A 144,179-nucleotide genomic window follows, 5' to 3' on the forward strand; every position below is an offset into this window, starting at 1 on the left:
ATCCTGGCCACAGCAAAAAGAACAAAACAAATAAAAGGCATCCAAACTAGTATGGAAGAAGTAAAACTTTAATCAATTTCAGATGACATGATACTTTATATAAAAAAACCCTAAGGACTCCAAAAAAAAGCACTAGAATTGATGAATACAGTAAGGTCATAGGATACAAAATCTATGTACAGAAACCTATTACATTTCTATACTTCAATAACGAAGCAGCAGCAGAAAGAGAAATTAAGAAAACAATCCCATTTACAATTGCCCCCAAATGATAAAATACCTAACATAACTAAATAATAAATACCTAACATAACTAAAGAGGTGAAAGATCTGTACTCAAAAATCATAAAACATTGATGAAAAAAACTGAGGAGGACACAAACAAATGAAAAGACTTTCCATGCTCAACGAGGGCTAGAAGAACAAATATTGTTAAAATGTCTGTACTACTGGGAACCTTGGATGGCTCAGTGGTTGAGTATCTACCTTTGGCTCAGGTTGTGATCCCAGAGTCCTGGGATCGAGTCCCATATCAGGGTCTTCACAGGGAGGCTGCTTCTCCCTCTGCCTGCCTATGTCTCTGCCTCTCTGTCTCTCATGAATAAATAAATAAGATCTTTAAAAAAAATGTCTATAGTACCCAAAGCAATCCACACATTTAAGGCAATCCCTATTAAAAAAACACCAACAGCATTTTTCACAGAACTAGAACAAACAATCCTAAAATTTGTATGGAACCACAAAAGACGCCATATAGTCAAATAAATCTTGAAAAAGAAAAACGAAACAGAAGAATCACAATTCCAGACTTCATGTTAGGATTCAAAACAGCATGATACAAAAATAGACACATAGGTCAATGGAACAGAATAGAAAGCTCAGAAATAAACCCATAATTATATGGCCAATTAATCTTTGACAAAACAGTAAAGTATATGCAATGGGGAAAAGATAGTCTCTTCAACAAATGGTACTGGGATAACTGGACAGCAACATGCAAAAAAAAAAAAAAAAAAGAGAGAGAGAGAGAGAAGAAAAAAGGAAAGAAACTAGAAAACTTTCTTCCACCATACAAAAAAAATACACTTAAAATGTACTAAAGACCTAAATGTGAGAACCTGAAATCATAAAAACCCTAGAAGAGAACATAGGCAGTAACTTCTTTGACATTGGCTATAGCAACTTCATTCTAGACATGTCTCCTGAGGCAAGGGAAACAAAAGCAAAAATAGACTATTGGGACTATATTAAAATAAAAGGCTTCTGCAGAGCAAAGAAGACAATCAATAAAACAAAAAGACAACCTACAGAATGGGAGAAGATATTTGCAAATGACCTATCTGATAAAGCTTAGGTTCAAATATATAAAGAACTTCTACAACTGACACCAAAACCACAAATAATACAATTAAAAAATGAGCAGAAGATATGAACATACATTTCTCCAAAGACATCTCCCAGATGGCCAACAGGCATGTGAAAACATGCTCTACGTCGCTTGTCAGCAGACAAATGCAAATCAAAACTACAATATCACCTCACACTTGTCAAAATTGCTAAACTCAAAAACATAAGCAAGTGTTGATAAGGATGTGGAGAAAAAAGAGCCCTGTTGCACCATTGGTGGAAGTGCAAACTGATGAAACCACTGTGGAAAAAACTGTATGGAGGTTCCTCAAAAAGTTAAAAACAGAATTGCCCTACAATCGGTAATCATGCTAGGGTATTTACTCAAAGAATATGAAAACAGAATTCAAAGGAATATATGCACTCCTATGTTTATTACAGCATTATTTACAATAGCCAAATTATGGAAGCAACCCAGGTGTCCATCAACAGGTGAATGGATAAAGAAGAAGTGATAAATATCATACATATATGCATATATATACATACATATATATGATGGAATATTATTCAGCCATAAAAAAGAATGGGATCTTGTCATTTGTAACATTGATGGAGCTAGAGAGGATAATGCTAAGCAAAATAAACTAGTCAGAGAAAGACAATTACCATATGATTTCACTCATGTGGAATTTAATAAATAAATGAACAAAGAAAAGAGAGAGAGAAAGAGCAAGACAAACAAACAAACAAACAAACAAACAAAAAACCCAGACTCTTAACTATAGAGAACTGATGGTTACCAGAGTGGAATTGGGTGGAGGGATGAGTGAAATAAGTGAAGGGGATTAAGAATACACTTTTCTTTTTTTTTTTTTAAAGAAAAATATTTTATTTATTCATTCGACAGAGAGAGAGAGAGCACGAGCTGGGTGAGGGGAAGAAGGAGAAGCAGGCTCCCTGCTGAGCAGGGAGCCCTATGTGGGTTTCAATCCCAGAACTCTGGGATCATGACCTGAGCCAAAATGCTTAGCCGACTGAGCCACCCAGATGCCCCAAGAGTACACTTATCTTGATGAGCACTGAGTAATATATGGAACAGATGAAACAGTTATATTGTATACCTGCATAATATAACACTGTATGTTAATTACACTGGAATTGAAATTTTAAAAATAAATTAATTTATATTTAAAATAAAACAAAAATAAAATTGTGTATCATAAGCATGTAAATGTAGAAATTAAAATCCTAACTTAATTACTACATTTTTCCACATTGTGGGAATGCAGTACAATAAACATCTTCACTAAAATCTTGCCATACTTAGGAATTCATATACACAAAATTAGAGAGCTAATTATTGGTAAGTAATTATTCTAAAGCAGAATAGTATATTCTTTAAATCATTATATGTAATATGTATATATATATATGTCAATATCTTTATTTCTTTTCGAAAGAAAGGGAGAGCACGCATCACAGGAGAGGGACGATGAGAAAGAGAGACAGAGAAAATCTTAAATATGCTTCACCCCCAGCATGGAGCCCAATGTAGGGCTTGATCTCATGATCAAGCTGAAATCAAGAGTCAGATGATTAACTGACCGAGCCACCCAAGCACCCCTGTCAAAATCTTTAAAAAGTAAAAATGAAGATTTCCCTTAAAAATACTGAAATGGCAGAGTGCCTGGGTGGCTCAGTTCATTGAGCATCTGCCTTCAGTTTAGATCATGATTCTGGGATCCTAGAATCAAGTCCCACATGGGCTTTCTGTTCAGCAGGAAGCCTGCTTCTTCCTCTGCCTCCTCCAGCTGTCCTCCCTACTTGTGATCTCTCTCTCTGTCAAATAAATAAATAAAATATTTTTTAAAGATACTGAAATGGCTAATTGGATTGCTAAATAAATGTAAAATATATTATCAATAAATGTGTGGTTATATTTTAATATAGTATTTTTTTGCACCGTGACAAAGCCAATAGATTATTTTGTAGATGCATTCACAAAATCCTTAATAAAGTGTTCAAAAATAAAATAGAAAACAAAATGTGATCAAAATAAGAGTTAAAACCATAAACCTGTTGTCTTACTTAAGAAATGACCAAAAGTAACAATTTAAATTGTAACAGTATCTTACTAACAGATATCTGTCTCCCTGAGTAATATTCTAAAACAAGCATTATAGGGCTAAGTCAGCTCTGCTCCCTCAGTCTCCTTCCAGTTCAAGCTTCCCCAACCATAGGTGTGGCCCTAGTTTCTGTGACCCAAGATGGTAGTTTCTGAATTCTTCCAAGCAAGATAGAATAAGGGAACAAAAAATTGTCATGGTTATATCTAGCTTCCTTTTATTTTTTATTTTTTAAAAGATTTTATTTATTTATTCATGAGATACACAGAGAGAGAGGCAGAGACACAGGCAGAGGGAGAAGCAGGCTCCATGCAGGGAGCCTGATGTGGGACTCAATCCTGGGTCTTCAGCATCATGCTCTGGGCTGAAGGCAACGCTAAACCGCTGAGCCACCCAGGCTGCCTTCTAGCTTCTTTTTAAAAAAAGGTTTCTTAAAGCTACCACATGAAAGTTTTCTTTGATCCCATTTGCTAGAAATTAGTTACTTGACTTGATGTAGAGGCAAAGGTAGTTAGAAATGTTATTTAAACTGAATGTCCACGAGCTTGGCTATAAGCCTGAGTGTCTAGTATGAGCGAAAAATAAAAGGACACTGCACACAACTTTTAAATTCATACTTATAGAATCTACCATCATACAATATTTAATATTTCATGTTTCAGAAGTTATGAAGCTAATAATACATTTTATCAAAATAATTAAGCAATTTTTTACTATGAATTTTTTGAATACATAATTATTTCTGGCGGGGCAAATACCATGTTGTTCATTATTTGGTGAATTTATTGCCTTATATGTATTATGAAGTAAACTAATGGATAATCAACTTGAATGTTAATTAATGTTGCTATCATCATTACAACATCTTGGGAGAGACGCCTTTGGGGAAACATGAGAATTACATCAGATTGTGCCCTACTTTTATGATGTTAAGTAAAGTTGCTAAAGGAGAATAAATTCTTTATGTTCCATAGGGCTTTGTGGAGTGGGATCAGTAAGAGATTGTCTCATAATCATTGGAGGATACCGCAGCTTTATTTACTGTGAGTTCCGTGCAATGTGAATTTTACTGTGTTCATTTTTATGCTTCCTGAGACAGTTTTGCTCAAGAGAAAAATGAGGATTTTCATCGATTTCACAATAATACTGCCCCTCATTTTTTCATGATTAAATTTGTTGTGCCCTAACAGCCCCTATTCAGGAACTATATTCATTTTACAGAGAGGAATCTGAGACTCAGATCTGTTAAATCATCTAAGTAATAAATTGTGAAACCTAACTTGATGTTTTTACCAGATTGTTGCTTTCAGAAGACATGAGGTTCTTCCACACTTTCTAAAATCTCATTCACATTAAAGCCAGTATAAATTTTAACTCCAAGTAATATTTTAACAGTCTTACCTAACTCAGTGCTTGTGTAATGAGGATGTTGAAATATCCTTACATTACATACACATTTCAAAGATTTTCTCATTCACATTTCTGACAATTTATTGAGGTATAATTGGCAGGCAAATAATTACACAAATTAATGTGTACAATTTGATGAGCTTGGATATATGCAAACCCCTGCAATACATCACCACATTTAAGGTATAGATGTGTTCAACACCTCCCAAGGTTTCCTTCTGTACCTCTGAGTTTTGCTTTGTTTTGTTTTTTTGTGGCCAAGATATTTAACCTAAGATCTATTCTCTTAAATTTTGAAGTTCATGATATCATTTTGTTAGCAGTAAGCACTACATTGTATTGATCTCTAGAACTTACCTAGCATAACTGAAACTTTATATTCACAGAACAACAAATCATCATTCTCACTCCCACAGCTGGTCTCTGGCAACCACTATTGTATTCTCTGCCTCTATAAATTTGACTATTTTAGATATCTCATATAAATGGATCATGCAGTGTTCTTCTGTGACTGGCTTATTTCACTTAGCATAACGTTCTCCAGGTTCATTCATGTTTTTACATATGGCAGGATTCCATCTTTTTAAAGGCTGGATAATATTCCATTATTTGTAAGTGACACATTTTCTTTATCCATTCATTTACCAATGGACATTTGGTTTGTTTCCATATCTTTATGCACCAACAAATTGGACAAACTAGAAGAAATGGATAAATTCCTAGATAAATACAACCTACTAAGATTGAATCATGAGGAAACAGAAAATCTGACAAATTACTAGTAAGGATATTGAATCAGTAATAAAAAAAAAAAATCCCCAAAAATAAAAGTCCAGGACCAGATCACTTCACTATAGAATTCTACCAAAATTTAAAGGATTAATGTCAATCCTTCTCAAATTCTTCCAAAAAATTGAAAAGGAGGGAACATTCCCAACTTATTTCATGAGGCCAGCATTATACTGAAATCAAAGCCAAAGAAAATAATATTATAGGCCAATATTCTTGCTGAGAATAGATATAAACACTCCCAAGAAAATACTAGCAAACTGAATTCAACAGCAAATTTAGAAGATTATACACCATGTCCATGTGAGATTTATCCCTCAATGCAAGGATGGTTCAACATATACAAGTCAAGAAAGATGACACATCACAATAACAAAATGAAGGATAAAAGTTACATGATCATCTCAATATTTGCAGATAAAGCATTTGACAAAATCCAAAACCCTTTCATGATAAAAGCACTCAACAAATTAGGTATAGAAGTAATGTTTGTGGCTTTCAGTGATGAGTGCTAATCTAGAAAGATGGCCCTGACTGAATATCCCTCCCACATGTGCTCCTATAGGGTTCCAGAAATTCTTTAATGCCCTGGTGCAGTATTATATAGAACAAACAAATGAGCTGATGGGCAAAAGTCCTAGGGAAGATTGCCAAGGGCAGAGGTTTCAAGATCGAAAACAATGGCTGTGTCCATTAGCCAGGTCAGAGCAGCAAATGTAGCCTCACAGTTCAAAGGCCACAATGAGACTTACATCACCACTAAATTCAGCAAGTACAGAGGCTGATTGCAGAGATAAACAGGCAGAGCCCACTGGAGGCCAGCATGGATCCTGTATGTCTAGATGTAAGCTCTTTATCCATGAGATACATCAGCTAACTCATTAACTAAAGGTAATGATACTATTCTGGTTTGGTCAAGATCCTCAAAGCAACTATTTTTAAATTCATGTACATATATAGAATTCAAACGTTAATGTCTCTTCCAAGAGAAATAACCTCCATTTTATTTTAATTTATAACTTTTAATGTGTACTTTTTACTTGAATTATATCAATTTCTTTGATACCTAGATTTTTAAGAAAAATCAGAATAGCAATTTCAGAGTTTTAGTATAATTTCTCTTTTAAGTGACACTTTATTGTACTGACATCTAGTCATAAATTTCCAAGATTAGACCTTGTATTGTCCACTGACTTATAAATTGTGATAAACTCCATGATCACTAAATTTATGTTAAAATTCTTGTTTAAAATTTTATTCTCTAGTATACTGGAAATACTATTTAATTATATGAGAATGATTATATTAATGAAATAGTATAATACTTGCAGTCAAATTTCAAGTATTGATTTGTATTTTGATGATTCCCACAAACAAGTTAATCATTTTATTACTAGAAAGATCTTTAAGATAGTGATATTTTCCATACCACACAAATTTCTAATTTGTATCTGTACATTTTTTAAAGATCATATGATAAAGTGATTTGGGGCAATTAACAGGCATTACATAAGATAAAATAGAGTTGTAGTCTGATATCTACTAAAGAATATAATCTCTAAGTGTTGTTTTTGAACAATGATATCATTGTTTTACAAATATATTGAAAAAGTCTAAAAAATAAAAATTAAATATATTTTAATTACTACCAATTTTGTCTTTATGTAAATTTTATTTATTTATTTATTGGTGCAAAAAGGTGGTTTTATTAAAGCACAGGGACAGGACCCCTGGGCACAAGGAGCTCTGCCCTAGAATTGTGCAGAGCAACTAATTATATACTACAGAGTTGTGGGAGGTAAAGACATGGGAAGTTTACAAAAGAACTTTCATATGCCAAAAAAGACCCACAGGATACTAGGGGTTGTTTTTCCTTCTAGGGAAGCATCAACACTAAGACAGCTGGGAGTTTCCTGGAGAAGTTCATACTCTGACTGCCTCAAATATTTGTCAACGGGCTGCAGGTTATAAGGAAATTTTATTTTATCTACATTTCCTTGTCTTTGTTCCCTACATCACAATGAATTCAGTTTATCATCCAAGCAAACTTTAGTTTCAGGTTACCAAAGACTTTGAAAACTATCTTAATCTCTCATGACAGGGATGCGGGTGGCTCAGGGGTTGTGCGTCTGCCTTTTGCTCAGGGTGTGATCCTGGGGTTTGGGATCGAGTCCCACATTGGGGTTCTTGCAAGCAGCCTACTTCTCCCTCTGCCTATGTCTCTGCCTCTCTCTCTGTGTCTCTTATGAATAAATAAGTACAATCTTTAAAAGAAAAATTGCTCATGAGAAATTTGTGAGACAGACAAAATCAGCCATCATTTTAAGCCATTTTTTTTTTCCTTTGGTGACAAATTGCAACAGAGATCATAATGATGTAGTTTTGGAATATAGGTGAGGTTTGATGGGATGAGGTCTGGCGCCGATGATCAAGAAAGAATTCTTGACGGCAGCCTGGGTGGCTCAGCGGTTTAGCACCTGCTTTCAGCCCAGGGCGTGATCCTGGAGACCTGGGATCGAGTCCTACATGGGGCTCCTTGCATGGAGCCTACTTCTCCCTCTGCCTGTGCCTGTGCCTGTGCCTCTCTCTGTGTCTCATGAATAAATAAATAAAATTAAAAAAAAAAGAAAGAATTCTTGAGATGTCTTTGATGCAAAATGGTGGTTTTATTAAAGCATGGAGACAGGACCCATGTGTAGAAACAGCTGCACTGGAGTTGTGAGCAGGAATTGATTATATACTTTTAAGTTAGGAGGGCAGAGAGAAAGGAAGTTTCCAAAAGGATTTTCATATGTGAAAGACATACAGGATCCTAGAGGTCTGGCTATTGTCAGGCTAAGGTTGCTTTTTGCCTCTAGGAAGGCATTAACCTTAACGCAGTTTTGAGTTCCTGGAAGAGCGTCATACTCTGCCTTTTGCAAGTATTTGTTAATTGGCTGCAAATTGTAAGGAAATTTAATTTTACTTGCATTTCTTTTTACCTTTGTTCTCATCATGTCTACTCGTGGAATGTATTCTTCACCATTGTGGTGAAGAGTCCAGTCTCTGCAGGTAGACACACTTGGCTTTAGGAATAAGGCACCTTACCTCACTGTACCACTCTTCCTCAACTGTAAAATGGACACACCAACTACATAGAGTAGTTGCCAAAATAAATATTGCTAAATTATTTTTTAAAACAGACAATTGTGATCCAGCCACTTTTGAAGGTAGTTCGGCAGTTTTGTTTCAAAACTGAATGTGGTCTTTTTTTGTTTCTTTTTGTTTGTTTGTTTTGTTTTTCAAAACTGAATGTGGTCTTAAGATTCAATCCAATAATGACACTTTGGGTAACTTATGTGAATACTAAATATATACACAAAACCTGCTGTGAATATTTAGAGCAACTTTATTCATAATTGCTAAAATTTAAAAGGAACCAAGATAATCTTCAATAGGTGAATGGATAAACACACTATCCATAAAGAAATGAGTTATCAAGCCATGAAAAGAGTGGATAAATCTTAAATGCACATTGCTAAGTGAAAGAAGCTAGTCAGCAAAACCTACATATTTTAAAATTTCAATTTTAATGCATTCTGGAAAAGGAAAACTACAGACAATTAAAAGACCAGTTAGACAGTTAAAAAAAAATTGATGGTTGATAGAAGTTCAGTGGTGGGGGGAGAGAGGGTTGACTAGATGAAGCACATGGAGTTTTTTAGGGTGGTGAAACTATGCTGTGTGATACTGTACTGGAGGGGTATGTCACCATGCATTTGTCAAAACCCACAGTATGGTAGAACACAAAGAGTGAATCTTAATGTGTGCAAATTAACACAAAAAGAATTACTTAGGAGGTCAGTGGAATCCCAGGATGGAATGCAGATTGTGATAAAACAATCTTAACAGTTCAATAAATGTATGAAACAGCCTTGCTGAAGAGGATGGGAGGTAAAGATGATGAGAGAAGTAACATGTCAAAAAATCAATTGACCATATGTGCGAGGGTTTACTTTTGGTCTCTTGGTTCTAGTTCATTGGTCTGTATGTATATCCTAGTGCCAAACTGATGAGGAAGCAGAGAGAGTTGAGGACAAAGCCCAAACTGACCCCCCAACCCCCTACTAGGATATAGGATTCAGGATTGGTGTGACTCCCTCAGGCACTCCTGGCTGCCCTAAAACTAAAAGAAGGGAAAACAATTAGTTAATAGAGATCACAGTCCTGCAAGACAAGATTCTCCATCAGTTTGCAAATGACTTAGTGATTTACAAGGGAAAAGCATTCTTATTAATAAATAACCTAACTTCCAGAAGGAAACTCCCAGCTATCCTAAGTTAATGCTTTACTAGAGGGAAAAACAACAGCAACTTGACTAAGGCAAAACCTCCAGTATCCTGTAGATCCTTCTTAGCACATAAAAATTCTTTTGAGGGACACTAGGGAGGCTCAGTCTGTTAAGAGTCTGCTTTCGGTTCAGGTCATGATTCTGGGATCCTAGGATTAAGCCCCATATTGGGCTCCCTGCTCAATGGGGTGCCTGCTTCTCCCTCTCTCTCTGTCTCTCTGCCCACTTGAGCTTTTTCTCTCTCAAGTTAATAAATAAAATCTTAAAAAGAAAAAGAAAAAGAAAACAGAGAAGTTAGTGGAATAAATTACAACCCCCATTGCTTCAGCTGTTTTCTGGCTGCAACTGGTACTCCTCCTGTCCCTCTTCTATGTAAATTTTAAATGAGTCTAAAGATATAAACTAAAATAATTCAGAAAGCTCTGGGTAAAAGTTCATACAATTGATAAAACAAGTGCCAAAGATATGAATAATATGAATTATTATTCAGGAGATAGTGATTTTGTTTTGCTTAAAGTTTCAGGGGGAAAATGAGAGTCTGAACTGAATCAAAGTCATTTCCTGGTAGATTATTTTGGCATGTGTTCATGCAAATGTATTCTGCATTGTTTTGGCATGGAATAAAATTTCTTAATGCCTTAGGCAAGGGATTATATTACTTGTTATTCCCTATATCTCTTCCATTGAACTCCTAGTAGAACATTTAAGATAAATTTTGTATGATCATGGGAGTAGCACTTGTTTAAACCTTGAAAACTGCATAAAGACTCTGAAATCAATAATGAAGCTTCCCAGAACTGAAGTTCTATAAAAATAAAAATTTTATGATAGCAAAAATAACTTCTGTTGTAGTTGATTAAAATATTGTTTTTAGTGAATAAGTGGGATTGTCAAAGTACTGTCACAGGAATTGTTCTAAGCGCTAAAAAGAGTGAGTGTTGTCATATTTTCAGTCCTCAAATCCTAAACTTTGAGAGCAAAAGCAAGGACTTAACTTTTCAGCTTTAGAAGCTATGACTACATGAATATCATTTAAATTAATTTTAAAGTACTCTATTCTGGGATCCCTGGGTGGCACAGCGGTTTGGCGCCTGCCTTTGGCCCAGGGCGCGATTCTGGAGACCCGGGATCGAATCCCACGTCGGGCTCCCGGTGCATGGAGCCTGCTTCTCCCTCTGCCTATGTCTCTGCCTCTCTCTCTCTCTGTGACTATCATAAATAAAAAAAATAAAAATAAAGTACTCTATTCTTACTATCCACCAACAAAGGAACATTTGAAATAGTTTCAGGAAAGTTTTTCTATCCCAATATATGTTGATATAAAGTAAATAAACTTTGGAAAAACAGCACATTAAATTATTCCAAACAAAAAATTGTACAGTAGACAGAATCCAGCATATGGCTTCAAAAAACAAAGTTTTGAGTTTTTTAAATTGAGAGATAATTGACATGTAACATTGTATAAGTGTAAGGCATACAACATTATGCTTTCATACATTTGTATATCACAATATAATTATCACTGTAGCTTAGTTAACCCCTCTATTGTTTCACATAACTATTACCTCTTTTTTTGTGTGGTGGGAACAATTAAGATCTAGTCTTTTAGCAACTCTAAAGTATATAATATAGTAGTGTTGTCCATAATCATTATTCCGTGCATTAGATCTCCAGAACTTATTTATCTACTAGTTGCAAGTTTGTACCTTGAGAGCTTTTTGAAATGTGTGATGATCTTGGGCATTTGCTGAACTTCTCTAAACCTAGATTCCTTCTGTGTGAAATTAAAGCAACAGTTCCTACCCAACCTGCTTCAATTTGTTGTGAAATACAAATAAGGAAGTAAATGGACAATTTTGCAAATTGCATATTGAACTAATGTTTGGTCATCATTGAATGATGAACTTATACTGCTCTCACAAGTTGTCACTCTAACCGGGATCTCTCAAAGAATCTCTGGAGGACTAAAAACAGACATTGCATTGGCCTAGACCATGGTATATATCAGTATATTTTTCCTTTTTCTCTTTCCTGCACTTCTCTTGCCTCTCACTTTTCAGAGAGGACACAGATCATGAGCAAAATCAACAGCAGAAGGGGTTTTCCTATATTGAAGCCATAACCTGAAGAAATAAAGATTATAAAAAGAAATTAAATAGAAGGTTGAATATTTAGGAAAGGTACAGATGAAGAAATAAATATGAGATTCAGTTCAAGAGGAGGAAATAAATTTCATATAGAAAAAGGACTGGGGCAGCCCAAGAGGCTCAATGGTTTGGCGCCGCCTTCTGTCCAGGGCCTGATCCTGGAGACACTCTGCTCAACATACCCATCACAATGCCATGGGTTGGTTTTTCTTTAACATATTTGAATAGAGCTTGTACTGCCTTATGCTTGGATTATACTGTACCTTGATGCTAACTACATTCCACATCCTCATTTTTCATTTCTCCAAATTCCTGACCACCATTACCAAATTATTATACACAAATCAGTTTTTTACCCCACTCTCTCACTTGAGGAACTTCACAATCTTATTTCCCATAAGATGGAACTTCAGCTCCATAACTCCATCCTTTACAATTATGATAATGATAGAACTTTCTCCTTTCCATCAAGATTCCAGTACACATTTTTCCATTTCCATCCATTGTGGGTTTTTTTAATAATAAATTTATTTTTTATTCGTGTTCAATTTGCCAACATACAGAATAACACCCAGCGCTCATCCCGTCAAGTGTTTTCTTTACAATAGTACTACAAACTCATCTGGCACTTTTCTATTTCCATCTTTTTAATTTTGCCTAGTCCTCTGCCTTTTCTTACCCCTTTCCTTTTCTTCATTTACTTAAACAATACCTGTTAGTCAATGTGTGCCATTAAGAGCACTGGCCCCAGAGTCAATGCTCTTTGTTTATATTAATCTATGAATTGGATTCTCCTATATGAACTTTTCCTTGAATACTGCAGAATCGATGCTATCCTTACCAAATTAAAATTTGAAAATCACATTTAAATTCTCATCATACTGCTCTAGGTCCCTGTTCTATCTACTTATTTAATGCTTATCCTTTATTTCCTTGAATAACTATGCCTTAAGTTTGCTGAGAACTGGCATAATGACTACTAATGGCATATTTAAACCACATACAACCTAGAACTATACTCTGTGTGGAACTGACATACAAAAACATATTTTTCTTTTCTAGTATAAGTATTGGAGAAAAGGGGGCCACTGATACTTTTCAAAATTATTTCTATAGTATTTAGGACAGCCAAGAGGTCAAGAGGTCAGTGACAGTGTTGAAAATCATTTTATAGGGTTTAAAGAAGCATTGGAAAAGCTAGGCTGGCCTGCACTACAACTTCACTTTCTTGATCTATGTCTTAGCATCCTATTAATACAGAAAAGCCAAGATTGGTACACGGGAATTTGTATGGGAAATAGTGATGCCTTTTTCTAAACTCAGAGAGGCCACGTGGAAAACTTTGGTATATATGTTGCATTGTATTAACCTCTGTGAATTTTAGGGCTCGCCTTGCAAGGTTGCCATCAAGAGTAGCAACATAAAATAAATGATATTGGGCAGCCTGGGTGGCTCAGCGGTTTAGTGCCGCCTTCAGCCCAGGGCATGATCCTGGAGACCCGGGATCATGTCCCGCGTCGGGCTCCCTGCATGGAGCCTGCTTCTCCTTCTGCCTGTGTCTCTCTCTCTCTCTCTCTGTGTCTCTAATGAATAAAAGCATTTTGAAAAGAAAGAATAAATGATATTACCCAAGCAGCAGGTGATCAATGATTTGTAAATATAAAGTTAAAAATTAGCTGGGAAGAGGTTCATGGTTAATGAACATTTTAAATTTCTGTTTTACTTTTCAACTTATAATGTTGGTATATTTAATATGTTAACATTCATTCTGTATTACTCTACTATGAGTGAAAAATATCTCAAATGTACAAAAAAAGTAACTTAATTATTTGTCATCAACAATTAAGATTTCACAATTTAATTTTGTTAGATAACTTGCTCACTTTATCGGAGCTCATTTTCTAGAAAGTAAAGTATTGGAGAGGCTATAATACACATATGAGAAACCATTTTTAACATTAATAAATGTTGATACAGTTTCATTTTTACAAGCCATAGTGTCTAAAAAGAATTAATAACAATAGCTACTCTGCAGGGTGCCTGGGTGTCTCACTTGGTTAAGTGTCCAACTTTTTTTGTTTGTTTTTTTTTTTAAAGATTTTGTTTATTTATTCGTGAGAGACACAGAGTGAGAGAGGCAGAGACACAGGCAGAGGGAGAAGCAGGCTCCATGCAAGGAGCTCTATGTGGGAATCGATCCCTGGTCTCCAGGATCACGCCCTGGGCTGAAGGCAGTGATAAACCCAGGCTGCCCCCATGAGAGACACACAGAGAGACAGAGACAGAGACAGGCAGAAGGAGAAGCAGGCTCCACACAGGGAGCCCGACGTGGGATCGATTCTGGGTCTCTAGGATCAGGCCCTGGGCCAAAGGCGGCGCTAAACCGTGGAGCCCCTCGGGCTGCCCAGTGTCCAACTTTTGATTTCAGCTCAGGTCTTGATCTCAGCATTTGAGTTCAAGCCTTGCATTGGGCTCCATGCTGGGTGTGGAGCTTTAAAAAAGAAAAAGAAAAAAATAATAACAGCCTTTCTGCATCCTATGTTTTTTAATTTTAGGAATATTCATATCCATTGAGGTCAATTTCAAACTGAGGCAGAAGAAAATCCAAATGCATGATTGCTAGATGGAACTTATTTCAATGATTACATTTTGAAACTTTTAGTTGCAGTTCTTTAAAACAAATATTTAATTTAGTATTTCCTGATTCTTTTCCTTTGTGATTTGAAAAAAGATCATATGATTCATAAAGAAAAGTGATTTAGTAATATTTTCATTTTTTCTTTTCAGTAGTGTAAGCACAAAATGCAAAGTATACATTATACTTTGGGGAATTTTTGTTATTATGAAACTCTATCTAAAAGTCTAACCCATCAAAAGTGATAGGAGAATAGGCTTTCTTCTATATATTTTTGAAATAATATGTTTCTCCTCTTTCCAAATTAGCCTGGTTTTAAAAGTAAAATATCTATTAAACAAAGTAGGAGAAACAAAATATATAAGATCATCAGGACCTACAAATATGAAGTCAATACCAGTGATTCCAGTAATGACTATCGGATTGAAGGCTGAGAGGAAGATTGAGTCACTTAATGAGATAGTTCAAGGCCAAAAGAGAGAGTGGTTCAAAACTATCTACTAGTGTGGAAATTGCAAGGATATAAAGGAGTGATTGTTCCCTGTTATTACAGCCTTATTTCATACAACATTTTGCCCTTACAACAGCCAATGCAGTACTAAGAATAAAGCATATTCTCAACAAATACCTACTGAGTTGGATTTAACAAGAAACAAGCATTAAAAACATCAAGTAAAATTTTTCAGAGGAATGAAATCCTCAGGGAAAAAAAATAAGTTGGTAGTTTTCAAATGATTTAAAATTATGGGTAATTATTGCTTAGTTTTCTCTCAACACAAACTCAACTTATCCTGCACTGAAAGGATCTGAGGTTGAAGAAACATTCAACAATGGAACTTGAACAAGATGACTATTCAAATACCTAAAAATGCTTTATGAACATACCTGAGAAAAATCATTGATTTACATCCTTTTATTTTGTGAGTCTCTTGATTGATTTTCACAGATACACTTTTTTTTTTTAACTGATTTTGTGTTTCTTGCTTTTCTCACTCTTACTTACAATCTTTGCTTTCCATCAAAGAGTGCCCTTTCAGCTGATTGAATGGTCCTGAACTTTAGCTTTTGCTCCTCTAGGAAACTCTTTCTTTTCTGAATGGTAGCCCTACTGGATAGAGTGTTCTTGGCTTCATATATTTTTTCTTTTCAGCACTTTGATTATATTCTTCCACTCCCTTCTGGCCTGCAAAGTTTTTGCTGAAAAGTTCCACTGATAGCCTTATAGGGTTTCCCGTGTATGTAATTGTCTTCTTTTCTTTTGCTGTTTTTAGAATTCTTTATCACTACTTTTTGCCATTTTAATTACCATGTGTCTTGGTGTGGATATATTTGGGTTGATTTCGTTGGGGGATCTCTGTGTTGCCTGGCTCTGGATCTCTGTTTCCTTTCCCAGATTTGGGAAGTTTTCTGATATTATTTCTTCAAATAAATTTCCTGTCCCCCTCTCTCTGTCTCTCTCTCTTCTTCTGGAATCTATATAAATGTAAATGTTACTATGCTTGATGGAGTTGCTGAGTTGCCTAGGGTATTCTCATTTTGTGGATTTTTTTTTTTCTTTCACCTGCTCAGCTTCTTACTTTCCATGACTCTGTCCTCCGGGTCACTATATTGTTCTTCTGTTTCCTCTAACCTGGTATTTATTCCATCTAGTGCAATTTTAATTTCATTTCCTGTGTTCTTCGTCTCTGATTATTTTTTTTTTTACCTCTTTGTTAAGAGTCGCACTGATGTCTTCCACTCTTTTCTGAAGTCCAGTGGTTATCTTTGTGATCATTACTTTAAATTCTTGATCAGGCATATTACTTATATTCATTTTGCTTAGGTCTCTTGATGTGGTTTGCTCTATTTTATTTGGGACATATTACTCTGTCTTTTCATTTTGACTAACTCTATGTTTTTGTGTTAGGAAAGTCCGCTTCATCTCCTGCTTTTAAAAATAATGGCCTTATGAAAAATAAATCCAATAGTGCTCTGCAGTGTAGTGTCTCCTGTTCCCTAGAACCTGGCACTTCACGGGTTTCCTATGTGTGTCGTGTGCACCCTCCTATTGTGTCTTGGCCGCTTTTCCCTTCAGCCTTGTCATCTGCTCTCTTTGCCTGTTGTGGGCAGTATTTGATCCCCTTGGTGTTAGTGGATCAGTCTGGGCCCTCCTTGGGTTTCAGCTTAATCAGACCAGGCATTTTGCCAGAGATACACTAGCACCAAGCCACTGGGTGCTTTCTCTGTGTTGGCCCCTGAGAGATTTTTGTTGGCAGGCAGAGCCTGCAACCGGACCAACTGTCTGCATCCAGACCACTGCTGGGGCCATCCTTGGACTGATGTATGTGATTATCTTCTCCTCTCCCCGGGGCAGGGATTACTTTGGAGTGGTGCTGGCCCCTGTTGGGGCTGCTGGCACATTGCCAGGCTTGTACTCCTGGTTTGAATTGGTTCTAGCCAAGACCTTATTGGAGGTGGCAGAGGATGCAGTGCTGGCAAGGTCTGCACACTGACAAAGGGGATATACCACAACTGCCAGTCCAGCTGGCCAGGGTGGAGCTGCAGTTTTAACAAGATTCTTGCCAGTTTTCTTGTGAAATGAGACCTGCCGCCACTGCCACTGGCCAGGGCAGAACCCACAAAGTGTGAATGGGTGGGGTGTGCAATTTTAACAAGGTACATGCTGGTCTTCCAAGGGAGGGGGCCTCCTGCTGCCAGGACCAGGGCCCTGCAAAGCAGACAGGTGGGGAGATGCAGTGCTGGCAAGGTTGGCCCTGCACTGGCTGTCGGGGGGAGAGGCCTTGCTGCAATGGGACTGAGGGTGGCCTGCCTGGAAGGGGTGGGTCTGTAGAAGCCCTGTGGGATGTGGGGCCAGGTAGGGCTTGGTGTAAGTAAGGTAGTCATGAGTTTATGCTGGGGGATGGGAAAGGGACATGGTGCCTGCCAGCTCCTTTGTTCCTGGATAGGTCCCACAGCACACCCTGCACCTTTGGACAAGCTCTGTATGCCATAGGCATTTTTCAGACTGTTCCTTCTATGTTGTGTCTTTGCAGGCTGTCCTGTTGTCTCTTTAAGGGCATGAGCTTGGCTTCCTTTCATCCTCTGGGCTCTCCCAGAACTGAGCCCACTGATTTTTAACTTCCAAGCTTGAAGTCTCACTGATTTTAACAACAAAATTCGGCCTCTCTGGTTTTCAAAGACAAATATTCTGGGGATTTGTCTTCCCCTTTTCCTCTCCCCTCTCCATGCCCATGGCTCCCTCCCTCCTAGTAGTCTTGGAGGTCTATTTAACTACCTATTACATTTCTGTCTTTTTTACCCTTCTTGATGTGGCCTTCTCTACCTTTAGTTGTGGAGTTTTTTTCTGCCAGTCTTGCAGTCATTTTCTGTGTCATTTACACGGATGTGTTATCTTGTACCTGTGGGAGGGCGTGAGCTTAGTATACTCCTACTTTGCCCTCTTCCCACCTCTCCAGACAAATACTTTTAATTAATTAAAAAAATTGAAACAATTAAAGAATAACCACTTACATCAAGTCAAAAGAAAAACAGGCTCTTCTTATTTAGATCATTAATTAATCATTGTTGGAGTGAAAACAGGAGAAAGTCTGCAAGGAAGATATTTAGGAAATGTTTAATCTCAGGCCTGCGCAGGTAACATTTTTAAATGGGGATAATGAAAGTCAAAGAAGAGAGAGAGCAACACAATGATTCCAGTGGTTTGGTAAATGGGGCTTGAAGAACTTAACATTTTTGAGTTGCTTTTTTTTTTCACTTTGACATTTTATAACTACCACTGAGTGGGAGTATAGAAAGGCATCTTTCCAGACTACATTTTCTGGCTACCTTGTAAAATTATGAAATACTCTGTTAGGACAGAGTGGCAGCTCCATCTGTTAGCTCCCCTCATAAAATAAAACCTGAACACACAGTACTGTGTTGTCTGAGTAGTGCTAATATTATTTGAGTATGCTATCTAGAAGAAACTTGTATAGAACATTTCTTAATATTATTCTTAGATTTTCATGAGAAAGATGTCATCTTATAAATATTTCATCTTATAAATATTACTCTCAAAATACTCTTTTTTCTAAGAAAATATTTCTCTTCTTTGTCAAAGAAATATGCTGTCCCGTGCTTTGGATAGGTTTTGAATGTGTAGAAGGTATAAATTCTCATAACTACAGAGAAGATAGCAATTGCCTGAATGTATTTATCAATATGCTGTAAATAAAATCATTGTCTGAAGAATTTATTATCCAATCTTACACTCTTTGCTAAACAAATATTTAGATGTGTAGTTCACTGCAGCTGGCTTACAAAAGAAGTAATAATATTAACCTAGTATTGGGATGGAGGGCTCAGATGAGTTATGGATATAATTGCCATTGAAATATAAATTACTAAATAAGAGACCTACAAAGAAAATAGGACTCTTTAATCACTGTTTTAAAAGAAAGGAAGAGCTACTAATAGTTACCAGAGTGAAAATAGATAGACAAAGCATAGACACAGGGCCAAGAGGAATGAAAGTACCTGAAACAAACAACAACAACAAAAAATGTGTCCTTTTCTTCTTGCACTCTATCTCATATTTTTTGAGGTCCTTGTACAGAAAAATGAAAACTGGCAATTGTTAATAGTCATGAAAAGACCTATAAAATGTTCCTGAACTTCTCCAGAAACAAAGGCACTGGTTGGCATGGGGGCAGAATTTTCAAAATGTTTTTTAATCTTTGGAAGAGAGTAAAATTTGGTAGCTAGAAAAAGAAATCTACCATCAAAGTAAATGCATGTGTGGTGAAATACTTTATAAAATTAAAGACTATAGACTTGGACCCCTCTGCCATTAATGAGAACAGATTTCATTCTAATTTCTTCATTACCTCTATACCTACTGTTCCCTTCACCTGCTGCCTCATTGTTACCTATAGGCTAACTGAAGTTAATGGAATGGGAGGCATGGCTACCACCAGATAAATTTCTGGCTTCAGTGGAGTTCTAGTGCATTTTTTCCCCTTAAAACACACATGAAAAATTGTTAATAAAGTTCCTCAGAGGAAGGAATTAGAATTCCTAAAGATGTATGTGTAAGGAGGCAGTGAGGTGAAGCAGAAATAGGTGAGCTGTCAATGACAAGATGGTTCAGTTCAGTTAGTGCTTTCTGAATTCCTGGACTGGGAATGACCTTGTTCTAAGCACTACTTACTCTAAGGATTTCTTCCTTCAGGGAGCTAGCAGTCTATCAGAAAGGAGAGACAGATAGATAAAATGCTAAATGTGAGAAGGTTAAGTATAATGAGAGTGGAACGAATAAATAGAAATTATGTGCACAGGATTTCCTAAGAACACACAAAGGTGATTCAGGAAGTTTTCCCTGAGAATGACATCTGAGCTGAATCTTAATGGAAGAGTAGTAATGAATGAAAAGAATTGGGAAAGAATGAATAAAAGGATATTTGAGGGAGAGGCAATTGAATAATCAAAGAATATATAGGGGAGAAGAAATTCTGGGATTGGGAAGTATGGTGAGGAGGTTTTGGAGTAATTTTAAGCAAGATAAAGACTGAGAATCAGAACTAAAGTCTTCTCACTATGGATAGAGAAGACATATTAGTTTTAAAAAATGTTTTGGAAGTAAAATTACAAGGCCTTGATTGAAGGAATTGGTTGATGTAAATAAAAAATAGGTATCCAGGATGACTTGTTTATTTTGCATCATCCACAGTGTGGATGATGTGCCAATATGCGAAATGAGATTCAGATGGTTAAGATGAGGTGAACTTGTTGATCAGGAGTTATCTAGAGAAAATACAAAGATCTATGTCCATCAGGCACTTTTATAGGAAAATATGAAATCCAGAAAGCAGCTAGAAAATTTATACAAGGAGACCAGAGATTTTTAGGGATTTGGTAAGTAAGGTTTAAAGAAATGAGCATTTTTTTAAACCACTTTTCTATGTTGTTGTCATTACACGGCATTTATTACCTGTAGAAAGCATCTTTCCAGGCTGTATTTTTCAGTCATCATTTAAAAATTTAATCCCATTGGCCTTAAAACAAATCTGTGGTTTTCCCTGAGTCTCTTAAGTTATAGAAAACCAGTAATCTTCCATTTAGTTTGAACAAACTTCTTGAACAAAGTTCTTTACAGTTACATTTTTTTAAATAAATAATCTCACTGCCCTAAAAATACAGCTATAATATCCTAAGCAGTGTTTTAGAGATTTTATTTATTTATTCATGAGAGACAGAGAGAGGCAGAGACATAGGCAGAGGGAGAAGCAGGCTCCCCGGGGGGTGGGGGGCGGTGCAATGCAGGACTCCATCCCAGGACCCTGGGGATCACGCCCTGAGCCGAAGGCAGGTGCTCAACCATTGAAACATCCAGGCACCCCTGTCATAAGCATTTTTTAAAAAAGATTTTATTTATTTATTCATGAGAAACACACACACACACAGAGGCGCAGAGACACAGGCAGAGGGAGAAGCAAGCTCCATGAAGGGAGCCTGACATGGGACTCTATCCCGGGTCTCCAGGATCAGGCCCTGAGCTGAAGGCGGTGCTAAACAGCTGAGCCACCCGGGCTGCCCTGTCCTAAGCATTTTAAAGGTTCTCCAGAGTCCAGTTTTCCTCCCTTTCTATGCACAAAAAGGTAGCACTTCTCAGCTCCCCCAGTAGATGGATGAGGCCTTATGGCTAACTCAGAGCCACAAAATGAGTGCAAATCTAATGTTTGTCACTTCTTTGAGGTTTTGGAGACCTCATGAGCAATTTTCCTGTCTCTTCCCCTGCGGTGGCAGTTGTTGAGGAGATAAATTATTAAGATAGTGGGTCTGAAAAGTGGAAGCAACCTGAATCACTGAACTGTTGCCTGGGGACTGCTGTCATGAGGTTGTCCAGAACTGTAGCCAACTTTGTGTAAATAAGAGATAAACATAACATGTAGGAGTCACTAAGTTTTAGAAAGTATTTGTTATTACTGCATCGATATATCTTTACCCAAGATATCCTTATTGTATCTGAAGCAAAACCTGCCACTTGATTACCTTCTTTCTTGGGTATCTATAGAGTTGAAAAAAAAAAGGAGGGAGAAAATTGGGTAGAGTCAAATGAGATATTAGTAAAATCCCCAAGACCATTTAACAGACTACAAATATCCATCATGAATTTTTTTATAGTTAGAGTAAATTTAAATATATTTCTCCTTCTTGCCCTCTCCAAGTCAGTGGAGAAATGACTCGCAATAGTTGTTAGAGAAAATGTCTTACTCAGGTCTAATTGCTTACTCAGATCTGCTCAGTTATCTGACATTTTAGCTCTCTCGTTGTTTGTATTCTTTTGTTCACTTGTGCATGTTCAAAAAAAAAATAAATTACTGCATTCCCTTTTACTTGCAAATTCTGCTATGTGATATTTGCTGTACGTGAAGATGTTTCTCACTATTACATTATCCTCTTCCTATATCTTGCCCTGAATGTTTCATCTTGGTATTTCACCAAGTATTCCAACTCTCATTATATCCCTTCAGTTGCTTATAATTACAGAATGGATCACAAAGACTGTCTTTGGATATAAGATGACTCTACCCTCTATGAACTACAACCTTTCCCTGAAGGTTCACAATAATCTTAGACTTTCTTTCCAGACTGTTCTAGGATATATTGCATGTGTGTGTGCATTTGCTTCTACATATGGTTAGCCCTGGGTATGTCAGTGAGTGGAAATATAGATTTTCTGTAAGGATTTAGGAGATCCAATGATCCACATTCCTAGACATTAAAGAGTGAAATTTCATTTTATATAAATACTAACAGGTAACAAAAATGAGATGAGAAACATATATATAAAGAAGAAAGCAGTCTGATGATTCTGTCATAATATGGTCTTTGTCTATTTGGAGGGTGTTGAGTAGTGAGACGAATAGTAGTATTCACTAATTAGGTAGGCAATACAATCTAGAGAAGAACATATCTCCTCAAAGATAAGATTAAGCTAAAGTGATTCCTTAGAATGACTAATTTTACCTGATGGTTTTATTATTACTAATAGAAATGTCATTCCAGTTTTTAAAAGTATACTTGGGCATATTGACATCATCTCTGTGTTAACTCAGGTGCACATTTCTGACTGTTCCAAGAATTTTTGGCACTATGCTTTTGGCTCTCCCTATAGTGGTTCAGCCCAGCAATCTGTTCACCCTTCTAGTACTGCTGCCTTTCTTTGTGTCTATTATACTAGACTCCATCAGTAGGTCCTTGGGATGCTGGCTGCATACTATTATCATATGCATGCTTAGTCTTTGATTGCTATTTATATTTAAGTGGTATTACCTAATGGATGGGGTTCCACTTGCTGTTCATTGTTTGTGTTTTGCTCTTCATCCATTAGTAGGTGTTATGGCAAACATTCCTTCACTCAGAGTTGTAGATGTGCCAAGCTCCATCATACTCTCCTTGTTTTATAAAGCATGTTGGGACCAGATGGTATTCTAAATAGAGCTTTTAAAGAGAGCTTTTCAGCACATCATGTTTTAGGAGGTATTTTCTCCTTTTCTGATGAATAGGTGATTTCTAATGAGCCACTTGCTCTTTATTTTTCTTTTTCTAGACTCTTGAGGCATCTTTATGAGTGAAAGAAAATGGAAAGTATATCTACTGCAAACCTCAAAGCATAATGAGTAAATAATAGTTATGTTCAAAGGGCTTTTATGTAAAATTATCTCTTTTTAGTTTTATGACAACCCTTAAGATATGGTTAAAAAAATACTCCATTTTAAGATGGAAAATGTAAGAATTAGAAAGGTTAAATTCTTTGACTGCTTTCAGAAAGGAAGTCTATCACAGAACTAATGTGACAGTCTTAATATTCATTATCTTATTTCTTACTCTTTCCAAAGTACTTATTAAATAGCTTCTATGTCGAGATCCAAACCATCAGTACTTGTCAGAAATGAAAGAGCAGTGAGGGAGTATATGTTAATCCAGTTTTTTTACTTCAATTTTATTTTTCCAAACCAGAACACACATCTAAGAATTTGTAATTTATTGATGATGAGAAAATAATGAATGATATGGACATCAGTTCCCAATACTTGATGAAGATTAGGAAATAAAAAGAATACATAGAAAAACATTTCTGCCATAACTACGTTTAGTTTGCACTATACATCTAGCTGAAAATACTTTTACCCAACCATGTTGAGTTGATGCATTCTCTTTTCAAAACAAGTATAAAACTATTTAACCATTGAATGACTTGATCAAGATTCAATTGATGGTGTTTGGTAGATTTAGTTATTTGCCTCTCCTAGACTACTTCATGCTACCATTTTTATTTTTGATCTCTTATAAAGAATCTATACTTATTCAAATGGCCACAGACAATAAAAAGGCTTAGACCAGGGACGCCTGAGTGGCTCAGTGGTTGAGTGTCTGCCTTCAGCTCAGATCATGATCCTGGGGTTCTGGGATCAAGTCCCACATGGAGCTCCCCACAGGAAGCCTGCTTCTCTCTCTGCCTATGTCTCTGCCTCTGTCTCTCTGTCTCTCTCATGAATAAATAAATAAAGTCTTTTAAAAAAAGGGTTTACAACAATGCCTCTAAACCCCAAAAATTCTCTTCCTGCTTTCACTGGATTGATTTAACTTAAATGATTAAAATGGTTTCTTTTCCTGGGGTGCCTGTGTGGCTCAGTTGGTTAAGCATCTGTCTTTGACTCAGGTCGTGATCTCAGGTCCTGGGATCCATCCCCATGTTGTGCTCTCTGGTCAGCAAGGAGTCTGCTTCTCTCTCTGTTTCCCTCTCTGCTCCTGTGCTTCCTCTCTCTCTCTCTCTTTCTCTCTCTCTCTGTATACATGCTTCCTCTCTCAAATAAATAAATGAAATCTTTAAAAATAAAATAAAATGGGTTATTTTCCAATTTGCCACATGAAGAACAAATAAAATCTGTTATTAAAACCCTAGGTGCAATACAAAAATGCAATATTATATTTTTAAAATTTTAATCTCAACTAACTGAAATGTAATAAAATATCACAAAAGATAATTATTTACTAATAGAAGCTTAAAATTCAATTGAAATCTCCTAAAATTACAGAGATTAAGAGTGAATGAAAATTTCTAGTCAATATTTTACATTTTTTCAGTGAGTTTATACTGTCATTATATTCCATTTAACAAAAGGCTGCCTTCCAACTATATATCTGAGCATGTCTTGAAAAGTTCCAATTTGAAGGAATATGTAAAAGATTCCTTTAAGTTAAATGGTTGGAAATGCACCTGAAGAGTTTGGTATTTTTTAAATTTAAAATAGAATTTTTATTTTGAAGGATCTAAGTTGGGCCATATTGACAAATTATTATGTAGAATTCAGGTTGCTTTCATCATTCAAAGTTTACTTTTTTTCTCCCACATTTTAAAGACCATCCTAATGATAAATATCAGAACTCTCAATCCCTCAAATCCCCTTTAGGTACACACTACCAGGGATAAAATAGACCATCTAGGCAGCGACTCTATGCTTCACTTCTATACTTCCTTTCCACCAAAAATTAATATAAATTTTTGTTATTTTTTTAATTAAATAAGAAAGCTACATTTCAAATCTATGGCTACAAGACACAGCTAGGTGTTTAAACCCACAATAGATACTTTAATGGGGCAAAATCTTAACTAAAACTCAATTCTAAAACACAGTTGCATCAAAGTTGTGACATGGGCACTTTCTCCTTGAATCATATTTTTCTAGAATTGCTTTATCCTCACATATCTCCCAGTAACAATATTTTTTTCTTTAAATTTTATTTATTTATTCACTAGAGACACACAGAGAGAGGCAGAGACACAGGCAGAGGGAGAAGCAGGCTTCCTGTGGGGAGCCTGATGCGGGACTTGATCGCAGGACCCCAGGATCACGCCTTGAGCTGCTCAACTGCTGAGCCACCCAGGTGTCCCTTCCAGTAACAATCTTAAATAAGGGTCATTCTACAATAACTTGGAGGCAGAGACAAATGTAATTCCTTCTATTATGGATTGATATATATTTACTTTCCTAAGACAACTACATAAATATTTGGCTTTAGTTCAATGGATTTGTACAATTAATCAGCAAAAGTTTATTGTGGACTGGCAGCATTCTAGTCTCAGTGTGGCCTACAAGTTAATTCCCACATTTCACTTATATTTCATATGATGTAAGTATATTTCTCAGGTATTGGCCAAATACACATATTCCTTGTCTAGGAGGGAGTCTTCCATATGGCATGTATAATTTGTGGCTCTGTCAGCCTCTATTTCTAGGGAGTCCTCTGCATGTAGGCAGGTAGATAGAAAAAAATAGAACATGGAAAATCCCCACTAGCTCCATATAAGTCCTACCGTGGAAGTGATACACTCTATTTTGTTCATATTTACTGAAAACAACAGCATGCCAAGTACTCTGGGAAATGAGAAATCAACTTCCAATGACAGCTTAGCACAGAAAAATGGAAAGTTATCAACAGACATCAATGTTGTGGTCAATATTAGTAGATGATTTGAGAATGAAAACAGTCATGAAATGAGATGATTTGAGAATGGAAACAGTACAGCATATTAGAAATTATGGTGTGTACAAATGGGATAATCTTGAGACGTGAAATTTATGTATTTTACAAAATTTTCAATGTCTTCTTCATCTTTAATTTCTAATTAGGGTATGAGTCTGTGAAAATTTTAGGGTTACCAGCAAGAGAAATCATCTAAAACTTGCTTCAAAACAAAAAAGACTTATTTTGAGAACTAATTTAGGAATGTGTTAAAACCCAAGAGCAGAAAGACCCTGGGGAAGACCCTGGAACAAGGAACAGATAAACTCTGAGGGCTTTAATGGTCACTTGTCTCTAATGCTTTTGGTACATTCCTATCATCTCATCTCTCTGAAGACCAACTTTCAATTTCTCAGTCCACAGTAGTTAGTTGCAAGTTCTTATTCTGTAGTTCTGATATTTGTGCCTCCTATAATCTGGAGTACTGACTGAGTTAGGCACTTTTATTCCCAATTCAGAATTCTAGAAGGAAGCATCTGATTGGTCCCATTTGGATCACTTTTCTACCTCTAGACTAATCCATTGTAGAAAGACATATAGTATAAATCAAAGCTCAGTTATTTATATCTGAAATGTGCCTTGATGATCTGTGTCTTATGGGATACAGCTCAAGTAAGCATCTAAAAAACTTGCAGCTATCAGATATAAGAACCAGGTCAACGTGTTTGAATTAGAAGATGTATAGATGCTAGCGGGAATAGAAGGAAATGACATAGATGGGTTTGAGGTGATTATAAAGAAACTTGGATGCCACACTAAGCAAAGGCACAATAGTATGAACAGTATGATGATTTGCAAAGATCATTCTGAAGGCACTGCAGGAACTGAATTGGAATGAAAAAGTATTCTCAAGTTCCTGTCAGTGATTGGCCTGATTGGAATTGTTTAGGGAGAAGTACGACTATTTCAAATGTAATAACCATAATATGACAACTCAATGCAATTTCACTTTTATTTACGCTTTGTAGTCATAAGCTAAAGAACAGTCAATTGGGGGTGGTAGTTAAGACATTTACATTAATTACAATATTTAAAAGATACACCCACAATCAATAGTATTGCAACATACTTGCTAGTTATTTTAGTGGATATTTTCTGTAGCACATTTTCACAACACAAGAGGTACCTTGTTAAGTGGATACTTCTCTATGTAAACTTTCATTATTTTACTTTTTGACATTTCTAGGACATTCAGGACTCATTTCATACTTTTATATTTAAACATTTAGGAGCCATAGGAATATGTAAATAAGTGATGTGTTCTTAAGTCAAAATTTATAAAATGCATATACATTTCTGGTGTATTTCTGGTTGAGGTAGAGTGCCCCTTTCCCCTTTTTTTCTCAAGAGAAATGCTGAAACTACAACAGAAATAACATTTTAAAAATATTTAACCTATATGCTTTTAACTTTTCTATAAACTATGTTTCTCTTCAGCTCTTCCACCATTAAGGCTAAACCACAATATTTCTCAGTTCAGGGAAGTAAAAGGCAGATGCCATTTAAGAAAAAGGAGTTATAGGATCCCTGGGTGGCACAGCGGTTTAGCGCCTGCCTTTGGCCCAGGGCGCGATCCTGGAGACCCAGGATCGAGTCCCACATTGGGCTCCTGGTGCATGGAGCCTGCTTCTCCCTCTGCCTGTGTCTCTGCCTCTCTCTCTCTCTGTGTGACTATCATAAATAAATAAAAAAAAATTAAAAAAAAAGGAGTTATAGATCAGTTCTGTTTCAAAACTCACTTTCATGAATTTACCACGTGCATTTTTTTCCTAAAGTTTAAAATATCCCTTTATGTGTTAAGATTAGAGCTTGTCAACTCTTCATATTAGATCATACATAGGTCAAACAGGAGAGATGAAGAAAGTCAAGACATGATTTAGAGTAATCAAAATCAGAGGAAGTTGAAGGGCACCATGGCCTCTGTCCTGGAAGGGAGAGTCTAGAGAGTTAACTGTAGAGTAAAGGAAAAGACACAGGGGGAGGGGGAGAGATTAATTTTACTCTGCCATCACCTGGATTAAATGCAGTAGTGAAAAGCAGAAAATAAAATAGAAACTCTAGATACATAAAGCTAAAAGCAAGAGTTCTTTTGTTTTCTGTTTCGAACTTTGAGGGGGACAGACTCATGACAGTGGTGACAGATATGCCATTTGGGGAGAACTTCAGCTGAATAGGAATGGGTATGGGGTGGGTGGGTTCAGGCAAAAAGATGATATGGGACAGTATCATTGAGTTTTCCTTAGGTGTGCATGTAAGCCAGAAGTTCCCTTGTGCTCTCTGTAGGAGAAGTGAAAGGAAACAAACAAAAGCCAGTGTGCCTGCCTTGGGGTGACTGTGGTAAATAAAGTAAAGGCATGATGGTGGTTAGCATAAACTTGGGGAGAGCTGAAGGGCATAGTTGAGACTTAGAAGTCCTAAGGTAGTGGTGTACTTGAAAATGATTACCCAAACTGGCTCTCCAGAAAATGACAATCACAATTTAAGGAGGGACATTGAGAGCTGCAAATTTTCTATGGGTTTTGTGATTGGGATGAGGCCCAAGTCACAGAATCAAAGTTTATTCAAGAGAATGGGGAATAGTCATCACAGGTGGGATCTGCAGTTCTTCAGTTATGGAACTTCCTAACTAATGACTCCTTAGTTGATTACAGGTACAGCAAGACATTGATTACCTGAATCTTTGGGAGCAACAAGTAGGGCTGGAGTGGCCAGAAGCCCAGTTTATTATCTATACTTCTGAATGCTCTAGGGCCTTGAGATATTATCTCTTTGTCACCATGTGAGGAAGGGTTTGCACTGTAATTGTTTCCTTCATATCCCCAAATTCATGGAGTTCCTGATTTCCAGGCACTGGTGTGGTTCAGGGAGTAATGGCTAAAGGTTCTCTGCAGGCTATAGTTGCTAGCAGGGTCCTAACAACCCAGTGGAACTCAACTGAGTTCTTTGGGGCCTTGGGCGGCTTGCTGGTGGCTGCAGTGTTTTGGGTCTCTTTGGGCTTGGAGACAATGAGTCAAAGAGTAGCAGTGCTGACAGTGGATCTTAGTCCAGGCCTAGATCCTCATGTATTGTTATAAGAGATGATATTTTTAGTTCTAGCAAAATGTAAAAATTTTAATCATTAGCATTTTACTTGATGCAGCTAAAGACAACTGGCCACTGGAGTTTCTGTCCTTTGACAGAAAACCACCTTTATCTTTAAGATGCTTTTACTCATACCAAATTATTCTGATGCCTAGAATCAATGTTAATGGAAGCCAAACTTAAGAAGATATCAGAAATACAAAAACCAGAAGCAATAAAGACCTGGAAAGCTCTTTACCTAGATTTGAAATAGAGACTTTTAGGAAAAAGATTAAAAGAGGAGAAATCAAAATTATTAAAACAAATTTTGCTGATAGTAAATCTAACAAAAAATATTCATTCTTTAAAAGATGCATCAAACACTTCCAGTTTCAAACAGCTGTAATAAAACAGTCTTTAAAATACATCAGAATAATGAAAAGCTTCAGACTTCATCCAAAAAAAAGACGAGATGAAAATTCTGATCTTCAGGAAAGGATAAGACTGCTTTCAAAAGAAGAAGGTGGAAAACAAGAGTGAATGAACTTAAAGTGGTAGGGGAAAAGTTCTAAAAGGGCCAGATCAAGTCAGCTGTTCTTGGAGAAAACATCCTGGGTGGTAGGAACATGGAATCCAAAGTAACAAATAAATCCAAACATGGACACTTTTTAGAAGGTATTTTGAAGTAACCAGTGGATGAGGCTGAATAAAATACTGTGGTAGGCAGAACAATGACCTCTCAAAGAAGTCTGTCCTCATCCCTGGAATCCATGAATATGTTATCTTATATGACAAAAGCAACTTTGGAAATATGATTAAATCAAGGAACTTGAGACAGAGAGATTATCTTGGATTAGCCAGACAGAGCCAATATAATCACAAGAGAGGAGGCAAGAGAGTAAGAATCAGAGAAGAAAATGTGACAGCAGAAGAAGTTAGTGATGTGCCTACAAGTCAAGGAATGTGGGCAAAGCCTAAAAGTAAGAAAAAATCAGAGGTGAATTCTTTCTTAAGGCCTGCTGATTTCTGTTGATATTAATCTAAACTGATTTGGGACATCTGATGTTCAGAACCACAAGATAAGAAGAATAGATACAAGCGAAGTACAGAGAAATGGAGTTGAGCTATTAGGTTAAGTTGGTCCTAAATCCCACTCTTTATTTATAGTTCAGGTGATGCAAGCAAATACATATCCTTACTTTTGAGCCCATTTGATTTGGGTATTTTTTTGCTTGCAGTCAATTTCATACTAACTGCTATTCTCTCCTAGAGTATGAATAGTCTAGGTCCTATTATTAAGGTATAATATCTAATCAAACACATCCTCACTAAAAAGTTATAGTCTTGATTTATTCTCTACCCATCATAAATCCAGTCTTTGAAGGGGCACAGCTTAGAAAAGAAATGACCTAAGAACTTAAGCACTAGTAGTAAAATCATCAATATCAATAGAGTATTTATATTCGTCTGGAGAGGTGTTAAAATCCCCATCAACTCTAAATTGGCGTTATTTTGCTTGGTAATGTAATGCTCTTAGAGATTCCCCAAGTAAAGATGGTCTTGTGCCTTCCAGATTTGTCTATGATTCAGAGATAAATTCAGAAATTTTAGCCAGTACTGAACAATAAACAAGAGATGAATCAGTTAATCTAACATCACTGAGATGGAGTGTGAAAAGTTGTCAATCTGTATAAGCTAATGTTGGCTTTGAGTGCATATAAATTTCAGTGAAAGATGACTAAAAGTATAATTTCTCTAGATGAAACTCCTATCTTATGGCTCCCAGAGCAGATGTAATAACATTGGAAATGAAAGTTCATGAAAACTTAATAAAACATACATTAAAATATTAGTGAGAAGAGTGACATATTAGCGTAATGCACAAAAATGTGCAGGGTCTTTACCAGAGAATGTACTGAAGGGATACAAATTTCCTGAGGATATTTATATCTATTAGAAACTGAAACAAAGAAGTGAGAACACTGCATAATAGCAGACAGGTGAGTGATGAACTAATGCTTACAGTTAGCCCTTCTTGTTGCTGCAACTGGGGCTTTATAATCACGTCATAATATTCAAGGCCCAGGAGTGGTACCATCAGATGGTTACCATGATTATGGGACTGGTATTAACAAGGCACTATTAATAATCTCCGTGCTGATAAAGGAACCTTCCCATGAATACTTGATGGGGGAACAATTTGCTATCAAAGAAATTATACAATGTCTTTCAGGACAGATTAATAAATTTATCTCAACATGAATTAAACTAATGAAGCACAATGGAAGATCATTATGGAAAAAAATAACTTCTTCCAAAATTTAATTGGATGTATGGCTTTGAAACTCATCATGAACAATCAATATACATAGAGCATTTTCATAGCTCTAGTTAGATTAATGACAAAACAATGGTGAAAAGTGTCTTTCACTGTTGAAGGAAAAGGGGGATTTCAAGGTGCCTTATGTGGACTTAATTTTATAAATGATGAATATAAGACAGTTATACATATTTACTGAAGGAAATTTGATATAAAAAGCTAGGTTTATGTTAAGAGCATTTTAATCATTAGCTTTATCTACTCTAAAGGCTTGTCATGGAAATAATGTCACTTTTGTGCTAAAAATGATCCCAATACTCTATAGAAAGAAGGAAAGAGGGAAAGTAGGTAAAAAATGCTCTTTGTTTACATATTCTATGGAAAGTACTTTCAGAATTACTAATCCACTGAAAGTAATGCATCAGTTTAATTCATTATGATTATATAGTGTTAAGTGCATCAGGTTAACTTTATTTCTCCAGCTTTGAGATATCATTGACATATGACATTGTGTGAGTGTAAGGCTTATAACATGTTGACTTGATACACTTACATATTGCAATGTGATCACCACCATAGCAGTGTTATCTAACACCTCCATGACCTCACATAATTGCTACTTCTTTCCTGTGGTGAGAACATTTAAGATCTACTCTCCTAGCAACGTTCAAGTATACAATACAGTATTAATTATAATCACAATGCTGTGCATTGGATCCCCAGTTTACTCATCTTCTAACTGGATATTTGTATTCTTTGACAAACATCTGCCCATTTCCCCCCTTCTCCACCCCCTGGTAACCATTATTCTACTCTCTATGCACTATCGGTGGGAATGTAAATTAGTACAACCACTACGACACCAGTATAGAGTTTCCTCAACTAGAAATTCCACGTGTGTGTGTGTGTGTGTATTTGTGTGTAGGAAATAAAAACAGTATGTCAAAGAGATATCTGTACTCCCATATATATTGCAGCATTATTTATAGTAGTCAAGAAATAGAAACAACCTAACTGTCCATCAATGGACAAACAGAAAAAGACGTGGCATATACATACAATGGAATGTTGCCATGAGAAAGAAGGAAATTCTACCATTTGCAAAAACATTGATGGGCTTTGAGGGTATCTTACATGCTAAGCAAAATAAGTCAGAGAAAGACAAATTCTGTAGGAATATACATGAAAATTGAGAAAGCTTAACTTTTGTCCTCAGGTTAAGTTCACTAAAAATAAAGAAATGCATAAACCTAAACCAGCTTAGGAAAGTTGACTTACTGATTTATTAGTATCATTTGACTTACTAGTATCATTTTTAAATTAACATCTGATTTTTTTAGTTTTATGGACAAAACCATTTTGGACAAATCTTTAAAATGTATATGATTCATAAATTTGCAGAGTTCTTTCCTTCCCCCCTCCAAGGGATTAAAGAATATCTGTAATCTAGAGGAAGGTAATAGATAGGCTTGGTATTACTTCTATGCTCTTTCTTTTTCTCTCTCAAGAAGGAGAGCTCACTCCTAGATTCATGGGTCTTTCTTAAGGACTTCTGGTTTTCTTGATCATCACAAGGAGTTTCAAGACAGACTACACACTAAATGGAACCCCTGAAGCCTGGCTATCCTCTCCCTTGCCAGAATTAACACTGCCTCTACTAGGCATACACATTTTTTTACTGAAGACATAGGATAGTTTCAGAATGTAAAGAAAATGTTAAACATTCAGCTACCAGAACATTCCCTTTGATCTCAGAAGATTATCTCCAAGGAGAGTGGACTTTTTTAAAAGTCATTTTTAAGTTGAAGTTTAGTTGACACACAGCATGATACTGGTTTTAGACGTACAACATAGCAATTTGACAATTCTATACATTATGCTGTGCTCACCATAATTGTGGCTACATCTGTTATCATACAACACAATTACAATACCATTCACTGTATTTCCTACACTATACTTTTTCTCCTCGTGATTTCTTCATTCCACAACCGGAGATCTGTACCTCCCACTTCCTTTCACCCATTTTGCCCATCCTCCTACTGTCTCCCCCTGGCAATCATCAGTTTCTTCTTTGTGCTTCTGGTTCTGTTTCTGCTTTTTGTTTGTTGTTCCTTTGTTTTTATATTCCACACATAAGTGGAATCTAAGTGCCTTCATTGTGTATACACAATGTGTACATTGTGTATTGTGTACAACTTTTTTATCCATTCACCTATATCAGTGGATACTTAGGTTGCTTCCATACCTTGGCTATTGCAAATAATGCCACACTGAACAAACAGGTACATATATCTTTTTGAATTAGTGTTTTGATTTTCTTTGGGTAAATACCCAACAGTGGAATTACTAGACCGTAAGTTTTTTCTCTTGGGGTGCTATAACAAAATACTATAGACTAGATGGCTTAAAAAACCTAAATTAATTTTCTCATAGTTCTGAAGATTGGAAGTTCAATTTCAAGTTTTCTAGCATGGTCAGTTTCTTGTGAAGTATCTCTTCCTGGCTTATAGTTGGCTACTTTCTTACTATGCCATCCCATGGTGTTTTTCTCTGTGTGTGCAGAGAGATTAAGAGAATTCTCTGGCATCTCCTACTTCTCTTACAAGGATGCCAATCTCATCAGAGGAGGCTTCCACCCTTATTTAACCTTAATTTAACCTTAATTTAACCGTAATTATTTTCCTAAGGGCCTAATCTTCAAATATCATCACATTGGGGGCTAGGGCTTCAACATGGATTTGGGAGAGGAATAGAATTCAGATGATTACAACTACAGACCAAGAGGATGAATGTGGAAAGAGAAGAGCTCCAATACTGAGCATTGGGGTAATTTGTATAGAAGTTGAGAAAGTAAATAGGAACTTTCAAAAGGTGTCAAAGGCTGACCTTTTCATGTTCTGATTGCCAACTAAATTATTGGTCCTTAAATATTACAAAAGATTGATTTAGGTCTCTAAAAATTTGCAAATGGTTTATGTTGGTCAGTGTTGAATTCCTTTGTCCTGAGATCCATATACATTCAGTAACATTCTATTTGAATGCTTCAAATGAAGATAACATATGTAGAAAAAAATGTAATTTACTTAGGAATAATTATGAGGGAGAGGGACAGTCAACTTAGGAAATCAAAGTGGATTGGCAAATTAGTTAACAGATTGGTAAATTCTATCTGGAGTTTTCTTTACTGGGGTTATGTGGATTTAGCTATTTAGTTAATTTGGAGTTATAGCAGGCAAAATTAAATTTTACTCCAGCTCTGTTTGTCTTCAGAGTACTAATGAGGGAAAGAAAAATGTTCATTCAAGGGAAAAAAGAAATGTAACTCTGCTAAATCTGTTACTTATGGAAGAAAATGGATATTTTATTTCAGAATATTTCTTGAATTTTTCATGTGCTTTATAATGCTTTAACATGTACCAGGGAAGACAATCCACTGTAAAATTAAACCCTTTGAAAGATATTCATTTACTTTTGGTGATCCCTTTGCATATGTTGCTCCATGGCTATCATTAAGTATTACCAAATGTAAAATGTCTTCTTCCTTGTCTCTCTCTCATGTTTTCTTTTGTTTAACTAGGCACTTGGATTTAACTTGGTGCAAATGCAAAAAGGAGCTGTCACAGAAACAGCCAGTATACCAGTCAGCTAATTCTTTACTTTTAGTATCAAAATCACAGTCCACATGTAAGGAAGAAAATTTGGGACAAATGGAAACTTTTCTCTGAGTGAGAAAGAGAGCAAGTAAGAGAGAGAACATGCACCTTCAGGGTAAAATTGAAAAAAGAACTCAGAGTATTAGGTGCTTGTAAATGTTTCTAAGAAAGAACTGGAGAGAGCTATCATCCAATTAACTATCCTTAGCTTCAAGGGAAGAAGATATCAAGTTGGGTTTCTGAGCATAGATCTTTGGAGCTCTAACCCTAACCCTAACTTCAATTACCTCCATGAACAAAAATAGCTACATTGTGAGTTTAGGCAGAAAGTCCTGAAGAAAATCCCAAAAATTTCTATGTCCTCAGTGTGTTGAGGAAGAGCATCATATTATTTCTGAGATAATGAGGAGTCAGTAAAGGGTCTCATAGTTGTGGTAAGGCAATGCGATGGCAGACAGCATTGAACATTCTATTGGGAGAACAGGTAACATTCAGATGCCTCTGTAGACACCAGTGTGGAGAGGTGATGAGAACCAAGAATCAGTCCGGGAAATACTAGTAAGAAGAGGTATTAACCAAACAACAAACATCTCCCCCTAATGCCTTGACTATGTATAAGAAGCCCCACTTCATTAGGGATTTAGATGATCCATGGGGGGAGGAAGTAGAGAAGACACTTAAGAGTTGAGAATTGGGCACGCCTGGATGGCTCAGCAGTTGAGTGTTTGCCTTCGGCTCAGAACATGATCCTAAAGTCCCAGGATCGAGTCCCACATTGGGCTCCCTGCAGGGAGCCTATGTCTCTGCCTCTCTTTCTCTTTGTGTCTCTCATGAATAAATAAATAAAATCTTCAAAAAAATCTAGGTCTTAGTCATGTTTATATTTAACATGATGTTGGATGAAACCTTCCTTTGGCTGTTAATTTTAGTCAAAATGCTCACATATCTTGAAGGAAGGTATAGACTTAGCAAAATCATTCCAGCAATGACAACCTTGTATGCTATATAAGAAAATATCAGGAATGGAAAAGTACCCTTTGAAGAGACTTTTAGTAGAGAGGACATTGTTTTTTCTTCTCCCTCCCTGTGAATGTTAGAGACTGGTATCCTGCAGTGTAAATTGCTGGTTTGCATCCTTTAGAAATCAGCTTATTCAATAATAAATGGATCACATATATTGATAATGCATTCATGACCTACAAGGAAATATTAGAGTTTTAAACTAAAACTATTCACTCTAGAGAAATTCAGAAAATTGTGCAAGATTTCCTTAATTCTCTTAGGATCTGAAGAGGACATTTGGAGATTAATTGAAGTTACTGAAAATCCTCAGACTGTATGTAACCTATTTGTCAAACGATTTGACTAAGAAAGGTAAACCATTTTTCCAGCTGTTTTATTTGTTTAACTCATTTCTACCTCCTGAAAATTCACAAGTTATCCAGATTTCAAGGATAATGCTATTTCTCTGATACAATTAAACATACTTGAGTGCCTATACAAAGCACTACTGGAGACTCACCCTTTTATTTTTTTTAAGATTTTATTTATTTATTCATAAGAGACAGAGAGAGAGAGAGAGAGAGAGAGAGAGGCAGAGACATAGGCAGAGGGAGAAGCAGGTTCCATGCAGGGAGCCTGATGTGGGACTCGAGCCTGAGACTCCAGGATCACACCCTGGGCAGAAGGCATGCTCCAAACCTCTGAGCCACCCAGGCGTCCCAGACTCACCCTTTCTTAGTATATCCAAGGAGGCTTGGTGGAGGTGGGCTCTGACTACGTTTTTCCTGGTCCTCTCTAGCCACAATTTCCTGCCTCATTTGACACCATACCTTTCCTCTGCTCCTACAAATTTTTTTAGTGTGCCGAATTTTTATTGAAGTCATATACCAGTAACTTAAAATAGAATATGAGGCATTCCTTAAAGACCTCATCTATGTACTCCTCATGGGGATCTCATTCCTCAGAGCTCTATCTGCTTTCTTGTTGCCTACTCTTACTATCTTTCACCATAGTCTCCCATTCTGAACCCTATCTCTATCTGAAACTCACTATTCAGACAATAGGTAAGCCTAAATTAATTTTTAACTTTTAATTTGTCTATGTGATATGATGTAAACATACTAATAACATTTATTTATCTAAAAGAATTGGAACTCAACTAATATTGCAAATTTAGTTTGTACAATTCACGTATTTTAAATTAAAAAAATTTGACCTACTTGTTTAAGTAACTTTACCAAAATTTGAATCTAACCAGTCCTGGGGAAACATAATTAGTAGTCATTAATTTTAAATAACTATTTTTTTTCTCATGGGCTTAAATATATATATATTTTAACATATATATATATAACATATATATATAAAACATAGCATAGAGAGATTAGTTTATTTATCTGCTCTAAAATATTTCTATTTTCATTATTTATTTCTGAGGGTTAAATTCTGAAGTATAAAATCCTGGTACCATCTTTTTGCATCTGCTTTTATAGCAACTTACAAACTCCTATATTCTTCACTCCCTGTTCATCTACAAGAAAGCTCTTCTTCAAAGCTCATGCCTCCATATAACTGCTGAAACATAAAACCAAGACTATAATAGACACTCAGTAAATTTTTTTCTAGGTTTCATTGAATATTACTTATACTGCTGGCACTTCACCAGTATTTAAAAACTAAAACTTCAACCTATAAAAAGATGTACAATTTATGCAGTGTAAGTTTGATGAGTTTTGATGCATATCATTTGGTCATTATATGAGCAAAGGCATATGCTCATATATCCCATGCCCCTGTCCCTATAAAGATGCATGTATTCACTCCAGTTTGATTCCCTTATGTGCCATCTTCCCCCAGGCAACTACTATTCTTCTTATCACCATAGATTAGTTTTGACTGTTCTAAAACTTCAAATGCACAAAATTATATAGCATGTGCTGTTTTGTCTCTGCCTTCTCTCAGCATAATGTGTTTGAGATTCATCCTGCTGTTGTGCGTAACAGTAATTTGCTTTATTTTATTGATGAGAAATACTGTTTCATGTAAATGTATACTAAAATTTGCTTATTTATTTTCTTACTGATGTTCATTTGGGTTTTCCAGTTTGGGGCTATTAAGAACGAAGCTGCTACAGATATTTTTGTACAAGTCATTTGGGGACCCACGGTTTTATTTGTCTAAGACATCCTAGATATACCTACAGAGCAATCACTGGGTCATAGCATGGGTATGAATATAACATTATAAGAAGCTGTCAAATAATTTGTAAAGTGGTTACCACTTGGCATTTTTAAAGCGATGTTAGGGATCAGAACTGTTGGGCATCCTTGCTAACATTCATTATTGTTAGTCCTTCTAATTTAGCCATTCTTGTGAGTGTATACCAGTATCTCATTGTGGTTTGAATTCGCCTTTTCATAATGACTAATACTAGGTATTTTCATGTGTTTACTGGCCATTTTCACATTTTCAAGTGCTCATTTCATATGCGTATGATATTATAGATGTATTATTTTATAAAATGTGTTCAAGTCTTTTGCTATCAACCCATTGAGTTTCTCTTATTTACTGTCATATATGGATGTTTGCAATTTCTAGAGACAAATCTTTCCTTGGATAGATGTTTTGCAAATGTTTTGTCACACTCTGTGAGTTGTGTTTTCACTCTGTTAATGTGTTTTTTGAACAGAACTTCTTAATTTTAATATTAAATTTATTCTGGTTTTTGATGATTTGTGCTTTTTGTCTCCTGTTCAAGAAATCTTTGATGGTTATGACGAACTTCTACTGCTTATTCTAAAAAAGTTTTTGTTTGTGCTTAGACTCTACTTAGATCTGTAATCCACCTGGAATTTATTATTATTTTTTTATAAATGGTAATACTGGAGTCAAGATGAATTGTTTTAAATATGGCTATCCAATTGTCCCAGCACAATTTGTTGAAAGCTTATCATTTTCCCTCTAATCTTCATTGACACCTTGTCATAAATTATATGACGGTCCATATGTAGATCTATTTCTGGGCTTGCCTTTCTATCCTTTTGGTCATTTGTTTATTCTTTTACTTTACTTTTTAAAAATATATTATTTATTTATTTGACGGAATGAGCATGAGCAGAGGGAAGTGGTAAGGGGAGAGGGAGCAAGGAACCCTTCAAGGGGTTCGATTCCAGGACTCTGACATCATGACCATGAGATCATGGTCTGAGCTGAAGGCAGATGTTTAATCAACTGAATTGTACAGTGTCCCTATTCTTTTGCTGTTTTAATCATCAAAGCTTTCTCATAGGTCTTGTTTTCTGGTAGTAGAATTTCATCCTGGCTATGTTCTTTTTCTTTTTCAAAACACCTTGAGTATTCTTACCTTTTACATTTCTTTGTGAATTTTTTAGAATCAGTTAAGAAGACAAAAACCAAAATATTTGTTAAAACCTTCATTGGCATTGCATTGAACCTAGAGATGAATCTAGAGACAATAGACATCTTTACAATATTGAGTCTTTCAATCCATGAACAAAATCAGCTAACTATAGTTACAAATAATATTGTGTTACAATACTCTCAAAATTCTGTGATTTAAAAAACAAAACAGTAATTTATTCTCATAGATGTACTGGTTTGTTGAGGAGGCTATGATCACAGGAGTGGCTCATCACATTAGTCTGCTCCCTATGCGTCTTCATCCTCCTGAGACTGCTCCACATGCCTCTCATTCTCTGGGGACCAGTAGGTAGACAGGGGTATGGCCTTCTCATATCATAGCAGAATTGCAAAAGCACAAGACCAGTTGCACAAGTATATCTCATGCTAGTACTTGAACTCCATCTCCTAATATCATATTGACCCAAATAAATAATTTGGCTGAGCCCAGACTTTGGGGTCAAGAAGTGTGCTCCAACATGCAAAGGAATTTGGCATCAGGGTGGGTGAGTAATCGGGTATCATCTAGGATATGCATCACTCCAGGCAAGCTGAGAATCCTGTCTTTCTGACAAGTATTTGATGTTGTCAAAGCTGCAAAATTCTTGGCATACCAAATGTTTCAACCTTTCTGAATCTTGGTTTCACAAATAGAGAGGAAGAGTTCATGTTTCCTCAGCTCTGTTCTACTGTATCACAAGAATCCTAAAAATTGTAGAGTGAATGTACCAAATTTTCCACATTTCCAACCCACTTTGTTTCTGCCTGCTGGCCTTATTCTCCTAGTTAAAGTCAAACTTGAGTTTTTAAATTATTAAATGGGACAAGGGAACTGGCATCCTTAGGTCTTTGTCATTTCCTGTCTACTTCCTCTCCAATTTCAATGCTCATTCACAAAACTTTGTCCTTAAAATACTCTTGTCCCTATTCAAGTCACTCATGTAAAGATATTAAAGATCTCCGTGCAGTATTCTCTGTGATAGTCAAATCATGGAATGTATGCGAATGTATGTATCTTTTATTTTCTCATGCTACAAAATGTTCTTTACTAACTGAAATGAAATATCTACATAGATTAACATGTATAAATGTCAAAAACAATGTTGAATAAAATAAAAATTAACTGTAAAATATACATTTTAGCATGATGCCATTTAACAGACTGAATGATGGAAGCACGAAGCATTGGCTGTTTCTTTTTTTTTTTTTTTTTTTTTGCATTGGCTGTTTCCTAATGGTTTAGTTTTTGAATGACATGAATAAGAAACAAGACAAAATAAATATCTCTTAGATGTTGGGGATAAGTACATACATTGGTATTTTTCATAAATTGACATTTTTTCTCTATATTTGGAACAGTTAAATATTTAAAGTAATGAAACTAAGCACTTAAGGTGTGATTCTACAACTGTGCTTCACTTCCTTTCAAATTCTTATCCTCAGTTTGGTTAACATAATTACCTAGAGAGTCATTGGGGCTTAGATTATATATGTTTAACTTGGATCTCCCCTAATAACCAGAAGGTAGTGGTAAGCAAGTATTCTGCATGGAGAGCCCAGTAGTATCACATTAAAAACTCAAATACTCTGTTGATGTACATCTCTCATAAATAGACATCTAAGAACAATATAGCCATTGATAGTCCTCTTTGAATAAGACATAAAATGTTTTTTTCTGGCTGACACTTGATTTGACAGTGAATTTTTTTATGATTATTTAAATTCCAGTTAGGTAACATACAGTGTTATATTAGTTTCAGGTGTATAATACAGTATTTCAACACTTATGCAATACCCAGTGCTCATCACAAATACCCTCCTTAATCCTCATCACCTATTTAACCCATCTCTCCACCCACCTCACTGCTGGTAACCATTATTTTGTTTTCTATAATTAAGAGTCTGTTTCTTTTTCTCTCTCTTATTCTTTCCCTTTGTTTTCTTCTTAAATTCCACATATAAGTGAAATCATATAGTACTTTTCTTTGACTTATTTCACTTACTATTATACTCTCTAGTTCTATCCATGTCATTGCAAATGGCAAGATTTCATTCTTTTTTACTGCAGAATATTATTCCATTATATATATATATTTATTTTTATATTATATAAGTGTATATATATATCAGATATATAGAAAGATAATATATATCATATATACACATATATATTCTCTCTATATATAGAAGTTGTGGTAAATATATGTAAATATAATGGGATATTATTACATATTTTACATGTATATAATAACTTCTTTATCCATTCATCAATTGACGGACACTTGGATTGCTTCTGTATCTTGCATATAGTAAATGCTGCTATTAATATTGGGGAGCATATATCTTTTTGAAGTGATGTTTTAGTGTTCTTTGGGTAAATTCCCAGTAGTATGATTACTAAACACTACTGGCCAATTTTAATTGCATGGTTATGCCAAAATAAAGCTCATAAGTCATCTCTGCTTATCTACATTAGACTTTTTAAAAAAGATTTTATTTATTTATTCATGAGAGACACAGAGAGAGAGAAAGAGAGAGGCAGAGACACAGGCAGAGGGAGAAGCATGCTCCATGCAGGGAGCCCAATGTGGGACAGTAAGGTATACCTATTTTTAATTTTTTGAGGAACCTTCATACTCTTTTCCAGAGTGGTTGCACCAATATGCATTCCTACCGACAATACAAGAGGGTTTCTTTATTTTTACATCCTCACCAACACCTGTTATGTTTTGTATTGTTGATTTTAGCAATTCTTACATGTGTGATGTGATCTCTCATTGTAGATCCCTGATGATTTGCATTTGCATTTCCCTGATGATGAGTGATGATGAGCATCTTTTCATGTGACTATTGGGCATCTGGATATCTTCTTTGGAGAAATGTCTGTTCATGTCTTCTGCCTATTTTTAATCAGATTTTTTTGGGGGGGAGGTGTTGAGTTGTAGAAGTTCCTTATATATTTTGGATACTAACCCTTTATTGGATATGTCATTGGCAAATATCTTCTCCCACTGCATAGGTTGCCTTTTAGTTTCGTTGATTGTTCCCTTTGCTCTTCAGGAGCTTTTAATTTTGATGAAATCACAATAGTTTATTTTTGTTTTCTTTTATTTTCCTCAGGAGACACTTTGTAAGAAGTTGCTATATCTGATATCAAAGAAGTTACTGCCTATGTTCTCTTCTTTTATGGCTTCAGATTTCACATTGGGTCTTTAATCCATTTTGTGTTTATTTTTGCCTATTGTGAAACAAAGTGGTCTAGTTTCATTCTTCTACATGTAGCTGTCCAGTTTTCCCAGTACCATTTGTTGAAGAGACTATCTTCTACCCATTTAATATTGTTTCCTGCTTTGTCAAAAATTAATTGACCACATAATTGTGGATTTATTTCTGAGCTTGCTATTCTGTTCTATTGATCTATGTCTCTATTTTTGTGCCAGTACCAATCTGTTTTGATTATGATGGTTTTGTAATATCACATGAAGTCTGGAATTGTGATTCCTCCAATTTGTTTTTCTTTTTCAAGATGCTTTGGCTATTTGGGGTCTTTTGTGGTTCCATATAAATTTTAGGATTGTTTGTTCTAGCTCTGTGAAAAATGCTGTTGATATATTTTTAAATATTTTATTTATTTATTCATGAGAGACAAAGAGAGGCAGAGATACAGGCAAAGGGAGAAGCAGGCTCCATGTAGGGAGCCCAGTGTGGTGGGACTTGATCCTGGAATCCCAGGATCAGGCCCTGAGCCGAAGGCAGACACTCAACCACTGAGCCGATAGACACTCACACCCTGGTGTCCCAAAATGCTGTTGATATTTTGATAGGGATTGCATTAAATATGTAGATTGCTTTGGGTACTATAGACATTTTAACAATATTTATTCTTCCAATTCATGAGCATGGATGTCTTTTATTTGTGTCCTCTTCAATTTTTTTCATCAATTTTTTGTTGTTGTTGTCTTTAGGGTATAGACCTTTTCACCTCTTTAGTTATGTTTATATCTAGGTATTTGTTATTTTGGTGCAAATGTAAATAGGACTGTTTTCTTAATTTCTCCTTCTGCTGTTTCATTATCGATGTATAGAAATACAATGGATTTCTGTAAATTGATTTTGTATTCTTTGATCTTACTGAATTTATTTATCAATTCTAGTTTTTTGGCAGAGTCCTTGGGGTTTTTTAAATATATAGAATCATGTCATCTGCAAACAGTGTAAGTTTTCCTTTTTCCTTATTGATTTGGATGCCTTTATTTCTTTTTGTTGTCTGATTGCTGTGGCTGGGACTTTTAGTACTATGCTGAGTAAAGTGAGAGTAGACATCCTTGTTTTGTTCCTAAACTTAAGGGGGAAAAGCTCTCAGTTTTTCCTCATTAAAGATATGTTAGCTGTGGATTTTTTGTATACAGCTTTTATGATGTTGAGGTATGTTCTCTCTAACCCTACTTTGTTGAGGGTTTTTAACATGAATAGATGTCCTAACTTGTCAAATGTGTTTTCTATATATGTTTTTTTGTTTTTTTTATTACTGATGTGATATATTGCATTGATTTGCAAATATTGAACACTTGCAACCCAGGAATAATCTCATTTGATCATGAAGAATGATTTTTTAAAGTATTGTTAAATTCAGCTTCCTAGTATTTTTTGAGAATTTTTGCATTTATGTTCATCAGGGATATTGGCCTGTACTTCTCTTTTGGTTTTGACATCAGGGTAATGCTGATGTCATAGAATGGATTTGGAAGTTTTCTTTCCTACTGTAAGTTTTCTTTCCTACTGTATTTTTTGGAATAGTTTAAGAAAAATAGGTATTAACTCTTCTTTAAATGTTTGGTGGAATTCGCCTGCAAAACCATTTATCTGGTCTTGGACTTTTGCTGGTGATTTTTTGATTATTGATTCAATTTCTTTGCTGGTTTTGGTTTGTTCAAATTTTCTATTTTTTCCTATTTCAGTTTTGGTGTAGTTTATATTTTTCTAGAAATTTATCCTTTTCTTCTAGGTTGTTCAATTTGTTGGCATATAGTTTTTCATAATATTCTCATGATTGTTTGTATTCCTGTGGGGTCAGGAATTGTTATTTCTCCTCATTTGTGATTTTGTTGAGTCTTTTGTCTTTTTTTTTTTTTCTTGATAAGTCTGGCTATAGGTTTATAAATTTTATTGATTTTTTTCCCCAAATTCCAGCTCCTGGTTTTATTGATGTTTTCTATTCTTCTTTTCTATTTCCTTGACTGATTTTTTACAGAAATATTAATTTTTACCACTTTTATGTTTCCTAACTCTACATTGTCACTTTTGGTCCCTCCTTTCCACTCAAAGTCCCTTTTTACATCTCTTGCAGAACTAGTTTAGTGGTCATGAACTCCTTTAGTTTTTGTTCATCTGGGAAACTATCTCACCTCTAGTATGAATAATAGCCTTGCTGGATGGAATATTCTTGGCTGCAGATTTTTCCTATTCAACACTTTGCCTATATCATGCCACTTTCTTCTGGCTTGCTAATTTTCTGCTGAAAAATTTCTCACTAGCCTTATGGGTTTTCCCTTGTAAGTTATGGGCTTGTTGCTTTAATTTTTTTTCTTTATCACTACATTTTGCAAATTTAGTTACAATATATCTTGGTATGGGTCTGCTTTTTTGATTTTGTTGGGGGTTTTCTGTGCCTTATGGATCTGAATGTTTCCTTCTACAGATTAGAGAAGCTTTCAGCTATTATTTCTTCAAATAAATTGCTCTCTTTTCTCTCTCTTCTTCTTTTGGGACTCCTATAATATGAATGTTATGTTTGATGGAGTCACTGAAGCCTCCAAGTCTATTCTTGGTTTGCATAATTCTTTTCTTTCTCTTTTGTTCATCTTGATTACTTTCCATTGTCCTGTCTTCTATGTCACTGATTCATTCCTCTGCTCTTCCATGCTGCTGTTCTCTCCTTCAAGCATGTTTATTATTTTGTTTACTGTGCCCTTTACCTCTACTATTTTATTCCTTATCTTTCTGTTAAGGGTCTCATTCATGTCTTATACTCTTTTTCTCAAGTCTGGGAATATCCTTATAATCATGTTTTAAATTCTCTAATAGGCATGTTACCTCCGTCTGTCTCACTTAGATATCTGGCTGTGGCTTTGTCCTGTTCCTTCATTTGGGATAAATTTTTCTGACTTCTCATTTTTTCTGCCTCTCTGTGTAAATTTCTTTGTGCTATGAAAGTCACCCGTGTCTTCTGCTCTTGAAAGTAGTGACTTTATGAAGAAGAGTTCCTTAAGTGACCTGTAGTGCAGTGCCCCCACTTCACCAGATTCTGGAACTTCAGTAGAGTATCTGGTGTGTGTATTGCTTGAGCTGCCACTTTTCCTTTTAATGCAGTTGTCTGCACTGACTCTGCCTGTTGTGGGCTGTGCTTGCTCTCTGTGGGTTAGTGGGACCCAGGCAGAGCAGCTCTGAGGGAGCATGCCCACTGGGGAACTTGGGAATGGGTTGGTTGTGTTAGCAAAATTTGCACTGGGCCACAAGTTCTATGTCAGATCCTCTGAGGCACTGCAGTGATTAAGGGCTGCATGCCAAGGTGGCGGGGGCTGCCAAGCTGGATACAGCTAGGCCCAGTACACAATAGTGGCTGAGCGTGTGAGGGCAGCTGGGAGGTAAGCAGTGGCAACTGTGTAGCTGGTGGCTGGGCCTGGTGCATGCATTTGTCCTGAGCCCAGGACCAAGACTAGTAGGCTTGGAGTGGACAAGTCCTCAGGGGAACTCATGGGCATGGCACACTACTAGCGGGTTAGGTAACAAGTGTCTATGCGGCACTGCCTCCTACAAGTAGCTGTGTTTATGCTGTGGTGCAGGGGAGGAAAATGTCTCCTGGAAGCTCCCTCATTTTCACAGTAGTCCAAACACTCCAAAATCAGTATTGACAGATGTGTCTCCCATGTGTTCCAGTATTGTGTAAACTCCTATTTTTATAATGTCTTTCTGTGAAGGCTGCTGTCTCTTTAAAGGCAGCAATACAAGTATGACTTGCCCTTTCAGCTTGCTCAGTGACTTTTAAAGCTCCAGGTTCCAAATTCCACTGGTTTTACAAACTCATGGAATTCAGCCACTCTGATTTTTTTAAAGACCAATATTATAGGGTGTATTCTTCCTCATGTGAACTTCCTCATGTGAGAGTCTGTTTCTCTGCCCTCTCCATGCATGTAGCTCCCTCCCTCCTGCAGGTAGCCTTGCTCCACCTTTCTGATCTTCTTAACCTTTCAGATACCTCTTCTTTTCTATATTTAGTTGTGGCATTTGTCCTGCCACTCTTCAGATAGCTCTTTAGTTTATTGACTTGAATGCTGATGATACCTAATTGAAAACATGGGATGGGGAGAGCTCAGGGTCCTTCTAGTCCACTGTCTTTCCCCAAACTCTGACAGTGAATTTTACAGGGGGATGAACAGTACATTTTTTTCTCAATAATTTGCTAGTGAAACTTAATCATATCACACATAGTTAAACAGATGTAGGGCTTGAATTTTCAGTAGATTTTGGAAAATCTTTTCATGAATGGATGGAAACTTGATTCAGTATTTTGTCTATATAAGAATGTGCTTTCCATGGAAAGTTCCTCTTACACTGCTGTCTTCCTTCTGTCAGATTTTGAAATCTCTTCTTAAAAACAAGGTAATTGTTGGTGGAGACTAGAAAAGTTTTAAATCATTTCCATTTATTTTTGGTACGTTTTAATAAAATTGAAATAGAGTCTTTCAAAAATGTTATGGAATAAATGAATATTTAAATTAATAAATTAAAATACTCTCTGTATTATTAATGTTGAATGCTATTTGTATGTATTGGAGAAAGGTTATATTGACAATATGAGATGAATATTTAAGAGAAAAATTTATCTATTATTACCATAGCACCACAAGTATACGTACTTGTGGGTCTCACTCACACACATACATTATGTAGAGCCATAATTTTAGTGAACATTTCATACTTTTGTAACATTTATGGATTCACATATTGTAGATTCTTGAAGTTTATTTAATCTTTTTTCTCTGACACTTCTTTTTCTTAGGCTCTACCCTAGCCAAGTCTGTTGATTATTAAAATTCCAAACTTCAGAGACCTAGTGTGGGGGGGGACCTGCAGTGGTCCTTTAGGAAAGGGTCTCACTGTGCTGGGACCCATGCAGATTTGACCCAGAGGGCAGTCATGCCAGATAATGGGGGCATGAGATTTGAAGTAATCAGGCAAGATAACCAGTATCCCTGTTAGCCCTCTCAGCAGATCTCTTTGCATCTATACTGAAGGGTGAGGGAGAGAAAAATGGTGCCCACTGGTTCTTTTGTCCCCAGAGAGGCTATGCCACCTCTTACAGATGCACTGCAAAAAGTAGGAACACTCTCTTCTTGGGCTCCTACGCAATCCTCAGATTGCACAGTCTGCCCCAGGCTTATTTACCTATATTCTCCTTGTGTGTATCCCTGTGCATTCTACTCTCTCTCATCCTTCTTCATGACCAGGGCTCTCTAACCTCTGCAGTACCCACAATCTGATTCTCACCCCCTAAACCACATCTCTGCGCTTCCTACCTTCCTTGATGTGGTTTCTTCTCTACCTCTAGTTGTGTAGTTTGAATTCTTGGGTATTTAGAATAATTTTATAATTATCTAGCTGTGTTCAAGGGTCAGAGCAAACCTAGGGTCCTATTACTTTGCTGCCATCTTAGCTCCCCTTCCTCTCCTGAGATATATATTTCAATCTCAATTTTATATTTTATTGAATTCTAGATTGGCTAAAATATGATTTAATTAATCTCCAACTTTTAATTTTCTTTTTTAAATTGGATGCATTTTGGGACACCTGGGTGACTCAGCAGTTGAGCATCTGCCTTTGACTCAGGGCATGATCCTGGGGTCTAATCGAGTCCCACATTGGGCTCCTATGGAGAGCCTGCTTCTCCCTCTACCTGTGTCTCTGCCTCTTTCTCTCTCTGTCTTTCATGAATAAATAAAAAAAATCTTTAAAAAAATAAATTGGATGTATTTTTTATTTTTAAATACAATAGGATTTCATGAATATGAAATTCTTGGGTATCTGTATAAGTGAAATTTTCTAAATACCTGAGGTATATGCACCCTAGTGTCCACATTTTTTTGTGTTTTATCTGTGTTAATTTAGTTTTAAAATGTTTTGTGCTCTTTGATGCATCCTTAAAGTGAGTATACTGAATATATTTTTCTTGGTAACTTCACACCTTTTAAGCAGCCATAAAATTGTATTGTATAGATTAGCAATTCTGTTTTTTAATTTTTTCCCTCATTTCTGCCTGTGGCAGGTTGTTATTTGTCGCTTTGGATGTGATTTTGATAATCCTACCCAGGGCAACCCACTTCCTTTCTCCTTGCTTCTTCTTCTTTCTTTCTTTTTTCTTTTTTTTAAGATTTTATTTATTTATATGAGAGGGAGAGAGAGTGCCCAGGCATGGGCAAGAGCAGGGGGAGGGAAAAGCAGACTCCCCACTGAGCAGGGAGCCCAATGGATGGATGCAGGACTGGGTCCCAAGTTCCCCCCTTTCTTTCTGCTTCTAATTTACTTTGAGCTAAAGGAATGGATAGAAAATCTGATTATGGTTGTACATTGGTAAGTGTCCATATGGCACTGACTGAGGAGAACTTAAGGGGAAAATATCACAATATATTTGTCACTATTTTTCAGATGACCCTTTTGACTCATGTTCAGAGAATGCTCTGAAAAAGCCTTGCAGAAGTGAGTTTCTATACTGATAGAAGTTTTTGAAATGGCTTCTTTTAAAAAAAATTGCATGGATTCTTGATTCAGTTTGCCCTTTAATAATCATTATACATCTGCCTGTAGTGTGCAGAGCTAAATTGTAACATTTCTTTTGTTAGCACAATGTCTTTATAGGAAAATTAACAAGATGTTCTTTGCTAAGATTCTTGATTCTGTGGATATTAAAAATCTAATTGCTATTCTTACATAGTCATGGGCTAAACAATTTTCAAGGAAATCCATGGTACACTCCGACTCTTCAAATTGACTGCAGCTCACATTTGATGCATTTTCTTCTGTCCTTTGCACAACAATTCCAGAAGTGAGATCACGACAAAAATATTTCCACCATGTTAGCCTATGAGCCTAATGATACCTTGGCTTTAACAAGAAAAAAAGGTATTCTTTAAACATTTAATACAATAAATATTTAGGTTTTATTTTTATTTTTAATTTTTAACAATATTTTATTCATTTATTCGTGAGAGATACAGAGAGAGAGGCAGAGACACAGGCAGAGGGAGAAGCAGGCTCCATGCAGGAAGCCCGATGTGGGACTTGATCCCGGGACTGCAGGATCACGACCTGAGCCCAAGGCAGATGCTCAACCACTGAGCCACCCAGGCGTCCCGATATTTAGGTTCTAAAAATAGTCTTATATATATATATATATATATATATATATATATATATATATATATACATCCATTATAAACATCTGAAAACAAATTAGAAACATATATTTTCTATATTCAGTCAATGATTTCATGTAGTTCCTTTTGTTTGCTATTAAGCAGAATAGATAGATTGCTATTTTCTGACTCCAAAAGTCAGACTGATTCATTTACCAAACTATGATACTTTATATTTCTTTGAACTTGAAAGTATTTGTGAATAACTATTTAGAATGTTTCAAAAATTTTGCAAATTAAAAAAAAAAAAACGAGAAGGAAATATGTGAGCAGAAAATCCTGAATACATTAGCATCTCTGACATAAGGAAGTCATTATTCTAGATGTAGCTATGTAAGGTCTCTCACCAAAAAAAGGCTTTTGCTTGGATTGAGGCTGGAGGAGGAGAGAAGAATGAAGTTTACTTTCCTAGGTGATCCAAAGTGAATACCACAACCTAAAAATTATAGGTATTTTTAAACACCTGTCCTATGACTGAGAACTGGAGAATCGAGAAAAGTAGAGTGAAAAATAGCCTCACACCAATTAGTTTTGTCTCTAAATCTAGGGTAAGACTAAATATAAGGGTCTATGGTTATTTTTGGTGACCCTTCTTCCTCTCTAGCTGTCCTGGCTTCCACCAGGAAGTCCAGGAAATTCCTCAACTTATCAGTCTTCATATCCCCAGTGCTGAGCCCCACCTGATCTCTTCCTCTCTCCAGGCACCTTAAAGCTTCAGATCTTTCCTTTTATCTTCTCCTTTACTTGTAACTTACTCATAGCCCATCCTCTTTGGTTAAGTTGTTAAAATGATGGACATGATGTAATCCATGCATTTCCTGAAATTATATTAAATTATATGTGTGTGCATGCAGGCATGTGCATATGGTGTGTGCCTGTGCATATGTCTATTATTCTAAGAAACTTCTTAAGAATGGTCAGATTTCAAAGAAAACCATAGTGATGAAATGATTGAAATACCCTCTTTGGTGGCAGTCAAGTATCATGTGATATGTTAGAGATCAACAAACTGGCATTTTAATGAGGGCCTTGAGCAAGAAATCTCTTAATTGTGAGATGTCTAATAAGCTGTAAATGTGCAGATGTTCTTCCAACTTGAAGACATTTACTTATCCACTGCTTTCATTCAACTAATGTAAAATACAAAAAATCCATTAAAAATGGTAGAGTGCAATTGTAAAAAAAAAGAGACAGTGAAATTTTGTTTATGCCTGGAGGCAATTCCATTTGAATGACAACATGGCAGTGCACTCAAAGGGCTCAAAACAAAGTTTATACCCTATGGACCTTTCTACTTATGAAAATGCCTTTTGAAGAAAAACTTAGATACATAAAAGGAAATACAAGAATTTGTTAATTTAGGCATTAGTCATAGAATAAATAGAATTTAAGTATGCAATAAGAGGGAAATGTTTAATTATATTAAGGTCTATAAATTTTGAGATGTTAAAATAATAATTATGAAACCTTCATAGTAATATGAAGATTGTAAGTAAGATTGTAAGTAAAATCTGGATTTTGAAGTTGAGCTTACCATTCTCTTCTGTTAACATATATCCATTGCCATTAGACCCAACTGATTCACAACCAATAGTCCTTGAATTCTCCTTGTATTTCTCACTGTGTCTTGGTGGTAGTCAATTCGATTCCCCAAACCTGGACTTCAAAAGGGCACTTTATGTCAGCTAACCCTAGATGTCAATTTCATTACTCAAGTTGTTTTTGTTTTTGTTTTTAATATTAGCTGGATTTTAAAAAGATCAGATATTCTTCACATTTGAACAAAAATAAAAGGAAAAATCTTACTCATACAGCCTCAACAAACATTTTAATTTGCTTATATCTGAGAATGAGAATGATAAACATGAATCAAAATATAAACCAGTAAATTTTATCAGTACTGAAAACCTAAAAGGAAAAAATTCATTAGAGGATGCATGGAGAATTTCTTAAAGTTGCCTTTGCATTTTTAATGCTTCCTGAAGGAAGAGAAGCCAACAAGGCTTTTTGTTTATGAACTGCATTTACCATGATAAGAAAACACTGCTCATCTGACAGCTAGATGGAATCGTTTAGCTCTTGGTTGCTTGTCTCAGAGGCAAGACAAATTAGGTGAGCAATAATAATTAGAATCCTGTTCCTAATGGATGTGTCTTAAAGATAGCAGAAAAAAACACATTAAAAAAAGTCTCTAATAGTGTTCACTTTAATAGACCTAGGGGGATGGACCAAGGTGTTACAGACCTCATGCTGCAAGTGGGAAAGATAAGGGGAAAGTGGGAAACTGATGAGTAGGAACTTTCTGCTAAATTAGATATTACACTTGGACCTCACTTAGCATTTTGCCCTTCGCTTGCCCAAGTAGACATAAATAAGTCATAGTGGAGGTAAAAGTTAAATTGCATCTGTCACTAGCCACCCTGTCTGGTGCAGAGAATTATGTGTAAGGATAAACTCTTGCTGCTGCAACCTCCTCAGCCCACTATAACTGATAGACTTGCCTTCTTACCTGTTTGAGTGACATTTTAGAGTGTTCCAAAAATGGGAATGCTAAGTGAGTTAAGTATTTTTCTCTGCCCTCAATCTTGTGTCCAAAATAGCTTTACCTTTGCTCTATCATATCCCTAATTAAATTGTAATTTTCTTTCCTATAAGTTGAAGTTAGACATAACGTAAGAACAGCTGCTCCTCAGAAACCATACATCACCATCTGGGCTCAGGTGAACAGTTCAACCTTATTCAAGATTTTCTTGTGTTAGTGTGCAGATTTATTGAGCTGAAGGACATCCTACCTCTAGACATTGGTTTAAATATGAAAAACAACCTCCATTTAATTAAGCCACTTAGACATACTTACTATTACTTACATTCAAATCAGATAAACTCTATTCTAAAAAGACATTTCAAAAAAAGCTTCTTTATAATTTCCAGATCTTACATTGGAAAGATTTTGCCATTCAAAGAACCCAACACCTGCCATGATACCCACTGGAAGAGATCTATCAAGGAGAAAATGGACTTTTCTAAAGCCAAATATTTTAGATACCATCAATAAATGTGTATGAAGAAAGCACTGAGATTGTGGCAATACTTAGTCATAACAAAACACAAGGCCATCACCGTCAGCATTTATAACTAAATTAAAGCCTGAGGGAACACAAAGCAAATTGTGTATTTTATGTTTAAGATTGCAGACAGTCACAGAGCCTGTAAATATGGATGGAAGCAGGGAAATCTGGATGCAATCAAGTTAGTATAAAAGGTACTGGTTAGAATTCTTATTGGGGGAAAGAAACGTATATGTATAAGATAAAAGCGTTTTCTTGGAGGAGGTTCATTATTATATGTCAATTTCATAATAAGGCTTTTGGATAACACAAGCTGGAGAAGATATTGCTTAGAATTAAAATTTAAAAATAAAAAAAATATGTAGTTTGGATTCTTTACACATTCATTCATGCCAAAATGTGAAATTCTGAGACTTCTACAAGAGTCTTTAAAAGAATTTATTTTATTATTATTTATTATTTTATTTCTTATTATTTATTTTTTCAAAAGAAAAGAGTCTTTAAAAGAATTTATTATTTATTTTTTCAAAATAAAGATAATTAAAACTCTTCGTTAGTATATGTAGATACAGATGCAGTGTTTAAACTACCGTATTTTTAATCTACTAATCATCTTTTATTAAAGACCTTGATTTCTTGCCCCAACAAATAAGAAACACAGCTAAAGTGTCACATAGTCTGATCAAAAGGAAAACTGATATATACAGATGTCAGTAACACCTGTATTTTCATGTATTTTCATGTCAGCAAGATGGAATCCTGTATGGAGATGGCATAGTGACAGAAATAATCACATCTTAAAATTTCTTCTCCTAATACTGAATAACTTACCATCCTTTTAATTGAATTGGATAGTAAGGTTACCTGATTTCATGATTGTTGTGGTATCAAAAACTTAAGAATATTCTTTTAAAAAAAAGATTTCATGAAGTTAATCAAAGAGGTAATAGACCTGTACTCTGAGACTATAAAATATTAATGAAAGACAATGAGTTGGAAGAACAAGTATTGTTAAAATGTCTATACTGCCTAAACCAATCTATACATTGAATGCAATTCCTATCAAAACATTAACAGTATTTTTCACAAAACTAGATTAAATAATCCTAAAATTTGTATGAAACCATGAAATATCCTATATAGCCAAAGCAGTCTTGAAAAAGATAAAACAAAACTGGAGAAATCACAATTCCTGAGTTCAAGTCATGTTACAAAGCTGTGGTAATCAAAACAGTATGTCACTGGCACAAAAATAGACACATAGATCAACAGGATATAATACCCAGAAATCTACAGTTATATGGTCAATTAATTTTTGACAAAAAAGGAAAGAATATGCCATGAGAAAAACATAGTCTCTTCAATAAATGCTGTGGGAAACTGGATAGCTACATGAAAAAGAATGAAAGTAGGATCACCTTCGTACACCACACACAAGAATAAATTCAAAATGGATTAAAGGCCTAAATGTGAGACCTGAAACCATAAAAATCCTAGATTGAGTACAGGCAGTAATTTCTTTGACATCAGCTGCATCAGTATTTTTCTAGATATGTTTCTTGAAGCAAAGAAAATAAAAGCCAGTTACACTATTGGAATTTCATCAAAATAAAAAGCTTCTGTATAATGAAGGAAACAATAAATAAAACTAAAAGACAACCTCCTGAATGGGAGGGGATATTTGCAGATGGCCAAGAGACTCATGAAAAAATGCTCAACATCACTTATCATCAGGGAAATACAAATCAAAACTACAATGATACAAGTGGCTAAAATCAATGCCTAAATCAAAAAACATGACAAACAACAAGTGTTGGTGAGGCTATGGAGAAAAACTAATCCTCATGCACTAGTTGGTGGGATTTCAAACTGGTGCAGCCATTCTGGAAAACATTATGGAGATTCCACAAAAAGTTTAAAACAAAACTTCCCTACAATCCAGTAATCACATTACTGGGTATTTATCCAAAGAATATGAAAACACGAATCCAAAGGAATACATACATCTCTGTGTTTATTACAGCATTACTTACAATAGCCAAATTATGGAAGCAGCCCAAGAGTCCATCAATGGATAACAAATGGTTAATATATATTCTATAATATGAATATTATTCAGTTATAAAAAAGAATTAAATCTTGCCATTTGCAATAACATGGTTGTAACTAGAGAATATAGTGGTAAGTGAGATAAGTCAGAGAAACACAAATATTATTTCATTCATATGTGGAACTTAAGAAACAACACAAAGGAAAAAAGAGACATCGAGATAAACCAAAAAATAAACTCTTAACTATGGAGAACAAACTGGTGGTTATCAGAGGGGAGGAAGGTGGGGGAATGGGTGAAATAGGTGAACAGGATTAAGAATACATTTATCAGGGCCTCCTAGGTGGCTTAGTCAGTTAAGCATCTGCCTTTGGCTCAGATCGTGATCCCAAAGTCTTGGGATTTAGCCCCATGTCAGGCTCCCTGCTCCATGGGGAGTCTGTTTCTTGCTCTTCCTCTGTTCCTCCAACCCGTTTGTGTTCTTTCACATACACTGTCTCTCAAAATAAACATCGTTTAAAAAATACATTTGTTATGATGAACGCTGAGTAATGTATAGAATTGCTGAATCACTATACTAATATACTAATATAGTATATTATACTATGTTATACATCTATACTAACATAGGTATACTATCTTGTACACCTGAAACTAATCTAGCACCAGATGTTAATCATAATTAAAATAAAAATAGGGGGATCCCTGGGTGGCTCAGCAGTTTGATGCTTGCTTCTGCCCAGGGTGTGATCCTGGAGTCCGGGATCGAGTCCAGCATCGGGCTACTTGCTTAGAGTCTGCTTCTCCCTGTGCCTGTGTCTCTGCCTCTCTCTCTGTGTCTCTCATGAATAAATTAACAAAATCTTAAAAAAAATAAAAATAATAAGAAAAGATTGCAAGAAAGAGGTTGAAAGAATGGCAATTCAATAATAGCATGGAGATACTGTGATTTAGACAGGGTATTGTGTATAATTGCACAGTATAATTTGGTCAATTAGTAGCTTTTGTGCCATTGTCTGACCCAAGGCATTAGAAAACTTTCTGTGATTATATTTTGAAAAAGTCAATAGTAAAACAATATTAAAATTAATCATATCCTTTATTTTTTCATTTTTTAAAATCATATCCTTTAAAAGACTCTTAACTCTATGTAAATTTAAACTGAGTGATGGATACAAAGCTTCTATTAGAACTACTTAAAATGACTCTGTGGGCAATGAAATTTAGAAATGATATACTCTGAATATTGTTAGACATTGTTGGATATTTAATCATAGACTCCATGGCAAATGTATCATCATTAAGAAATGGCAGCAGTGGAAAATTTCTGTAGATTAGAATTGAAATCTATAATGAATTGAGTTGATGAATGAGAGCTATAAGAAAACATAATCTTGAAGACAATTTAAATATACAGCAACAGAGAATCCCTTTTTTTGTAGAGAAAATTTTTTAATGCTTTTATATGGTGAATTAGTAATAAAACCTATTTGTTTTTTTCTCTAGCATTAATTTTGATTACCAAATAAAGTTCATCAATAATAGGGAAATATATAGGCATAAGTTGAAGGTAAAAAAAAGCCATCTCATCATTCAGAAAGAACAACTATTGATATCAATATTGATATTTGCTCTATTTTCTATTTTATTTGTATTATTTTAATAAAAGTGCTTTAAACGATTAAAAACCTATTTTTTTCTTTTCAGTATATGCTTTGAAAGAACTTTTTCTCTGACATAATCACTCATAAGACCTTTTACTACTGTTGTGGGATTTTTTTAAAAATCTGAATATTAATTTCATTATAAATGTATTTATATGAGATAGTGATGTAATACTTTATTCCAAATACTTAAGTTAGTTTCCATAATGTCATTTATGTTAGCATATTATTGATTAGTGTATATAAATACACTTGAGTTTATTTCAGGATTTTCTATCATTTCTACTGATCAGAGATTAGTATCACACTGCATTAATTATTATGATTTTGTAGTACACTTAGTATTTGGTAGTATGTGCTAGGAGGGATTTCTTCATTCTCTTTAAACAAAAGAAAAATTTAAAAAAAAGAAAAAAGAAAAAAAAGAAAAATTTCAGGTTTCTTCACACATCTTGGTAGAAATGCCTCTTGTGAACAATTTCAAATCACAAAACTGGAGGATTTGACAGAAGACAAAGAGAAGCTATATCTTAGGGGCATTGCTGTTAAAAACAAAGAATATTTGGTATTAAGTCTTCATCAAGTTCAAAATTGAAGATCCATCAAAACACTTATGGAACTTGATACAATACCTTATCAGCTGAATATGTGTGCTTCTTTTTTCTTTTAAGATTTTATTTTTATTTATTCATGAGAGACACAGAGAGAGAGGCAGAGACACAGGCAGAGAGGGAGAAGCCCGCTCCCTGCGGGGAGCCTGATGTGGGACTTGATCGCAGGACCCGGAGATCACACCCTAAGCTAAAGGCAGATACTCAACCGCTAAGCCACCCAGAATATGAGCCACCCAAAATATTCAGGTGTCCCAAAATATGTGCTTTTTTCTTTTAGTGACAGAACATTCTCAGTATCCAGTAGCATAGTGTGACTTTTAGCATAAGGTATCTATAGTATGGAGTTTTTCAGGAAAATATTGAGGGATGTGTGAAGAGGGGTGCTGAAGAGGAACTGTTCCATTGAGGAGTTCTAGTATTAAGATATGGAAGCACTGTCCAAGGAGAATCAGAATACACATCAACACCAGTCCAGGCTCTTTGGGTCTCAATTCTGATGGAATGTTGGACCATCATTAGGGTAGCTGTTGCCGTAACACATACATCTAATGAAGGATCATAACCCCAAATTTGTAGACATGCATAATATTGTATCTAAGTTCCTCAGGTGAATAAGTCAAAATTGATGTATATTTTCTGTATTTTGCCCAGAATTCCTAAAAGTAAAATAGAGGTCAATAGAGCATTGATATTATGCTTGTTTGGGCAGAATTCCATTCTGTCACCAAATTTCCTGTAACCATGTTATCATGTACCCAGGTGATTCATCAGAACTTCAATAATTTAGAGTATTTGGCTGTTGAGAAACCTCAAACTTAATTCTTACTGTCCCAAGTGTTTTCTCTATATAATTTTTAAAAATAATTTCTACTCTTTCAGCAACTGAAAAATAAAACTGTTTTTATATAAATTTCAATTTAAACTCCAGTTATTTAACATAGAGTGTAATATTGGGCAGCCCCGGTGGCTCAGCGGTTTAGAGCCGCCTGCAGCCTGGAGTGTGATCCTGGAGACCCGGAATCGAGTCCCACGTCGGGCTCCCTGCGTGGAGCCTGCTTCTCCCTCTGCCTGTGTCTCTGCCTCTCTCTCTCTCTCTCTCTCTCTCTGAATAAATAAATTAAAAAAAAACATATAGTGTAATATTAGTTTCAGGTGTACAGTTTAGTGATTCAACACTTAAATACAACACCCAGTGCTCATCACAACAAGTGCACTTTTTAATCCCCATCACCTACTTAACCCGTTTTAATCCCCATCACCTACTTAACCCATGACCCCACCTGCCTCCCCTCTGGTAACCATCAGTTTAGTCTCTGAGTTAAGAGTCTGTTTCTTGGTTTTCCTCTTCCTTTTGTTCCCCTATGATCATTTGTTTTGTTTTTTAACTTCCACATATGAGTGAAATCATGGTATGTCTTTCTCTGATTTGTTTCATTTAGTGTAATGCTCTCTAGTTCCATCCATGTCATTGCAAATATCAAGATTTCATTTTTTTGTGTGTGTGGCTGAGTAGTATTCCATTGTATATACCACCCATTCTTTATCCATTCATCAGTAGATGGACACTGGGCTCTTTCCATACTTTGGCTATTGTTGATAATGCTGCTATAAACATCGGGGTGCATGTATCCCTTTGAATTAAGTTTAATTCTTTTATGACCCTAAAGTTTTCTGGTAAAAGAAAGGGAGAATATGAATAAAATTAAGTATTTTATAACCTATGCTTAATGTTAGCAAAGAATCATAGAAGATATTAATTAACAGAATAGGAAGAGACGGGCAAAATAGATAATAGAAAGTTCTGAGAATTCAGGAGAAAATGATAAATATATGCTTACAAATGTTTAATATTTATTATAAAATTAAATGATTTTCATTTAGTTTTTTATATAAATTTCAATGTGAGATCAAATATCTGTTCTTTCTTTTTAAAGCTGGCTGCACTTCCATTACTCTATTTTCACTCAACCTCAGCCACAATTTATGTCTGTCCACCCTAAATGATGTCTCCATGGTGTGTAAAACATTGTGATTCTTGCCCCAACCAAGCTTATATTAATGAGTTAGCTCTGGAAAGCTGGAAAACCATACTTTTCTCAGGCATGTTTAACTAAAATAAGAATGGGCAATTGTTGGAGGGTAGCAAATAGAATTCTCACTTTCAGAATTTAGCAGAAGGGAGTAAGGTCTGGGTTTATGGCAGCAATAGTTGAAGCTGGAAGAATGCAGTTTCCATAGACTTTATGAGAATGTGTGAGTTAGTTAGCTCAAGTTATGAGAGTTCATGAGCTAGACCAGTTTATGAGAATTGATGAGTTAGATCAAATTATAAGAGTTCGTGGCTAAGTAAACTTGAAAAAGAAGAAGAAATTATGTTATATACAATAGAAGATGAGGAAGCCATCAATTCATTGTGGGGAAATGAGAATCATAGAAAACAGTACATTGAAGAATTGTCGTAATCTGGAATAATCACATAGTTCCAATGTCAGAACTCTATTTCAATCCCTGGTTTTGTTGCTCTTGAGATAATTTCTTCTTCCAACTAAATTATATAAATGAGATTTGATTGGTTATCATGGGGCAGCTGCTTACTCAACTAATACTGTGATAATAGAACCTTTTGATCTAAGTAAGAAAATCTTTCTCTTGCAAACAAAAAGTTTTTAAATAACTGGAAAGAAAACCTACAAACTCAAATGGAGATCCTGTATGTTTTTAAAATGAAATTTGCCTTAGGAACCATTTTTTTCCTTGCTGTTGCACAAAGAAAATAACACACAGTCAAAATGTCAAGTCACTACAGAAGGAGCCAATCAGAATGTTAAAAATTCCATTTTAGCCACCTTCAGCTTCACATGATAGCATGTGAAGAATCTGAGAGTTTCTTCTACTAGAAGAGAGAATGAGAGAATCTGCTACTAGAAAAGGAAATTTTGAGTCTATTTTGAAGAAGCATGTTTGTGATTACTTTCATATTGATGAAAAGAAGTATTTTTTGACCTACCCAAGAGTTGTGATCCATTTTTTCCAAAGTTTTATTTGTTCACAGAATTATCTTCATTGGTTCACTAATAACTTACACTAAGGCTAGGCCTTTATCTTATTGATTATATTGTTAATATTTATGACCATCACCTGTTATTAAAGACTAGCCAACCAATGCTGTGGATGAATAAATTGGTTTCTGAACATCCTTCAAGGTGTTATGTGGGTCCATACTTTGCGTGGGTCTTCCCTGACTACCCTACTTTTCCTCCTCTAGACTCTTATTAGTCTGAACCATATATGTAATCATAAATATATCTTTTGTTTACATATTTTGTTCTAATTATGTTTCTATTTTCTACCAATTAAATTGTTAGATCCTTAAGAAAAGAGACCACATCTTATAGTTTTCTTGATTGTTAGTTGATTGATTGAAACTCTAGTTGGGAACATTCAGTAAATTCTACCTCTTTGATCCAAACTTTCCTAGTTTTCCCAGGCTAAGCAGAATAAAATGATTGCCTACTTACTAGCTACCAAAGAAGTTCTGTTACAATTGCATTTCTTTCTTTTGGGCTTTCTTCTTATCTCCTCAAAGGTGAATGTTTTAGAGAGCACCTCATTGGTTGTAATGGAGAAAAACAAACTAGAAATAGTTTCAGGAAAAAAAAAAGAAAGAATGTATTCTAGGATGCTTAAATGTCTCACAGGGCCCAAGGGAAGAAATGAACTTGGACTTTAGGAACTGGAATTAAAGCTGTTAAAATCTACAAAAAAGAGATGTCCTAATGTTAATTTATCTTATCCTGCATTCCCTCTGGATATCTTTCCCCCTTTCAATTGTTTTTTTCTCATACTCTAATCTACATGGTAAAGCTTTGGTTCTGGACATCTCTGGAGCTTTAAATATCATGATCCCAGTAACGCAAAAGTTGAGTTAGGGTGCCTTACCTAGTATCCAATCCAAAATTCCTAAAGAAGGGGTTCACTCACCCCCATCAATTTTGTCAGGGAGCAAGAATTCCTGTCCCCTTCAAGCGACCTTCTAGCTGAACTAAGAATCAAATTGACAAGAGACAGATAAACAGGAGAAAACCAAATTTAAAAGCAAATTTAAAAGCATATGTATAGGGAATCCACACAGACATGGAAATGCCATGCAGATGGGTCACTCAGATAAAATTTCTCTCTGTTAATAACCTTATTCTGGGAAAGATCCCCAATTTAGAGTCTTCTATGTAGCTAAGGGAGGGAGAAAAAATTCTCTTGAGTTGGTAGAGTCTTGATTGCCTTCAGCTTAGAATAGTCTTTATGTCCAAGTGACCATCTCAGGGCAGCCTGCCTTGGCCCCTACCATCTCATTGACTCAATATGTTATGGACTAGGGGCAGGATTATACTGTGACATGACTGTTTCCTCCAGAAGATGTTCTCAGAATCAGGGGGGCAATAGGGAGCTTGAGAGACAAAAAAAAAAAAAATAGGATACATTTTTTCCTTAACTGGATTGTCTATAAAGCCCAGTACATTGTCTTGCTGGCACTGATCAAAATCAGTAGTCCAAAAGAATGGTCTTTGTTCTTTCTGATTTGCCTAAATGTATTTATCTGAATTCTTCCAATTTTTTCCCTTTGTTATGTGTATCAGTTTCAGGCATACAATATAATGTTTCAATAATTCTATTAATGACTGCAAAATGTGTAGTAAGATTTTTACAGTGAAAGTATTTGTAGGTCTGTGCACAGAAATTACTCAACAGCATTTATACCAACTTCAAAATTTGAAAAAAGTGACATTACTTTTTAAAGACTAAAAATATCCCTCAAGATTTCCACAACACTATCAGCAGTTAACATATTTAGTATAATTCTATTTACAAGGACTTCTTTCTGTAAAGTGAAAATTCTGTACTAGTTCAAATGGGCTCTAATCTCAGATAACCCCAAAAACAAAAACTAGGACTTCTCACTTTTATAGTTGTGTTTTCTTATATACCTATATGTGTGTTTAGAGTAATTGAACTATTTGTGTTCAATATGAATTTTAGAAGGAATAAAAAAGGAGTCAAATTAAAGCGACATAGAAGAAAAAAGAGGGGGGCTTTCTTGAAAAAAAAATGCATCATGAAAATAATCAGCAGCTGAAGGAAGTGAGAGACATGCTGAGGTGGCAAAATCAATCCCTGGCACAATCCATGGATTTTTATTTTGTCCTTGCCTTTTTAACTTATTATTTGGTTCTGACTTAACTTCCCACCTGAGACTGCATGGAAGCAAATCGAAAATTTATACTTCTTTTATAAACCCAAATTTCATTGTTGAGGTGGAGGAGGAAATACATTTTGACCTATTGAGAAGCTTAATTAATTTTGAAGAACAGTAATCACAGTGGTGCAAACATGAAGGAAAAGTATCAGACACTTCCTCCCATGCTCAGATAATGACTTTGCTTCCTATTTCACTGAGAAAATAGAAGTAATCGGAAGAGGATATACACAATTTCCCCTCAAATACTCACTTAATCTAGTGTCACCATGTATTTTTTACCTTCCCTCCTGGGACATTAAATTGGATGCAACCTCTTCACTTAACAACTAGATGCTACCCTTTCCAGCCCACTTTAAGGAAGTGCTCTAGCAACTCTCTCCTCTCTTCTGCATCAGTGATTCCTTGTTAGCAAACCATTCCCCTCAGCATTCAAACAGATGTTTAAATACTCTTCCTGTTTTCCACATCCTCCTTCAGCTTCTTCCCTTTCTCTGGTCCTATTATGCAGGCAGTTCAAAATTACATAGCATTAGCTCTGTGTCAGACATAGCCACAAAAGCATCACGTATTTTAACTCTGTTAGCTCATTTAGTTCCCTGATATTCTTATTAGAAAAGTTCATTTTACCAATGAGAAAACCAAGGGAAGGATGGAATGAATGATTTATGCAACATCACACAACTAGCAGGTAGTGGACACAGGATTTAAATCCTCGTATCCTGGGTCCAAGTTTATTCTCATTTCTAGATTATATTACTTTCAAGCAAAACTCCTAGAAAAAACTATCTACACTGGCAATCTCCAATATCTCTCTTAAGCAACTCCAATCAAGCTTTGTCTCCATTATTCCATTGAAATTGTTTTTTGTTTGTTTTTATCACCAATGACTTAAATGCTGAAATGCCCAGTGGTCAATACTCAGTCCTCATCTTTTGTGATCTCTCAACACTATTTAACACATCTGGTCAGCTTTTCCTTTGGAAACTTCATTTGGCCTCTCACATTTCCCACTAACTTAGCCTTATTCCTATCACTACCTGTCCCCCTCATCTCTAGACATCTGAAGGTCAAGTGCTTTGGTTCCTGAATCACTTCTCTATCCTCAGTGGCCAAATTCTGTGTCATGGCTTTAAATACTGTTTACAGCTGATGATGCCCAAATTTGTATTCCCAGCTCATTTTTTTACCAAGGTTATTTAGTAGTATATGTACTAAATTCCATGCTTCATGTTTTTGAAGACTTTACAAAATAATTATTTGGTGAAATTATCTTATAAGCAAATGTCAGAATTATTTATTTGTGTTACTTTGTGAAAACACATACCAGTGCAACATAGAGTTAGACTTTGAAATGTAATTCTTTAATGGACAATCAAAACCACTTTGACTTATATACTCAGAATTATCAAGAAATCTTATCCTTAGTCAAAACAAATTAGAAAACTAAGATACTTTGGAAAGAACTATTTTGAATAATAAATATGTATATATTTAATTACCTATATGTAGCATAGGAGACACAAATAAATGATTATTATAGATCATAAAATCTATTACTAAACCCCAGAAAACCAAAAAACAAGCAACTATAACTAAAAGGTAACAAAGATTGGAAAATAAAATATAAATTTATTCAAATAAAAATCATATCTTCACATCTGCATAGAATATAGATATGGAAATATACTATTTTATTTTTATTAAATAATTTTTATTTGTATTTATTTTAAATTCTAGTATAATTGACTTGCAGTGTTATATTACACTCAAGTGCACAATGTAATGATTCAACAATTCTACACATTACTTAGTAGTTCTCATGATAAGTACACCTATTTCAGCCATCCTCCTACCCACCTCCCCTCTGCCAACACCAGTTTGTTCTCCATAGTTAAGAGTCTGTTTTTCAGTTGTCTCTTTTCTTTTCGTTCATTTGTTTTGTTTCTTAAATTCCACATATGGATGAAATCATACCATATTTATCTTTCTCTGACTTATTTCACTTAATATTATACCCTCTAGATTCATCCATGCTGTAAGATATACACACATATACATATGTGTGTATATATATACATCTTCTTTATATATATTTATTGTATGTGTATTGTATGTATATGGATATATATTATATGTATAAGATATAGACATATATATGTGTATATATACACATCTTCTTTATATATATACACACATTCTTTATATATATACATATCTTCTTTATATATATCTTATATATATTCATATATATATATATATATATATATACACATATATCTTCTTTATCCATTCATCAATTGATGGACACTTGGTCTGCTTCCATAATTTCGCTATTGTAAATAATGCTGCAATAAATATAAGGGTGCATATATCTTTTTAAATTTATGTTTTCACATTCTTTGGGCAAATACTCAGGAGTGGAAATACTGGATCATATGGTAACTCTAATTTTTTGAGGAACCTCTATACTGTTTTCCACAGTGGCTGCACCAGTTTGCATTCCCACCAACAGTGCACTAGGGTTCCATTTTGTCCATATCCTTGTCAACATTTGTTTTGTGTTTTTTATTTTAATCATCCTGACAGGTATGAGGGATATCTCATTATGGTTTTGATATGCCTTCCCCTGATGATGAGTGATGTTGAGCATCCTTTCATGTGTCTGTTGACCATATGTGTGTTTTCTTTGGAGAAATGTTTATTCATATCTTCTGCCCATTTTTAAACTGGATTATATGGTTTAATGTTGAGTTGTATACAATCTTTATATATTTTAGATACTAATCCTTTATCAGATATGTCATTTTCATGTATCTTCTCTTAATCAGTACATTGTCTTTTAGTTTTGCTGTGTGTTTCCTCAGTGTACAAAAGTTTGTTGTTGTTTTTTTAAGAATCTTATTTATTTATTTTTTAGAGAGAGAGAGTAAGCACATGCAAGGGGTTGGAGGGGCAGACTATAAAAGAGAGAGAGAATACCAAACAGGCTCCATGTCCAGTGTTGGAGCCTGATGCAAGGCTCAATCTCATAACCCTGAGAACCTGAGCTGAAATCAAGAGATGAACATTCAATCAACTGAGCTACCCAGGTGCTCCCATACAGAAACTTTTTATTTTGATATAGTCCCAATAGTTTATTCTTGCTTTTGTTTCTATTACCTCAGGAAACTTATGTAGATAAGTGTTACTATAGTCAATGTCAAAGAAATTACTGTCTGTGGTCTATTCTAGGCTTTTTATTGTTTCAGGTCTTTAATCCATTTTGAGTTTATTTTTGTATATGGTAAAAGAAAGTGGTCCAATTTCATTCCTTTGTGTGTAAATGTCCAGTTTTCCCAATTCCATTCCTTAAAGAGACTTTTCCCCAGGTTATATGCTTACCTCCATTTTGTTGAAAATTAATTGACCATAAAAGTGTGGATTTATTTTTGGGCTCTCTATTCTGTTCTATTATTCTGTGTGTCTATTTTGTGATAGTACCATATGTTTTGATTACTACAGCTTTGTAGTATATCTTGAAACCTGGGATTGTGATAGCTCCAGCTCTATTCTTTTTCAAGATTGTTTTCTCCGTTTGGGTCTTTTGTGATTCCATACAAATTTTAGGATTATTTGTACTAGTTCTATGAAAATGCAGTTGGTATTTTGATAGGAATTTCATTAAATCTATTGTTTGCTTTGAGTAGCATTGATGTTTTAATAATATTTGTTCTCTAAACCCATGCTTTCCATTTGTTTCTTTAATCTTCAGTTTCTTTCATCAGTGTTTTGTAGCTTTCATGGTACAAGTCTTTCACCTCCTTGGTTAAGTTTATTCCTAAGTATTTTATTATTTTTGGTGCAATTATAAATGGGACTGTTTTCCAAATTTCTCTTTCTGCTGCTTCATTATTAGTGTATAGAAACATAATGAATTCCTATACATTGATTTTGTATCCTCAGACTTTACTGAATTCATTTATCAGTTCAAGTAGTTTTTTGGTGGAGTCCTTAGGGTTTTTTTTATATATAGTATCATGTAATCTGCAAAGAGTGAGAGTTTACTTCTTCCTTACCAAATTCGACTGTCTTTTATTTCTTTTTGTTTTCTGACTGCTGTGACTAAGATTTCTAGTACTATGTAACAGTATTGAGAGTAAACATCTTTTTTTTGTTCATGATCTTAAGGGAAAAGCTCTGTTTTTTATGATTGAATATGATACTAGCTGTGAGTTTTTTATGTAAGGCCTTTATTGTATTCAGGTATATTCCCTCTAATCCTACTTTGCTCAAAGTTTTTTATCATGAATGCATATTATATTTTATTAAACTTTGTCAAATACCCTTTCTGCATCTTGAAATGATCATATGGTTTTTATGCTTTCTCTTATTAACATGATGTATCATGTTGATTGATTCATGAATATAGAATGACCCTTGCATCCCAGAAATAAATCCCACTTGATTGTGATGAATGACTCTTTTAAAATATATATTTATTTATTTATTTTAAGAGAGAAAGAGGGAGAGAGTAGGGAGTGGGGAGGGGCAGAGGGAGAGAGAGAGAGGGAGTCTTAAGCAGATCCTGTGCTTCCCTTATATATAACTGCTTTCTTTTCTCTTGTTGTACCTGAACTTCTCTAAACTTCTAAACTTCTCTCTTTATCATGTTGCTGAGTTTCCTTAAACTGTCTTATTTTGTCTAACTCTTTGGGCCTGTTTCTACATGTTAGGAAAATAACCTACATCCCCTGCTCTTGCAAGTAAAGGCCTTGTGAAAAAGAGGTCCTGTAGTGCCCTGTAATGCCATGTTCTTTATTCACCAGAACGTGGAGCATCAAGGGTGTCTCCTATGTGTGTTGTGTGTGCCCTGCCTTTGTGGTTGAGCTATATTTGCCTTCAGTTCAGTTGTCTGCAATGGCTCTCTTTGTCTACCGTAGGTAGGGTTTAGTTTCTGTGTCATTAATGGGCCAGTCCTGGGCTGCCTTAAGCTTGAATTGGGTCAGACCAGGAGTTTGCCAGAGAGGTGGTCCTACTGACCTTAAGGGCACCCTTCCTACATTGTCCTCTGGGAGGCTTTCATCGGTGGGTGGGTGGGTCCTGCAGTCAGACCACACATGTCTGCCCCCAGTCTACAGTTAGGACCCCAGTCAAGCTAATGTAAGTGGTTATCTTCCCTATTCCTGGAGCAGGAATTACTTTAGAGTGATGCTGGCCCCTGTCAAGGCTGCTTGTACAATGCCATGCTTGTGGCGCCACTTTGGATAGATTCTTACTGAGGGCAGGTTGGAGAGGGCAGGTCACTCTTATCAGGGAAGGCTGAGTGTCCTGTGCTGGTTGCCACGAGTATCCATGTATCTAGGCCAGGGTCAGGGGATGGAAATGGTGCCTGCCAGCTTTTTTGTTCTTGGAGAAGCCTCCTAAAGATACCTGCCCCTCCAGTACAGTCTGAAATTGCAAAATAAATCTCCTTCCCATACACCCCAGGTGTTTTTCAATATGTCTTCTATGCCATATTGCAGTGGGATTGTTTGTTGTGCAGACTCCATTTCCTGTTGCCCTCTGGCTCTCCCAGAGCCAGGCCTATTGATTTTTAAGTCCCAGGTATTAAATTCCAGTGATTGTAAAAACTGGTTTTCAAAGTCAGATGTGGAATTTGTTTCCCAGTGTGGGTCCCCTGTGCCTGGGTTGCCCAGTGGGGTCTGCTCTTCTCCCTTCTCTGTGTTTGTGGTGACCATCTCTCCCTTGAACAGTCTCCCAGGTCAGCTTGGTTTCCAACTGCACCTCCATCCTTCCTACCATTTTTGATGTGGCCTCTTCTCTATGTTTAGCCACAAGCTATAAACCTGATTTTCAGGTCATTTTCTAGGTTGTCTGCACTGATGTGGGTTATCTAGGTCATCTAGGTGTATCTGTGGGACAAGTTGAGTTTAGAATCTTCCTACTCTGCCATCTTCCCCACAAGCCTAAGAATACTATTTTAAATATCAATATAGAAATTACCCTAACAAAGAATTTCCAAGGCCATTTAGGGGAAAAATACAAAAATTTTTAATGCACTAATTTTAGAATATGTACAAGAAGAACATAATTTCTGAGTGTCAAAACCATATTTAAAAGTAGAGAAATATGAGATAAATATAAAATTTAAAATATTTTAGGACAACCACAGGATAGCTAATAGAATGGAAACTGATTCTAGAATCTAGAAACAGTGCATAAATGTGGTAGGATGTCATTACCAATCAATGGAAAAAGGATGTGTTGCTTAGTAAGTGATATTAAGAGGCTTGGCTCAGTATGTGAAAAAAAAAGTGAGTTAGATCCAAAACACACACCAAAATAAATACATAAATTTGAAGTGAATTAAAGATCTACATGTTATTTTATATGTTATTTTAAAATGTAGATCTTTAATAACATATATATATTTATATATAAATGTTTTTGTGACCTTGCAAAATAGTTGATTTCTTAACACTGAAAAAGTGCAAACATTACATGAAAAGTATTGATGTTTATGGCTACATTAAAATTATTGATTTGTTTTAGTGAAAGACCACAGGGAAAAAGTTGACAAGTGGGAAACATGGAAGATGTTTGTAATAACATTGCTGATAAAGGATTATAAAAAGGAATCCTGCAATTCAGAAAAAAAGAGAAATATCAGAAACCCAGTAGAAAATAGGCCACTATTTATAAGCTATTCACAAAAGGAAAAAATTAAATATCAAATAAATATATGAATAGATACTCAACACGAGGGAAATGTAACTCTCAACAATAGGTACCACTCAGAACCTATAATTACAGAAAAAAATCAGGCTCTGCTTGAAGAAGCAACACCATTTTTTTAAAAGATTTTATTTATTGGAACGCCTGGGTTGCTTAGAGGTTGAGCATCTGCCTTCAGCCCAGGGCCTGATCCTGGGGTCGGAGGATCGAGTACCACATCCGGCTCCCTGCATGGAGCCTGCTTCTCCCTCTGTCTGTGTTTCTGCCTGTGTCTCTGTCTGTCTCTCTCTCTCTGTGTCTTTCATGAATAAATAGATAAGATATTTAAAAAAATTTTTTTTTACTTATTGATTTGAGAGAGAGGGAGAGAGAAAGAGTGAGCATGAAGGGCAGGGTGGTAGAAGGAGAAGCAAACTCCACACTGAACAGGGAGCCTGTCACAGAGCTCAATCCTCGGATCCTGAGCTCCTGACCTGAGCCAAAGGTTGACACTTAACTGACTGAACCACCCAGATGCCCCAGAAGCAAAAACTATTATAACTTTTCGGCAAACTTTCAGAATTTAGTGAAATTAAGTACTTACATACTTTACAACCCGACCGTGTCTTCCTTGGATGTATGCACTAAAGAATTGCTCATAGCTTTCAAGTAAACACATTAGGATATTTATTGCAATTTATTTTACAACCTAAGTGACTGTAAGTGGGAATTAAGACTAAGTGTTTATTATTAGCGGGATGAATAATCCTCTTAATATTGAATATTATAGTATCACAATATTATCATTCATCAGCTAACAGTAGGCTGCCTAATTTACAAAGGGTATAAAAAACTCAATGGTGGACTCCTGAAGTTTCAAAATACCAACTCCTGATATTTTTAATCTCTCTTGCCCATATTTTCAAATGCTTTTCCAGATTCTCATAACAGATTCTAAGAAACCATACAATTATCTTCAAACTCATAACTGCTATTATTGGTAAAATTGAAAACAATCTTATATTTATAATGAGAAGTTTTTCACTTTCAAAAGTTAAAACAAATGTAGAAGAAAATGGTAGAATCTGTTGTTTTCATTTTTGTTCAATAATCAAAATAGCACATTCATTAAATTTTATTAACAAGGACCATTACATAAGGAATTATTGACACAAACTTTTTTTTAAATGAAACTTACTCTAAATATCCTTGTAACTCTTAGTAATGTCCTACTTGAAATTTATACTAGGTAACATCACTTGCCTACCAAAACCAGACAGATAATACAAGCAATGACAATAAGAGATCCTCAGTATTTTCCTTCAATATTTTCTATGAGCAAAGAAGAAGAAATTCTTGGGCAAAAGTTAGTAAATTGAATTCCAAAGTATTTTATAAGATAAATACAAGATCACATAGGATTTATCTCAAGAAATGTAAGGTCAGTTCATTGTTCAAAAACAATGAGTTTAGTCAGGATGGCTGTATGATCATTTTATTTGATGCAGAACAAGAATTTGACAAAACTCAACATCTATTCATGATTTTTTAAAAAAAGACAACTCCCAGCAAACTAGAAATAACAGGTAAAGTGTATTCACCATCCCCACCAAACAAAAACCTCAAAACCAGTGCTTACAGCTAACAGCATACTTTTCATATACACTGTCTTGGTAACATCAGCTCTGCTCTGTATGGAATATTGCTAGGATAACCACTCTAAACTTTTAAAATACTCTCTGGAATCTGGGTTGTTTTCCTGGGCATTACATGTTATTTTTCCCAATACAAATTACTGACCTATTATGGTCCTCTTTATCAAAGTTACATAGTTTTAGAGAGGTATGTTCTATCTTTATTTTTTCCATTCATCCTGTTATGTTTATTGCACAATTTTGTAGAACTTGAGGTTTTTCACCAATGCAGATACCATGCTACATTAGCTACACCTCTAGTTACATAGCTCTGCACTGCCTAAAAGGATAACCATTAATTATAGATAGCTCTTAAACTTTTGAAATTACTCAGTTGCCCTGTAAGGGTAAAGAAAATGCACCAGATTTAAAACACAGAAGATGAAAAAAATATCTAAACAATTTTTGTATTGATTACATGTTGAAATGACAATGTTGTTAATATACTGGGCTAAATACAACTATCATTACATTTAATATCATCTGTTTCTCTTATTTGTCTTAATATGGCTATTGGAAAATAAAAACTTATAAACACATATCTTTTGGACAACGTTGATATAGATTGTCAAAGTAACAACCAATAATTTCTTTCCTGCATTTTTGAAATCTAAAAATTCTTTTAAAATGTTTTAAAAAGCCTGGTACAAACTTGTTTGCAAAATATTACCTGAAGAGAATCTATTTATGGAGCTACTGGTTACAGGCTGCCGACCCAGAACCCTCTGGGGAGGTGATATCATGCAGGCCCACATTCTGTTTACAATACCCTGGGGACAAATACCTTTTCAAAAGTCAGAATTTTTAAAAAAGATTTTATTTATCTTTAAATTTATTTCAAATCTATTTGAGTGAAATAGAGAGAGCCAGAGAACCATAGCAGGGGGAATGGCAAAGGGAGAGAGAGAAGCAGACTCCCCTTTGAGCAGGGAGCCCAAAGAGGGGCTCCATCCCAGGACTCTGGGATCATTACCTGAGCTGAAGGCAGACGTTTAGCCGGCAGAGGCACCCAAGTGCCCCAAAAGTCAGAAATTTTTAAGTGCTATATGCATAACAGTTTATTGTATAAAAACCACAATCTGCAGAAGCACCCTAAAATCATCGGAATTGCTGAAGCACAATATGTGAATATTTGCTCCAAATGGAATAATTAAAAGACCATCTCAGTTTATATAGTAATGAAGCAGTAAATTAAATAGTGGTGTAAATATAATCTGTAAATGATTGTGTATTGATTTTTTTTCTAATGAAAACAAACTTCAAGCATATGCAATTTTAAGATAAGCTGAATTTCTTGGTCTCTGTATGCAATAAATCTTGATTAAATCTGAGAATCTTGGAGACCTGTGTATACTACTTTCATTATCATTTTGAACATGGCTAAAAAGTGATTCTTCAGAGATGGACTACGGCTTAGCCTTTCTTTTTAACGGCTTTGTTGAAATATTCACATGCTGTTCGGTTCACACATTCAGAATGTTCAATTTAGTGTGGTTTGGGGTATATTCACAGAGATGTTCAACCATCACCAATTTTTGAACATTTTCATCATGTTACAAAGAAACGGATTATTTTATCTATCACCCCTCTCTCCCCATCTCACCTAAACCCTAAGCAACCATGAACCTACCTTTAGATTTTCTTATTCTGGACTTTCAAGTGAATGGAATAATGTAGTTTTGTGGCCTTTTGGGACAGATGTCTTTCACAGTGCAAGGTTTTCAAGGAAGATAGTCTTATAAAGCTTTTTTCAATGTTACCTGAGCTATTAACATGGGGTTTTACCCAAGCAGATTTTCTTTTTAATTGTTTCAACTGCTCTGACCTCATGTTTTGTTCAAGGCCAGCAATTACAGTTGATTACAGTTTCACCATATCATCCAGAGAATTTTTTTTCCCACAGTCAGCATCATCCTCACAATTATCCACCTGCCTCACTATATTTTAAACTATTTCAGTAATATTCTCATCTCCTAATTTTCCCTTGAAGGAATGCACAACAGGCACATCATTGTTCATGTTCAGCATTTCTTCAATGTGAGCCTTTTTCTAGCTTAAGTGCACTTCCACTGATACAGTCTTTTCATTAGTAACAGTAACACGAAACAAACAAGTCTTCAACTGAATGCTTGTTTTGAAGCCTCTGTAATATCCTGACTTGGTGCTCCCTAGGTATTGGCAGATACCTCTTTTCCTATTTCTGTTACCTACAGGGACATCTTTAGCTATTTCAAACTGTTCATGGTATAGTTAATTACAAAACTATAAAATAAGACAAACATTGAAATGTCAGTGAATTGCAGCATCACTTACAGCTGAGAGGAAGCTGAGACATAACCCATGCTTCATGGCAGGTCAAATTCTGCTTCCAAAAAATCTTTGTCTCCAAGCTGATGAAAATTTAGTTTTCAGAGCTTTTGGGGTAATTATGAGTAAGAGAGCATGGACCTGCATATTATGTGTACCAAGTAATCTTTCTCAAAATGCAAATAATTTTGGATTCCAAAATGCATCTGTCTCCAAGAGATTAAAATAATCGAGTAGTTTGGTGTTCTATTCTATAAATGTCAGTGAGGTTAAGTTGTTGATAGCTTGTATCTGTCTTCCATCTCTTTACTGGCTGTTCTATTCATTACCAAAAAAGGATATTAAAAATCTTCAAATATATTTGCATATTTTTCTGTTATTAGGTATATATACATTTAGAATTCTAATATCTTCCTCATTGATTTTTAAAATCAGGATCTCATTTATATTTAACATTGTGTAAATCTAATGTAGAGCCTGTTGCCTTGATACATTTATGTATTGCAATATGATTACCACTGTAGCTTTAGCTAACACATCTATCATATCACATAATTATCGTGTGTGTGTGTGTGTGTGTGTGTGCGTGCGCACGGTGAGAACATTTAAGATCTAGTCTGTTAGCAATTTTGAAGTATATAATATAGTATTATTGATTTTAGTTACTATGCTGTGCCATTTTTATCATTATGAAATGACTTTATTTCTGGTAAACCTGAAATGGTGTCCGATATTAACATAACTTACAAGCTTTACTATGTCTGGTGTTTGCCTGATATATCTTCTGGAGAGTATATCATGAACCTGTTTGTGTCTTTTTTTTTTTGTTTTGTTTTTTTGTTTGTGTCTTAATGTATGAAATATCCCCTGTCAACAGCATAGAGTTGTATCTTTTTTAATTTTTATTTATTAATTTTTTCATTAAAAATTTATTTCCAGTGTAATTAACATACAATGTTATATTAGTTTCAGGTGTAAATTAATAGTGATTCAACAATTCTATTCATTGCTCGTCATGATAAGTATACTTGAAATTCCCTGCACCATTGCCCCACACATTTACCCTCTGTAACTATCAGTTCTTTACAATTAAGAGTGTGGGGTTTTTTTTGTCTTCTTTTTTCTTTGTTCATTTGTTTTGTTTCTTAAGTGCCTGCCCTCTGTTTTTGTTTCTTTGTTTCTCCTTTCCTGTCTTCTTATGGAATGACTTAATATTCTAGTATTCTACCCCCTGAATTCATGTTTTTATTTTATTTTATTCATGTATTTTATTACTTTTAAGGAAATTTCTCTAGGGATTGCAGTATTCTTATTTAATACAATATAATCTACTTCAAATTAATATTACACTATTCTATGTTTAATATTATGCATTTTCAAAAATATAATTCTATTTAAACTTACTTCCACCCTTTGGCTATTGCTATTATTTTTTCTTCTATTTATGTTATAAACCTCATAAACATTGCTATAATTTTTCTTTAAGCAATCAATTGCCTTTGAGAAATTTAAGAAAAGAAAGAGGACCTTTTATATTCACTCATCTTTACCATTTCCAAGGCTTTTTCTGACTTCTTATAAATCTGAGTTTCTATCTGGTATCATTTCCCTTCAGCCTAAATAACTTCCTTTACTGGTAACACAATCTCCCAATTTTATCGGGAAATGTTTTACTTCACCTTCATTTTATCAAGATATTTTTGTGTCATAGAGAATTTTAGGTCGGCAGGTGTTTTCTTTTTCACCAAGCACTTTAAAGTTGTTATTATTGTCTTGACCCCAATTTTTTCTAATAAGAAGTCAGTTGCTGTTCTTTTATTCTTTTTCTATGTAATGTTTTTTTTTTTTTTTCTGTAGCTGCTTTAAAGATTATCTTTACCTCTGGATTTCAACAATTTGATTGATGGGCCTACTTATTGGTTTTCTCTGTGTTTTTCCCTTCTGGAGTTGACTAATCTTTCTGCTTTTGTAGGTTGCTATTCGTAAACAAATTTGGAAAATTTGTAACCATGTCTTTCAGGCAGTCTTTTCTGTCTCATTCTCTTTCCTGTCCTGTGACTCTGATTATATGTGTGTTTGATTGCTTGACATATTCTCACGAGTCATTTGAAACTCTTTATAATTTTTTATAAACTTTTTCCCCTCAGTGCTATGTGAAATGGATTTACATGTGTCTTCAGGACAATTGGTCTTTTTTATTATGTCCAATGTGCTATCAAAATTATCCAATAAAATATTTTATTTTGTATATTTTTAGTCCTATTTCCATTTAGTTCTTTTTTATAATTCCCAAAGATCCTGAAATTATTCATCTTGTGACCCATTATATCCAATTTGTCTTTCATAATTTTTAAATATTTATCATAGTTATTTTTTGTTAACTATAAATTTGGGGGAGTAACTATCATATCCAGTAGTACAGGGGTATGTTTGATTGATGCCCCTCCCTAGTATATACTGAAAATCATTACCTTGTTCACACTAAAGGCACAGGTTATAAGGGATAGTTCATATAGTAACAACTAAAGAGGAGAATCGATACAAGGCCAGGGGATCCACTGATTATAATACATATAGCACCATTCAGAGGCATTGATCTTCATAGAATGCTGGAACACTTTTCTAAAGGTACAAAGGTACAATATGAAAAGACAGGGTGTACTTTAGAATGTATTAAATCTGAGACCTGGGAAGCCCCGGTGGCTCCGCGGTTTAGCGCCACCTACAGTCCAGGGCCTGGTCCTGGGGACCCAGGATGGGGTCCCACGTCGGGCTCCCTGCATGGAGCCTGCTTCTCCCTCTGCATGTGTCTCTGCCTCTCTCTCTCTCTCTCTCTCTTTCTCCCTCTCTCTCTGTTTCTCATGAATAAATAAATAAAATCTTAAAAAAAAAATCTGAGACCTTACTGCAACATTGTGTCCCTAATAAAATAATGCATGATTTCAGATATAACTACAAGATGAAAAGCGTAGTCTTCTTACCAATATCCTCAGTGCTTCACTGGGGAATATGTGCTTCCTACCCTGATTGTTCTGGGCTCTGTAAGGATTAGAGGCTTTGTCTCCAAAAGAATAATACTCTTGCCAAAGGACACAGCGAGGATCAAAGTGAGGCTGCCAATCCGGCACCTTGCATTTCTCTGAAGAATCACTTTTTAGCCATGTTCAAAATGATAATGAAAGTATACACAGTTCTCCCAAGATTCTCAGATTTAATCAAGATTTATTGCATACAGAGACCAAGAAATTCAGCTTATCTTAAAATTGCATATGCTTGAAGTTTGTTTTCATTAGAAAAAAAATCAATACAAAATCATTTACAGATTATATTTACACCACTATTTAATTTACTGCTTCATTACTATATAAACTGAGATAGTCTTTATTCCATTTGGAGTAAATATTCACATATAGTGCTTCAGCAATTCTGATGATTTTAGGGTGCTTCTGCAGATCGTGGTTTTTATATAATAAAAACTTCTCCACATCCTCTCCAACATTTGTTGTTTCATGTATTGTTAATTTTCCCCATTCTCACTTGTGTGAGGTGGTATCTCATTGTGGTTTTGATGTGTATTTATCCCTGATGGTCAGTGGTGCTGAATATTTTTTTAAGTAGTTGTTAGACATCTGTATGTCTTTTTTGGAAAATGTCTATTCATATCTTTTGCCCATTTCTTAACTGGATTATTTGTTTTTGTGTTTGGGTACTGATAAGTTCTTTATATATTTTGGATACTAACTTTCTATTAGATATGTTATTTGCAAATATCTTCCCCCATCTGTAGGCTGCCTTTTAGTTTTGTTGATCATTTCACTATGCAGAAGCTTTTTATTTTGATGAAGTTCCAATAGTTCATTTTTGCTTTTATTTCCCTTGCCTCAAGAGATATATCATAAGTTGCTACAATTAATGTCAAAGAAGTTACTGCCTCTCCTTTCCTCCAGGATTTTGATGGTTTCCTGTCTCACATTTAGGTTCTCCATCCATTTTGAATTTATTTTTGTGTCTGGTATAAGAGAGTGGTCCAGTTTCATTGTTTTACATATAGCTCTCCAGTTTTCCCAACACCATTTATTTAATAGACTGTCTTTATCATTCGGTATTCTTTCCTGCTTTAGCAAACATTGATTGACCATATTGTTGTGCGTTCATTTATGGATTTTCTATTTTGTTGCATGGATCTATGTGTCTATTTTTGTGCAAGTACTAGACTGTGTTGATCACTACAGCTCTGTAATGTAACTTGAAGTCTGAAATCATAATGCTTCCAGCCTGCTTTCCTTTTTCAATATTGCTTTGGTTGTTGGGGGTATTGGTGGTTCCATATAAATTTTAGGATTGTTTGTTCTAACTCTGTGAAAAATGCTGGTGGTATTTTCATAAGGATTGCATTAAGTATGTAGATTGCTTTGGGTAGTAGCGGCATTTTAACTATGTCTGTTATTCCAATCCATGGGCATGGAATGTCTTTCCATTTCTTTGTGTAATCTTCAATTTTTCATCAAGGTTTTAGAGTTTTCAGAGTACAGGTCCTTTACCTCTTTGGTTAGGTTTATTCGTAGGTATCTTATGGTTTTTGGTGCAATTGTAAATTGGATCAATTCCTTCATTTTTCTTTCTACTGCTTCATTATTGGTAGATAGAAATGCAACAGGTTTCTGTATGTTGATTTTGCATCCTGTGACTGTACTGAATCCATGTATCAGTTCTAGCAATATTTTGGAGGAGTCTTTTGGGTTTTCTATATATAATATCATGTCATCTGCAAATAATGAAGGTTTTCCTTCTTCCTTAGCCATTTGGATGCCTTTTCTTTCTTTCTTTTTTCTTTTTATTCCTTTTTTCCTTTTTTTTTTTTTTTTTTTTTTTTTGTCTGATTGCTGAGGCTAGGACTTCTAGTACTTGTTAAGTAGCAGTGGTGAGAGTGGACATTCCTGTCATGTTCCTGACTATAGAGGAAAAGCTCTCAGTTTTTCCCCATTAAGGATGATATTAACTGAGAGTTTCTCACGTATGGCCTTTATGACATTGAGATATATTCCTTCTAACTCTACTTTGTTGAGGGTTTTTAACATGAATGGATATTGTACTTTATCAAATGCTTTTTCTGCATTTTTGAGAGGATTATATGATTCTTACCTTTTCTGTCATTAATATGGTGTTTCACATTGGTTGATTTGCAATTATCCAACCACCCTTGTAGCCCAGAAATAAATGCCACTTAATAGTGGTGAATGATTCTTTAACATGTGGTTGAATTCAGTTTGCTACTATTTTATTGAGGATTTTTGCATTCATATTCATCAGGGATATTGGCCTGTAGTTATCACTTTTAATGGAGTTGTTGTCTGGTTTTGGTATCAGGGTAATGCTGTCCTCATAGAATAAGTTTGGAAGTTTTCCTTCCTTTTCTGTTTTTGGGAATAGTTTGAGAAGAATAGGTATTAACTCTTCTTTAAATTTTTGTAAGATTCACCTATGAAGCCACTCAGCCCTGGACTTTTGTTTGTTGTTTAAAATTTTTTAAAATTTCTAATTCAATTTTTTTGTTGTTTATTGGTTTATTCAAATTTTCTATTTCTTCCTCTTTCAGTTTTGGTAGTTTATATGTTTCTAGGAATTTATCCATTTCTTTTAGGTTGTCCAATTTGTTGGCATATTGTTTTTCACAGTATTCTTTTATAATTTCTGTGGTGTTGTTTGCTATTCCTGCTCTCTCATTTGTGATTTTATTTATTTGGGTCCTTTTTCCTTTCTTTTTAATAAGTCTGGTTAGGGGTTTTGTTTTTGTTTTTGTTTTCAAAGAATCAGCTCCTGGTTTCATTGATCTGTTCTATTATGTTTTTAGTTTCTATATTATTTATTTCTGCTCTAACTTTATTCTTTATTTCCTTTTGCTGGCTTTAGGCTTCATTTTTGTTGTTGTTGTTCTAGCTCCTTTAAGTATATTGTTAAGTTGTTTATTTCAAATTTTTCTTGGTTCTTAAGGTAGCCCAATATTGCTACATACTTCCCTCTTAGGACCATTTTTGCCATATGGTTTCGGACCATTGTATTTTTGTTTCCATGTATTTTTAAATTTCTTCTTTGATTTCCTGGGTCCCTCATTCATTCTTTAGTAGCATGTTGTTTAACCTCAATGTATTTATGGTCTCCAAATTTTTTCTTGTGGTTGATCTCAAATTTAATAGCATTGTGGTCAGAAAATATGCATGATATGATCTCATTCTTTTTGTACTTGTTAAGCTCTGATTTGTGACCTCATGTGTGATCAACTCTGGAGAATGTCCCATTTGCACTTGAAAAGATGTGTATTCTGCTGTTTTAGGATGGGATATTCTGAATATATTTGTTAAGTCTGTCTGGTCCAGTGTGTCATTTAAAGCCAGCGTTTCCTTGCTCATTTTCTCTTTAGGTGATCTATACATTGATGTAAGTGGGGTGTTAAAGTCCCCTACTATTATTGTATTATAATAATGAGTTCCTTTAGGTTTGTTAGTAATTGTTTTGTATATTTGGGTGCTCCCATGTTGGGGGCATGAATGCTTACAACTGTTAGATCTTGATGTTAGATTGTCATCTTTCTTATGATATATTTCTTGTTACAGTGTTTGTTTTAAAGTCTAATTAGTCTGATGAGAGTATTGCTACTCTGGCTTTCTTTTGACATCTACTTGCTGATAAATGTTTCTCTATCCTTTCACTTTTAAACTGCAGGTGTTTTTAGGTATGAAATAAGTCTCTTGTAGGCAGCATATAGATGGATCTTGTTGTTTTTACCCATTCAAACACCTTATGTCTCTTGATTAGAGCATTTAGTCCATTTACATCCAGAGTAATTATTGATAGAAAAGTATTTATTACCATTTATTACTTGTTTTGTCATTGTTTCTGGAGATTTTCTCTGTTCCTTTCTAGTCTTTGTCACTTTTGGACTTTTTCCCCACTCAGAGTCCCCTTTAATATTTCTTGCAGAGCTGGTCTGTTGGTCATAAACTCCTTTAGTTTTGTTTATCTGGGAATATCTTTCTTTCTTCTTCTATTATGAATGATACCCTTGCTGGATAGACTATTCTTGGCTGCAGATTTTTCCTATTAAGTATTTTGAATATATCATGTCACTCTCTTCTAGCTTGCCAGTTTTCTGTTGAGAAATCTCCAGCTAGTCTTATGGATCTTCGCTTGTAAGTTAAGGACTTCTTTTGTCTTACTGTTTTTAAGATGTTTTTCTTTATCACTATATTTTGCAAATTTATTTTAGTATGTCTTGGTATTGACCTACTTTTTTTTATTTTGATGGGAATTCTCTGTGCCTCCTGGATCTGGATGTCTGTTTCCTTCTCCAGATTAGGGACATTTTCAGCTATTATTTGTTCATAAACATTTTCTGTACCTTTTCTCTCTTTTTTTTTCTATGACGCCTATAATGTGAGTGGTATTTGATGGAGTCACTGAATTCCCCGAGTTTATTCTCATGTTCCATAATTCTTCTTCTTGTCTTTTGTTTGGCTTCATTATTTTGTCTTCTATGTCACTGATTCATTCCTCTACTTACAGCCTGCTGTTCACTGCATCAGGCCTATTTCTCATCTCCATTACTGCATTCCTCATCTCTGACTGATTTTTTTTAACTCTTTTATCTCTGTGGCAAGAAGTTTCCATTCTTTTCTCAAGCCCAGTGAATATTATTATGGTCGTTGCTTTAAAGTCTCTGTCAAGCACGTTACTTCTATTTGTTTCATTCAGATCTTTGGCCGTGCCCTTATCTTGTTTCATTTGGAATACATTCCTGCATCTTGGCTTTTGTCTAAGTCTCTGCCTTCTGCCTGTTGGGAAAGCCTGCCCATGTCCTGCTCCTGAGAGTAACATCTTCATGAAGAGGAGGTTACACAAGGTCGGGTGTGTGCTGCGAGCCCTTGGCTGCTGCGTTGGGCTGCTCCTTTCCTTGAGTCAGTCCTCTGAGAGTTTCTCGGGGCCTGCAGGGCACAGCGTCTGGTCCTTGGCCAGATGGTGGTGAGTTTCACCCAGGTGGGCTTGGCCTGCCTGTGAGATGAGACCTGGCACTACTTCCAGGAGAGCTGAAGCCCTGCACAACTCTCTGGCTGGGAAATGTGGTGGGCGGGGGCTTCTGCTGCTCTTCTGGGGATGGAGGGCCCATGGCACTGGGACTGAGACTACCTAGACTGAGAAGGACGATCCCACCAGAGCCTTGGGGTGTATGACTTGGTGTGAACAAGTTAGGCAGCCTGTGTTGGTGCTGTGCTGCTTCCCACAGGTGGCTCTGTGTTTGTGCAGAAGGACTGGGGAGGGAATGGTGCCAGCCAGCTCCCTCGTTCCCAGAGAGGGTCACTGTGAGCGCTGCCCTCAGTGGAGTACTCCCAGAAGAGTGCATACTCTCCCCACTGTGTGTCCCAGGCATTCTTTAAGTTGCACTTTCCAAACCACCTGTCCCTGGGCTGTTTGCCTGCCTTCTCTACAGTAGCAGGGCAGTGCCCTGAGGTCTCTGTCCCAGTCAAGCCCACTGACCTTTAAAACTCCAGGCTTTAAGTCCTGTTGGTTGTAAGAACTCCAAAAATCAGTACTTCTCATTTTCCTAGCCAGCGGCTTTGGGGAAATGTTCTCCTTGTGCATTCTCCTGCGTGCTCCTCTCTCATGCTCTCTCTCTCTTGCTCTTTCTCCCTCTCTTCTTCAGGACCATGGCTCCCTCCCTCTAAACCAACCACAATGTCTGTTTCTCCCCTGAACCACATCTCCACACCTCCTATGTTCTTCCATGTGTTTTCTTCTCTCCCTTTAGTTGTGGAGTTTGTTTTGTCCATCTTCAGGCTAGTGTTCATGGGAAAAGATGACCCTAGAGTCCTCCTATTCTGCCAACAACTTTTGCTCAAAATGGAGGTTCCTGCTTTAATCATTGGAGTGAAATTATTTTCAATATAGAATTCTATACCATGAAGATAGATGAAAGAATTGAGACATGTGATGCCTCAAAAAGATTTATTTTTAAATGTTCCCTCTATTGGGAACCTGTTGAACAGTGTGAACCATAAAATGAGGATATAAAATTTAGGATTTGGCAAGAAAACAATCTGTCATAGAGGCAAAGATAATATTCAGATGATAGCAGTTGAAGAAGCCTAAAGAGTAACCAGTCTAGATTGGAACTGAAGAAAAAGGCCTAGGAATGGTGACTCCAAGAAAAGAAAATGGAATTGGAAGACAGCATACAGAAAATATTTTAGATAGGCAGGTGGCAGAATGTTTGAGGACTTGAAAATTTATAGTAGGTACATTAAAAAGTCAAGAAAATGAAATAATTGTTAACCTCAGGGGGGAAAAGGGTGCATAAAAAGGAGGCAGATCATAATTTATTCCTTGACTCAAAAGTAGAAAAAAAATATATTGAGGAAGAGAAGAGAGTGAAGTCATCACTTACAAGATGGGAAATCAAGAAGTAGTGCCTAAAATACTTTTGTCAACATGTACCAATATAAACATTATTTAGGAAAATGTTTGTAAATGAGAAGTAGCCATATGAGTTGAGGAAGGTTTATGCTGGTAAGCAATATTTTGGATGAAATAGAAAAATGTAAGAGATTGCTGTTTTCACATTTTATGTTCTTCAGCAATATTTTTTTAAAGATTTTATTTATTTATTTATTTGTTTGTTTGTTTATTTATTTATTTATTTATTTATTTATTTATGAGAGAGACAGAGACAGAGACAGAGACAGAGGGAGAAGCAGGCTCCATGCAGGGAGCCTGACATGGAACTCAATCCCTGGTCTCCAGGATCACGCCCTGAGCCCAAAGCGGTGCTAAACCGCTAAGCCACTGGGGCTGCCCCTTCGGCAATATTTTTAAGTATGTTGCTTTGATAAAAATTTTGTATTTAAAAATTTTGTTTAATTTAAAGAATTGGAGAAAAGGAGTAAATGCTAAGTGCCAAGGACTTGGATATGGAAAAAACACCTTAAAATGCAATGAAGTTACAAGCCTGATAGAAGTAGTAGAATTTTGTGGGTGTGTAATAGTTGGACATCATGTTGGAAAAGATACCAAGGTTCCCCTTGACAAGATGAACTTCATCCTGTAGCTTATGGCAGCCAGTGACCATTTCTGATCAGATAAGTTTTCAGTGAATTTAAATTGGCATCGCTGTGAAATAATAATGAACTCGGGGCAACCAGCTGTAACGTCGTAGGTAAGGACTAAATTTGGGTTTGGAAAGGAAGAAGTGGGTCTCAGAAAGTTGAAGAAATAATTATCAGACAGGACTTGGATGACTATTCAATCTAAAGAAAGCATGAGCAAAGAAGATCCAGAAATCTGTTTGAATCAAAAATACAAATACACATGCATATATCAAACATACATACAAAAAAGCAGCTGGTCTTGGATGTAGCAGATTTTGTTTGGATTTTTAGAGTGGACTGGCATTTGTTTGGATAGCTTAATATGTACTTAAAGCAATGAGATGACTTAATAAAACAACTTCACTGAGTATTTTAAAATAGAAAAAAAGCAATGGATTCAGTTATTTCTACTTCTAACCTTCTCTGTCTTTATATTTACTGATGTAAAATCTTTTTTATTTTCTCATTAAAAATATGGAGAATAGTTCTACACAAATATAAAAAGTATCACCTTGAAAGAAAAGAGCATCCTAAAAAGTGTTTTTATTGCTAAGAGAAACAGTCTACCTTTAAGCCAATAAAAAAATGAGAAATTTAGTCACTAAGTGAATTTGTAAACATGAGCTATTCTTAAATGGAGTAGCTAATGCTCCATAACTATCACAGATCATCAAGTGCTACAGTCTCAGATAAACCTAGAGTTATCAGAGCACAGAAAAGATCTATTTCTTTCCTTTTCTTTTTCAAAGTGAGATAAGAGAGTATCTGATTGTTTATGAGTAGGTCAGGAGACAGTGAAATCTGATATGCCTTTTTATTTAGACAGATTAGTCTACTTAAATTCCAAGAGGATGCTCTAAAACAAAATGGCAAAGCATGGAGTCAGGCAACTATTAGCTGTTTGTTCTCTTAAAGTGAAAGCACTTCTGAAAAGTGAGAGATGCATGACAGCAAATGAAAGTATAAAAAAAAATAAAGGAAATTGAAAGTGAATTTTTCAATAATTGCCTGAGAGAATACTGAGGATGGAAACAACATGTAATGGTGAAGTCAGACTTGATGAAAGAAAAGGATAAAATTGTCCTGCCTCCCTGGGTTACTTGAATATATACAACAATTTTCAGAAGGAAAACAAAAACAATAGCTGTGCAAGGGCTCTCAGTACTACTGTGAGTCTTTATATAAAAACAAAAGACAATTTCTGAAAGAAAAAGAAAAGGCTATAAACAAAATATAAAGGAATATCTTCCACTGGTTGCTAAAGCTTTTCACAGAACAGTCTTTCCATAACTTTCATTGTGTCTGCTGTCTGCTAAGTTCTACATCATTTTTAAGGGCATTATTATTGCTAAGATCAAATTTTTTCTGCTCAAAATGCCATTCCTGGTCATGTTACCATTTGTGAGAACATGGATCTCAGACAAAGGAGTCTTATGTTAAAGAATTAAACTTGAATCTCCCATTAAATTTCTTAGAATTTCATACTAACCATATATCTGGAACTCAATAAAATATTTTTTGACATTTTTCAAATAGGAAATGAGACAATATTTTTAAAAGGGGGAGAATAATAAAGTACTTACACTAGAAATTTCTAGAAAGGAAGGAACACACATGTATTTTTTTTTAATGTTGACTGTATTTTCTAAAACATAGCTATTTAACTGTTAGTAACATCCAAGACAATAAATAATTCTTTGGAAGAGTTTTAAATTATAAAGCACCATTCAAATAGAAGGTGTTAATAATCTGCCGACCTCTAAATAACTTGATTTGGAAAAATATTTGATTTGAAGCCTACGATTTTCTATATAAATAATCAGTAAATATTCAATCAATTTTAAATGCTATGAGATAGGAAGAGAGCTAGTGAGCCTATTTTGAAGGAATCTTCTACAAATTATTACACAGAATAATGACCAGCATTTAGGAGATATGTCAAAAGGAAATCTTTTACTTGAAGAGATCCAGTTCTTTTTTATTGAGCTACCTTTAAAGAAACTGTCCATTACCAATACATATGCGGGACCAAGAAGCAGAAAGTCTGAATTTAGCAAGTCATGCTAAAGTATGGAAGATCAGAATCAGGAGGGCCAAAATGCAACTCCAGGGGAAAGGACAGTCTCTTCAACGAATGGTGCTGGGAAAACTGGACAGCCATATGCAAAACAATGAAACTGGATCACGATCATAAACCATAAGCAAAAAACTCAAAATAGATTGAAGACTTAAATGTAACACCTGAAATCATAAAACTCCCAGAAGAAAAAATAGGTGGTAAGCACCTAGATATAGGTCTTAGAGATGATTTTTTTTTTTGGATTTGACACCATGATCAAAGGTAACTAAAGCAAAACTAAAAAAGTGAAACTACGTGAAACTAAAAAAACCTCTATAGCAAAGGAAACCACCAACAAAATGAAAAAGTAACCTACTGAAGGGAAGAAAATATTTGCAAATCCTATCTGCAAGGGGTTAATATCCAAAGTATTTAAAGAACTCATACAACTAAATAGCAAAAGCAAAACAAAACAATATGATTAAAAAATGAGCAGAGACTCTGAATAGACATTTTACTGAAGAAGACATACAGATGGCCAGCAGACACATGAAAATACCCATAAGATCCTCCTATGCAATCCGACCTTCCACTGAGCTGTATACAGTTGAAGATCAAATGCCATACGCTTCATTCTCTGATGATTTTTAATATTGGTTAGTATTAGTGATCTGTTGCTACATAATAAAGTAACCAAAATTTAGTAGATTTAAACATTGAATATTATCTCATAGTTTCTGTCTGTCGGGGATCTGTAGGCTGCTTAGCTGGGACATTCTGGCTGGAAACTTTTCCTGGGGTGGTTGTTAAGCTGTCAGCTCTGGCTTTGGACTCATCTGAAGACCCAGATGAAAAAGGATCCATTTCCAAGATCACAGATGTCTTGGTTGGGAGGGCTTCAATTCCTTGCTAGTTGTTGGTCAGAGTTTTCATTTCCTTACCACATGAATGTCTTGATAGGCTTCCATAAATGCCTTTGTAAGGTAGTATGTGGCTTCCCAAGGGTAAGTGACTGAAGAGAGGGGGAACATGCAAGAATTCCCAAGACAGAAGCTTCAGTCTTTTTATAGTGTACTTTTGGAAATGACATAACATAAATTCTTTTGTATTCCATATTAGAAGCAAGCCAGCTAAAACCAGTTCACATTGAAGGAGAAGGGAATTAAGCACCATTCCCCAAAGGGAAGAGTACCAAATTAGCTAGGTGGTAGTCTCAAACTTAATAGAATCATTGTCTTTTTCCCTTGGTGGAAGTATTCCTCCTTTTACAATTGTGATTTCGAAACCAGAGGAGTCTGAAGTAGTAGGGGCAGGAAATAAAATTGTTGACAGTGACTGGAATCCGTCCCATTGCCACATTTTGACCTCTGAAGCTATGATTGCTGGCTATGGAAATAGGTCTTAGTGAATTCCTAACCAAAGGAAACAAAATTGCCACAAAGCTTCCCATCGTGAGCTAGGTGTTTATCTTTCCCATCAAACTATAAATTTGGTTGTATGCAGCAGCAATCCTTCACCAAAATGAAGTGGTATATACAAGACATGCTCAAACAGGTCTTCAAGGAACAAGTTGCATGAGGAAATAGCTCATGTAAATACCATTAGCCCCTTCTTTAGCTACCCACATTACCTTACCTCTCCAATGCTCTCCTATTACTTTATGAGGGATTCTTGACAAGCAATGACTGAGGAAGCAACAAATCAGGCTTGGTTTACAGATGGTTATATACAGTGTGCCAAAACCCTCCAATAGTGGACAGCTACAGCATGACAGTCCCACTTTGAATTGGCCCTGAAGGACAAGGAGATAGTCCCTGGGAAGAACTTTGAGCAGACTATCTGATGGTTTATTTTGCTGGGAAGGAGACATGACCAGACATATGACTCTACATTGGACTATGAACTGTGGCTAATAATTTAGATGGATAGTCAGGGACTTAGAAGGAACATGATTGGAAAATTAGCAACAAGTAGGTTTAGGGAAGAGACATGTAGATAAATATCTCAAAATAGTACAGAATATGAAGATTTTGTGTCCCTAATGTTCACCAGAGGGTGACCTCAACAGAGGAGGATTTTAATAAGGTAGATAGGATGGAAATCAATCTGCCACCTTTCTCACCTACTCCTGTCACTGACCAATAGTCTTATGAAGAAACTGACCATAATGGTAGTGATGGAGGTTATGCATGAGCCCAGTAACCTGAACTTCCACTCACCAGGGCTTGTCTGGCTATAGCCACTGCTGAATATCTAATCTGCTAATGGCAGAGGCTAACACTGAATTCCTCGTAATGCACCATTACCCAGATGGATCAGCCTGCTACCTGACGTCAGGTTGATTCATATTGATTACCTTCCATCATGGAAGGGGAAACACCTTTTTTCCTACTTGAATAGATTGCAAAACCTCAGCTTCCTGCCACCAGGAGCCCATCTGTAGCTACAACTTCTTGTTTCCCTTGAAAATAATGATCTCATATAAAAAATAGCTCATGTTTTCAAGGTATATAAAGATAAAAGGACATATTTAAGGTAATATGAAGGAAAAACAGAGTGGCACAATAGATCAGACACTAGGAGACCTGTGTTCCAAAATGTTTTCTCCTTTAATCTCACTGAGCACCCCTCCACACTTTTTCTTCATCTTTTAAGAGATAAAATACAATCTTCATTTTTTGAAATTTTCCTTCTGATGAAATATTGTGGCTAGGGAAGTATGAGAAAGTAAATTAGTAATGAATTGTATTCAGATATTATTGCTGAAATTTACAAAGTACCACAAATTTAGTGATCCTAAATAGCATAAATATCTTATTTCCACAAGACAGAATTCTAACACAGGTCTCACTGAAAGAGAGTGTTAGCAGGGCTACATCTCTTTCTGTAAGCAGTTCTAGGGGAGGCATTTCTATGGTATTTACACATAACCCCCTACTTTTCAGAAGCAGCAATGAGATATCAAATCCTTCACATGCTAACAGCCCTTGACCACCGCTGCAAAAGGTTATTTACTTCTAAGCACTCATGTGATTAAACTGGATCTACCTACCCAGGTAATCCAGGATGGTCTCCATATCTTGAGGTTCTTAATCTTAATCATATTGGCAAAGTCTCTTTGGCCATGTAACATAAATCATTCACAGGTTGCAAGGATTAAGGTGTGGCTATCTTTGGGGCCATTATCTCCCATCATAGACATCTTAAAAACAAACATTTCAATTTGGGGGTCAATTAATAAATATGTAAAGAAATACAATACATTTAAAAATAACTCATCCCAGAATTTATAGTACTTATCATAGGTTAACAACAGCTCTTCAAATAAGTCTACTCCTAATGTCAGCTCCAATTTGGCCATGCAGCACTCCATGTGTCCCTAGCAATGGATTAGTACCACATGCCAAAATACGCATTTCTAACAGTCCTCTGATATGATATGTCCAAATAGAAGCAAACAAAGGTAATATTAATGTTTATCAATTTTTAAGTAAATATGAGAAGTATTAATTATTTAGATTGGCTGTCTGTAACACTCTGTCCCTGAAAGCTGCCAAATCTACCACTTAATTCTAACTTTTGACAGGAGTGGTGGCATACATAAATTAGTTATTTTCTCTTAATTTTCTAAATCACAAGGTATATGGTACTTTTATTTTTTTAATAAAGTATTTAAAACTGAAACTTAATTTATCTGGTAATGGAATTTAAATAAGTCAAATTAGCAAATGTCTATTGAAGCTCTACTACAAAGGAAAAGGCACTTACCTGACAATTAATTTTAAAAAGACAACTATATTATGTGTCACACTTAGAACCCATAATTAATATGTGCATATAGTACATGTTTTATTAATAATAAACTGCTTTATCAAACTGTTTAGTCACCTTCATTCCATGAGATGAATGTAGAAAACATGGTAATAGTTGACTATGAGGAAAAACTTGTTTGTATTTGATGCATGGCTGTCTCTAATGCTGAGGACGAATGGATGCCATATGCAAGGTCAATTTAAGTAAGCAAACCACAGATGAATGACCTGGATTTTCTTTGTTTTTGAATGTGAAGAAAACAGAAGTTCAAATTCCTTTCATCTTCTTTCAGCCACCTAGACCTACTCCTTGGTAGAGTTCCATATCTTGTATATTTTGGTCAGAAACAAAATGTCTATGTGAAATAAAATCTAGCTTTGCATAAGCAATATGGCCACCAAATGATTTTCCATATGGTTGCTGGTTCCATGGTAAGTCTGCTTTGTCCTAGAATAAGTAAAATTCGTACAAGTCTACCACCAGGAGGCTCATCAAGCTGTGATCACTGTAACTTTTGGTCTTTTAAGGTCTGTACATTGGACATATTCCCTCTAAAGTTTTTATTTTTTAAAGATTTTTAAAAAAAATTTTCTTCATTTATTCATAGAGACACAGAGAGAGAGAGAGGCAGAGACACAGGCAGAGGGAGAAGCAGGCTCCATGCAGGGAGCGCAACGTGGGACTCGATCCCAGGTCTCCAGGATCACACCCCAGGCTGCAGGTGGTACTAAACCGCTGTGCCACTGGGGCTGCCCCCCTCTAAAGTTTTTAAATCAATGCTTATACAGTTGCCAACTAAGAAAAGGAGATTTGACAGTAGATGAGACAATTGGAGCTATGATTATTCCTAAAATTCTGACTACTCTAATTGGTTGTCTCAGGAAATGAAAATAAGTGAACATATTAAATTGTAAAGCATTAATGTTTGATGGCTTTAATTTTTCCATTTGGCCAGTAAATCAATTGCCCAAGATTAGAGGTTTAATTATAAAAACAGTATTTGATCAAGGAACTATCCTGAAGACATGTAACAAGTTGCTAAAGCTAAAAATCCTTTGGCCAGCCAAAGGGACATGAGAAAGAATAGTTAAATGATATAATTAAGAAGTACACTTACTTAAAAAGATATTCACAACTTCACTCAACTTGATATTTTGAAACCCTAACTTCTAATGTTTCAGTAGAAGTGCAGTGAATTTGGAATCTAAAGATCTACATTTTTTAATTGAATGTGTTCAGTTGTCCTTTTGATTTTGAGAGCAACTTACACTTAGTGAACTTTCCATTAAATGGACAGTGACTTAACTTTCTAATTTTGGATCTCCATTACATATATAAATATTTTTCCTCTTGATCTCTTTAATATTATAGCATGAGGCATATAGATCATGTTATGCCATGTGCTAAAATAAGCCAATGATTCTGCATTGCTTAATGCAAAGATTTTCCACATTAACTGTATTCAAACTGAAGAGAGGTGGGACATGTGTGGCTCAGTTCTCTACTGGTGCTGGGCCTATTTGTCCCTGGAACCATTCCTCATGTTTTTCCTGCTATGCTTCCACATGTCATAGGACGCATTTCCTAGACTCAAGTCAGCTGCCTTCTGGAAATGTTTAGCCTATTGGAAGCACTGGCAGGAACTCCTGGCAAAGGCAGTCTACTGTAAAGACTCCTTTCTTTCTTTCTTTCTTTCTTTCTTTCTTTCTTTCTTTCTTTCTTTCTTTCTTTCTTTCTTCTTTCTTTCTTTCTTTCTTCTTTCTTTCTCTTTCTTTCTTTCTTTCTTTCTTTCTTTCTTTCTTTCTTTCTTTCTTTCTTTCTTTTTTTCTTTCTTTCTTTCTTTCTTTTTTTTTTTTTCAGTTCCGGGCACACAGAACAGATTCATCTGGTTTCACATTCTCTTTATACTGCTGGTGCCTTGGTGCCAACTAACACCACTTTCTCCCCCCTCCCCAGTTCTTTGTCCTAAATATGATTATGGTTTCCAGATAGCTTCCAGGTGTTTCTCCATCCCCTCTCTGATTCTCAGATTTTCAGCACCTGTGCATCAAATGCATGTCCCATGTTCACTCTGTTACAAATACCAGCAATGTATTCACTTTTCCTGGGTGGCCTTTGACTGAAACAGGACCCTCACATGCTTTGTAACTAGATCTGCTCCTTGTTCATACATTGTGATGCTGGATTTCAAAGGAATCCTTTGGATGAGGAGGGGGCTCTACATCCACATAAAAAGTTTGAAACTCCGCTTGGATGTGAAATCCAAGTTCCCCAAGAATTCAACACTTCTTGTCTGTATTCCTATCCTGATTTGCCATTCTTATTCCTAGTTTCTGCCTGAAATATACTCCAGGAATTCTAGCCATAAAGTTGCCCATGATCATAATTTTGTTGAGATCATTGTCTCTTACCAAATACCCTTCCTTCTCAACTATCCATGTTAAAAGCCTACCCAAAATTCATAGGCATGAACTAAAACGATAGTTTCTCATTATTTAAAGATTTCATATTTGCAAATTTTCCTACCCACTGAAATTTATTTATAACCCCCAGGTCAATACTCCTGGCACTCTCATGGTCATTTGCAGACATAGGTGGAATGAGGATAATTTTCCCACTGTTTCCCAAAGATGATGTTTCTGTCCGAGGGAAAACAAAGATGGTGCTCTGCCTTCTTCAGCTCTCAACAAAGTCCTTTTCATCATAGTCCACTTAGTACTGGGCTTTTCATAATTTTTGTGCTTTTTGTTGGTGATTTTACTGTTTACAATGGTCCCCTAGGCGTAGGGCTGAAGTGCTGTCTGGTGTGTCTAAGTGCAAGAAGGCTGTGATACGACTTAGCTTATAAAGCTCTGTTCAGGCACATCAGTTATATGCTGTTGACCATGAATTCAATGTTGATGAATCAAGATATATATTAAATAAGGCATCTTTACTTTTTTAACAAAAAGATTTCTTTATTTTAGGAGGGGAGGGGCAGAGGAAGAGGGACAGAAACTCAGACTTCTTGCTGAGCATGGAACTGATGCAGGGCTTGCTCTTGGAACCCTCACCCAGAATCACGAGTCAGATGCTTAACTGACTGAGCCACCCAGGTGCACCATATTAAATAAGGTGTCTTTTAAAAAAGGAAATACACATACAACAAGATTATGTATTGATTGGTTGACAAAAATTCCATAATTAGATGCTCAAGGTAAACTAACGCCTTATTCTCCTAGAAGCAATAGTTTAATATTTGCAAATTCATTGCTCATGGTGACTTTATAGTACATAACCAAACAAGAATAATATGGATTATTGTACACACACCCGTGTCTAAGAAGCTTCCTCTGATCTCTCTTCCTTCCAGTTTTCTCTGCTTTAATTTCCTATACCCCCTTTTCTGACATTACCTTCCCTCTTCTAAGTCGTCGTTAAATATTCAGAGTGAGCAATAGAAACATCTCTTAACAGAGCAAATTCAAAGGTGAAAAGCAAGCCAAGAATAAGTGAGTAACTGAAGTCAGTAAGCCAGAAGAAGGATAAGTACTGTGTCAAATCTTAGAGGCACGATGGAAGATTGAACTTAAATCTGCAGCCAGAATTAAGGAAAGCTTAGAGCAAAGAGCAAATGAGGATTCTAGAAAAAAAGCCTCCAGCTGGTGGTGTTGTATATGACCAGATTTTATGTACTCACCATAAAATGGTTTTGAGAAAAAAATGGCTGCAGTGAAAGTGCTAGAAATGAGGCAGACACCTGTCATCACTGTGTGCCTCCTATTATGGCTCTTTATGGCCATGTTGTATTCTAACTAGGCTGTCAGCTCAGGATCTGAGTATGATTAATTTGTGTTACTGTCTAACAATCTCCCACACATATTCACTGTAAATATTTCTTTTTTAATTTATTTTTTATTGGTGTTCTATTTGCCAACATATAGAATAACACCCAGTGCTCATCCCATCAAGTGCCCCCCTCAGTGCCCATCACCCAGTCACCCCCACCCCCCACCCACCTCCCTTTCTACCACCCCTTGTTCGTTTCCCAGACTTAGGAGTCTCTCATGTTCTGTCTCACTTTCACAAGACATGAACAGAAATCTCACAGAGGAAGACATAGACATGGCCAACAAGCACATGAGAAAATGCTCCGCATCACTGGCCATCAGGGAAATCACTGTAAATATTTCTTGAATAAGTACATGCAAGAATAGATCCTATTCAATTAATGTAAAAAACTGCAACTTTAGCTAATTAATAATAATCTGATTCATGGGCAAACTTTATATACCTTAAGTGTCAGTCACATGGCTCATTATTATTTTTGCTTTAATTTTTGAAAGACTAAACAAACTTCTTGTGTAACCAGTATAAATCAAGTGTAATACCACCAGTATGAGTATTAGATAACTTGCGGTTGTTGTGTTTTCAGTTTTATATGATTTTTTGCAAGAAGTTTAGTAAATATGAAACCTGTTAGTTGTTGTTAGTAGATAATACTTCTTATAGAAAGTATGAGTTTAAAGTTTATGAAACAGACTTCAAATATGTTCATAAGGAAATGATACTGTGTTAGCCAGTGCTATTACTTCATATTTTCTGAAAATATTTTTGGCTTTAAAGAATATAAAATTTTGAAAAAATTTTCTGAAAAGTATTTTTGGCTTTAAAAATATAAAATACTAGATATAGATAAAATTTTAGCCCAAAGGTGATCCTTGTTTCTTAGTCATTGTACACGTCTCATGTAATATAGTGATAATTTAGCATAAGCTAAGTTTGTTCTTCATAATTTTTTTTTAATTATAAAGAACCTTTCTTAAATGTTTGGGCCAATTTACTATTTATTATCTCAGACATTTCCTAGGGAAAAGGATGCCAAATTGATTTGAAAACAATAATTCTCATAGAAATATATGGAATTGACATAGTAAAATATTATTTTCTCATTCATTCTTTACTTTGAATAATGAACTCAAGTAAAAAGCTGTTATGTAACTCCATATGCTTATTTTCATTCTAATCATATTTGTAGCAACTAAAAGTTGAAAATTAGCCATCTTACAAGTCTGTATCTTTATTATCTTACCATTATTTTCTTGGTCTAAATGATAAGGTTTTCCACAGCAGAAAAGCCATAAGCCATGCTCAAAAAGCTCTTTTTTAGCATTCTTCTAGTTTCAAAATTATGATTGGATCTTTTTTTCAATTCCAACTTCAATGGACCCTTTCCATGAAATTGCTGTGCTCAATAGCATAGAAAGAAAAAGCTTCATCAAGGAGATCTTTTGATGTTCATTCACTGAAAAGCTACGTTGTGTCTTATTGCTACTTAGATTTGCTGAGGAACTAAATGGATTGTAAGGTGATGATCTGGAGAGATGACAGAACTAAAAATAGTTCTTTCCTATTTCAGAATAGCAGAACATGAATTTATTTGGCAGTTCTACTGAGGCAAATTACATGTAGTTTTACTTCTAGGAGACATAGGTGGTTTTGCAATTTTAACTATATTCTGCTCCACTGTGCAGTATTGTCAAATGTCTCACTGAATCATAATCCTTAATTCTGAAAATGAATCAAAATGTTCTATGCAAAGGCCTCTGTTCATTGCAAAGCACAGATTAAATAAATTAGAGTACTTCATCCGAACATTTAATATTAGAGATCCAAAACTCATTTTATGACAGATTCAACTATCATTGCCCCTAAATCTCTTTCACACACGTGCACACACACACACACACACGCCACACACATGCTCATTGTTCTTAATCTCTCTTTAATGATTCCAGCAAATAAGTGTTTGTGGAATGTGGAGCTAACAATGACTTGTCTGCTTTTACCCTCATTTCCCACCCAAGAACCTAGAAGTAAGAGGAACATAGCTGACTTTTGAGGAATGAACCATAAATTTTTAACTCATAACCATAGAAGAATCAAACCATAGAATTGTAACATTCATCTAACCCTGGATCGGTCAGTGCTATGTTAAAAGATAGGGAACCAGAAAGAAACAGTAGGGTTGGCAAGATAAAATGTGATGATGTAGATCAAGCCCTGGCCACAGTGGCCCTGAGCTTATGAGAACACAATGAGCTACATCACAAGAAAGGAATTCCATGTGGAGAAACAGGATATTTTATCAAGTTTTATTCTGGCCTTGATAAGTAACCTATAATAAAACCCATTTACCTTTGCTTTAATTCTAGGCATATTCTGATTAAACAAATTTCTGATCAGTAAGGCAGATTGTCAGGAATCTTAGAAAAAGGAGAAATGTGCTCTAGAAAATGGATGTGAACAGCCCACTGACTAGAAAGCTTTAGTCCTGTTATAAATTAATAAAGACATCAGTGGGTATTAATTCCACACTGGCATCAGGTGAATATAATTATTATTGGTTTGTCTCCCTAATAACCAAATTATTTCTAGCCATATTAATAAAAGTTCTATTTTCCACTTACAAGGATGAAGACCACATATTAAACCTTGATAAACTTAGCACGATAAATTTAGCCATTCTTTGAGGTCTGCTGACTTACATAAGTCATAGCATAGCTACGTGACTGTCTGCCAGACACTAATGACAAAAATAATATGTAATGGTAAATTATATCCGTTGTTTCCTAATGTTTGCAATAATTTTATATTTTCTTTACATTATATGAGAAAACTGCTTAGTTTTAACTCTACAACCTTGTAATATTAGATATTTTTAACCTACAAATAGACAATTTCACATGATTTAATTTAAAACTTAGTGTCATTTTGTTTGTTAGCCTCACAACGTGTTTTACAATGATATATCTTTTCTTTATTCCTTAAACGTCACCTCTCTATTCATTTGTCCTTTTTCTCAACTTATACCAAAGAGGTAATTTTATACTTGTGGGTGGCTGGGCCTTGTTTGCTCTAAGCTGCATTTTTTTTACCTAATTACACTCTCGTGCAAAAGAAATGATTTCTGAACCCTAATTTCCCCAGGCTCTTTTCTCACCTGGTTGCCTGATGGGTTTGTCAGTGGGAGGAGCACTGATGGAAGGGTGGAGAAACAAGAAGGGAGAAACTAAAGCTATTCTTCTTCTCTGTCTCCGTGTTTTGGGGTGCCTCTGGCAGCAGCTGCATCTCTTCCTACTCCCACTGGACAGCCTTGCTCTATTTCTAGCTTCCATGGGATCTCACGTCAGCCTGGAATCAGTAGAACCTCCTCTTCTCCATGACCTTCCCATTTAGGGCTAGAACAATGATTAAAGGAAACCTTACTTAACATAAAAACAGGAAGCCCTGAAGGGGGTTCTCTCACACCGGACTGGGACCAGGCGCTGCAGTTCACAGCGTCCAACAGGAAGGAGTACACCACACATTCCCCAACAGGAAGGAGCTTGGCCCACCACACTGAGTTGGTGAGAAGCCAACACCACCCTGAATGCTCATTCTCCTCAGTGAACTTTCATTCCAAACAGCCCCTGCCAACTCCTCCCCCCTCCACCCCCGTTTTCTCCTTGAAAGGAAGGTTCCTTCCCTTTGGTTTTCAGACTTGCCTGTGGTTGCCCAGAGTTTGCTTGTCCTGACTTGCAATGCCTCTGCTATTCCCACTATCTCAGAATCTACATGCAGGTGCTCTGCTCAGGTTCATCACCTGCATCATTCTCTGCATTGTGTTTTTTCTGTTGGAAAACCTATGAAGTGATTTCTCTTTGCTAGACCCCACCTGATAAAATACCTAAAAGATACAAACTGACAGATTTGGATTTCATTTTATTCTGATCTCCAGGGGCAGCAGCGGTGGTGCAGCGACTACCTGCAACCCGGGGTGTGACCCTGAAGACCCAGGATCCAGTCCCACGTCCGGCTCCCTGCATGGAGCCTGTTTCTCCCTCTGCCTCTCTCTCCGTGTATCCCATGAATAAATAAATAAAATATTTTAAAATATATATTTCTCATCTCCAAATCTACAAAATAGAAGTCTGAACTCATCTGCATTCCTATTAAAATAATGAAAGTGCCCCCCATCAATGTCAAACTCCTCCACACACCCTTTGTATCCTGTCTCCTCTGCTTTTCTCAATTTTTTATTTCTAGTTTAAAATATTTAACTATGAATACAGTTCATAAATGTCATCAGTTTCTAGTACAATCATTTCTCAAAGAGCCCTTACTTGGCTGCAAATTCCTATCCAGTTGCAAATTAAGCAACTGCCTCAATTTCTCTTTCTTTCCCAGCAAGTCTAACCAAAAAGTTGTCTAGACTGATTTTGTCTACTTCCTTCATTTTTCAGTCTATTTCATACTGATACCCATCCTTATTACTGTACCTGAAACCTGGTGTCAAGCTGGACCAGACTTGTTTTATTTTTTAATTAAAAAGTTTTTATAACCTCCAAGGTGGATCAACCGTAGGTTTTTTTTAAAAGTTTTTCATTTATTTTTATAATCTCCAAGTTGGATCAACCTTTAAATGAAGAAAAGTGAACATTTTTTTTGTCCTCATTTCAATTGTCTACATAGTAGCTTTTAACAAATGGCCAGTCTCTTTTTCCTGAACACTTTAGTCTCTCACAGATCCTCCAGTTCCATATTCTTCTGAGTTCTTGTTTGCTTGCTTACTGATCTCATTATTTCTGTTTCATTTGCCAGCTCTAGCTTCTTGATTTAACCTCAAAGTTCAGGATTTCCTAAAGGCTTACAACAGGTACCCTAAACTTCCCTGACCTCATCCTCTCACTGGGTGATTTAATCTCTTTTTAAGGTTTTAAGAGTCATCTCTCCAGTGATGGCTCTGAAAATTTTAACTCAGTTAAGTCCACTTTTCTGAGACTCATATCCAATTCCTAATTGAAATCTCTACTGAGATATCTCATGGACATCTTACATTTAACCTGTAAGAATTTAAGTTTCCATTTTCCCAGTCTTACCCTGTCTTACTTGTTCCATGAAATAAGATCAATATATATCTAGTAAGCCTAAACAGAATTTTAGGAGACATATTTGAGACCCTTGTAATTTCAATGCATTAGCCATAAAAGTAATATTTACAAAATGTGCATAATGTGCTAGGCATCATAATAGATTAATTACAAACATTATTTAATTCTAATAAACTACAAATTACTCCCCTTTAATGGATGAAGATATTATAGCAGAGAAAGCATAGGTGATGTACCAAAAGACATGTGGCTAGTAAGTGATATAGCCAGGATTTCAAGACAGACCATTCAGTTTTAAAACTCATGTTTATAAATATTACACTATGTCTCAAATTATAGTAAGCTGTAGTTAATACATTCATAGCACTTACTATGGCATAATTCTAAGTACTTTAGATATGTTAAGTCATTTATGAGGAGCATGTTGTTTTTGTGCCTATTTTGGAGACCAAGAAATACACAGAGAGGTTTAATAAATCTCTCTCTCTCTGTGTCTTTCATGAATAAATAAAATCTTTAAAAAAAAAATAAGGCAAGAAATGAGGCAGTAGATTTGAGAGCAGTGAAAATACATTAAAAAAAGCAAGGCCCGGTGTCAAGAAACAAGGGAATTTAGATCTGGTGAACGTCCTATCAGGGAGGAAATTTTAAATTTTAAAGGTTAATGTCAGTAGTCATGGATTTTATGAGATACATTTTGAAATAAGTTCATATAATTTGGGAGGAAAGAAGAAAGGAGTAGTGACAGAATTACCTTCAAAAAATTCTATCTTGGGACCGCCTGGGTGGCTCAGCGGTTGAGCTTCTGCCTTTAGCCCAGGGCGTGATCCCGGACACCTGGGATCGGGATGGAGTCCCACATCGGCCCCCTGCAAGGAGCCTGCTTCTGCCTCTGCTTGTGTCTCTGCCTCTATCTCTGTCTCTCTCATGAATAAATAAACAATATATATTTTTAAATAAAATTTAAAAAAATTCTATCTTTATGTCCTATTTAGCTGAAATATTTTAAACCAGGATACTGATAAGAGCTACCAAGGATATTGCTACAATTATAAAAATGCATAATATGTGGGACCAGCTCATTTACATATTATTTTAATATGTCATGAGAGAGATGAACAACAGAAGACTTTAAATAGAAATATCATACTAGTACCTAATTACAAAATCAAGATTTAAGAAGAAAAACTTAAATCTCTTTGTATATAGACCACATTTTGTAACCAGTTAAAGTTTAGCAAAAGGTACATATGTTCTCAAAGTTTAATTTTTCCTTGCCATATATTGTGAATGTTAAAAGAGTAAAGTTTTTGGCACCAGAGTTAGATGCAGCTGCCCTATGCAAAGATGGAAGGTATTGGAGCTATCAGAGCTCTACAGAGCATAATTTAATGCATTCTTACAGTACAAGAATCATTTATCCAGATAATTGGAACAAGACAGAGAAATGCAAATACTGTATGGCATCACATATATGTGGCATCTAAAAAAAAAAAAAGTTGTTTTCATAGAAACAGAGAATTGAATGGTAGTTGCCAGGGATTGGGGGGAGGAGGAAATAGGAAAATAAAAGTCAAAGTATGCCAATTTTCAATTATAAGACGAATAAGGTCTGAGGTGGCCCAGGCAGTTGAGCCTCTGACTCTTGGTTTCTCCTCAAGTCGTGATCTTGGGGTAGTGGGATTGAGCTCCATGGGGCTCTGTGCTCAGTGCAGAGTCGGCTTGAGATTTTCCCTCTCCCTCTCCCTCTCCCTCTCCCTCTGCCCCACCCCACCTTTGTGCACATGCGTTCTCTTTCTCTCTAAAATAAGTAAATCTTAAAAAAAAAGATGAATATGTTTTGAGGATCTGGTGTGCAGCATAACATGATGAAGATAGTTAATAATACAGAAATTTACTGAGAGTAAATCTTAAAAAAAAAAAAGATTTTATTTATTTGAGAGAGCAAGAGGGAAAGAATGAGTGGAAGGAGGGGCAGAGGAAGAAGCAGACTCCCCAAAGAGCAGGAAGCCCAACACAAGACTTGATTCCAGGACTCTAGGATCATGACCTGAGCAAAAGGCGACACTTAACCGAGTCACCCAGGTGCCCTTACTGAAATAAATATTAAGTGTTCTCACTGCAGACACACAGAGGTACCTATGTGAGGTCATGGATGTGCTAATTATCTTGAACATGGTAGTCCTTCCACAATGTACTTGTATATAAAATCAACATGTATACAATTATATTTGTATACATGTATATAAAATCAACATGTATATAAATCAACATGTATATAAAATCAACATGTATATAAAATCAACATGTATACAATTATATTTGTCAATTATTTCTCAATAAAGTAGAGGAAAATATAAGTCTTAAAAAATTATTAGGCCAGGTGTTTTCCAAAATCATAACCTGTTGTGTTTGAGACATGTGATGTGAAGCATATTTCAAATATTACAAATATTACATAACCATCCCCAAGGAGTTTGGGTAGCATTCTGTAATCATACCCAAACATTGATACCCAAACATTGATAAGGGGAAAAATCAGACTACAGTCTCTTGTCAGATCAAGTCCAATTTTGTCATAAAATAAGTTCAAGCCAGGTCAGGTTTTGCCCTTCCAGAATAATTTAAGGTAATTCTTGGTTTTCTGAGATTTTTTATTTCAAAATTACACATGAGGTTTGTGGGTTTAGCTGAGTATTATGGTGAGTAAGAGCGACATCTAGTGTCGAATACACTGATCTCCATTAAATAAATATTTGCTATTAATTATAACGCTGGTAAAACTTAAATTTAATCAAGCCAATAATCAAATATTTTGTGTTTAGGCATATAAAAATACATAAGAAATTTTCCTTATATGATCAGTGTGATGGAAGAGGATCACAGATAACACACCTTAGATGTTAGTGGTCAAAGAAGACTTTCTGGAAGAGCAGACACCTAAGTAAGATCTTAAAAGAAGAAAAGGGATAAGATTGTTTCTATAAAGAAAATGCACAAAGGAAAGCAAAAACAAGAAATTGAAATTGGTACAGGTCCTGAGATAAGATGAAGTTAAATAGGCCAAGGGGAATGATTCATGATTCATCCTGAATACCAAATGGTAAACATTATTGTTGATTTCTATTTTTGAGTATTCTATTTAGCCTAATTTCATTGATTTTTTTATGTTAACCTTTAACAGAAAATAAAATTAAAATCATGTAAGTCCTATATCTATAAGACAACCTCAAATTTTTTAGATATAGAAAGCTATTATTTAGAGGTAATAAAGGATGTAAAGTAATATTTTAAACATAATACACACTTTAAAATGTGGTCAATAATCCAGGCATGAGGGGGGAGGGGCAAGACGGCGAAAGTGTACGGTCCCCAAGTCCCCTGTCCCCACCAAATTACCGAGATAACCTTCAAATCATCCTGAAAATCTACGAATTCGGCCTGAGATTTAAAGAGAGACCAGCTGGAATGCTGCAGTGAGAAGAGTTCGCGCTTCCATCAAGGTAGGAAGACGGGGAAAAAGAGATAAAGAAACAAAAGGCCTCCAAGGGGGAGGGGCCCGCGAGGAGCCGGGCTGAGGCCGGGGCGAGTGTCCCCAGGACAGGAGAGCCCCGTCCCGGAGGAGCAGGAGCTGCACCGACCTTCCCGGGGGAAAGGGGCTCGAGGGAGGTGGAGCAGGACCCAGGAGGGCGGGGATGCCCTCGGGCTCTCGGGGACACTAACAGGCACCTGCGCCCCGGGAGAGTGCGCCGAGCTCCCTAAGGGCTGCAGCGCGCACGGGGGACCCGGAGCAGCTCGGGGGGCTCGGGGGCGGCTCCGCGGAGGGGGCTGCAGGGCCGGAGCGCGAATCCACCAGCGCAGGCTCGGAGCACAGGGCGCCGGGACACAGCCCAGGATCCGGCCTCCCCGGGACAGGCAGAGGCCGGGAGGGCCCAGGACAGCGAGGACGCTCCTGCCCCAGCTGAGCAGATCAGCGGCCCCGCCCGGAGCCTCCAGGCCCTGCAGACGGAAAGCTGCGGAGCTACTGCCGGGGCTGACTCCAGGGCTGCAGAGCTGGCCCCGCCACTGCGGTTGTTCCTTCTGGGGCCTCACGGGGTGAACAACCCCACTGAGCCCTGCACCAGGCAGGGGCAGAGCAGCTCCCCCAAGTGCTCACACCTGAGAAACAGCACAGCAGGCCCCTCCCCCAGAAGACCAGCTAGACGGACAAGTTCCAGGGGAAGTCAAGGGACTGAAAGTACACAGAATCAGAAGATACTCCCCCGTGGTTTTTCTTATTATTATTATGTGATTTCTGTTTGCTTCCCCCAGCCTTTTTTCTTTCTCTTCTCTTTTTTTCTTTTTTTCTTCTTCTCTTTTCTTTCCTTCTTTCTCTTCTCCCTTTTTCTCATTTTCCCAATACAACTTGTTTTTGGCCACTCTGCACTGAGCAAAATGACTAGAAGGAAAACTTCACCTCAAAAGAAAGAATCAGAAACAGTCCTCTCTCCCACACACTTACAAAATCTGGATTACAATTCAATGTCACAAAGCCAATTCAGAAGCACTATTATACAGCTACTAGTAGCTCTAGAAAAAAGCATAAAAGACTCAAGAGACTTCATGACTGCAGAATTTAGATCTAATCAGGCAGAAATTAAAAATCAATTGAATGAGATGCAATCCAAACTAGAAGTCCTAACGAGGAGGGTTAACAAGGTGTAAGAACGAGTGAGTGACATAGAACACAAGTTACTGGCAAAGAGGTAAACTGAGGAAAAAAGAGACAAACAATTAAAAGACCATGAGGATACATTAAGGGAAATAAATGACCCTGAGGAAGAAAAATCTACGTTTAATTGGGGTTCCCTAGGGCGCCGAAAGGGACAGAGGGCCAGAATATGTATTTGAACAAATCATAGCTGAAAACTTTCCTAATCTGGGAAGGGAAACAGGTATTCAGGTCCAGGAAATAGAGAGATCCCCCCCCCCCCAAAATCAATAAAAACTGTTCAACACCTCGACACTTAATAGTGATGCTTGCAAATTCCAAAGATAAAGAGAAGATCCTTAAAGCAGCAAGAGACAAGAAATCCCTGACTTTTATGGGGAGGAGTATTAGGGTAACAGCAGACCTCTCCACAGAGACCTGGCAGGCCAGAAAGGGCTGGCAGGATATATTCAGGGTCCTAAAAGAGAAAAACATGCAGCCAAGAATACTTTTTCCAGCAAGGCTCTCATTCAAAATGGAAGGAGAGATAAAGAGCTTCCAAGACAGGCAGGAACTGAAAGAATATGTGACCTCCAAACCAGCTCTGCAAGAAAATTTAAGGGGGACTCTTAAAATTCCCCTTTAAGAAGAAGTTCAGTGAAACAATCCACAAAAACAAGGACTGAATAGATATCATGATGCCACTAAACTCATATCTGTCGATAGTAACTCTGAACGTGAACAGGCTTAGTGACCCCATCAATAGGCGCAGGGTTTCAGACTGGATAAAAAAGCAGGACCCATCTATTTGCTGTCTACAAGAGACTCATTTTAGACAGAAGGACACCTACAGCCTGAAAATAAAAGGTTGGAGAACCATTTACCATTCGAATGGTCCTCAAAAGAAAGCAGGGGTAGCCATCCTTATATCAGATAAACTAAAATTTACCCCGAAGACTGTAGTGAGAGATGAAGAGGGACGCTATCTCATACTTAAAGGATCTATCCAACAAGAGGACTTAACAATCCTCAATATATATGCCCCGAATGTGGGAGCTGCCAAATATTTAAACCAATTAATAACCAAAGTGAAGAAATACTTAGATAATAATACACTTATACTTGGTGACTTCAATCTAGCGCTTTCTACACTCGATAGGTCTTCTAAGCACAACATCTCCAAAGAAACGAGAGCTTTAAATGATACACTGGACACAGATATCTACAGAACTTTACATCCAAACTCAACTGAATACACATTCTTCTCAAGTGCACATGGAACTTTCTCCAGAATAGACCACATAAGGGTCACAAGTCGGATCTGAACTGATACCAAAAGATTGGGAGCGTCCCCTGCATATTCTCAGACCATAATGCGTTGAAATTAGAACTAAATCACAACAAGAAGTTTGGAAGCACCTCAAACACGTGGAGGTTAAAGACCTTCCTGCTAAAAGATGAAAGGGTCAACCAGGAAATTAAGGAAGAATTAAAAAGATTCATGGAAACTAATGAGAATGAAGATACAACCGTTCAAAATTTTGGGGATGCAGCAAAATCAGTCCTAAGGGGGAAATATGTCGCAATACAAGCATCCATCCAAAAACTGAAAAGAACTCAAATACAAAAGCTAACCTTATACCTAAAGGAGCTAGAGAAAAAACAGCAAATAGATCCTACATCCAGCAGAAGAAGAGAGTTAATAAAGATTCGAGCAGAACTCAATTAAATAGAGACCAGAAGAACTGTGGAACAGATCAACAAAACTAGGAGTTGGTTCTTTGAAAGAATTAGTAAGATAGATAAACCATTAACCAGCCTTATTAAAAAGAAGAGAGAGAAGACTCAAATTAATAAAATTATGAATGAGAAAGGAGAGATCACTACCAACTCCAAGGAAATGCAAACGATTTTATAAACACATTATGAACAGCTATACGCCAATAAATTAGGCAATTTAGAAGAAATGGACGCATTCCTGGAAAGCCACAAACTACCCAAACTGGAACAGGAATAAATAGAAAACCTGAAAAGGCCGATAACCAGGGAGGAATATGAAGCAGTCATCAAAAACCTCCCAAGACACAAAAGTCCAGGGCCAGATGGCTTCCCAGGGGAATTCTATCAAACGTTTAAAGAAGAAACCATACCTATTCTACTAAAGCTGTTTGGAAAGATAGAAAGAGATGGAGTACTTCCAAACTCGTTCTATGAGGCCAGCATCACTTTAATTCCAAAACCAAAGACCCCACCAAAAGAGAGAATTATAGACCAATATCCCTGATGAACATGGATGCAAAAATTCTCAACAAGATACTAGCCAATAAAATCCAACAGTACATTAATAAAATTATTCACCATTTCCAGTAGGATTTATCCCCGGGACACAAGGCTGGTTCAACACTCGTAAAACAATCAATGTGATTCATCATATCAGCAAGAGAAAAACCAAGAACCATATGATCCTCTCATTAGATGCAGAGAAAGCATTTGACAAAATACAGCATCCATTCCTGATCAAAACTCTTCAGAGTGTAGGGATAGAGGGAACATTCCTCAACATCCTAAAAGCCATCTACGAAAAGCCCACAGCAAATATCATTCTCAATGGGGAAGCACTGGGAGCCTTTCCCCTAAGATCAGGAACAAGACAGGAATGTCCACTCTCACCACTGCTATTCAACATAGTACTGGAAGTCTGAGCCTCAGCAATCAGACAACAAAAAGACATTAAAGGCATTCAAATCGGCAAAGAAGTCAAACTCTCCCTCTTCACCGATGACATGATACTCTACGTAGAAAACCCAAAAGTCTCCACCCCAAGATTGCTAGAACTCATACAGCAATTTGGTAGCGTGGCAGGATACACAATCAATGCCCAGAAATCAGTGGCATTTCTATACACTAACAATGAGACTGAAGAAAGAGAAATTAAGGAGTCAATCCCATTTACAATTGCACCCAAAAGCATAAGATACCTAGGAATAAACCTAACCAAAGAGGGAAAGGATCTCTACTTTAAAAACTTTAGAACACTTCTGAAAGAAATTGAGGAAGACACAAAGAGATGGAAAAATATTCTACGCTCATGGATTGGAAGAATTAATATTGAGAAAATGTCAATGTTCCCCAGGGCAATTTACACGTTTAATGCAATCCCTATCAAAATACCATGGACTTTCTTCAGAGATTTGGAACAAATTATTTTAAGATTTGTGTGGAATCAGAAAAGACCCCGAAGAGCCAGGGGAATTTTAAAAAAGAAAACCATATCTGGGGGCATCACAATGCCAGATTTCAGGTTGTACTACAAAGCTGTGGTCATCAAGACAGTGTGGTACTGGCACAAAAACAGACACATAGATCAATGGAACAGAATAGAGAATCCAGAAGTGGACCCTCAACTTTATGATCAACTAGTATTCGATAAAGGAAGAAAGACTATCCACTGGAAGAAAGACAGTCTCTTCAATAGATGGTGCTGGGAAAATTGGACAAACACATGCAGAAGAATGAAACTAGACCACTCTCTTGCACCATACACAAAGATAAACCCAAAATTGGATGAAAGATCTAAATGTGAGACAAGATTCCATCAAAATCCTAGAGAAGAACACAGGCAACACCCTTTCTGAACTCGGCCACAGTAACTTCTTGCAAGATACATCCACGAAGGCAAAAGAAACAAAAGCAAAAATGAACTATTGGGACTTCATCAAGATAAGAAGCTTTTGCACAGCAAAGGATACAGTCAACAAAACTCAAAGACAACCTACAGAATGGGAGAAGATATTTGCAAATGACGTATCAGATAAAGAGCTAGTTTCCAAGATCTATAAAGAAGTTATTAAACTTAACAGCAAAGAAACAAACAATCCAATCATGAAATGGACAAAAGACATGAACAGAAATCTCACAGAGGAAGACATAGACATGGCCAACACGCACATGAGAAAATGCTCTGCATCACTTGCCATCAGGGAAATACAAATCAAAACCACAATGAGATTCCACCTCACACCAGTGAGAATGGGGAACATTAACAAGGCAGGAAACAACAAATGCTGGAGAGGATGTGGAGAAGGGGGAACCCTCTTACACTGTTGGTGGGAATTTGAACTGGTGCAGCCACTCTGGAAAACTGTGCGGAGGTTCCTCAAAGAGTTAAAAATAGACCCGCCCTACGACCCAGCAATTGCACTGTTGGGGATTTGCCCCAAAGATACAGATGCAATGAAACGCCGAGACACCTGCACCCGGATGTTTCTAGCAGCAATGGCCACGATAGCCAAACTGTGGGAGGAGCCACGGTGTCCATCGACAGATGAATGGATAAAGAAGATGTGGTTTATGTATACAATGGAATATTCCTCAGCCATTAGAAACGACAAATACCCACCATTTGCTTCAACGTGGATGGAACTGGAGGGTATTATGCTGAGTGAAATGAGTCAATCGGAGAAGGACAAACATTATATGGTCTCATTTATTTGGGGAATATAAATAATAGTGAAAGGGAATATAATGGAAGGGAGAAGAAATGTGTGGGAAACATCAGAAAGGGAGACAGAACATAAAGACTCCTAACTCTGGGAAACGAACTAGGGGTGGTGGAAGGGGAGGAGGGCGGGGGGTGGGGTTGAATGGGCACTAAGGGGGGCACTTGACGGGATGAGCACTGGGTGTTATTCTGTATGTTGGTAAATTGAACACCAATAAAAAATATATTTATTATTAAAAGAAATCCAGGCATGAGGGTAAAATGGCCCTCACTAAAAGAGGTAGCCAGATTATTGTATCATAACAAATTACCATTAATCTAATGACATTACTGATAAAATACTATAAATTCTTATTTTATAATTTGTCTTATAGCTAGACTTCTTTTTTTTTCCATTTTATTTCCTACCCCTTTTATTGAAACCCATTTTACTCTCAATTATTTTGAGATGTTATGATATATAGACATTCTGGCCTGTATTTCCCAAATTAATAGCTTTATTTTCAATTTTTAATATAATCAGAATATTCTATTTTCTATTTGGTTGAGAATCTCTCAGGTTATTTGCTCATGGAACTTTGGTTCCTTTAACTATGCATCTCTGTGGCTTAAACCAGAATGATTCAGTCATTGCAATTCCATGGACCCTTATTAAGATAGAAAAGCAATTGTCCACCCTACCTGTTTGCAGACATTTACACATACACATTTGCAAATGCAACTTTAGTTTGATCAAACAGTATTCACAGTTACTAGATGTATTACAGTTTGATATTTTGGAACCCATTTTTCCTTTTTTTCTTTTATTTTTACTTGGTTGCTTAACACATGTCACAATTCTCTCTGTTGATTTCATGATCCACTAATAGAATTTGATTGGAAAATATTGCTCCAGAATAAATATTAATTAACTTTAAAAAATTATATATACGTATAAAATATTTGAATAATAGAAAAAACTATGTTTGATAAGTAGAAAATTGTGGTTTGGGGTTCAAAAGAGAGAGGTCAGAAAAGGATTTTATTCGAGAAAATAAGTCTTGACGTTATTGAAGGATGGCTGAAAATTGGATGTACGGAAAGTAGGGTAGCATTGCAGGAGGGATCAACCTCTTCTGAGTGAAGAATCAATTGGGTTGAATTGGTATGTTTAGAGGACAAAAAGCAGATCACACATGTGAAGAAATCTAGCAGGACTGGATATGGCTGATTACAACTATTCTTTTTGACTGCTTCTCTAGTGATTGGGATTTTGAAACATACATAGATTTATCTTTGCATCCACCTGTGTGGTAGGTGTTCTTGGCCTCATTTCATATATAGGAAGAATAGGGCATTTTGAGGTTAAGTAACTTGAACTCAGACCTAGTAAGTGATAGACTGCTGTTTAAGGTCATTCTCTGATCCTAATGCCTATAATCCCAACTACTGAAATAAAGGCAGATTAATTAGGAAAAATGAGCTACTTTGTAGAATATCTAAAATTCTGAGATGAATAGATTTTTATTTTAATAGTCAGTTGAGTATTATTACTAGCATTTAATTACAGAGTGATGTAAGAATATTTTTAAACTATGCATTTTCCAGAATGACGAACTAGGGTATGAGTCTAATGTTATTAAAGCGTTATTAGATATTCTAAGGTTATAATTATAAGGATTCGATTGTAGTTCCTAAGAAGTCATGGATGGGGAAAGCATTATCAAGAGCATCACCAAACCAGAACTGGCTACAGGAAGAAAGGAGATGTATTAGAGCTCTTTAGTCTCATTTAGGGCTAAAAACAGATGTCAGGGTCTGGAATTTGAAGACTTAAGTTTCTAGTACTTCACTCTTTGAAGTACGGTATATCATAGTCAAAACAAGAAAAAAGAGATTCAGACTTCCAGTTTTTGCATGAGTCTTACAATGGCAGCAAATTTAAAAGACAAGGGGGTTACTTATTAATATTAAACAGATAATATTATTTAACATATTGTAGGTTCTTAGTAAATACTTGAATGAATAACCAGATATTCAATTTTTTAATTTTAACTTGTAAGAATTAAAGTGATAGAAAAAATTCAAATATATGCACTCCCACAAAATTCCAAATGTAGATCATGCAGTTCAATTAAATATCTATATATATTTACCTATCTCTGGCCTAACTACAATCTGTATGTGTGTGTTTTATAAAATGTGAAATCAGTAAAAAGAAAGAATTGGAAAGAAGCATAAATCCTAAAATAAAAAATTCAAAGAGAAAAACAGATTTTACTTGACTTAATTCTTGATTAGGAAGAATGAAGATACTCCAAAAGAGAAAAAGAAATCAATTGCATCTCACGCCACTTATTGACACACCATAAAAATCTTAATAAGATGAAGCCTTCCCAATGGCCTTGGGGAAAGGGTTCTTCCAAAATATGAGTCTTTTTGTCTCTTGGCATAAGAATCTTGTGGATTCTCAGAATTTCAATAAAAATGCTGCTGCTGAGGAGCACCTGGGTGGCTGTCTGTTAAGCCTCTGCTTTCAGCTCTGGTCATGATTCCAGAGTCCTGGGATGGAGCCCTACATGGGCGGGGAGTGTCCCTGCTCAGTGGAGAGCCTGCTTCTCCCTCTGCTGCTCCCCCTGCTTGTGCTAGCAATAAATAAATAAAATCGTTAAAAATAAATAAACAAAATGCTGCTTTGGTTATTAGTTTTCATTGCCTTTATTAACAATGAATCCAAGATGACATTAACTTCTGGAATTTGACTGATTAAATTTCCCCTATGGATTCTTGGCAAACTTTTTTTCTGGTGATATCATGATTTCAAATTTTAAATGACCAATAAGTTTCTAAAAATTCAGGTCTAGATCTCATATATGTTTTGCTTTATTTCTGCCCATAGTCAAGTTAAACAGTGATTCTTTGAATTGAAACATTACCTCCATTTTATTAGCACATTTCCCCCATTTTCTATCTGTCGAAATTATAATTATACTTCAAGATCCACTTTAATGACAATCATGAAGCTCTTCTTGCAGACTTTTACAACCGCTTTCAAAATGATCTCCTTTCCATATTCTTTTTCCACTCTATCTTCCTCAAGACCACTATAATGTGATATCTAGAGGATAAGAGTTTGGGAATGAGCTTTGAGGAATATCCGGGTAAAAGACAAAAAGAGGAGGAGCAGCCAGGGTAGGAGGATCTACAAGGAAACCAAAAACTGATAAATAATCCAGGGAGGGAAGTAATTTCTTAAAGCCTGTGATACCGAGACTGCCATGCACCTTGAATCAGCAAAGAATGTTAAGTTTAGTAGAAAAGTGGGAACAGAGCCAGACTGCAAATAAATGAGAAATGCCTCTTCATTTCCACCATACTTCTTTAGTAGAGATCTTCTTGCTCCTCCATGTTCTATCATAGTTGTCTGTTCACAGATCTTTCTTCATGAGCCTATAAGGCTTTATGAAAAGTTCACCTCCTATTTACCTTTATGTCTCTAGTGTTTGGCATAGTACAAATGCATTTCATTTTTTTTGGATTTATGTTAATTTGAAGTCATCTCTTTATTATTTTGCTCAGACACTCACTCACTTTGCCTCATTAATGACTCTCACACACAAGAAGCTTGAATAAGTCTGCTGTGCATAGTAGGGCAAGAAGGGTGTTTAGCACAGCCCAGAGCTTGTAGCAGTTCTACTAGAGGTCTCTGATTCCTTTTTTTTCATCACTGAGGCTATGCACCTCATATAGGGCAGTACAATATCAGAGAGTATTTTTATTATATCTGATACTACTACTTAGGTTTTATTAAAAATTATTTCATTTGTGGAACTGTCAAAACTACAAATTCATCCAATATTTTAAAACCTTATCAACTTTTCTTCTGAAATTCCACTTCGCAGTGAAACTATGCAATGCTATTCAGTTCTTTCATAACTGAGATAATCCTTTATAATAATTTTAATTGAAAAATGTAAGTTGGTTATCAGCATAATAAAGAAAGCAGTAGAATATTTTACTAAATATTTACTTTGGAGTTGAAGAAATAAAGCATAGTTATCCAAAGGCATGAGTTAAGAAAGCAAAGAAAATTAAAATTAGATAGCCAGACTAAGAGTGAAATAATTTTAGATGAAAGGGTCTTGCCTGTTCCTTGAGCATATAATTTTTAAAAAGTATGAGACAGGCCTTATGGATTTTCTTTCTCTAATGTTTTACAACTTTAGAGAAGTTCTTAAAATATTTTCTGAGTGCCAGAATTTTCTTATACTTCCTTCACAAATGAGCTGCTTTGAAAGTGCTGACTAATAAGTCCTCTGTCTTATTATTATTATACAATTTTATTAGTCTTTTGATATCTCATTTTCATGACAAGTGGGATATGATTCACTCCCTAATCGGCTTCCCTTACTACCCTTAGTGTTCAGCATCACGTTGTTCCCTTGGCTCTTGGGTCATGTTGTCCTCATGCTTTTAATTTCCTCTGCTTTTTCCTTTAGGCAAGGCTTCAGTGTAACTATAGCTTGCCATTTTTTATATTCTTTGTCAAGTGGAAATCATATAGGTTACATCTAGCCTTTTCATTTTCTTTGAACTGGCACCTTTTCATCTACCCTTTCATCCTACTTTATATTGATTTTATAGCATCTTTTATCTCTGTTTTCCTTACAGCTTTTATTTTTGTTTTTATACATGCAAGCATATAGTGGGCCTCACTTTCCATCAGTCTTGTGAAATCCATTCAATAATTCAACAGATCCTCTGATGACTTCTTGAATGTGGCTCTTATAAATTAACAAATCTCATATCTTCTGAATATGGCTTTTTTGTCAATTCCTTTTAGGTCCTATGAATTTGCTTTTCATTGATTTTGTCACTTCTTAAAAATATTTTAAAGAAATAGTCATTGTTTTACCAGTATTAGAGTCTGTGTGCATTCAATTAATCTTTCCTAAATTCTTGTCCTTTTCTGCCATGTTCTTATTAGGTTATAAAACAGAAAAATTATATATTCATATAAAAATCATGGTCTTTCCTCCTCTAGTGAAAGATATATTAGATATGTTTGTCTTATAACATGATAAAAAAACTCTAAAATTGCACAATCTAAGGAAATCAAATAACTAATATATAGAAACATAATTCAAATCATTTTTACATTAAAAATGTAGAAATTCTAAAAAAGTAAATATTTACCCATACTCTTAGCCCTTTTAAAAATTATGTAAGGAAATTAAATCTCTCCTTTTTGGCCCTTCAGTGCCATTTTGCAAGTTAACAACTCTTAAGCCTTGTACCTCCCCATTTTCTCCCCTATTTACACAGATACAGCAATATGCATATCAATGTGTATATCTATTTTTACAAATTTCTCTGTATATACATATGTGCGTATATATGTGTACACATTTTCATTACATATCAGTATGCAACCTACTTTTTTACTTAAAATTAATTTATTACATATCATATATTTCCTTTAAAAAGATGTGTAACCTTGGGGCACCAGGCTGGCTCAGTCAGTTAAGCATCCAACTCTTGGTTTCGATTTAGGTCCTGGTCCAGCAGTGATAGGATTGAGCCCTTCATCAGACTCTGCTTTCTTTCTCTCTCACTTGCTCTCAAATGAATAAATAAAATCTTTTTTAAAAAGATGCATAGGGGATCCCTGGGTGGCGCAACGGTTTGGCGCCTGCCTTTGGCCCGGGGCACGATCCTGGAGTCCCGGGATCGAATCCCACGTCGGGCTCCCAGTGCATGGAGCCTGCTTCTCCCTCTGCCTGTGTCTCTGCCTCTGTCTCTCTCTCTCTCTCTGTGACTATCATAAATAAATAAAAATTAAAAAATAAAAAAGTATCCTTTTAAAAAAATGCATAAAAAATTTAAAAAAATAAAAAATAAAAATAAAAAGATGCATAATATTGATGATACTTTGGATCATTTCAAGTTTTGGTTAATACAAATAATACCGCAATGAAATTCAGATATATATGTAACATAAGTGTGTATATGTATATATATTTATATACATTATGCACATCTACCTCTGTATATATATGTGTATACATACATTTATACCTATTGTTCATGTGGATAGAAAATTACAAGAAGAATTGTTGGGCCATGTATATGTATTTTTTATACTTCTATTTCTATTTTCAGTGTTTTCTGACTTTACAAATAAATGATTTAAGTTTGCTTTTCTTATATTATTGTTTCTCAATTCCTTTCTTACTCTCTAAACTCAAACACAAAGAATTCTCACCAACTTTGTCCCCATATCGATTGGTCCTACTTCTTTTCTTTTTATAAGAATTTTAATATCATGCCATACTTTATTGATTTTTGTGGCAATTGCCTTAGCAGAGTCCCTGCGTATTAAAATTTAATCCCTGTCTCTCCTCACTTTCTATTACTGTCAATGTGATATTGTCAGTGAAGTCCATACCTCACCTCAGTTCATCTACCCATCTTTGTATTGCCCTCCTTTCACGTTTATCCCTCATTTTTACTCTCACATATTTTCTCAAGGATGACTCCTACAGCTAAGAATTACATAAGCAGACTTGTTCTTTAATTTCATTCATCTGTCTTCACATAGACCACAATCATTCCCAGCAGCCTGCTTCTATGTTTGATCAGCCATTTAGGGAAGAAGCATTTGGAAAATGAGGATTATAATTAAACGTTTCACTTTACCTGCAGTAGCCATGATTATACTGGGCCTTTGTCCAAATCACTTCCGTGATCTTGAATTTTGGCAATAATAGGAAGATAATGTCTGTGGAACAGAAATGAAACTATTGCTTTTCCTTAGTGCCCTTGAAAGTTCAGCCCTATAATAAGGCACTCAAATGGAGCTTAATGTCCTGCTTAAGGCGAAAATAGCAACTGTGTATGGGGCTGGCTAAGATTCAGGTTAATATATAACATTCTTTTTTTCACTGGACATATGTCCTTGCAAAGAAATTTTCCACTGCTTTGGTTTTTATATCTTATCAACAAACCCAAAATGTTTCTCATGGGTTCATCTTGAAGAATTTTAGTTCTAATGCTTGGACAACATGGGATTTACTCTCCAAGTCTACAGTTGAGCTTTCTGGGTTATTATTTTTTTTCTTAACACATGCACCATTTTGTCCAAGTTGATAGATGGAAGTACCCTTTGCTTGGGCAAGGATGCAAGCAAGTTTCTTTCTTTTCCTTTTTAATTATGTGAATGTTACCTTACCGCTTGCACACCTGCCATTTAAAACATGTAACTCTCACTTTAATCAAGAACACAAAATGTTTGAACTCCAGATGCTCATAGAGAGATTAACTGTCTTATTTGATAATAGTAGGAGCCATCAATTCATGTTATAAGCTGAGTTTATTCTGAGCAAGGTGAAACAAAATGCAGGTCAAGCAACCATACCTTCGATTTTTCTGTTTTATGATTATATAAAGGTATAGCTACCTACAGACTGCTCACTTGTATAATCCTAGAAATGGCTTACATAAATCATGATTTAAATATTATAAAATAAAGAGGCAGTCATGTAATAAAATATTTCTGCTTCATTTACCAAATCTTATTTCTATCTGACCCAAGGCATATGGCTTTACCTTGTTAAGATACAAATTTCTAGGGGTCAAATTATACTCTTAGATGACATCTTTTTTACTTTTCTAATGTTCATTTTCTATACTTCTATAAGGGAATACATTAAAGCTCCATTAGTCTAAAAGATCAGGAGGAATATTGCCTCTTGTAAAGAATGGGGTGGGGTGCCTGGGTGGTTTGGTGGTTAAGCAACCAACTTTTGATTTTGCTCTAGTGCTGATCTCAGTGTCCTGAGAGCTAGCTTCCTCTTGGGGCTCTGCTCAGCAGGGAGTCTGCTGGAGATTCTCTCCCTCTCCCTCTTCCTCTTACCCTGCTCACACTCTTCCTTGCTCTCACCCTCAAATAAATAAATAAATATTTTTTAAATTTTTTTAGAAGATTTATTTATTTATTTATTTATTTATTTATTTATTTATTTATTTGAGAGAGAGCACATGCGCACATATAGGGAGAAAAGGGAGAAGCAGACTCACTGCCAAGCTGAAAGTCCTTGAGGCTCCATCCCAGGACCCCAGGACCATGACCCCAGCTAAAGCCAGACACTTCACTGACTAAGCCAGCCACATGCTCCTAGATAAATCTTTAAAAAGAAAAGAATAGGGTGTTGTTTCAAATCAGAAAATGGTTAGAAAATCACTCTTGTGCTTTTTTTGCCCCCTTGAATGCTAGAAAACTAAAATTTTATGTTCAGTTGTTATGGTTTTCTTATTCTAGGTTCCTGGCATGATACCTACCGACTCTATAACTGGCTTAATTTTTATTTTTGAAATGAATTTTGGCTCCAGTAGACATATTTTACTATTTAAGCTACCTCAAATCTTTTGGGACTTAGATACATTGTAAATATGTATAATGCCTTTTTTACTTTGGCCACCCAACTATATTGCTTGATTTTTAGATTTTTTCTTGCATATTTCTTACTAATTTTAGGTGAAAATCATTTTGTTTGATTATATAAATTCTATATCTTTAATATAAAAATTTCGGATGATTCAAAAAAGTACACAACAGAAAATTAGAATTATTCAGGGTCTCTTTGTGAATTGTTGGTTATAAGAAACCTAAGTTTACCTAAACAACCTGCCAGAAGGGGCACTGACTGGACAGATGCAGGAACTTTTATGAGACCCACAACTAAAAAAGAAGATGCTTACAAGGGAAGAGTCAGGAGCTATAGAGATCTTGTTTCTCCTTTTCCTCTTGCCAGCTTCATTTCCTTTCTCTGTCAATTTGTCTTTGCTGCTTTAGTATACAAGTAAATGTGTATAGTAGAAAATTACTGGCCCAGTCTTATTTTTATCATGAATTCCAGTTTCAAATTTCCAAGGACTGAGTTTTTGATTGGCTTAGCTTGGATTGGGTGCTGGCTGGCAGATACATCTAAAAGCCTAGCTCTTCAATAGCAGCTGTGGGTAATGAGTAGTTTTCAAAGAAGACACTGTGAGAGATTCATCTTCCTTTCCAAAAGATGACTACAACTACTATCTCCTTATTACATAAATCACTGTTTAGGTATATTTTTTATAAATTTCGTTTTAGATTTTTCTAAGGTCATGGACATAAATGATATGTAAGGTCTGGATCCTATAATTTCCACTTCACTATAGCATAAACATTTTCTTATCATTAAAAACTTTTCAAAAACACATGTGAGGCCACAAAGTTCTCTATTACTGCATAACAAATTACCATAAACATATTAAAGCAACATGAGCTTATTAATTGTTAGTCCTGTGGGTCAGATGCACATGCGGACTCAATTGGATTCTCTGCTTAGGGTCTCAGGAGGTTGAAAGCAAGGAATTGGCTGGGGTAGGTTCTTATCTGGGAACTAGATTCTTATCTACAGGATCCTTCCAAGCTTATTTAGGATGTTGGGAGAGTTGAGTTCATACAGTTGTGGGGTATTGTTCCCATTTCCTTTTTCACTGACAGCCAGGGGACCTCTTTCAGAATCTTAAGGCCACCCCTTTTCATACTGTCCTGCTCAATTGTCAAAGCCAAAGAGTTGAACCCTATGTTCTTGGGGTCTTTCTGGCTCTTCTACTCTAGTAGAAAATAGAAAGCTCTACTTTTAAGAGCGCATGTGATTAGTCTCACTTGGATAATTTCCCTATTTTAAGGTCAGTTGGGCCCGATAATGTAGCATAATCATGGGAATGATATTTCATTATAATCAGTTTCCAGAGATTAGGTATGAAATCTTGAGGGCACACTGCAAAGAGTGTGTAAATAGGTTTATTTCAACAAACAAATAATAATTAAAAAAACTAATCAGTTGCTTCAAAACCACTTATTGACGATTTCTTGGGTTCCTAGTGATGTGTAATTACACATTTATAAACTTTCATTTATATAAATATTAACAGAATAGGTTGTATTCTAAGCTCTATTTGTTCCATTATAGTCTTCTCATACTTGTTGATATATTTGATTTCTTTAGTAAATGTATCATCATAATGTAATACCTAGAAAGGCAAATTTTCCTCAAATTTTATTTGCCAAATTCATGTTGGCAATTTTTATTTTTCAAATTATCATAGCTATATATGCTTATGTATCATTCTAGATGATTTTATGTATTTTTTAATTTTCGCAAAATAATCTTGACCTTTGGTTGGCACTGTATTAAACTTGAAATTCAATCTAGGAACAGTAGTTAAAGTCCATACTTATCTTCCTATGTAATTATAGAAATGCCCTATTCTTTTACACATTATATTCTCAAAAGTATATACAGTCTTATCTCTGTAAGTGAACACCATACCCATAAGGTAAAAGAGAATTCTGAAAATCCCAAAGGAGACTCTCCAAAGATAAAATCTTAGTATATGAAATTTTATATAAAATTCTGTTTTGAGTTCAAAAACACCAAATTTCCTCAACATTAAAAATGATCACAGGATTATTTTAGAAAAGGGAACACATTATTCACATTTTGCCAAAGAAAAAAATGCAATAATTTTCAGAATAATGCTAATAGTTTAATTATAAATTTATATAGCTTAACTTTAGGATCTTATTTTATAATGAAGCCATAAAAATTAACACAGATTTGGTGTACAGTCAAGTACAACAATACAATATAAAACAGTAAAAAAATAGATAAAGAGAGGTATCAGGGTTAATAAAATAATTATTTCTAATCAGTGGGTAAAATCTGTGTTTTACAATTAACAGTTTTCTGATGACTGACTAGCTGTTTGAAATATTTAATGAGTGAAGCTCTGTCTTCACCTCACTGATTGCACCCAAATGAATCCTAAATCAATCCATTTATTTATTCAACACATGTTTCTGAGCACTTACTTTTTGCCCGGGCTCTATTCTAGGCACTTGCAATAGAGCAGCAAAGATTTAGAGAAAAAACTAAAGTAATAGAATAAAACATTGTTGGATCTTCATATACCTCAGGAGAGGAAAAAAACCTACAAACTTTCTAAGGCTGACATGAATTCGAAAGCCAGGAAGAAAAGAAGAGGAAGAAGGAGAAGGAGAAGAAGGAGGAGAAGGAGAAGAAAAAAAAAACAAACAGCACATTTAACTATACACATAGCTAAAATTTCTGTGGAAAAAATCTGAAGTATTTCAGGAATGTAATAACAAGACATTAAAAAATAGAATGACAAAAATGTTTCCAGTATTTATTGCAAAGCAGTAATTTCCTAAATACAAAAAATACTTTTAATTGTATATAAAGACTAACAAATAAAAATGCACAACACATTAAAGTCAGTTTCACTCACATTTAAGCTAATGCAAGTTTCTAAACTGAGATGCTGCTTTCGTCTGTTATATTGGCACAGACTAAAAAATCTTACTGTTAGTTTTCTGTTGATGCTGTAGCAAATTATCATATAATGAGTGGCTTAAAACAACACACGGTTATAGTGTTACTGTTAGGGAGGTTAGAAGTCCAAAGGGAGTGTCATGAGTCTAAAGTGACAGTCTTGGCAGTTTTCCTTTTGGAGCCTTTAGGGAAGAATCCATTCCTAGTTTCTAGAGACTGCCACATTCCTTGACCCATGGTCCCCAACCAGCATCTACATCTGTCCAAAGTCTTCCTCATTTCCTTCTCTACCTCTTTCTCCTGTAAGGCCCCTTGTGATGCATTGGACCCACGGAGGTAATCTAAAACAATCTCCATCTCAAGTTCCTTAACTCGATCATTCCTGCAAAGTCTCTTTTGCAACATACGGCAAGGTGTCCGCAGGTCGGGGATTAGGATGTGGGCATTTTTGGAGAGCTGTTATTCTGCCTACCACGCAAACAACCACAATTGTGATGAAAGATGCCATTGCTAACAGATCCTTTTCATAGCCTTCAGATTAAAGTCTCACATACTCTTTGACCCAATGGTAAATCATACATTCTCCTAGTTGTGAATCATACATCTATACTCAAGAAAGTATTCAAAATGTATATATGGGGAGGTTTAGTACAGCACTGTTTGTGCTAGCAAACACTTGTAAGAATTGAATATTTACTTATCAGGAATTGATTCAATAAATTATGATATACCCATATAATGGTTTTTTGCATGTGTATAAAAATATTCAGGTATTTCTGTATGTCCTAATGTAAACTGACATTTCACTCACATTTAAGCTAATGCAAGTTTCTAAACTGAGAATTAATTGCAAAGAACAAGTTGAAGGATTCTATGATGTCATTAGTGTGAAAATATCCTGTTTTATATATATTCCTAAGGTACTAATTTTTTTTGCCACAAGTAAGAATCACTTCTATTAAAAAAACTAATTCTAACACAGTATTATGAGTTTCTCACGTTTATTCACATCTTATAAGCAGAGGCACTGACAACTTTTTATACCAGACTATCAAGGATGTTTGTTTAGTGGACAGCCTTAGAAGACAGAGATAGTCTCCCTTTGGAGCGGAGGGCAAATTTTTTTACTACCAGTAAAATATGTGTCCTTCTGGTGAAGAGATTGGGCCAATTGAGTTGCAGTTTTCTTAGAAAAGACTGTGCTTTCCTAACTCTGGATTCTCTAGTTGTCGTACAAACTCACTGCATGTTCAGTAGCTGCCTGTGCCTACCTGAACCTCACTCCCATTAGGCTTGGTTGGCAGAGGATAGATAAGAGGGGCAAGCACTGGTGTAACATACAGCTCATATTGCTTGTTGTGCCTTGGGTAAAATAGTCTTTTGTCTCCAACCCAAGAGTCCTTTGCTTTCTGCCAGTGTCCATTAAAGTGTCTCTTTAAAGAGCCTAAATTAGGGATGCCTGGGTGGCTCAGTGGTTGAGCATCTGCCTTTGGCTCAGGGCGTGATCCTGGATCCCAGAATTGAGTCCTACATTGAGCTCCCAGCAGGGAGCCTGCTTCTCCCTCTGCTTGTGTCTCTACCTCTCTCTGTGTGTCTCTCATGAATAAATAAATAAAATATTTAAAAATTATAAAAATAATTAAAAGGCTAAATTATTAGTTTCCAAGTATGGTACAACATAGAGAGCTATGTTTCTTGACCTGTGACTTACACAAAAATCTATTTCAAATAAGATACACAAGATTATATTTAATTTACACAAAAATTTAATTTATAAATGAAACAAAATACAACATTTTGACACATAGTATTCTGGGTGATAAAATTTTCCATTAGAAGATAGAAAAAGAAGCATTCAGCATCCAAGTTATTGTTAATATTCCAAAAGAGGTTCACTTGCAATAGTATCTGCCATAGTGTACCACATTTTTGTTTAGGTGATATCAGAAACTAACATCCCTGGGGCGCTTGAATGGCTCAGTGGTTGAGCATCTGCCTTTGACTCAGTTCATGATTCCGGGGTCCTGGGATGGAGTCCTGCATCGGGCTCCCTGCAGGGAGCCTGCATCACCCTCTGCCTGTGTCTCTGTCTCTCTCTGTGTGTCTCTCATGAATAAATAAATAAAATCTTAAAAAAATAAAGAAACTAACATCCCTATCTTTTAGTCTTATAATGGAGAAAGAGCTCTATTGTAGTGGGATGCACTATATCAGTATAGAATTTGAAGGGTAACATAATAAGCATCAAGATTCCATGTATTCCTCCAAAAAAGGCAATTCAGGATATTTGGGGTTCTGGCAAAAGATTCTTAAAGAGTGGCCATGGGGAGCAGTCATTCTTTAGAAATTACTCCCAGAACTACCAAATAAAAAGCAAGTTTTTTGATATTAGCATAATTTTTTAATAATAAATTTATTTTTTATTGGTGTTCAATTTGCCAACATATAGAATAACACCCAGTGCTCATCCCGTCAAGTGCCCCCCTCAGTGCCCATTCACCCCAGCCCCCGCCCTCCTCCCCTTCCATCACCCCTAGTTCGTTTCCCAGAGTTAGGAGTCTTTATGTTCTGTCTCCCTTTCTGATATTTCCCACACATTTCTTCTCCCTTCCCTTATATTCCCTTTCACTGTTACTTATATTCCCCAAATGAATGAGAACATATAATGTTTGTCCTTCTCCGATTGACTTACTTCACTCAGCATAATACCCTCCAGTTCCATCCACGTTGAAGCAAATGGTGGGTATTTGTCGTTTCTAATGGCTGAGGAATATTCCATTGTATACATAAACCACATCTTCTTTATCCATTCATCTTTCGATGGACACCGAGGCTCCTTCCACAGTTTGGCTATTGTGGACATTGCTGCTAGAAACATCGGGGTGCAGGTGTCCCGGGTTTCATTGCATCTGTATCTTTGGGGTAAATCCCCAGCAGTGCAATGGCTGGGTCGTAGGGCAGGTCTATTTTTAACTCTTTGAGGAACCTCCACACAGTTTTCCAGAGTGGCTGCACCAGTTCACATTCCCACCAACAGTGCAAGAGGGTTCCCTTTTCTCCACATTCGCTCCAACATCTCCAACATTTGTGGTTTCCTGCCTTGTTAATTTTCCCCATTCTCACTGGTGTGAGGTGGGATCTCATTGTGGTTTTGATTTGTATTTCCCTGATGGCCAGTGATACAGAGCATTTTCTCATGTGCTTGTTTGCCATGCCTATGTCTTCCTTGGTGAAACTTCTGTTCATGTCTTTTGCCCATTTCATGATTGGATTGTTTGTTTTCTTTGCTGTTGAGTTTAATAAGTTCTTTACAGATCTTGGAAACTAGCCCTTTATCTGATAGGTCATTTGCAAATATCTTTCCCATTCTTTGAGTTTTGTTGACTGTATCCTTTGCTGTGCAAAAGCTTCTTATCTTGATGAAGTCCCAATAGTTCATTTTTGCTCTTGTTTCTTTTGCCTTCGTGGATGTATCTTGCAAGAAGTTACTGTGGCTGAGTTCAAAAAGGGTGTTGCCTGTGTTCTCCTCTAGGATTTTGATAATATTAACATAATTTTGTTGAATGAATTGCATTCTCTATGTAGTGAAAATGCTTTCTGCTTTTATGAATAGTAGTTACACGCAGGGGTTGAGAGAATTAAAATTAACTGGTCTCATTTACAGTCAGCTTAATTCCTCATCCACTTCCACAAACCCTCAAAAGCCTACTTAGGACTCTTTCCATTTGGCTCAGAATGTAAGGCTTGGACCAATCCGATGAGAAAGACACTTTTTTGAAACTTCTAAAGGCATCAAATGCAAATCTCTTATAGTTTAAATAGTTTTCTGATTATAAATACGTCTAGTTGATGAATATTCAAAGTAAAAAAAGATGACCACATAGTCCAATAACTGACAGGGGTAAGGCAACAGTATTATAAATTTTACATTGGAAAGATAGATACATCTATCTATCAACTATCATCTATCTATCTATCATCTATCTATCTATCTATCATCTATCATCTTTTTAAATGTCTTTTGAACTTATACCACCTTTGATACATGGTTATTTCATATTTTTATGATTTTGCCATTTTAAATGTCATACTTTAATATAGTTAATAAGAATTCTCTTTTTCTTCAGCTCATCTGAATTTTCTTTAACTTTCAATTAAAAATCACATAACACATAGAAGTTTACTCATTTCTCCTAATTTTGGATTTGTACATATGAGCTGGGATCTGATTTGCAAGTTATTGAATGAACTAAAATATGTACCAGATAACAATCTTATACAGAATAAAGAGACACCAAATTGAGTCTTTTGTATGTGAAGAGTACTTCATGAATATAATTTAATTTTTAATTTTTATAAGGTGGGTATATAAGAAAGCAATAGCAGAATGAGTATATGAAGGAATATTCATATATCATATTATTATTACAAGTGGATAAAATATTTTAGGGATTTTGAAGGGGAGAGTAATATGCATCTCGGAATGGATGAAATATAGCATGCCACTTGTCAGAGAGAGATAAGCGTCATAGGAATGCTACAACAGAAGCTTTTTGAGAGCTCAAGGTAGGAGAGGGAATTTTTGTTGGGATGATTGGGAAGGTATTTCCAAAGGAAGTGGTAGCTAAGATGAGCTTTGATAAATTGGGATTTGACAATCTGAGTGTCTATGGATGTGACATATAGATAGGGAAAATAGCAAGAATAAAACAAAGAACACAGGGATGTGCTCAGGAGATACCAAATACAAAGAGAAAAAACCTAGAGAAATGTAGTTATTGTTATGGCATAAATGATTTTTCCTCAGAATTAATATGTTGAAGCCATAACCCCCAATATGACTATATTTGGTGATAAGGCATTTAAGGAGGTAAAGTTAAATGAAGTCACAGTGGGGCCTAATTTGATAGGAGATTATTATTAAGAAGAAGAAGAGACACCAGACTTCTCTCTCTCCACATGCACAGAGGAAAAGACATGTGAGGACACAGTGAGAAGACAGAAGACAGTCACCTACAAATCAGAAAGACAAATCTCATCAGAAACAAATCCCAATCACACTGTGAGAAAATAAATGTCTGTTGTTTAAGCCACCCAGTCTGTGGTATTTTGTTAAGGCAGCCTGAGTAGATTAAGGCAGTGATGTGATAACTATAATAAGAGATAATATTCAGTGAGTATTGATTCAGTGAGTGACATTCATATTAAGTGAGTGGCTATTATTTGTTAGTATAAACACTACTTTGCACATAGGACCTCTATTTCTCCAAAAATCCCTTTCTGTTGAGGGTTGTTTTATAGGTAGAAAATAAATAAATGAGAAGATTTATTAGCTTGATCCAAGTCACATAATTTGTGAGTAGAACAAAAATTCAAACTGATTCCAGTACGCTAATGGGTGTTCTGGAGCTGGCTTGTTCCAGAACTTAAGAACTGATTATGGACATCTCTTCCCAAGGATCATCCTTGAAATCAGCCATAATTAGAGTACTTGCACCACAGAAATGGCAAACACTAAAAATCGAGTCTTCCCCACCCCCACCTCAACCCCCAGAAAGCTAGTTGTTAAACATTTATCATCATACCACTGATGGCAACATATTACCTCCTACATAAAGAAGAGGGGGATAAAGCTGCAAAGACAAGTTGAAGTCACTGTAGAGGGCTTACTTTATTTATTTATTTTTTTAGAAAGGTAAGAGCTTTCATCTTTTTTTAAAAGACTATTGAATTATTTTAGAGAAAGAGAACGAGAGCTGAGGGAGGGGCAAAAGGAGAAGAGAGAAAATCCTAAGTAGGCTCCATGCCAAGATGTGGAGCTTCATGCAGCCCTCCATCTCAGGACCCTGAGATCATGACCTGAGCTAAAAATTAAGAATCAGACACTTAACAAACTGACCACCCAAGTGCCCTAACTGTAGAGGGCTTAGATGTTGATTATACTTGTTTATTGTTCCTGCAGAGCAGTACTAATTACTCGTTTAGTTGATTGCCAAAATATTAATTGCATTGAAGATTACAGTTAAGAAATATTTTTCTTATTGCCTGTTAACAAAGAATATGGAGTAATATCTTATGGTCTCAGCCAAGAGGAGGAACATCTCCTCCGTAGGTTTTTCTCAGCCTAGTGGCTTTTTATCAATGCTTTCTTACTCTTATTTAGTCTCTACTTTTATGTTGCATTCTAGAGAGAGTATGAACTGAAATGGCTGGCAAGGCAGCTGCAGCAGATAGCACTAAAGGAATATTGAACATGTCCAGAAAAATTATCACCCTGGGCATTAAAATCCAAATTTTATTAATGTTCAGGGCAGGTGAATATTCCAGGAATTGGTGGAGAAAACATATGGCAACAAAGAGCCTATTAGGGATTACTGCACATTGTCTTATAAAGGGCATCATAAAAGGTACTGAGCAGAAGCAAATAACAGTGCATGAGTGGTAGTTAAGAGATACCATGGCTGAGGGCCAAATCTCAAACTCTGAGGAGCTGAAAAGAAGGGAACATCAGATGTCTTGAGCACATTGCCATAAAGTCTACAGTCTAAAGAAATGGACTAATTTGTAGTTTGTTATGATCAAACCCTGCCTTTGATGAGTATCATCTATCTATAGTTTTAATGTTTTTACGTGGATAAAGAGATGCTAAGGCTTGTATAAAAAATAAGTTGCTTTGAGTGTTGTTTGAGAAAAACAATTAAGCTCAACTGTATTTAATGTTATGATTTGCTATTTTGGTTTGCCAAAACTGTTGCTCTGCATTGTGTACTTTGCTGAAAGAGTCACTCATACATATTGATAACACATAACCATAGGATTTCATTTTATGTTAAAAAGTTTAACTTCAAAGATAGATGAAGTCAGCTGAGGATGTATGCTTTATAAGGAACCCAGTGGGTCCAAAAAAATAATTGATAATAATATAAGGCATATTGTTTTGATTACTATGGCTTTGTAATGTATCTTAAAATCTGGAATTGTAATACTTTTAACTTTGTTCTTGTTTCTCAAGATTGCTTTCATTATTAAGGGTCTTTTGTGATTTCATATAAATTTTAGTATTATTTGTTACAGTTCTGTGAAAAATGCTATTGATATTTTGATAGGGATTGCATTAAATTTGTAGATTGCTTTGGGTAACAGACATTTTAACTATTAATCTAATAATCCATGAGCATGGGGTATCTTTCCATTTGTGTCATCTTCAATTCCTTTCATCAGTGTTTAATTATTTGCAGAGTATAGGTCTTTCTTTTCCTTGGTTAAGTTTATTCCTAAGCATTTTCTTCTTCTTCTTCTCCTCCACCTTCTTCCTCTTCTTCTCCTTCTCCTTCTCCTTCTTCTCCTTCTCCTTCTTTCTTCTTTCTTCTTCTTCTTCTTCCTCTAGACAGGGAGGAGGAAAGGGCACAGGGAGAGTGACAGAGAGAATCTTAATCATCCTCCATGCCAGAGCAGAGCCCAAGGTGGGGCTCAATGTCACAACCCTGATATCATGACCTGAGCTGAAATCAAGAGTCAGACATTTAAGTGACTGAGCCACCCAGGCACCCCCTAAGTATTTTATTCTTTTGGGTGCAATAGTAAATGGAATTGGTTTTTTTTTTTATTTCTTTTCTGCAGCTTCATTATTAGTGTATAGAAATGCTACCAATTTCTGGGTATTAATTTTGTATCCTGCGACATTACTGAATTCATTTATTTTAGTAGTTTTTTGATGGAGTCTTTGGGGTTTTCTATGTATAGTATCATGCCATCTGCAAATGGTGGCAGTTTAACACCTTACCAGTATAGATGCCTCTTCTTCCTGATTGCTGTGGCTATGACTTCCAGTACTATGTTGAATAAAAATGGTGAGAGTGGATTTTTGGATGGAAGCGATCGCTGAGTGGCAGCGGCTGCTGACTGTGCTCTAAGGGGACGGAGCAGGGGAAGACGTTTGCTCTCCCGGAACAGCCTGTTCTTGCTCCTGTTCCTCGATTACCCGCGGCGTCGTCAAGAGTCAGGGCTGCGGCTGCGGCAGCAAGGGCGGCGGTGCCAGCTGCAGTGACATGTCCAGCATGAATCCCGAATAAGATCATTTATTCAAGTTACTTCTGATTGGCGACTCTGGGGTTGGAAAGCCTTGCCTCCTTCTTAGGTTTGCAGATGTTACATATACAGAAAGCTACATCAGCACAATTGGTGTGGATTTCAAAAAATTGTATGGAAAACAAGTTTAGAATGTATGCTATCTAGCCTGTTATCTCTGCTCCTTCTCTGAAACCATTCGAAATGGCTTCGTCGATCAACATTTCGTTAATTCTTCCGTGGTGGAGGTGAGGTGGAAAGCAGCACACCTTTCCTAACTGGCCAGTGATCAGACGAATATGTGTGCTGATATTATTTCTTCCATGCTCTGAGTCACGTGTCAACTATTTGATCCTCCACAACTGTATAATTTAGGTTGGAGGAGAGTTAAAGCATTAAAGTAGAAAACAGGAAATTTACTATTGATTGCCCTAATTTTAGGAACCATATCCCTAAAAATTAACTGAAAACACAAATGCTAGGTGGGAATGATAAATGAGAAAAATGTATTTATTTCAGGGGAATTTTGCACATGTGAAAATTTTGTTAAATAGGACCTTAAAGATCCTAAGGTTTGCTTTTATGGTGGGAAACAAAAATCTCACTAATGATGACATTTTGAGGTGATAGAAGTCAGAGGGGTTGGGGTTGAACTAGCAGCCAAAACGTTCTCTCTACTTAGGCGCTTGGGATGTGGCTGTTGGCAACACATTTTATGGTGGGATCTTTAACCCAGTGATAAAATTTAAACTAAAAACAAGCCAAAAATGATAGGTTTCTTTATTTTCACTAAACAGGCAATTGAAATACATGGAACAAAAATAAGTGGTAAGATTATTGTAAAATGAAATAGACAGAATAAATATTCAATTTAATTTTCCATCTATGAGAATTTCACAATAAAATCATAGTTTACTTTGTAAAAAAAAAAATGGTGAGAGTGGACATCCTTGTCTTGTACAGACCTATAAGTACAGAGAGCAAACTGGTGGATGCCAAATGGAAGGTGATGAGTGGTTGGGCAAAATGGGTGAAGGGGAGTGGGAGATACAGACTTCTAGTTATGGAATAAATAAATCATGGGAATAAAAGTTATAGCATAGGGAATATAGTCAATGATATATTTTTAAGTTTTATTTAAATTTCAGTTAACCTACAGTGTAATACTAGTTCCAGGTGTACAAGATAGTGATTCATCACTTCCATACAACACTCAATGCTCATCACAACCAGTCAATTATCTTAATAGCATTCAATGGTGTCAGATGGTAGCTATACTTTGTGGTGAGTATGGCACAACTATAGAGCTGTTGGATCACTGTATTTTATACTTGAAACAAATATAACAATGTATATCAACTTTACTAAAAAATAACTTTAAAAAATAGTTTCAGGCAATTGAATAATGACTTCCTAAAGGAAGTTTAAGATATTCTATGATAGGGAAGCCTGGGTGGCTCAGCGGGTTGAACATCTGCTTTTGGCTAGGTGGGGGGTGTGATCCTGGAGACCCAGAATCAAGTCCCACATCGGGCTCCCTGCAGGAAGTCTGCTTCTTCCTCTGCCTGTGTCTTTGTCTCTTCCTCTCTCTCATGAATAAATAAGTAAATCTTTAAAAAAAAAAAGATATTTTATGATATATTGTCTTAGAATTTATTTAGCATATTTTAATTACAATGCATTTTATTTTGGTGGAGAAAAAGCCCCTGTGTAAAGGAATAATGGAAATAATGTCATTATATAAATATAAAAATATTTCAATCACATAGTTTATGGTAATAGCTAAAAATATATAATTTATCTTTTTCTATCCATGTTTCTAAGCAAAAATAATTAAAAGGACTATACTGAAAAAAAAAATAAAAGGACTATACTGTAGGGAGGAAAGTCATGTAGAAATGACTGTCCTATAATGTTTCATCAACTAAAATGATGATTTTTAACTAGAATACTAATATGGTTATTTTTAATGATTGTATGTGTGATTTTTAAATGTTAAATAGTTAATTCTTAGAATTTGATGAAAACACATGTGAATACAGTTGACCCTTGAACAGCACAGATTTGAGTTGTGCTGGTCTACTTACCTGTGGATTTTATATATATAAATATGGTACAGGGCTCTAAATGTATTTTCTCTTTCTTATAATTTTCTTAATATTTTCTCTGGCTTACCTCATTGTAAGAATACAGTCTATAATACATATAACATACAAAATATGTTATTGACTGTTTATGTTATTGGCAAGGTTTCTGGTCAACAGTAGACTATTACCAGTTAAGTTTTGAGGGAGTCCAAAGTTCTACTCAGATTTTTTATCGCACATGATGTTGGTGCCCTTAACCCCTGCATTATTCAAAGGTTATAGGTATTGCTGTTCCCTCAACTCCAGTAATTTGATTCAATTATTTGAACAACATCAAAACAATATAAATAGAATATGTACAATGGAACAAAAACCAGGTTGCCTTTAAAATGTATCTGTGCAATACCAAATAATAGGAGAACAATATAGTACTTTGTAATTAAAAAATGTTCTGTCATCAATTAGGTGTAGTAGTTAAATGTGCAAAGAGAGAGATCATCTTAACGATTAATTGAAAAAAGACTTGCTAAAAAAGTGAGAAATGAATAAAAATTAGGAACTCATTATCTGGGTTATTATGACTGAGAAGATTTGGCTTTGAGCATTAAACAAATCAACATACAGAGCTAACCTAATTTATTGTATATTTTCATGCAAAGTTAAATAAAAAAAGTGATAAAATAGAAAATTGGATAATAATTAAATCCTGAGTTAAATTAATGAAATTATATAAAAGAATAGAGATAGTGGGGATACTGTTATTCCAAGAAGTGGAACAAAAATGCTATATTTCTTTTTTATAGGATTTTTGAAATGATCATTATACTCTTTACATTTATAAGAAAAATGGAAACATGAATTTTTAAAGCTTTTTTATGAAAAATTATTGAAACATTTTGATAGCAGAAAAGGGCTCCTAGAATTTATCATTAAGAAATAATCCCATATGTAGAATAAAGTGCATGAATATTTCAGTACTACATTAGTTTTAACAGTGGAAACTTGAAAATAACCTCTTTAATGTTAGGAAAATGGTTACATAAGTATAGTTATCCATAATATAGTTAATAAGTAGGCATTAAAAGTGATGGTGAAAAATAATTCATAATACTATGGGGAAATGCTTAGAGTTTTGGGTGAAAAATTCAAATATATGTAATCTATATGTGCATACACACTCATGCACAATACACATTGCATACATGGTACATAAAATATTAGCTGCCTACCTAAACTGTATGTTGAAATAAATGTACAAAAGTTGTTCCTATGGTATAATGGTCATGAAACTTTAGGTAATGTTTCCTCTTTAGGTGATGTTTAACACATACACATAATAATAGTTAAATTCTATAAAGTCATCACAAATATTAATTAGAGATACTAAACTACTATTCCCAAGGAAAATACGAAGTTACATTCTATAAGCTTTGGGTCACAACATTTTCGTCAATCAATCCATACATAAACTTATGTGTTTCTCTTTAAAAACATTATGTATATATATTTCTTACAAGTAATTATGTTCAGTTTTCCTTTATAATAAAGCACTGCTCATGAAAGGTTTAACATTTTCCTGATTCTAGGTACGTGGCTATAAATTACTTTGGCTTTCAGGCTCACAACTTATTTTTTAATGTCATCATTTCAAAAATTAGCCATTTTCTATTTTCCCTATAACTTCATCAAGCATGACGGGTGTTATTTTAGCACTTTCTGGAGCAGCCTCTGTACAAATCAATGAATTTTTTCTTCTTTATCCTGGCTATGTCATGTCATTGATTCATTAACATTGGACTCAAGGTCAACAGCACAATAACTCATGCTTGAATGAAACTTATCTAACATATGCATTTTGTCCTCCTTGAGACACATCATATCCTTCTTGTCCTTACATACACTTAGGCAGCACTTCAGTCCTGTATTTGAGACCCATTTTAAACAACAAATCACCAAAAAAAGCACATGAATGTAAAGCACATGGCACTAAGCTGATAGGAAAAGGACACTGGTTTACATTATAAGAGCTGAAGCAAGAAGGCAGTATGGCCTTCTTTGACCACAGCTGGTAATGTATGTTGTATAGTGAATCAAATTTTCACTGCTTGTGCATGTCCACAAATGATCTGGAATGATCATGAAAGCATTGGCAGTATTTATTTGGGAATTACAAATACATTTTAGTAAGTAAATTTGCAAATGCAGAATCTGTGAATAATGGGGCTCAGTATGTGTGTGTGTGTATATATATATATATATATATATAGCATAGCTTATTGTAGTCACATGTTTTTTTTTTTTTTTAGAGATTTTATATATTTATTTGAGAGAGAGAATAAGCAAGAGAGAGAAAGAACACATGAGCAGGGGCAAACAGAGAGAGAGAGAGAGAGGGAGAAGCAGGCTCTCTGCTCAGCAGAGAGCCCGATGTGGGACTTGATCCCAGGACCCTGGCATCATGACCTGTGCCAAAGGCAGACACTTAACTGACTGAGCCACCCAGTCACCCCTTCACATATTTTTATACCTAGAAATATAAGATATTGGCTGAGAAACCGAATAAAGTTATTTGCCTATAAAAATTACCTATATTCTTGTATACAAAGTATACCTCATTCATAATGGCAACAAAAATAATGATTACATTAATATTCCACTAATAGAAATTCTTAATATTTAAATTAATAATTTTTCTTTAATTATAATACTAATTGGTTATAAAATCTGACCGGTTAATTATAAATTGTCAAGAGTTTTGGTAGAGAAATTTTAAAAATATATTTTATAGAAATCTGGAAAAATCTGTAAAAAATGCCAAATAATACTTTCAAAAAAGAGTATAGAATTTTAGAGTGAATATTAAAACGAATTTTAGTCACAGAAGACTACACAGGAAAAAAATGGAGTATAATAGATAAACCAGAAATACCTCTTATTATGTATAAGTATTTAATAAGTAATGAACAGACATCATACCTTAGCAGGAAAAAAAAATCAGTAAATACAAGCATACCTCATCTTATTGTGCTTTACCCTATTGTACTTCTCAGATACTACATTGGTTTTTTTTTTTTTAATTATTATTTGAGATAGAGTTAGTGGGAGAGAGAGAGAGAGCATGAGTAGGGGGAGAGGCAGAGGGAGAAGGAGAAGCAGGCTCCCCACTGAGCAGGAAGCCTTACGCAGGGCTGGATCCCAGGACCCTGAGATCATGACCTGAGCCCAAGGCAGATGCTTATGGAACTGAGCTACCCAGAGGCCCCAACAGATACTACAATTTTTACAAACTGTAGGTTCATGGTAATTCTGCATGGAATAAGTCTACTGATGACATTTTTCCAATATTTGCTCATGTCATGTCTTTATATCATATTTTGGTAATTTTTGCAATATTTCAAACTTTTTGAAAAAGTATTTGTTAGAGTGATCTGTGATCAGCAATAATGACATGTTAAACGCTCGGGTAATGTTACTGTTGTTTAGCAATAAGTATATTTTTAAGGTTTATTTATTTATTTTTGGGAGAGGGTGAAGTATGGGAGAAGAGACTCAATCTCAGGACCCTGAGATCACAACCTGAGCTGAATCTAAGAGGCAGATGCTTAACCAACTGTGCCACTCAAGTATCCTAGTAATACAGCATTTTAAAATTAAGGTCTATACATTATTTTTTAGATATAACAATATTGCACACTTACTAAACTACAATATAGTGTAAACATAACTTTTATCTGAACTGAAAAACCAAAAAAATTGATTTGCATTATTGAGATATTTGCTTTATTGTCATGGTCTGGAACTGAACTTGCAATATATCTGAGGTATGCCTATAATGTTAGGTTAATTGAGGCCCTTTTTTATTAATGTGTTTATGTGTGTGTGTGTACATACATATTTTACATACATATTTTACATACATATTTTTATGTGTTTTATCTCATTTGCTGCTTTAATATTAATTAAAACTATTTTTTACTAAGCTATTTTTTATTTAAAACAAGTCACTCGGGACGCCTGGGTTGCTCAGCGGTTTGGCGCCTATCTTCTGCCCAGGGTGTGATCCCGGAGTTCCTGAATCGAGTCCCACATCCTGCTCCCTGCATGAAACCTGCTTCTCCCTCTGCCTGTGTCTCTGTGTCTCTGTTCTCTCTCTCTCTCTCTCTCGTGAATAAATAAATAAAATCTTAAAAAAAATGAAAATAAAACAAGTCACTCAAACCCTCTGCATTTGAATTCTTCATTTATAAAATGAGGTAGTGGATCTATAATTCTATAGTGGGTGATTGATTGCCTTAATATTTAATAGGTTTTGGAGCAAGACATCAGGCACATGAAAGTTGATTGAACATGTCTTTTCCAAATTCCATTTTTAGTAACAGCAAGTCGATAGCTTGAAAATGACAATAGCAGGAATATTTTTACGAGGGAAATTGGCAAATGCTACAGATTAGGCTTTTAAATATATATATATATTTTATTTAAATTCTATTTGCCAACATATAGTACAACACCCAGTGCTCTTCTCATCAAGCTAGGCATTTTTTCTCCTTGAAAATCAGTGTTTGAGCATGTGCCCACATGCTACTATTTACACTTTTATAGATTATATCTCTGTTACAATATAAAACATTTGTTAATCCAAAATAATTTCTAGTGAGTAGGAATTTCAATGGCATGAAGGGATTATTTGTGAAAACCTGAATGCTGTGAAATTATAATTTGGTATAAACACAAAATAGTGATTGAGAATAATATGGAGATATTTGGGATATAAGATACGAGGTGCTCTTATTTCAGGCATGTGAATGATCTAAAGTAGTGATACTCAGTTCTGACCACATATTTGAATCACATGAGGGACCTCTGTCCCCACAATTTATGATTTAATTGATTTGGAATGGGGCCCAGGCATCCATGTTTGTTTGAAGTTCCTGAAGCGAGACTAGTATGCAGTCAGATTGTCCTAAGGTATTTATATTGTGATATGGTAATAATAAGGTAATCATACATTATTCTCTAACTGTATAATTGGGGAACTTCACCTTCCAAGTTCCCATTTATGCCAAAATGTGCTTGAGCATAAAGTTTTGCTTAGTTTTAAAAGTTGCACTTAAAAATTTCAGTTTTTAAAGGCTCTGCCTTTACAGATTGGCCTCGATGATTGTTCCACATAGGAGCTGAAACTGGTGTGCAAGTCCTTGAGAGAATCTCCTTGGCACTCACCCATGCACATCCTGAAAGTTCAAAGGAGTTAACACTGGTGAAGCCATTCTTGCCCAAGGAGGGTGGAAGTGCCTTTGTGTCCTGTACAAATGGTTCCAACATGCATTCATAGGGCAATTATGAACATCTCCTGGAATGTAACAGCAGGTGCCCAGAATGAGGACCAGCTCCGGAAGGCATCCCTGCCTGGCCTTCCTTCCTTCCCTATTCACTTGGCTTGTGCCTCCCTCCTGCTCCCTAGCATCTCCTCCAAATAAACTACATGCCTGCAAGCCTTTGTCTCAGGCTCTGCTTTTAAAGGAAGCCAAGCTGAGTATGCAATTTATCATATCCTGTGGCCAGGTTGCACACATGTATATGTGTATAGTTAGAAATAGATCTTAGCATAGCTCTTATTGTGACCATTTGTGTGCACTTTGTGTACCTTTATAGGTTCCAAAAACTTAAGAGAATCTGATATATTAGTCATGTGGTTTCAATTGAAGAGGAGAATTTGATTAAATGTTTAATAGATTTATAAAATCAAGATTTAAAATACTAAACAAGGCTATGACAGTTCCTCTTTGTTCAAATAATGTCTCAGATACTGAAGGTACTGCAACAACTCTAACCACTTTTATTTATTTATTTTTTTCTAACCACTTTTAAAGAGGCACAGAGAACTTTTAGCCTTCCTTCAGACTTTTTAAGAACTTTGGAGATAGGCAGTTGAGGAAGCTGAAGGGGATGGGCTCTGAACCATGGAGCAGCAGAACAGTGGAGCCCAGGCCTTAGGAATTCTGAGGAGGGGGATGTGCTCTTTCTGTGGATCCCAGTCATTCCGCCTTAAACTTGGTCTGCACCTCCCCGATTATAACATGGGCACACTTCACTGTCTTTTAGGAGTCTTCTGTCTCCACTTCCCTAGAACTTATCAATGAGTCTCCAACTTCAGTAACATCGTGTTGCATATTCTCTCCCCAAAATTGGTTATTTGTCTTTATTCAGTTTAGCCTTCCTAGCACATGGAAGCTCAGAACAAATATTCCAAACCCTGGTTGTACTTTTTCTGAGAGAGAACAGACAGGTTAAAAAAAAAAAAATCTTAATTCATAAAGGCAAAATAACCAAAAAAAAAAAAAAAAAGGTGGTGGAGAAAGGGACTCATGAATCAATTAGCCAACATATTATTCAGATATGAATATTTTCTCCTATTTCAAAGTATTTCTTGAATACTTTTTCCTTCTGGAAGGAGTCCCAGAAGTGGAATACTAAAGTAAAATTATGTATTTAATTTACAATATATTTATAAGTTTATAATTTATAATAATTTATATCTTTATATATATATATACATATATATGTGTGCATTGTGTTTCATGCCCACTAGCAAATCGAACCCCTTGTGTTACTCACAAGAAAGCAATAAGCACACCAGTTTGCCTTCATTATAGCTGGAATCGTTGCTTTTTTTAAAAAAAGAAGCTGCTGATTTAATAGTAAAAATGAAAATAAAAACTGACCACACAACCATTAGCATTCTCTCTTACAACTGCCATTTTTGGATAATGATATTCTGTAATTTTTCTAAATTATTTTATTAACAGGCAAGTGGAAGCAGCCCACTGTTTATGTACAGTGTTCATTTGAAATAAAATTATTGTTTAAATATATCATCATCCATTGAGAATAGTCATCTGAGCAATTTACAAGCAAGGATCCTCATTATCTGTAAAAGCTGAGTGTAATCAATTAAGTTAAATGCTTCAGTGAAGCTAAAAGAATTGCCCCCTAAATATTTATTCTGATTACCCACCATGAGTATAATGTACACATAGCTAAAGCATGAGCTTCAGAATGACAACCCTATGCAGATAGGTATCTGTGAACCTTAGCACTGAACAGTTCACTATGGCGACAAAATTTATTTAGTAGTATCAGCCAATATTGGCTAAAGTTTCTTCTTCCAGATCATGAGGTGCATTCAATCTGGACAAAGTTAAGTCCGTGGGAATTATAGCTGAAATTACTTAAACCGTTAACTCAATATTTAAGTAGCAATGTTTTCATGAGCACTCTGGTTTGTCTTAATCTCGCCAAGATATAATTGGGATACATACAAGATGTGCCTTTGTATATTTGTACAAAAAACTACAGATCTAATTTTAATCTCCTTTTTGAACTTCAGGTTTCTATATTCTATATATCTCCCTTTTGAACTTCAGGTTTCTATATTCAGGTTTCTATATATTTCTATATTCCTACTGGCAGTTCATAAGAGACTCAAATTCAGGCGGGGCAAGATGGACGAAAAGTAGGGTCCCCAAGTCACCTGTCCCCATCAACTTACCTAGATAACTTTCAATCATCCTGAAAACCTATTAATTCGGCCTGAGATTTAAAGAGAGAATATTTGCAATGCTACAGAGAGAAGAGTTTGCGCTTCTAACAAGGTAGGAAGATGGGAAAATAAAAAGAATCCAGTGGGGGAGGAGGCTAAGGCCAGACAGCAAGAACTGGGATAAGTCCAGGTGGCCAGAGCCCCCAGGACAGGGAAGCCCAGCCCCGGAGAAGCAGGAACTTTAAAAATCATCCCAAACAGAAAGGCGCCCCCGGGGAACTCGGGCAGGATCCCAGGAGGGACAGTGGAGCCTCCAGGTTCCTGGGGTCACTAACAGAAAATGTGCGCCCCAGGAGAGAGCACCCTGCACACTGCGGCCGAGTTCAGTCAAGGGTTGGAGCGGGCCCCTGTTGGGGCCTCGGGAGCAGCTCAGGCAGCGGCTCCGCTGAGAGGGCTGCGTGGCCCCGGGAACATGATTGCAGCAGCCAGACCCCAGAGCCCAGCGGCACCGGGGTACACAGCCCAGGACCTGCGCTCCCCCCGGGACAGGCGGAAGCCCGGAGGGCACAGGATACAGAGGACACTCCGGCCGCTGGGCAGCTCCGAGCTGTGCAGATCAGCGGCCCCACCCCCGGAGCATCCAGGCCTGTGCAGACTGGGAGCTGCGGTAGTTACTGCAGGAGCTGACTCTAGGGCTGGAGAGCTGGCCGCCGACAGTGTTGCTGTTCCTCCTGGTGTCACCCTATGGGAGGTTCGGGGCCAGCAGGGAATAGGGGCCTCACAGGATAAACAGCTCCCACTGAGCCATGTACCTGGCAGGGGGCGGGGCAGCTCCCGCATGTGCACACACCTGAGAATCAGGACAGCAGCAACCACCCCCCGCCCCCGCCTGCCCCCCAGAAAACCAGCTGGAAGGAGAAGGGAAGATCAAGTTCTTGACCGAACAGCACTAGAAAGCTCCAGGTGAAGTCGAGGGATTTACAATATATAGAAACAGAGGATACCCCTCCTTGTTTTTTTTTTGTTTTTTCCCTTTTTTCTTTTTTTTTTTCTTTTTCCAATACAACTTGTTTTTAGCCACTCTGTACTGAGCAAAATGACTAGAAAGAAGAACTCAACACAAAAAGAATCAGAAACAGTCCTCTCTCCCACAGAGTTACAGAACTTGGATTACAATTCAATGTCAAAAGCCAATTCAGAAGCACAATTATAAAACTACTGGTGGCTCTAGAAAAAAGCATAAAGGATTCAAGAGACTTCATAACTGCAGAATTTAGATCTAATCAGGCCAAAATTAAAAATCAATTAAATGAGATGCAATCCAAACTGGAGGTCCTAACGACGAGGGTTAACAAGGTAGAAGAAAGAGTGAGTGATGTAGAAGACAAATTGATGGCAAGGAAGGAAGCTGAGGAAAAAAGAGAAAAACAATTAAAAGATCATGAGGATAGGTTAAGGGAAATAAATGACAGCCTCAGAAGGAAAAATCTACGTTCAATAGAGGTTCCTGAGGGCGCCGAAAGGGACAGAGGTCCAGAAACTGTATTTCAAAAAAACATACCTGAGAACGTCCCTAACTTGGGAAGGAAAACAGGCATTCAGATCCAGGAGATAGAGAGATCCCCCCCTAAAATCAATAAAAACTGTTGAACACCTCGACATTTAATAGTGAAACTTGCAAATTCCAAAGATAAAGAGAAGATCCCTAAAGCAGCAAAAGACAAGAGATCCCTAACTCATATGGGGAGAAATATTAGATTAACAGCAGACCTCTCCACAGAGACCTGGCAGGCCAGAAAGGGCTGGCAGGATATATTCAGGGTCCTCCATGAGAAGAACATGCAACCAAGAATACTTTATCCAGCAAGGCTCTCATTCAAAATGGAAGGAGAGATAAAGAGCTTCCAAGACAGGCAGGAACTGAAAGAATATGTGACCTCCAAACCAGCTCTGCAAGAAATTTTAATGGGGACTCTTAAAATGCCCCTTTAAGAAGAAGTTCAGTGGAACAATCCACAAAAACAAGGACTGAATAAGTATTATGATGACACTAAATTCATATCTTTCAATAATAACTCTGAACGTGAATGGGCTTAATGATCCCATGAAAAGGCGCAGGGTTGCACAGTGGGTAAAAAAGCAAGACCCATCTATTTGCTGTCTACAAGAGACTCATTTTAGACCTAAGGACACCTCCAGCCTGAAAATGAAAGTTTGGAGAACCATTTACCATTCAAATGGTCCTCAAAAGAAAGCAGGGGTTGCCATCCTCATATCAGATAAATTAAAGTTTATCCCAAAGACTATAGTAAGAGATGAAAAGGGACACTATATCAGACTTGAAGGATCTATCCAACAAGAGGACCTAACAATCATGAATATTTCTGCCCCTAATGTGGCTGCTGCCAAATATATCAATCAGCTAATAACCAAAGTAAAGGCATACTTAGATAATAATACACTTATAATGAGAGACTTCAAGATGGCGCTTTCTGCAAATGACAGATATTCTAAGCAAAACATCTCCAAAGAAACAAGAGCTTTAAATGATACACTGGACCAGATGGATTTCACAGATATCTACAGAACTTTACATCAGAATGCAATTGAATACACATTCTTCTCAAGTGCACATGGAACTTTCTCCAGAATAGACCACATCCTGGTCACAAATCAGTTCTTAACCGATACCAAAAGATTGGGATTGTCCCCTGCATATTTTCAGACCACAATGCTTTGAAACTAGAACTAAAGCACAAGAAGAATTTTGGAAGAAATTCAAACACGTGGAGGTTAAAGAGCATCCTGCTAAAAGATGAAAGGGTCAACCAGGAAATTAGAACAGAATTAAAAAGATTCATGGAAACTAATGAGAATGAAGATGCAACCGTTCAAAATCTTTGGGATACAACAAAAGCAGTCCTGAGAGGGAAATACGTTGCAATACAAGCATCCAAAAAAAAACTGGAAAAATTTCAAATATAAAAGCTAACCTTGCACCTAGAGGAACTGGAGAAAGAACAACAAATAAAACCTACACCTAGCAGAAGAAGACAGTTAATAAAGATTCAAGCAGGCTCAATGAAATAGAGACCAGAAGAACTGTGGAACAGATCAACAAAACTAGGAGTTGGTTCTTTGAAAGAATTAATAAGATACATAAACCATTAGTCAGCTTTATTAAAAACAAAAGAGAAAGACTCTAATTAATAAAATCATGAATAAAAAAGGAGATATCACCACCAACACCAAGGAAATACAAACAATTTTAAAAACATTATATGAGCAGCTATATGCCAAAAAATAGGCAATCTAGAAGAAATGGACGCATTTCTGGAAAACCACAAACTACCAAAACTGGAACAGGAAGAAATAGAAAAGCTGAACAGGCCAATAACCAGGGGGGAAATTGAAGCAGTCATCAAAAACCTCCCAAGATACAAAAGTCCAGGGCCAGATGGCTTCCCAGGGGAATTCTATCGAACATTTAAAGAAGAAACCATACCTATTCTACTAAAGCTGTTCCAAAAGATAGAAAGAGATGGAGTACTTCCAAACTCATTCAATGAGGCCAGCATCACCTTAATTCCAAAACCAGACAGATGCCACCAAAAAGGAGAAGGAGAATTACAGACCAATATCCCTGATGAACATAGATGCAAAAATTCACAACAAGGTACTAGCCAATAGGATCCAACAGTATGTTAAGAAGATTATTCACCATAACCAAGTGGGATTAACCCCGGGGATACAAGGCTGGTTCCACACTCACAAAGCAATCAGTATGATAGATTATATCAACAAGAGAAAAACCAAGAGCCATATGATCCTCTCATTAGATGCAGAGAAAGCATTTGACAAAATACAGCATCCATTCCTGATCAAAACTCTTCAGAGTGTAGGGATAGAGGGAAATTTCCTCGACATCTTAAAAGCCATCTACAAAAAGCCCACAGCAAATATCATTCTCAATGGGGAAGCACTGGGAGCCTTTCCCCTAAGATCAGGAATAAGACAGGGATGTCCACTCTCCCCACTGCTATTCAACATAGTACTGGAAGTCCTAGCCTCAGCGATCAGACAACAAAAAGAAATAAAAATTGGCAAAGAAGAAGTCAAACTCTCTGTCTTTGCAGATGACATGGTACTGTACACAGAAAACCCAAAAGACTCCACCCCAAGATTGCAAGGTATTTATTTATTTATTTGTTTATTTATTTATTTATTTATTTATTTATTTATTTATTTATTTTTAATTTTTTTGCCTGGCAGGACTGGGTTTATTTATTGCATCTGGCCGGAGCCGGCGCGGCCCGGGACTGCGCTAGTTCCCTGGCCCGAGCCCTTCCCTCCGTCTCCCCACCCCCGATGCCGCCTCCATCCCGGGGCACTGCCTCCCCCGAGCCCCGCACCAGACTCTGGATCGAGCCCGCCGGCGGTTTAGGGGGAGGCGGAGGGATGGCCAGGGCGCCCCGCACTGACCCAGGGGGAAGGGACCGGTGGAGAAGGCGACCAGCCGCGGAGCTTAAAACTCCTCGGGAGACCAGCGGCTTCCTCCAGGGGCTGTCCTTTCTCCTCGGGGATTCCGCCCCCGGCCCCATACAGCAATTCAGCAGTGCGGCAGGATACAAAATCAATGCCCAGAAATCACTGGGATTTTTCTACACTGACAATGAGACTGAAGAAAGAGAAATTAAGGAGGCAATCCCATTTACCATTGCATCCAAAAGCATAAGATACCTAGGAATAAACCTCACCAAAAAGGGAAAGGATCTCTACCCTAAACAGAACACTTCTGAAAGAAATTGAGGAAGACAGAAAGAGATGGAAAAATATTCCATGCTCATGGATTGGCAGAATTAATATTGTGAAAATGTCGATGCTACCCAGGGCATTTTACACATTTAATGCAATCCCTATCAAAATACCATGGACTTTCTTCAGAGATTTGGAACAAATCATAAGATTTGTGTGGCATCAGAAAAGACTCCAAATAGACAGGGGAATATTAAAATAGAAAACCATAGCCAGAGGCATCACAATGCCGGATTTCAAGTTCACAAAGCTGTGGGCATCAAGACAGTGTGATAGTGGCACAAAAACAGACACATAGATCAATGGAACAGAATAGAGAATCCAGAAGTGGACCCTCAACTCTAGGGTCAACTAATATTCAACAAAGCAGGAAAGACTATCCACTGGAAGAAAGACAGTCTCTTCAATGAATGGTGCTGGGAAAATTGGACATCCACATGCAGAAGAATGAAACTAGACCACTCTCTTACACTATACACAAAGATAAACTCAAAATGGATGAAAGATCTAAATGTGAGACAAGATTCCATCAAAATCCTAGAGGAGAACACAGGCAACACCCTTTTTGAACTTGGTCACAGAAAGTTCTTGCAAGATACATCCATGAAGGCAAGGGAAACAAAAGCAAAAAATGAATTATTGGGACTTAAGATAAAAAGCTTCTGCACAGCAAAAGAAATAGTCAACCAAACTCAAAGACAACCTACAGAATGGGAGAAGAGAATTGCAAATGACATATCAGATAAAGGGCTAATATTCAAGATCTATAAAGAACTTAGTAAACTCAACACCAAAGAAACAAACAATCCAATCATGAAATGGGCAAAAGACATGAAGAGAAATCTCACAGAGGAAGACATAGACATGGCCAACACGCACGTGAGAAAATGCTCTGCATCACTTGCCATCAGGGAAATACAAATCAAAACCACAATGAGATCCCACCTCACACCAGTGAGAATGGGGAAAATTAACAAGACAGGAAACAACAAATGTTGGATAGGACGTGGAGAAAGAGGAACCTTCTTGCACAGTTGGTGGGAATGTGAACTGGTGCAGCCACTCTGGAAAACTATGTGTAGATGCTTCAAAGAGTTTAGAGCTGCCCTATGACCTAGCAATTGCACTGTGGGGATTTGCCCCAAAGATACAGATGCAATGAAACGCCTGGACACCTGCACCCCGATGTTTCTAGCAGCAATGTCCATAATAGCCCAACTGTGGAAGGAGCCTCGGTGTCTATCGAAAGATGAACGGATAAAGAAGATGTGGTCTATGTATACAATGGAATATTCCTCAGCCATTAGAAACGCCAAATACCCACCATTTGCTTCAACGTGGATGGAACTGGAGAGTATTATGCTGAGTGAAATGAGTCAATTGGAGAAGGACAAACATTATATGGTCTCATTCATTTTGGGAATATAAGAAATAGTGAAAGAGAATAAAGGGAAAAGGAGAGAAAATGAGTGGGAAATATCAGTGAGGTTGACAGAACATGAGAGACACCTAACACTGGGAAATGCACAAGGGGTGGTAGAAAGGGGGGATGGGGTTACTGGGTGACGGGCACTGAGGGGAGCAGTTGATAGGATGACCACTGGGTGTTATGGTATACGTTGGCAAATTGAACTCCAATAAATAATAATAATAATAATAATAATAATAATAATAATAATAATAAAATTTTAAAAAGAGACTCAAATTCAAAATATGCAAAATTAAATTTTCGCCTCTCAAGCCATACATTTGCCTGTCCTAGGTATTCCCTATCTCATTGAATGTCTCCACCCCTCCCCCACTGCTTAATTCAGAAACTCCATTACTACCCTTAACTTCTCTCTCTACTTACATCTATATGTTCAGCTAATTTCCATCTTCTATTATAAGTTTATGCATCATCCAATATTTTATTGAGAATCTAAAAAAGTGGTAGGCCTGTGTTTCACAGACTTTAATGTGTATTGAAATCACTTCTTTGGCCATTAATATAGTTCTAGAATTCTGCGTTTAAAAAACATTTATTTATTCACAAGAGACACACAGAGAGAGGCAGAGATACAGGCAGAGGGAGAAGCAAGCTCCCTGTGGGGAGCCCATTGTGGTACTTGATCCTGGGACCCCGGGATCACATCCTGAGCTGAAGGCAGATGCTCAACCAGTAGGCCTAGAATTCTGAATCGTTAATAATCTCACAGGTAATGTCCATGCTGCTTGGTTCACAGATCATACTTTGAGTAGCAAGGTGTTAGGAATTCTTCTAGGAGCCAGGGATGCTATGGTGTCACAAAGTTCCTGGCCTCAAGCATCCTACATTCTAATGAAGAGAGAAAATATACAAACATATCTGAGGAAAATTAGCACTATGAAAATGTAAAGCAGACTAAAGGAGTATGAAGGTGAAGCTGTTATAGTGTGAGAGCATGAATAACAACACACAAATGAGCATAGCTATGTTCCAATAAAGTGTATTTACCAAGACAGGTGATGAGATGAATTTGGCTGCCTAGATCTAGAAAGTTTTTCTCATGTATTGTTCTAGAACATTGACCATG

General features: G+C 36.0%; 1 long non-coding RNA gene across 1 annotated transcript; it reads left to right on the forward strand.

Moving 5' to 3' along the window:
- Window positions 1-6,423: 6,423 nt before the first annotated feature.
- Window positions 6,424-97,553, forward strand: LOC102152058. Its single transcript, XR_005381945.1, has 3 exons — window positions 6,424-6,566; window positions 7,556-7,639; window positions 97,394-97,553. It is a non-coding gene; the product is annotated as an uncharacterized LOC102152058 (long non-coding RNA).
- Window positions 97,554-144,179: the final 46,626 nt, after the last annotated feature.

Source organism: Canis lupus, chromosome 31 (assembly GCF_011100685.1).
Source record: "Canis lupus familiaris isolate Mischka breed German Shepherd chromosome 31, alternate assembly UU_Cfam_GSD_1.0, whole genome shotgun sequence".
NCBI classification, from domain to species: domain Eukaryota; kingdom Metazoa; phylum Chordata; class Mammalia; order Carnivora; family Canidae; genus Canis; species Canis lupus.